The sequence below is a fragment of the Talpa occidentalis genome, unplaced genomic scaffold (genome assembly GCF_014898055.3).
Source record: "Talpa occidentalis isolate TD23 unplaced genomic scaffold, MPIMG_talOcc4v2.1, whole genome shotgun sequence".
In the NCBI taxonomy this organism is placed as follows: Eukaryota; Metazoa; Chordata; class Mammalia; order Eulipotyphla; family Talpidae; genus Talpa; species Talpa occidentalis.
In genome coordinates, this window is record NW_026555331.1 from 130,850,473 (window position 1) to 130,994,651 (window position 144,179).

The 144,179-nt window shown below is 34.8% G+C and overlaps 1 long non-coding RNA gene across 1 annotated transcript; it reads right to left on the reverse strand.

Moving 5' to 3' along the window:
* Positions 1-2,831: 2,831 nt before the first annotated feature.
* On the reverse strand, positions 2,832-81,741 carry LOC129145345 (uncharacterized). The gene is made up of 3 exons (XR_008550837.1): positions 81,545-81,741; positions 74,967-75,099; positions 2,832-3,001 (listed from the first exon to the last, which is right to left on the reverse strand). It is a non-coding gene; the product is annotated as an uncharacterized LOC129145345 (long non-coding RNA).
* Positions 81,742-144,179: the final 62,438 nt, after the last annotated feature.

Sequence of the window (144,179 nt, forward strand, 5' to 3'; positions counted from 1 at the left end):
AAGCTTATGAAAACTGGATTTTCTAGGGCTTGGTGGTATGTAAATTACAGATATCAACTTTCACTTCTCTAGTTCAGTAACTTTCCTCTTGCTTCCCAGACATTAACCATAGTTTTTTAGGCTACTGGACTCTCTCTGCCAACATAGGTTTATGACTCTAATGGATTTGTCATTTTCCTGCTGGAAAGGAACTGAAAAGCTAGTGAAAACTATCATTTTCAAGCTTTTAAATGACTTTTAGGTTAGTGCTAATAACTTCTGAATCTATAGTTCATAATTTTTGGTTAAATCATATAATTCTCCTATTTTGTTTACAGTCTCAAGAGTCTTAGCATAAAATGCTACTTTCATCATTCTAGACCCTTAAGAAAAATTACCTGCCAGTTTGAATTAAACGCAGTTCCTTTTGTAAATAAAAGAAAACTGTGCTGTTCAGAAGTACTAAACAAATCCTAAACATTTTGTTCTGATACTTTAAAAATGTACACAGGAGGATTAAAAAAAACAAGCAACATAATAATATGTTTCAATTATTTCTTGTTGTAATTATATGTTACTGTATGAATAAGTTTGTTATAAATTATGCAATAAATATAATTATGTTATAAATATAAATATAATTTATAATTATTTATATAATTATAAATATAACATAATTATAAATTATGTTATAAATTAGTTAGAGATCATGGAAAACATATAGCAAGGTAGCAGACTGCAATGAAAATTATAGCATGCTGGATTCAGATGATTCTAGACTCATTTCTGTTTTGTTGTGGCTGTGAGACCTCATCTGAGACAATCCATCTCGAAACTCATATTTCTTATTGGTGAATTGGGATAATAATATTTGCCTCCTACACATTATTGACTGAATTTTACCCCACATATTTCAAATATAATATGTATGAGCCTCATGGCACTACTTACATAGCTCCTTATCTTAATCAGTACTTCCACTAGGTAATGTGGTGATTTATATTGAGTAGTGAAAGGTATTTTACTTATAGGTGAAAATAACAGGAGGTGAATTTTCTATGGAAAAGGGAGGGACACAGTTCTCAACTCCATCGTGGGAAGACCTCCCGAGTATTGCTTTCTGTGCTTTTTGCCTAGGAAAGTACTATCTTCAGATTGACTAAAACACTTCCTTTAATTAATTTAGAGAACTCCTTTAATCAAATTGAGGCATGTGCATGGCTAGGCTATGAGAATGGTTTGGGATCACTGTCTGGAACATACAAGAAAGGACCAAAGATATTTTTCTTAAACAATGCAAGAATTAGGGACTTGATAGCTATCATTGCTGATTTTCAGAATGATCATATGTAGGGAAGATTGGACTAATTTTATGAACATTTGAAAGACAAGACTAGGATGAACAAGTGGACATTATTACTTGTAAATATTATTTTTGTTCACAATATTTTATATAAACTCTTTATAATCCTATTCAATAGGTTTCAGTAAGAATGCAGTTAGTTCATTTTGCTTATTTTCCAGACAAAACTGGAAATATTTGTGAAGTCACTAAGTTTTAATCCCATATAAGTTTCAATTAGAATTATTTTGCTTGAAAGAATTATCCTTGTAATATGAAGTCTGCTCATAGTGAGAGTAAGGTATATATCTTTAAATATTCCTAAGAATATTTCCTGTTTGTAAAAAAAATTAAAAATTTACTTCAGATTATCCTTGCAATTATTGATGAGGTTATTTCCAATTTAGTCCTTGTATTTTATTAATACTGTGTTTATTGACATGGTAAAAAAAAAGATGACTAGATAAAGAATTTACTGTATATATACTCAATGTAATACTATTGAGCTATCAAAAATCACGACTTTAGTACCTTTTGGGACAAAATCAATGTAACTTGAAGCTATAATGCTAAGAGTCATTATGCTAACACTGATAATGTTTGAAATTGTTTCCTAATGATTTTGCTCTATCTCTATAACTTGTTATTTCTTAGTGACCTTAATATTAATATGACCAATATAAAATTTAGTCCATTCCCTCTTTTAACTATTTTACATTCCAAATTTATTGAATTCAAATAAATGATTTTGATTACAGTTATACTTAGGACTCATTAGCATAGCCATCTACATAATTGATCTACCCAAATATTTTTGGAAGATAATAATCTGAAGAAAAAAGGATACTGCAGTGAAACTTTATATCGAAAGTGAATCTTTTCATTTAAACAGTTGATGAAAATGATTTGTTCATCTGTTGCTGTAATAAGGTTTTCTCCAAAATGTGTTCTTGCATCCATGTAGATATTTGCAATATTAAGATTTTCAGCTATGCCTGAACAATACCACATTGGGTTCTTCTGTTATCTCCTATCCTCCTGTGTCCTCAGGTTGCTTTTATTTCAAAATCCAAAATAAAAAATTGGCATCCAGACCGCCTACTTGGGAAAGTCCACTGCTGTCCTCCTCAGTATCTTTGATGATTCCTGGGTCATGGAGATTAGAGGTTAGTTTTCATTTTTGTGAGCGGCAGTCTCTTCCTCTTCGCTGTCACTCTGAGCGCCTGCCACTGATGTCCTTTTCCCACAGCGGGCTCCATTTCATCTCTCTTCTCACTTTTTCATAGTATCATTGTCTGATTTCATACCTGGGTATCTTTTATTGATGTTTTAATGAGTGCAGCAAGCACAGAAAACAACTTAATTAAATACTTAATCACTGTTGTTGGAAACATTTTGCATCATTCACACATTGTTCCTTCCATTATTAACACATGATCTTCCTCAGTGGCCATGTTCCTCTGGATAATCCCCTCCTTCCACCATATTGCTGGAACTACTCAGCTCCACTCTCTCTTTTCTCCTGACTTGTTCTCAAAAATGTTACAACTTCCCACTTGTACAGAAAATTTTAGTTTTTTCATTGTTTTATCTCCTCTTTATAAACCACACCTTGGACATGGTGGAAGTATGAATAAGAAGTTACCTTTTCTGCTAAACGAGGTCCATCAAGGTATTTTTCTGTACAAAAAAAAAAAAAGACAAGAGAAAGTACAACCTCAGATTAGTATTGACATTTCCCTTAAAACCAAAGTCACACAGTCAGTGAACCTTGACCTTATCCTCAGTCTCTACAGACAATAGTGCCTTTTTGACAGCCTAAGGTAAGGTAAAGACTGTCCTAAGCATTAGTACTAGGGGAATGTTCTGGCTTGTCTCTCTTCACTTTATCATCTGTGAGATTGAAAGAAGGAAATTTATGTTATAGACAACAGGAATGAAATGGATCTTTTACGTTAAACACAAGAAACTTCAAAAGATAGAGAAACAGTTTCCAGGACCACATGAGTCTTACAGATTGCTTTTGAATTTTTATGATGTTCATTATTTGTAAGCATCTCTCTTTAATTATATGGCTTCCATAACAGTTTTCTCCTCCCTTCTAAAGGAACAAATTATGTAGAATCCGTCTATGGTTAAAAGTCAGCATCTGATAAAAATGTAAGTAAGAATTTGTTCCCCATCATAATTGTGAGGAATCATGGTTCCTATTGTATAATTAAATAAGCAAGAATGCAGAATAATGAAATGACTCTCAACCCATACATCATAGACTGGCACAGTTGAAGAGTAAGGTCAATGAAATTTGTTTCTGACTCACTTTTTAAATTTCTGGGTAAAGTTCATTCTCTCTAGAGTGCATGGAGCTGTTTTTATGGGAGCAAGAAACTTGTGTAGTAAGAGGAGACTGTTCATAATCAACTCATTAAACTTAAGAGGGTAAGGATAAGAGTCAACTTCACAGACTGTGTGATCCAGGTCAGTTAACTGATGGGTAAAATTTCCTTGTTTTTATATATCCTCTGTGGTTTGGAGCCTTGCAAATTGTACATTGTTAAAATAATTTCATACTCTCATTTTCAAAGTGTTTAGGCTATCATTTATTATCAGCAAAATGCAAAATATGAAATAGTCAGGAATATGTACATAATAAATTAGTTTAAACAGAAATGACTGGTCATGGGTTAAGAGTAATGATATTACTTAGTTTTGTATCATCTTGCCAAATCCATGGGGAGCATCACAGTTAAACACAGCAAGAGAATTCTGTGACTGAAACGGATAATAAGTAGGAATTGTCTATCGCCAAATAAAAGTGTCTATGGTAGACACTTGAGTCTTTTTGCACCATAAACTGCTAGAAAATATCTCCTCTCAGCTTCAATGGGTTAAGAGACATAGTCTTCTCATAGTTATAAAGTAAGAACTCTTAAATGGACTAACTTGTAAAGCACCTTAAACAATTTCTGGGCTTACGTAAGGGCAAAATAAACATAAATTTTCTTTTAATGCTGCCTTTGAGATTTTTAAACAAGTAAAGGAAAACTTTTCGTAGGACTTGCAGAAAAAATTTTAATTCCTGTGCAAACTTTGAATAAAATTTCAGGATTTTTAAAGAATTTTAAAATAATGTTTTACTAAATTAGTTGGTTTTACTGTGTTTTTAAAAATTACTCAGCTAAGATGACAGTAAATAACTTACTTTTGAGGTAATATTTCCCACCTTTTAGACATAGTTATGGGTAAAATGCAAATTTGGTATGAATTTATCTAAGAGATAAGAGATATCCAATAGTCTTTTTCAGAGTAAGGACTGTCCTGAACAGCAGTACAAAAGGAGTGTTCTGGCATGTCCCTCTTCACTTTATTATCTGTGGGATTGAAGGAAATCAGAAGTCCAAGCCCTCAGATATTTTGCCCCAAGTGCTGCCAACTATACTAAATATTTGTCTGTAAATAAGCACTACAATTGTTAGCCTGTCTGATATTTTTGTCACCTTCCAATCTGCCTTACTTTTCCAGTTGCACTGTGTAACCTTTTATCCTTGTTCCTGGGGGATTTTTCTAGATACTTGATCACTTTCCCTGACTTCTTCCTGCTCCTCTAACTGGTAAGTAGTAACCCAGATTTTTCTCCTGACTTTGAATTGCAGCATTTCCTAGGGGATTTGTTTATTTTGTTTCTGATTCAGATGTACTATGAAGTTACTCTTAGTGTTTTTTTAGATTTTGAAACACTTGCCTGACGCCCCTCCCCACCAACCCAGTTCCAATGCAGTTTGTGGACTTGTTAGGGTGTTGTATGTGGTGGCTGTTTGATTAACAGTTGCAGATTTGATTTCTTGATACTTCAAGTCCTTTATTCTTACTTTCCTATTGCTGCTCACAGTTTGACAGGCTATATTTATGTAATTAGTAATAAACATGCAGAAAGAAAGTAGGGAGATTTTACCTAGTGCTTCACTGATGTCAGACTCGGTCTATTCACAGATAATTATTCAGTGGGGCAATTTTTGTCCCTGATTTGGAGCTACTGTGCATCTTGTACATAGAACTTGGGATAACATTTTAAATAAAGAATGAAAACCCAGACCATATACTTGGTGTTTTGTCTCAAAAACAAAATATATGGGGAGTTTCCAATATATGGATGCTTTGGTGTTAAACTTTAGGCATAATCTATATTGCTATCCATGTGGATAGCAATAGATATTTTATTTGATATGGTTATTATCCAGAGATGTAAATCATCAAATGAACCTTAGTAGAAGGAGTTACATATTGGAAATAGGAATAGTAATTTAAGACAAACAATAAAGATATACATTAAAATATCTATTAATATAAAATGAAATAACTCTGGTAGTTACCTTCTTCTATTAAAAATATATTTAAAATTATTAAAAACCTGCCTAGACTGAGGTAGATTGTATTTATACAGATTAATAATTTCAAGTGACTTTTATTTTGTCATATTAAAGGTGAAAAAATTGTACGTGGTTACTCAAGGCAAAATTGATGATTTTTTAAAACAAAACTATTTGGAAAGAATTTACTTGTAAGTATGCATTCTTATATTGCCAATAAACTCATGACTATCACAAATGAAGGGAAACAGAAATTTATGTATAAAAGATAGTTGTTCTTTACCAGTTTCATTTTAACTTTGAGTCTTAAGATTCTATTAATGTGTAAGCAGTAAAGGGATACTCTCTGTCTGCAGTATTTTGTATTTTTTAATTTCAAGGCCTCTGTTGTGGCAGTCACATACTGATTAAAGACATTTGTTTTTTTTCATTTTTCTACTAATCTTTTAAGTCATAACTCGAATGATCATAAAGAGATGTAAGCATAAATATTTAATGTGCGGTTCTGTGTAGTTTATTTTCCCTAATACTTTAGTTTCCAACTCACTTTCACATTGCTAATCATTCATCCAGAGTTCCTGTGCATATAACTATAAACTCTGCCTCCCCAAACCTCCCATTACTCAATCAGTAAAATGGGGATCTTTGTAATAATGATAGTTCTAATTTCAGAAGGGATTCAGTGACGTAATACTTGTAAATCACTTTAGCATGGAGCCTTGAACATTATAAATATGTAATTAATGCTTCACTTACAATAATCATATTTTTATATTATTTCCCATTGTCAGTAATTATCATTGCTCTGGCATCTTTTTCATTGCTTTGACATTACCTTTCCCATATGTTTGTCTCCTTACTAATTACCTGCTCTGATAAGGTAGCGGTTATCCCTAGTCATCTCTATTCCTCAGGGCTTTGCATGGACCTGCATTATTATAAGTCAATAAATGTTCGACATTTGCCAGATTCCCAGCTTCAATGCTAAAGCAATAATAAAGTTTCACACTCTGGACTTGTAGAATGGCTAAAGAAAATGTTTCTTCATATGTTGGAAGGCAAAAGGATGTGTTATGTACCTTCCTAAAATTCTTTCAGTGTAATCTCTGATGAGTATTCTTGGGATTTCTGGCAGTCATTCTCTGTTCTTTCTGTGGGGTTAAACCAAATTCTTAGGGCCTTACATTTTTAGCACTTGGAAGTTATTTTACTTCCTGTTTTTGAGTTTAGAACTAAATGCTATGCTTTTGCTATTGTGTGCGAGTTTGGTGATGTTATTTTTTTTTAATTTAAAAACATTTTTTTTTAAATTTATACAATAGCTGGGGTACAGGCCAGATGTGTGAGAGGGTGAGATGATTTACCAGTGACAGAATGGGGCGCAGACCAGGCAGACAGACTGTAAGCACTGCTGAGGGGAGCAGCAGGTGAGACAGGAGAGGTCTGCTGCATCATGTGGGAATCTCCCTGGCTGGTCGGGAATTGAACCTGCGCTGCAGAATTCACTGCAGAGACTGCAGACAGTTTTGCAGCACTGTGCTCAAACTGCTGCGCCACCAGAGAGGCCCGGTGATGTTATTTATTTTATGTCTTTATCTAAACTCTGAAAATGGAATGGCAGAAGGTATCTTTGATCAGTCAACTCTTCTGTGTCAATTTCAAATATCAATAGAAGTGATTTTTTCCCCTGAATTTTCATTTTTGACAATTTCAAAGTTTGTGCAGTTTTACTTACTCAGAGACAATATTATTGGAGTAAATAGATTTCCTTAGATTTAACATTTAGTAGCTTGTTTTTAATATTACCATGTTTCTCTAGCCAAGTTAGAAGTAGTTTTGAGTCTCAGTAGGATTTGTCAGTTCTGTTGACATGAACACAGGTTTAACATTTAAAACTGAGTCCAAGATAGTATCAGAGGAAGTTCCTTGCTTCACTCCTGAAAGGATCATCCAAGGTATCTGGATAGGCACTACACCCAGACAATCCTCTGGCTTGGGATAAAACTGGAACACTTCATAGAAATCAGAGACTGTAAGAGGTACAACCTCTGTGCCATTTTCTAACTATATTTATAGCTATAACTGTGGTATTAAAACTGAGCAGATGGTTAGAACAGGAACCTTGGAATTAGGTTTCTGAGGTTTTCATAGCCTCATTCTTGCCACTTGCTAAGGATGTCATGTTGGGTGAGTTATTTCAGTCTTTTCATCAATATATCTGTCATGCAGGATTATTGTGAGTAATATTTCAGAAGTTGCCTCTTTGTGTAGTCCCTGAAATTTGGTTTAAGATTTGAGAGTTCTGTGAAAGATCTTTTATTAGTCTACCCTATATAATTTACATTGATTTTAAAAGTTGGGGATTTGTTGGATGCTATGAGGAGACTTGAACTAACCCTTGAACTAATCCTTTGTTACAATACAGTTTCTCTACCTTAATTATAAGTAGGATAAACTCATGGTCTGCTATCATCAAGGTAGAAGTGACTTGTATATATCAAAACTTCTTAGGATCATGATTTTCTTGGGCTTACTACATCCCTAAAGCTGAACACAAGAAAACTGAATGGCTTGGTTTGCATGATCTCTGGTTTTCACCTCAATAGAAGGAGTTGCCAACAGTAACGTCTCAATTCTTAATCAGGGTCCTACATTATCCCTTACCTCTTTGTCTTATGTATCTTAAAGAGGGATGTTCAAAGTTATGTTAAAAGGGGAGTCTTATTATTTTTTCGCCTACAGTAGAGGGGCACTATTAATAAACTTTTAATCTTATTTTTGCAGACTAAACTTAATACTATTACAAATTGACATGTTTTTGGTGACTACAATGTGTGGATCAGTACAGATTTATTTCTAATTTACGTACCTTAAGTAGTACCAAACCATAACATCTGAACTAAATTACATTCTTTCAAATTCTTTATTTTCTTTTCTCCAAAGAAAAGATATCACATTATTTTGGAAATTCCCCATACAAGTTGTGAAAAAAAAAATCCATCAAATGTTTTTGCATGCAGCAATTCAATGTCATTCCCACTTTCCTCTTAGGGAGTACTCTTCATTTAGAGTGAATTGCTCTCATTTTCAAGGTCTATGGAAAATGCCATCTTCTTTTACAGGAAATAATTTTGTGGTAAAACTATCACTATGAAAACAATTTGTTGGATTAACTGAAATATTTTAATTATATCAAAGTATGATAGCTTTATCTTAATAATAGTAAATATAAGGATAGTTTATGTATTACATGACCCTATTAATAAAGTTGGTGGGATCTATTTATTAGTGTATTATAAAAAAAGAAACTTCACTCATTTCTTTGGAAACTGAAAATAGTCTATGTAACTTTCTTGTTAGAGGTATCAAATATTGAAAAAATAAGCAAATCTTATGACTATATGCAGGAGTTTTCACTTGTGATTAATAAACAGTGTTTTCATATGTAAAATATTTATGTATATAGATAATTCAGTTTCACTGGTACTAGAGATATTTTGGAAGCAATATTAAAAATAAAACATTTATGTTTAAGACAAACATCATAAAATGTCATATGTTATCTTTTATTAGAAACATTTTGACATCACAAGGTTATACTAGATGTTCCTTTTCTATTTATAATTTCCCTTCTTTCCTAGTATGAACATTGCCTTTCATGTTTTTTATTACTTCTGTGTAAGAAACTTTGAGATATTCACTCCTAGCAGATTGGATATAACCTAACAAGAAAAAATGTCATGAATCAAATGCATGATGACCTCAGGCTAAAGCCTGTCTGTGTTACTGTCCATGGAAGGAAAACAAATGCAAGCATCTTAACAAGATTTATAGATTTCTGTTGATTCACCTCAGGGATATTTTAGAATGTCCCAGAGTACAGTGGTTTTGCGATAACCAGTGGAAGAAGTTATGGCCTGTCAGTTTGCGCTTTAAGTAAACTCCAATTACTCTTATGGTGTGTATCAAAACTAAGTTTTTTGTTATTTGATAGTATGATGAAAGAGTACAGATATGTGTATTGCTTTTTTAGTACCAAGATTGTAGTGTCAAATTCTTCCAGTGTCTAGAAGACTATGTCAGTAAGCCCTGGTATTTATGTCCCACATGTAGAGGTGAGTACAAAGACGGTGTTTTATATTTTAGGAGCTTATGGTCTACTTGGGGAAATATGCAAGCTAACAAAAATTTACTTGGGTTACCTTTAATACTAAAATTTTGGCTAGATTGTACATGAGAATGAGGACAAGAGTAGTCTAATGGGAATGCAGAAATAGGCCAGGGATCATAGAGTAATTTAGAATCTGAATCTAATTAAACTTTAGCTCTTATCAGTAAGCGCTTCTCTATCCCCTTCACTCAAATATATAGTCTTTATTGTTTCTGCTTCACTGAAATCATCCGTTTCACTTTCTATTATGGACATCTTTTATCTGCCTCAGTTTCAGCTTACTTTTAACATAAACATAATCATATTTTCACTTGTGGATTACTCTGGACCCTGATATTTCATGACCTTTCTTCATGTGCGTATTTTTAACTCCTGCTTTTGCTGCCAACTCTTCTGCTCCCTCTATAGCTCTTGTTTAGAATCTTAATGGAGGAACTTGAATAAATTATCTAATTATTGTCATGCATATTTGGTTACACTTTAGTGCTGACCAAACTACAGATTCACTTCCCTTTGGTCAATTGCTATTTGTTGGTCCACTTCCTAAGAGGCAGAATCCTGTAGTATATAGAATGTGGCCTCCTAGAGGTAATGAACTACTTGACATTTCTCCCTCATCCTGCTTTGAATTTAAAAGTACACAGCAAACTTTCTTAGAAAAGGACTGTGGAAGTGGAAGGCATGGCTAAACAATCCTGAATAGGAAGAAATGCATTATGCTCGAAAAAATTCACATTCTATTTTCTATGTAAGTTAGATGAGAAAAAATTACAACTTTGACAAATGCAACTGAACTAGTGGCTTCAAGGATCCAGACCTCATTAACAAGAATGAAAGAAAGAGGTGAAAGGCTTAGAATAATTAATTTTAGAATTTAGAGAACATTTGTAATTATCATGGCAAACTACCCGAGACAAGGAGACTGAGATATAGATTGAGGAAGATATGACTGTAGGTCTACTGACTCCAAGTTCATTGCTTTTTTTATTATAGCCTAATGCCTGCTTATGCAACTTAGGGAAAAAAATATGTATAATCTAATAATTTGAAAGGGAAACTTAATGCCTTGCTTCCTATTTTAAAGTCCTTCATATCGTAGATCTTTTTCTGAATGACTCCATTTATGGTAAGGGCAAAAAGAAAGAACTTTTTAAATTAAGAACTTCTAAAATTTATGATCTGATAAAGAACATCCATAAATTACTATATTGATATTTAAACTTTATCTTTGAATATCAAGTTTTTATTTAAGTCAGAAATGAAGTCTTTAACTTTGGTTCAAATGACTGATTGCTTATATTTAACACTATATTTCCTTAAGAAATCATAAAAATGATGAAGATACCTTGGAATTTACAGAAGAGTACATGGGAGCAATCATTACACAATATATTTAAATACATTTCTGAAATGAAAAATGGATTGAAGAGTGCTAACTGATGAAAGAGAACTGAGAAGTCATAACTTAATACATGTTCAGAGATATGTTGATTAAAAGGGAGTTGATCTGCTTGGTAGAATCTCAGAGAAGCTCTGAACTCTGGCAAGGTGGTTATGTGAAGGTGAAAAACAAGAGTGAAGCAAGAGTGAACAACAGTTATCGTCTGAAGTGTCTCCCTCTAGTAAATGAGGAAAAAGCTCTTTCATCTGGTCTATGTGGAATCCCATCAGCACAGAGTACAGTCTGGAGCCTCACATGCGCATGCTGACGTGACATCTACAAGCCCCTTCTTCACAAACATAACTCACAGCACATAATTCTTAAACGTGTGAAAGCAGACATTTGAATACAATGTGAATATGGGAGAGTCAAATATTAATGAGAAGAAATATTAGAATTAGAGAGTGAATCACAGGAGAAATGAAATCTAAATCTTACTTCATTTTATCCACCTATTAATCCTGCAAGGCACTCAGAGTAAAGCTTTGCAGAAACCTATGAAGTTTCCCTCATGATGAAAAAACTATCTCCTCTTTGGAACTGAATCCTTAATTTGTAGGGAGGAAGGGAACAGACAGTTTTCCTCTTGCAATACTAGTAAAAACAGATTTCAGCTGGAGAAGAAAATCAGAAAAGTCTGTCCCTAATTGAGGACAGGGAAGCATTTAAATGACTAAGAGAGTCAACATACTGGGTTGAAGGATATGGTATCTGAAAAAGTTTAAAAAATGAGTTTGACAAAAATTTAAGGAAACAGGATACTGCATAATTCCAAACTATCTTCACCAAATAGAAAAAGTAGCTTTATAAACAAGAAATGTGGCATATAACACATAAATCAAATGGCCAAGTTTAACATCATCAGTAATAATAAATGTACATTAATGTATGTATAGTATCCAATGTCGTGTCTCTGAAAGTATGCTTTGAAAAAGGAATATTTCATCATAAAACATATCACCTCATTCTAATTATAAAGATATATCAGAAAAACTCAAAAATTGAGGAACTTTCTACAATATACCTGATAATTACTCTTCAAATGTGTCAAAGTCATAAAAGGCAAATCAAGTTTTAATAACTATTAGCAATAGGAAGAAAACTTTGACCATTAAAGACTATGCAAGATCCTCAATTGGATCGTGAAATAGAAAAGGACACTTGGGAAAACTGGTGAAATCCAAACAAAGTCTCTTATTTAGTAATGTTAATTTCTTAATTTTGATCATTGCGTAATTGGGGCATTCTAGGTGAACAATATAGAGGAACTCTACACTATTTTTACAACTCTTACTAAATCTAACGTATTTCAAAATATGAAGCTAATTATATGCATAATTGTATGTCAATTATACCTCAAAAGATCTGTCAAAAATGTTAGAATTTGAAAAGGACTCTAAGGTATCTAAAAAATAATGAAGTGAGTTAATATAGGTACCAAGAAAAACAGTAGATTAAACTTTTGGGAGAACAATGTTCAGAGATAAAAAGGAGTTTCAGTACAATCATAGTGACTGGGAACTTAGAAAAACATTACAGATACTGTAAAGCCATAAACATGGATAATTCATTTAAATTTCATGATAAAAACTTCCCCTTTGTGGGGCACAGGAGTTACAGCTGTGGGCGTAAAGAGTAGGAATTGTAATTCTAGGACTCTTCTTGGAAAGAAAAAGAACTTACATACTTACAAACCACCATCTTCTACCTGACCTTTGCAGGTGTCCTCATTTTACCAAATGTGGTTTGTGGGATAAGAAATGTAGGTTTAAGTATCTTGTTTGAATTTTCATAGTTGACCAGAGTATTGATAAAATAATATTAGCAGGGGTAGAAGAAGGGGTGTTAGGAAGATCATCTTTATCTGTCATATCAGGAAGTCAGTAGATAACATAAAGATGATTGCATAATAAAACGTACATAGAGCAACATTATTTGGGGGAGAGAAGTTATTAACTCAAAGAACTAAAAAAGAAAAAGTAAAAATAATTGCTGGAGGGCATGGGAATTATCAAGAAAAGGAGAACTTGAGACAAAGGCGTATAGTCCTTCATTATAAACCTTTCTATGATTTTTGAACTGCATATTTGTTCATATTACTTTTTTAAACTGTATTGGCAATAAAGCTAATAATGCACTATGTCTATAAACCAATTAGCAGGAAAATATGTATGTGTATATTCTTTCCTATGTCTGTGTATATATAAACACACACATACAAACATGCATATATGTAAAAGAATCTTACATGTCCCACATTATAAGCTATCAAATGTAAAACTAAATCACCGAGCATGATATCTAGCAACAGATTTAGAGATTTAAGTGGCAGCTGTCTTCAAGCTAATTATTTAAGCAATGTCATTTTTTCCAAACTGAAGACAACAAACTGGTACATTTTCTTAAAATGAAAATCACCCAGCAACCATGTCTAAAGCCTATTTGAATACAAGTAACAAGTTCATTTGTCCAAAGCTCCTTGAAGATTACTCATTTAATTGAAGTCCTATACGTTTATAATTGAAAAATGATCCTGATAAGTGATTCTTTTAGGAATAGGTGCCTAGTGAGTAAATGTTTGGGATAATTTGACCTGAAAACTGATGGTCTGATTAATTAAATATACAGTAAGTCAACTATTGTGAGACAAAATGGAGTGAATGTTTTGAAAAAAGTTAATTTACATCCTAGTATTGAATAATTGAATAAGAAATAAGTTTACATAATTGTTGTCCTATATACATTCATGTCAAAATCACGTCCCTTTGTGGTTCAGCAAATGACATTTTTAGGAAAGACATCATTGACATTCACAACTGAACCTCAATGCTACTTGAGATGATGTCACTGTGGATAGAAGATCCAGACAAATATTTTGGCTAGAAGTAAGAAAAGAGGAATTTGGTACTAAAAGAACATCCCATCTAAGTCCTTAGGGAAATATAAGTGTCCATAATCAAACATAAATGGATCTGCATAATTTAACACTACTCCAACTGTCTCAGATATTTATTCACAGGGACTTCTTCCCAGTTGTCCACATTTTCCTGGCTCTCCGACCATTCGCTGGGCTTCTGGTAGGAAACCTATGTTCCTTTGTTCTGATCGTCTGTCCTAAGTAATGATCTTCAGCAATTCATTTAAGAAAAAGGTCTCAGAGGGGCCTCCCTGGTGGTGCAAAGGGTTAAGTTGCAGCACTGTGAAGCTATCTGCAGCCACTGTAGAATGAGTTTGATCCCCGGCCAGGGAGGTGGCCCACGTGGCGCAGCAGAACTCTTCTGTCTCTCCTGCTGCTCCCCTCTGCAGTGTATTTTAGTAGATCTGCCTGTTCTGCTCCCCACTGTTTCTGGTTAATCCTCTCACCACCCTGCACCTCTGGCTTGCACCCCAGCTCTGTATGCATAAATAAATAAATAAATATTAAAAAATAAAAAAAAAAGAAAAAGGTATGGCAAATACCACTTTGGCTTCAATCATTTGTGTTGGTCAGAGATTTGTTCATTCTACCAGTCTCCCAACTGGGAAAAGAAATGGGAACATTTGGCATGGACTGGAAGCATTTGTAGAAGTGGTTGTCTGGTTGACCAATCCCCATATGCCCCCTGCACCCCCCCCACTCCGATTTCTGGTCTCACTTCTTCCCTTTCTCCTTTTTCACAGAGCAATGATAGCACAAACCCAGTGGAGTCACCTTTTTAAATCCCAACTCCACTACGTATTAGCAATGTACCTTTGGAAGTACAGGTGCCTTTAGAAGTTTCTCCTTTCCAAGACTGAGCTTCCTCATCTATAGAGCATGAAAAATAATTGCATTTCTTGATAAGATTTTTGTTATGAGAAGTGAGATTTAGCATGCAATGTGCTTGGTTAGTACAGTGCTTAGATGTAACTGGAAGTCTAAGAATGCTAGCTATTATTATTTTACCTTTTTTCTCTACTGTCAAAAATACTTTGTAGTATATGGTGTGAGGGCATTGATAAATAATCTAAACTTGAAAAATGTGTCCAAAATTTATTACTAAGTATAAATAGGTTGGTGGCCTACTCTAAAATTAAGAGATTAAATGACTTTATCTGTGAGGTAATCTATGCTGCTTAATTCTATGCTAAAAAGACTATTTTAAAATGTATACTTGGGCCTCCCGGTGGTGCAAGGGGTTAAGCACTGCACTGTGAAGCTATCTAGCCAGGGAGCTACCCGTATGACGCAGCAGACCTCTCCTGTCTCTCCTGCTGCTCCCCTCAGCAGTATATTTCAGTCAGTCTCCCTGTTCTGCTCCCTACTCTGTGTCTGGTGAATCCTCGCAACCCCCATACATCTGACAGGGACCCCAGTTCTTGTAAGCATAAATAAATAAATCTGTAAAAAAATAAATAAAATGTATACATGCAAAAAATCTATTATAATGTGGATTATAATTTTTATACATTCATCTAGTAAATCCTGTGAGGAGAGGGTTAACATATATTGCCTTGTAATTGAAACCCAAAATTGTTCTTTTTTGTGCTGCTTCCTGAAACAAATTTCCTTCCTATGTTTTTTGAGGAAGTTTTTCTCAGTAATGTTCAGTTCCATATCTGCCATTGATTTAGGATAAATGACTAACTAGTATTTATATAATTAACTGATTTTCTAAAAACTATAATGATTATGTCGAAGCCAAATTTGGTAGGTTTATTTTTTCTCCCAGTGATATGCTTTCAATATTCACTTTGATGGCAACTAAAATGCTGCTCCAGTGCTCTTAAGATGCTGTCAGTGCAGTTTTAGAGTAAATAACATTATAATGTCAATGTATGACCAAGAAGGTGACATGATGTCAAGGATATGCTATGTACGACTGTATCATAAATTCAATGGAAAATGCATATTTATGGAGACTTTCTTAAGATGTCAAAATTGAGTCATGCAAATGTTGTATTACTGAGAAAATACAAATCAAGTCATACAAAACTTTGTTAAAGATTATGTAAATTCTACTGAATAAAGATAATTTCAAGTAGTGGCAATCAGATTATAAGGTGCTGTCACATCTCCTGTGACACTCTGGGGCCTTTCCCCAGCCCCTGTTGACAATGCCTAATGTCCTTGGAACTGAGAGGGTTTTATGGAAAATAATTTACAGGTTCTTCCACTATGATTTGCTGGTAGTACTAAGGGAATTCCAATTTTATGATGGGTTAAGGTAATTAAGATGCTCTAATTCCCAGTGATGGCTGCCTTCCAGTCTCCTGTTGTAGTACCGGAAGAATGGAATGGAGATTTGAAACTATTGAGGGCTTCTCTAGGTAGAGAAGAGGTGCATGTTGGACACTCAGCTTATTTCTGGATTTCTCCCATTATAAATTAATTCCTTGGGTTAAAATTTTTAAGTGTGTTGCTACCAGGAAGAGCAGCAACACATCAGACTGTTTCCATGTTTACTGAAATGCTTATTAAAGTTCAGTAAATAGATGGCACACATCTGAATTTATTGGGATGTTTGTGGCAAAAAGCAGACTATTTCCTTGGCTTTCTAGCAGTTATTAAGTCAGAATATCTGGGGGTTAATATTTATTTCCTCCATATAAGTGTGTTCTGAAAAGGCCTCGTCACCTAGTCTGGGCTAGGGAAAATCTAGTCATTAATCATTCTAGCTCCAGATCTGGCACTTATTTATTTCTCTGGTTTTTGGAATACTGTCTCTCTGTTTGAAGCAGTGTCTGCTACTCAGTATTTTTCAAAGATCCTTTGGAAAGGACATTAACAAGATAAAAGTCTTTGTTGTTCCCTTTCACCAGTTCACTCACTTTTGCCTAGATAGACTGAGAAGCAGCACCCAAAACTACTTGCTTTTTGTATTTCATTCCTAAAAGGAAGGCGATAAAATAATTTATTGTCTTAATTGGAACACTCCTGTGAGAGAAAGCTAGTGCTATTTGATATTATGCTGGACTATAGGAGAAATCAAAGCTCTTCCAGACAAAGTTAGACATGGTCATCTTAACTCTACGTGCTTAAAGCAGTAGTACCAATTAAACTTTACCAATCAATTCTAAGTTACCAATTACAGGCTCTTAGTCAATTTTTTCTGACAGAAATTCAGCTCAATGTATCTTTATAAGGCCAATTATAATTCTCTTGGTGTCCTCTGTCTTCCTTAGTCTTTCCCCTAAAGTCTACTCCTTTATCCCTGTGGTTTATTACATGAAGACATTGACCAGAAGGATCTGCAGAATCTGGGAACTTGTTGGGAGTTTCTTTGGCCCAATCTTTTAACTACAAATTCAGAAACTTGGGGATGTGGCCCAGTACTCAGTATTTTAACAAGCCCTTCAGGTGATTTTATTGTACAAACTAAAGTTGGATAATCACTGCCTTAACCTAGGATTGCCCATATTATTTTCTTTCGGTTTAATATGCCCGTGATGCTAATTCACTCTCTTCTCCCCTTCTGCATGAGTGAACTTGTGTGTTAATAATAGGTAAAACCTGGAAACAACCCAAATGCCCAAAAATAGATGACTGGATCAAGAAGATGTGGCACATATACACGATGGGATATTATTCAGCAATCAAAAAAGATAATCTCATGCCATTCACAACAATGTGGATGGAACTAGAAGGAATTATGCTCAGTGAAATAAGCCAGAAGGAAAAAGAAAAATATCGGATGGTTTCACTGATAGCAGGAATATAGGGAAACCCAATAAGACATCACTGTAAAACAATAAAAAGAGTACAAAACACAACAAAGCAAAAATGGACAATTATAAGTCAGAGACATACTGCAGGGGAGGAGGAGGGAGAGGGATCAGAGGGAGGGAGGGAGGAGCACAGGAGACTGAAGTGACGGTACATGGGTGCATTGGTGAAGGAAACTCAATGGGGACTATACCTGAGGGGGTGGGAAGCAAATATTGTTTAAAAATGAACAATGATGTAAATGATAAAAAAAAATTAATATTAAAAATAATTCTCGATCTTCTTCAATTGGTGAAGTTGAAAGGGTAGGAGGACTTGGGGCCTGATTTATTCATTTATAAGACAATTTTTAAGCATTTCTTATATAGTAGATATGAGAATATGAATGAAAATCAGATTTAGATTCTGCTCTTAGAGCTGTGAGCTGTCCACTAGAGAGACAGAAATGTAAGTCAACAGTTACAAAGTGATAAATGCTTAGAACTGGATACTGTGGACTAAAGTTTTTGGACATTTCATAGAATTCATCTCTCTAGATCACAGACCCACATGCTGTAGGTTTCCTAAGGGATGAGGACACCTCAGAGGTCAGTATTAGAATGCAGATTTTAAAAACACCATGCTAGGGCCTTTACTTTTAAATATGATTAGCTTCAGGATAGCTACTATCTTATCTTCTTACAAAATTAATAGTCATTAATTTTTTGGTCTGAGGGGATTTTTCTGTTAAATACATCAAGTACTTAGAATCAACACTAAATGAATGTACCTACTTGGCTTCTAAAATGACCTTAGAAAAATAATATATTTTATTATTTAAAATTTCTTCTTCTCAGTTTCCTCATTTGCAGCGTGTTATTAGAATAATGAGTTCTTTCTTTATAGGTTTAATGTGAGAATAAAAAAGCTAGAATGATATGAGGCATTTAGTATACACTCAGTAAATAATATTTTTTAATACATTATTTAGTTTTATATAATTTTGTACTTTTAGTTCTAACACTAGGAAGGTTTCTTTGCATAATGTCCTTTACATTTTTGAAGTTATACGTATTGGAGAGGGCTCTCATGCTTTTTGCTTATAAACACTGATTCAGAGAAAATGGTAAGAGGCTTAGACTCACAGCAAGGTGGGTTGATTAGACTAGATGGGATGAGATGAGATGAGAAAGTAAATATCTTGATTAGGAGGAAATCAAGAAAATGGTTAGTTCTATTTCAGAATCCATCAATCTGTCTGATTGACACACAGACTTAAAAACGGTCATGACATGGCTTATTCACTTTTCAACTAATTTAAAAATTATAAAAACTTAATGACCACATGCTGTTAAAACTCCATTTTAGAAATTAGCAATTGATTTTGTGGCACTTTGCAATTCTTAAAGTCTCTTCATTAGTGCAGAGTGTAATCTAATCACATTTGCAGAGCGAAAACTAGACCTTTAGATAGAGGGATAGTCTGGAGCCAGGAAAATTGGTCTTTCCTGATTGCCATGACAAATACTGAGCCCTTTCCAGTCTCTCAAGAGAGTCTTTCTTCAGTGATCTCAGCTTATTCTAGCCAAGGTGTTAATGGTTTAATGGTACTTCCCTGGGGTATTTTGTTTGAAAGATGAAACCTATAAACACAACAGTGACATGAATAGCAATTAGGGAAGAATTTCATCAGTCTAGACACGACTGCTTTTTTTGGAGGTTGGATTATCAATTAGTTAACTTTTCCTCTCTATAGACCTATGTGTGTGTGTGTGTGTATGGTTTATGTGTATACATGTATATAATATATACATGCATACATAAATATAGTATATCATGAGTACATATATAACAAAGTGTATAATATGTAGTTGTTGTGTCTATATAGGTGGATATATATATATATATATATACTTGTGTACATATATATCATCTATCTATCTATCTATCTATCTATCTATCTATCTATCTATCTATCTATCTATCTTTCTACCTGTTGGTGATGTCACCCCTTAGAAAAGTGTGTCTGGTAAGTGGCAAGGAATACCTCATTGTGCTTAGTGAGTGATGCCATTAAGCACTTATATCTTATGATACCCTTCTTTTGATTCATGATTCTGAAATTACTGAAGACATTATGTAGTGTTCTTTCTGGGAGTAAATGCACTGAACTCACTAAGACAGATAACCACTTTCTCATTCTTATTCTGATCAAAATAAATTGAAGTCTTAATTTTCTATACTAGGTTTTTCTGACATTTAATAATATGTCACCTTTCTTAAATTCAATTATTTCGATGAATACTTAGGAGATAGAATTTCTACCCCTCAGTACCTGAAATCCAAACAATAGGACTTTGTGAGGTGAATACCACCATAAGGATTGAGGGATGAAGAGCCTCGGCCTCATTACAAGGTGTTCCTCCTAGGTCTGCATGTGTCTTTGATCTGCATGACCTTTATTTGCCATCTTCAAACCAAGCCTGTCCTTTGAGACATAATTTGAATATAAATCTATTAAACCACACCTCATGCTCTAATTCAGAACTAGTCATGTGGTTCAGGATAGCCTTGGCTCTCCATGCACTCAATCTCTCCATTTCACTTGTAACACATTTGACTTAAGAACGACACCATATTCAATTTCTTGGTTAGAACAGAACCTTGAGGCATAGCTTATAAATTATAGCAATTTCATAAATATATGTTGCCTCAATTAGAAAAACTCAAGGGTCTCTTCAGGGCCTTGAGTCAGACAGCATTAGAGAATCACTGGAGACCAGGTGTTTTCTCACAAAATATGAAGTGTTCTTACCAATCAAAAAGAGAAAATATAAACACCTGATAGGCACACATAGCAAATAGCCAATTCATATATACACAGAAGCAATAAAAATTTCCAGTACAAATATGAACAATAAATTAAATTAAATAAACGAGGTACTTTTTTTTAGGTGCTCTTTTTTTTTAACCAACATATTGACAAAGATTTTAAAGATACTCAATATCTCATATGTGGGAATATGAGGAAAACAAGTATTCACATAAGATGGGATTCAGAAATAGAACTGTTAACAATTAAATTGATACAATCTTCCTGGAAGGACATTTGGCAATATGTATGAAAGCCTTTAAAATGTGTATACTCAATAACTCCAGTTCTTGGAATTTATGTCATAAAATGACCAAAGAAGTAAAGAAAAATAGGTGCTCATAGATATTTACCAGACTATTCTGTACCTTTTTTCTTTTGCCACTATAGCATATATTCCATTTATATAAAAATCTTTCATCGTACTTTATAATCCAAATATATTTTAATGGCTATATAATATCCCATTATATTATTGCAGTATAATCTATTATCCTAAAATTAAATTATTTTCACATTTATGTTATTATAAATAATGCCACAATGAATTATCTTCCTCTACATATTTCTTTACAATCAGGTCCTAAAATAGGATCTAGTCAGACAAAGGAATAAGAAATATATGTTTACATGGTTGACATGCATTGCTGAAATGCTTTCTAATTTTGCTTTGATTGTTTTGATTTAAAGTTCTACTATCAGTACATATATCCATCTTCCCATTGCCTCAGCAGTAGTGAGTATTAAACTTTTAAAATCTTTTTTTAAGTCAAGAGATGAAAAAATGGTTTACTATTATGCTTGTATTTTTCTTCTTTGATTATAGTTAAGGTTCAACTTTTCATATATTTTTAAGTCACTATTTATTTCAAATTTTATAATTTGTCTTTTCTTTGACTTTATTTTGTGCTGGCCCTTAGGAGTTCGCCTCATTGATAAGTGTGAACTTTACACACAAAGGTAGTAAGACCTTTTGTTGCACATGGATTTTATAATCTTATAAAATTATTATGTTCATATCTGTTTATATTTTTGAGGTATATATTAATGACTACATTTTAAGAGATAATTTATGTAGACTAAAAAACAAATACCTATATAAATTTGTTAAATTATTTACATTTATGATTTAGTTCATCTGGATTTTCCTTGGAATATGCTTTTATGGGAAAGGAGGTTTAAATTTAAGGTTATGAAACAGGTGATCTAATACTACTCATAGGGTATAGAAAGAGAGAAAGTGCTATAGACTGAATTTTTTTTTGACTTATAACAGAGAAACCAAATGTTGCACCCACAAACATAAAATAGTGCAACATCTCATTATCAAGCAAGAAAATTATAGTTTGTAACTATCCATTTGTAAAAAAAGTATAACAATATTTATTATTAATAGTAAGAATGTAAAGCAACCAGAACTTTCACAAACTTTTAGTGAAAATCCATACTAGTGCAAATATTTTGAAAAGTAATTCAGAAATTCCAGTAAACCTAAAGACATGTCTATTCCCTGACCAGAAATTCCATTTCCATAGAGGAAATGATGACAGCATAAACAAAGCTTTATGTTTGAAATGATCAGTGCAGTTTCTATAATAGTTGAAAATTGAAAAGCACTTCAATGTCCATTAACTGGAGAACAATTATTATAAATTGAAATATGTTCATGCAATGTATAATATTCTTATCTACAAATACTATAGTTTCAATGAACAAAAAACTTACTGAGAGAAAAGGAATTTTAAAAAGGGATATCTTAAATGTATACATATTAAATTATATCTATATATAAAGTTAAAAACAAAAAAAGGCATATATTTTCATGTGTGTATGTATATATATGGATATATATGCATAACTTGTAAAGTATGATAGAATGCATTAGTAAATAAATTTTAAATTTATGTTAGTAATTTTAATTTAGAGTGAAAGAATGATTAGAATGAAGTCAGAGTATGTTACACAGGGATGATTTTAATGTGACTCCAAACAATTATGGAAAACATTAAGATTGGACAGGAAGTAAGGTAGATCAATAGATCTTTTATATTCTACTTCTCTGTGTGCTCAAAACTCAGCAGTGTACTTCGGTCTATGTACCTATTCTGTTCTCCATTCTGTCTCTGGTGAATCCTCTCACCCTCCACACCCCCACACCTCTGATCTATACCCCAGTTCTTGTATACATAAATAAATAAATCTTAAAAAAACTTACTATAAATATTTCAATGTATTTTTTATTAAAGTAATCATAAACTAGTATTTATTTTCTGTGTAGTAATATTGTCCTCCTTTTATGTCTCTGATAATTAAAGTTAGCTATAAATATAATTTGTCTAAATCATTTGAATTAAGCTCACCCAAAATGAAATAAGTGAAATATTAGAAGCTTTAAAAAAGTTGAGACACAGATGTTGACTGTGTTTAGTATCATGTTAATGTTTCTGATGGGGGTGGTCCACTAGCATTAGGAACTTTGAAGTAAGCCAATTTAACTTTAAATGTTTTTTAGGGCAAGACTTTGTATATATTTCAATGCAACACAAAGAAACATCAGTTGTTTTACTTATGGCAACTAGCTGAAGTGTTTGCTCTGGGGAAGTAAAAGTATTGTTGGAACAGGAGAAAAAGTGAAACGTTTTTTGATTAAGCTATTTGTCATTAAGGAGTAAATTATTAATAGCTTGATTGAAGCACTGCCAACAAATTTGCTTTTGAATTATGTGCCTTAATAACTTGAATGAATGCACCTCCTTCTCTCTTTTTTATTATACCATGTTTAGAGTACATCTTTAATCAACCTTATTTACTCATTTCCCTTCTTAATTTAATACACATGTTGATGAAAACACTAATGGTTTTAAACTGTTCAGTCCTCCAGTAAGAAATACTGAAACAGACGTTGCAGTAAATTCAAAATTATTCTATTATTAACATCTTTATAATCAATGGTTATGCTCTTACTAGGTCACTGTCATAGTGAAGCACAGTGGGTATTTGCCCTCAAGGGATCTGTAAAGTCCTCTTGGAAACTGAGAATTTCTTTCCATTGATAAATGTTGAATGTATTCTAAAAGAGGTTGAAAATTCCTATTCATGATGTCTAACAATGGAAGAAAAGTTGCTGGTTTGTTGCATATATCATGACTTGTCCAGTATAAAGATTGCATCTATAAATACTGCTGTGCTATCTGACTTTCTCATGCCCAAAAGCACTTTTAATTATTGCATTCACTTTTTAAAAGTGTTTTACATTCATGAAACCACATTTCCTGCATATTCAGGATTGATATGTTCTTATTCTTTTCTCACTATCATTTGATGGTCCACATTCAAAGCAGACAAATATCATACCTAACAATAAAATTCCAGTGGTAATTTATTTTTAGCAAGGATATTGTTTTTAATTTCTGTTTCAGAAAAAATTAGATAGAAACCCATCATTTGAAGATATTTTAAAAATTCCCTCTAAGTAAATCACCTGTGGTTGGATTTTAATACTCAGTTGAGCCAATAAAGTATTATGATTTCATTATTTTTATTAGGGAAATGAATGTTCTTAGCATTCATATTTCTACAGAAACAATAAGGTTTAGACCATTGAAAGAAAATCTTAGAAGGCATGACTGCAAACAGCATTATGTCACTTAGTAGGCCTGGGGGATAAATTCTACAAAATTAAAGTCTTTATATTATTCATTTACTTGGGACATGTTCATCACCTGTACAGAGTTTAACCTATACCATGGTGACAGGACACATTATATAGAAGAAACAAGGTATATACGCAAATAACTGTTTTGGGTTTTCCAAAGACAGATTCAGAAAGTAAGCCACGAGAGTTGGAAGCATTTAGAATTTATTTCTGCTTTGTGGTATACAGGGAATTTTATCTTAACTTTAAAGAATGGACAGGATTTAGATGTGATGGTGATTAGAGGTGGAGAAGGCATTTCCAGCAAAGAAAAGAACTTTAGCAGAGGTGTAGAATCATGACTATGGGGTATTTACAGGGACCTGTGAGAATGATTAGAAGCCAGTCTCCATACAAGGAATAGCAGAAAGAAAGACTAAATGACTAGCAGAGAATAAAAAACTACTCAATAGCAGATTAAGTAGCTTGGGTTCCCTCCCTCCCTCCCTCCCATCCTTCCTTTTTGAGGGAGAACAATTTTAATAATGGTAATGATTATATTGCACTGTTACTGTGTGCCAGTTTCTTTTCTGAGCATTTTCCACATATAGGTAATTTAATTCTTCAACTCTGAGTTGATTATATTTTTATCCTTCATTTCTAAAGGAAGAAATGGAGGTCCTTAATGTCGTTTTTGGAGTTGTTGGGTTTGGAGAATGGGGTCCTTGTGTTTACTCTGGGAAAGGTTTCACCAGAGCTCCCCTTTCACCAGCACTGGTGAGTTCCCAGGTGAGTTTCTCCATGACACAGACATTAGTTGTATCCCAAAGGGCAGGTTTATTATTAAAGGGAGAGAAGAATAAAGGACACTTGCATAGCCACAAACAGGCAGAAAGAGCTGCCCCGAAAAGGACAGGTTTGCTGAGAGAGGCCTGCAAACCTGACACCCCCTACAATAGTCTGATACCTGCTTGGGTCTTGTGCTTTGTGATCTAGGCATTGGTGCCTAAGGATCTTAGGTCCTATAGCTGGGATAATGACTATTAATCCCTTCTACCCCCACCTCTAGCTCTTGGCATCGTGTGAGCCAGGTTTCTGATTTTGTGGTGCCTCCTTTACAGTTTTTCTATCCTTATCCTCCATCAGTCCATAATAGTATAGTAACTCCTTTCAAATCATACACTTGAACCCAGTCATACTCTGGAGCAATTGCTGAGCACTTGAAATGTGACTAGTGAAACTGAGGAACTAATTTTTTAAACAGTATTTGATTAATTTAATTAATGTTGACTAAGTTGAAAAATATTACACTTGACTAGTGTTGCAGGACCCCTGGATCTAGAACCTCCTTTTTTTTTTTAAAGATTTAATTTATTTATGCATACAAGAACTGGGGCATAGCCCAGAGGTACAGGGCAGCAGGGGCGGGGAGATGTGAGAGAATTCACCAGAGACAAGAGTAGGGAGCAGAACAGGAAGATGTACTGAAATACATGCCAGAGGGGAGCAGCAGGCGAGAGAGGAGAGGTCTGTTGCGCCATGTGGGTTAGCTACTTAGCTGGGGATAGAACTCTTGCTGCAATGGCTGGGGTATCTTGAAAGCACTGAGACTTTAACCCCTGTGCCACCAGGGAGGCCCTAGAACTCCCTTTTTATTGAACCCCAGGCTAATAGGAATTCAGCCAATCACCACTGAGAAACAGACCTTCACCCTGCAGAAGCCTCTTATCTTCAGGCAGTGATTCCAGAACCAGTTGAAACCTGTGGCCTCACAAAGGCAGATGGCAAAAGAAGCTAGCAGCCCTATCTGCTCTGCACTTGCCCAATTACAGCTCTGTCCCCCAAAACACTGCCTGTTACCCTGCCCTGCAACCACACAACACAGGACTACTCCCTCCCCCACCCCTCCACCACCACTCCCCGCACACCACCACTCTCAGCTTGGGAGCAGGGCCCTGGCTTGAAACCCATTGACTCTTTCAAAATTTGTGAGGGATTATTTGGAGAAAACCAGGCAAAGAGCCTTCGGGCTGTGTGATAACAGTGCTTATTTTACTGGAAGCACAAGTCCAGAGCCTGTGCTTTTTATCATAATATTTTGAGCAGAGAAGAAAAGATGATGTTCCATAGCAGTAGTTCCCAAACTATCTTATCTGCAGTAAGAGTAGAAGAAATGTTCTCAGAGAAACAAGCTCAGAGTCCAAATACTGCACAGTATTTTCCCCAGTTGAAAACCCACAATTACATGACTATATTAGAAGGTTATATAGTAAATATATCATTTTAGTTTTTAAAAAAATCTAGTCTTCCTCCAACTTAATTGGCAAGAGACTCATCCACTTAACACATTGAACTAGTGTTTTGCTTAAGCTGCCTTGAGGTAATGCTCCTCTAGGATGATTAAAATGACAGCAAGAATTAAGAGGCTGTGCAGTGAGGAGAGACTACAGGCTTCCTAGCCTTCAGGCTGATTGCTGAACATGGCTAGGTGAGAATTAATCAGAGTTCCAACTGGGCATATGGCAGTGAATGTAGAATGGGTATTAGCGTGTGTATTTGTGTGTGTGTGTTTGTGTGTGTGTGCAAGCAAATGTGCATATCTGATGTGGGAGTTATATATGAGGTTTAACAGAATTTCAGGGCTAATTAACTGTGAGGATGGTTTGCCATAAAACAGAAATAAGGATTAAAAGAAATATATTTATGATTACATACATTCAAGTTTTTATATTGTTAGACGGATATGTTGATAGAATAGGCTCATTTATTAGATATACTGGGTATGTATTCAGTGATATTGAGCAAAAAGTTTGAAATGTATGTTGACTCAAGATAGAAGTTATGACTGCGGTAGAGATTTTGGAATTACCCAAATAGGGGCACATATTGATATCTTGAGGATAAAATTGCTAAATTGCTAAGGGAGACAATTTAATTTATTATTTTATTATATATTATTTATTGCATATTTTTATTACTTTATTATACAGTTATTTTATTATTTTAATATATTTATTTGGACAGAGAATTAGAGAGGACCAAATACAGAATCTTATATTAGTTTAATGTAAATTCATGTAGCTTGCATATTGTCTATAAATATGCACTTTTGTGTTAAGCTATTTTAAACAGTCTGAGACATAAATAACTGGAAAAAAGAACTGAACATTCAAATAAAATCTCTATGTTTAACTTTATATTAATTTTATTTGGCATTAATGAATTCCTGTGTGCAATTAACTTTTTGTTAAAAAATCAATAAATATATTGAGCATTTATTATATGCCAGGTATTGTTTTAGATGTTGAGTTTACATCTTTGAAACATACTTTCTGAAGATTTCTGTTCCTTAACTTATTAAATTTGATTAATATTTAATTAATCATTTAGGCAGTATTATTTTATTGAGCATATAGTATAATATAATTTCTTAAAAAGTAATGAAAATAGTCATGATTTCATGGGAAAAAGGAAAAATCACCCATGACTTAAAATGAAGAAATAGATATATTTCTGTATATTTCCATTAAATTAAAAATATGAAGCAGTGGGCTAAATTTAAATGAGAGATGGTAGAACTTATAACAATAAACTTTTTACTAGAAATTAGAGACAGAAAATGAGTTTCTAAAAAGGTTATTAAAGGTTTTTCACTGGGCTTTTTTTAAGAACATACACAGAAAACTTAGTTTGGGAACATCAGACTCTCAATATGTGATTTTAATATCTTTCTAATCCTTTAATTTTACAAATTAAATAAAGGTTTACATGAAGTGTGCATGCTTACTGGTTTTAGTTAGGACAAAGTTAACTTTGTCAGCATGTGACAGTGGGTAACATAGGGACCCAAACTGTTAAAGGGTGCATGCTCTAAAAGGGATTTGGTCATCTACATACACAAAGTCAAAGGAAACAGATTCCTAGTGTGATAGATTTTTAATAGAACTGGTATGCCTAGAAAGAGAGAGAAGAAAGGATTTCAAATAATAATGCCTCAATGAAACTACCAACATTACTCAACACTTGTGGGCAAATGTCCAAATAGGCTGGGCCTGAAGCAGGGCTGCTGAGCCTGAAAGCTTGCCAGGAGTGTAAGGCACCAGGGAACCATAAAAAAAGAGGTTAAGTAGCTTCCAGAGAGTTGATACAGAGAGGGACTCAAAATTCAAAACATTCCACATGAACCAACATGAAACCAAGGTAGTAGCTGCCATTGTCTCTGCCAAGGACCAGGAGCAGCTTCCCCACACATCTCTCACCCATGTGCATCTTCTAAGTGTCTGTACATGTCATTCCTCCTCACACATCTCTCCACATGCCCTCTTTCCATGTATCTCCTAGCCCACTTCTTCATTCCACATCCATTTACATATCCACCTTGCTTCCTCCCAGATGCCTCCCACTCAGGAAGTCTGGTTCATGGTACGCTAGGACTTGGTGTCCAAGGCCATTGTGTGTTAGTGGGGGTAGAGAAAATCACACATTCAAGGCTCCAGCCCTTTTTACAGAGATGTATTTTATAACAGTTTAACATGAGATGACTCACACATGCCCCTGTAAGTTTAGTACATATTCTTAAAATTAAAGTTATAGCAATTCATGATATAAGTCGAGGTAAGGCACTAATCATTAACAAAAACTTAATTAGTAAAAAATTTCATCTTCATTTTTACTGAGTTCAAGAAATAGTAATTGTTACTAATGGCGACAGAGAAGTCTGGACTTCTCTTCCTTCCCCTTATCAGTTTAGTAAATTTGAACTACTGATTAAGTAAGGGGCTGTCTTGAAATTTAAATCTCCTCTTCAGGATCATTCTACTTGCCAGGAGATGGCACTAATGCACTTTGCTCGATAGTCCAGAAAACAAATCTATAAGCCAAAGGTTTCCTCAGTAATGCATGATGTAATATTGTGTGAATTAAACACTTTATTTCATTCCACTTCCTACCCTTCAATTATTTCTGTTGCATCTTAAAGATTATTAGTTATCTCGCCATGTCTGTATTAAAAGGCCAATTTGTTTTACCTTAGTATATAATATGTGCTTTAACTAAATGATCTATTTCATTTTGTAATTTATTTTAAGAAATGGTCTAGCCCCAGAAAGAATAAAAATATTTATGTATTGAAAGTCCAGAGGTACTAGGCTTATAAATAACAATAAAATGCAAGAATGTCAGTGGAGCTCAAATTCAACATAAGATTGAGTGGTGATCATGTGAGCACCACTCTTCATATTAATTTCCTTCATTTTTGGTAGTTTTTATAGTTAATGGATTTTTTTCTTTATGAAGATATTTGAGTTTTTGCATCCAATAAGTTATAAGATAATCTTATTCAAGGATTCAGTATTTAACAATTTTTACTTTAATGTTTAAAAATTTTTAATCCTCTTGTGTTGTTACAAACATTCAGATACTTATTTAAGAGTATAACTCAAAGAATTATTTGTATATTGTATGCTATGTGTCAGGTATTATGCCAGCTGCTGAAGATATGAATGAAGATGAAATAGTTTAATATCCCTGCCTTCAAAAATCTCATAGTCTTCTTTAATGCAGATCTCTCTACACCTTAAATTGTTTTAATATTTTTGATGCTGTAATGCAGATTGAACTAATGAATAGTTTGTGATGCTCTTAAAAATTAATTAATGAATTAAAATTAAGAATGTGGAAGATACCTACAATGCCTTTGATGTTTCTAAAATTGTAATGTCTGTTCTGTAAATATCAGCCTCTTTTTAACTCATATTTTAATATTGTACCTTCATGAGGTTGACACACTTGCTGCAAAACCAAATCAATAACCAATAAAAGACAAAACCAAAGTGTTTTATGAAAGAAAAAGTTCCATTTAAGGAAAATTGGTAATAAATGTCAGAATAACTTTTAAAGTCAGTTCAAGGAGGTATCAAATCACTGTAGTGAAACCCTTTTCTTCATCAAATACAAGTGTCTGATTTAAACTCTGATGCCCAGGTATTGACCTCAAAGTGGGTTAGCTGAAATAAACTCATTTCCAATCTTACAACTAGCTATGTGCGCAGAGGTGCCTTTATTTTACAAATCCTCGTCATTTTAGATAACAAGTTGGGGCCTACTTGTGTGTTTTCCCTTTATTTTTGTCTGTCTTTCTGCTTTTTAAATTCTGGCTTTTATGTTTTAAATTCATGACTAAATAATGAGCCTTGAATTCTTAGACTCCCTTTCTCTCAACCGAATTGAAGCAGAACCCTGGGCCTGTACTCTCTTTCTCTACCTGTGACCTCACCATGACCTGGATGTGCTTATATAATTTCCAGGTCTTTTAAGTAATAAATCTTTGGTTTTCTTCAAAGTTTCCTAAATGTTTTTGCTGCAGGGATTCTTGCAATCTTAATAAGAGCAGGAGGACCAGTTCAGCCAGACCATTGATTATCAATAGGTTGAAACCAGCACAATATAATGACATTGTTGTAGTACCTAATCCTCACAGAAATGGTTGCCTATTGTTGATTTCCAGAAAGCACAGACCATATAATGTTTATAATCTTTATGTCCATTAAATAAATACTTAGAGAACAAGCAAACAATAATAAAATGACAAGAGAGAAAGAAGCGTGAAATAAACTATAGTTTTGTGAGTTTAAGTTCTGAAATTGTAGTCCATAACAGGCAGAATTTATGTCCATAAAAATGACAAGTTTGTGATAGTTTGGAGTCTTATACCCATGGAATGACAGGATGATATGGAGGAGATCATGAACTCTTGAGTCAGGTTTTTTGAAAAATGACCAATAAAAATATTTAGTGTTGTTTAAAACCCCCATGTTACAACTGTATAAATGTATCCTATTAAACAAAAATGACATTTAATAGTCAGAATGATTTTTAAGTGAGGTAAGATTGGGGATAAGTATTTGTTCATGTCATTATTTCCAAATAGATGTTCCTATCTGCAAATGGGTAGTTCTAGCATAAGTAACACAGAAGAGACATGTGTATGTATTTACACATACACACACACACACACAATCTAGATCACAAACAAAAAAATTGTTTCAAATTTACTGATTAAAAACATTGTTATGCTCAAAATAAAAGAATGATTTTCAGATTTCTTTAGTAGCAGAACTTTTCTTTAAAGGAATTCTTAAGTAGATGTCTAACATGCAAAATATGTAAAAAGAAGTTCTTTTTTTCTTTCTTTTTTTTTTTAAACTATTTTTTTTTTAATAGAGGCATGTTTTTTATTTATTTATTTATTCTTTTTTTTTTTTTTTTTTTGTTTATACATGCACTGGGTACAGTCAGAAGCGCGGGAGGGTGAGAGAATTCACCAGAGCCAGAGCGGGGAGCAGAACAGGTAGAAGGACCGAAGTACACTGCTGAGGGGAGCAGCGGGCAGCAGGAGAGGTCTGCGCGCCATGTGGGACCCTCCTCTGGTGGCTGGGGAGCAGCCGGGGATCGAACCGGGGCTGCAGAGGCTGCTGGCAGCTTCGCAACCCAGCGCTCAACCGCTGCGCCACCGGGGAGGCCCCAAGAAGTTCTTTTTTTCTAGAAGGACTTGGGGATCACTGCCATTTTTTTTTTTTTTTTAGACCCTGAGTCATGATTACTTAACCTTAAGGCTATAAATTTCTCAACTTAAAAGACTTAAAGTTCAACTTAAAGTTCTTTTCCCCATGGCTCAGAATAGCAACATTTGAGAAGGTCTTTATTTTCCTCTCCTCCAATAAGAAGTAAATTAAAGCATAAAATTCCCATGTTTTTCTCTACTTGCATTTAAAAAAATTTGTGGTAAGAATTCAACCTGAAGTCCATATACATACATATACGTTTTTTATATATAGTATGCATATACACTATATATATATTTTTATGATGATCTTTTCTTCACTGAATTGCCTTTGCAATTTGGTCAAAAATCAATTTTCTTACATGTCTAGCCTGTGCCTGGATTCTATTCTGTTCTAGTCATTGATTTTTTTTTTTGTGACTAACACACTATATTAATTATTGTAGTTTCATAATTGTTGAAATCAAATAGTATAGTCTCCAACTTTGTTCTTTTTCAAAGTTGTTTGGGGTATCAGATCCTTTACATTTCTGTTTCAATTTTAGAATCAGCTTTCATTTCTACCAAGAAGACAATAAAGAAACATAAAACAAGCCCTCCTGGAACTTTGATTTTATTGAGTTGATGCTACAGATTAATTTGGAGAATTTACTTTTGAACAACATTATATCTTCTTGTTTATAAGCTCAGAATATCGCCCCATTGTTCTATCAACAATGTTTTACAATTAGTGTCTATTTCTTCAACATATTATTTCAGATTTATCTCTTAAGTATTTTAACATTTTTGATGTTATTGTAGTTTTAAAAAAAATTCAATTTTTGAATTTCTTGCTATTATATAGAAATGTACTTGATCTATCAAGCAAAACTTGGACCAGAGACTATTAAAAGAATCAAGAATGGGCCTCCCCGGTGGCGCAGCGGTTGAGCACTGGGTTGCGAAGCTGCCCGCAGCCTCTGCAGCGCCGGTCGATCCCTGGCTGCTCCCCGGCCACCGGAGGAGGGTCCCATATGGCATGCAGACCTCTCCTGCCACCTGCTGCTCCCCTCAGCAGTGTGCTTCGATCGCCTGCTCTGCTCCCCGCTCTGGCTCTGGTGAATTCTCTCACCCTCCCGCGCTTTTGACTGTACCCAGTGCTTGTATAAATAAATAATAAATAAATCTTTAAAAAAATAATAAAAGAATCAAGAAAGACACTGATATGAGCACGAGAAAGGAGGAGAGGCTAAAACTTAATCCAAGCTCAAATCTATTAAAACAAAGAGCTGAACAGATTTTAGAGCTAGAGTGGGTGGGTGTGGAAATGTAGGTCACCTGTTTTTGCTAATTGATAATACACAATAGAAGAGTAAATATCTCCTATAGGTACTTTTAGAATTTGGAGAAAAGTGTACACTGTAGTTATGCTCCTACATTTCCACAGAAAAGAGAGATTTGGGCCTCTCTGGTGGCACAGGGGTTAAAGACACAGTGCTATCAAGCTATTGCCAGCCACTGCAATATGAGTTCCTTCCCCACCAGGGAGCTAACCCACATGATGCAGCAGACCTCTCCTGTCTGGTCTGCTGCTCCCCTCAGCACTGTATTTCAGTAGATTTGCCAGTTCTGCTCCCCATTCTGTCTCTGGTGAATCCTCTCAGCCCTTGCACCTCTTGGCTACAATTCAATTCTTGTATGCATAAACAAACAAACAAACAAACAAACAAATAAATAAATAATTAAATAAATAAATAAATCTTTAAAAAAAAGAAAAAGAGATGAGAATTCTGGGTGACTACATTATAAAGGGAGAGATCCCAGGTCTCTGAGAGTGGCTTAAATATTTATACCTCAGAGAAAGGATTTATAATGAAAAGTCTACTAAATTAAATGTACAAAAAAAATGGGGGTGGGCAACAGAAACTTAAAATCAGGAAGATGCGTATCTAAACTTGAGTCAAAAGGAGAATGAGAGTCATGGCAGCATAAATCTTTCCTTTTGTTTCTCCCCTTCAATTTACAATGAATAAGACACCCATAACGGAACAAAATGACCTCTTACAACATTTCTAATTCTAATGTTTTCATGATTCTATGTTTTAAAAATTCTCTAAAGGTCTCTTCACTGGTATAGAACAGACCTTAAAGGAGATTAAATTTTCAAAATTCTAATAACTATGATATTCTTATATCTGTTTTGAAAACTTTTCCAGAAGGGAAGGTGGAAGGCAGATGGGTAATTGGGGATAGAGTGGACAATGAGATGATGAAGGTTACAATTGAATGTTTAATGGTGAACTTAATGTAGTATATACACCTGTTTCTTCTCAATGAGGCACTTCTGAAACTTATGTAAATGTTATAAGGCACTGTTACTTCAATTACAAAAATGATAAAAGAAATAAAATAAGTTTCTTTTCAAATCTTGTAAAATGAAAAGACTGATTTCTGATTATCTGTATTCTTTCTGTATACATCATTTCCATTAGAGATTAAATTAACAATGACAAATTACTATTAAAAAGGACTTCATTGAAATTTGTGAAAATTATCTATGAATAACAACTGCCAGACAGAGTACAAAGCTTAATTATATATAGTATACAAAGACAGATTTGTATTCATGAATGCATAATTATTAATGACAAAGAGAAAAAACTTTTGACAAGTAATTGTTTCATTGTGAAAACAAAATTTTAACTATTATTCTAGTTCCTTCAGGAATAACTTTGACATATCTCACATTGGCTATTACATAATTTTACTTATATGTTCTCTTAGGTGTTTTTGAAATGACTCTGGCTCTGGGGACTTCAATGTGAAACTATTTTCATGTTAATGTACTTCAACTCTGCTCCAAGTACCCCCTACACAGTCCTGTTATGTCTCTACTGTCTACTGTTGTCTATCCAAATCCTCATTTAACAGACATCAGCTTAAATATCAGTTCCAGGAATGCTTGAAGAACATTTTCCAGGATACCTTGAATAGATCAAATATCCCTGCTATTCACTCTCATTGAACACTAGTCTTTTATAGCAGTAATAATAATCATGATTAAAATAACATGATTATTTGATGTATGCTTTGGGGGCTATGATGCCAAGCTCTAGGGGTTATGACTTGTCACTGAGTTCCCAGTACCTATCCAAGCACAGGGTAGGTCCTCAATGACAATTAATTGAGGGGATAGGGAGTAAATGAAGGGTAGGTGTTGATGCTTGATGGGAAAGTATGATTAGATTTTGGTGTCATTTTGTGCTCTCAAATGCCTTGGCTATATGCAATAAGACATATGAATGCACTTTAACACAGTTGGGAATATTATTTAAATACTTCTGGTACTGGGGCCATCCTGGTGGTGGAAGGGGTTAAGCACAGCACTGTGAAGGCATCTATAGCCTCTGCAGCGTGAGTTCAGTCCCCAGCCTACCAGGGCGCTCAGGGAGCTAACCCACATGGCGCAGCAGACCTCTCCTGTTTCTCCCGCTACTCCCCTCAGCAGTGTATTTCAGTCAATCTGCCTGTTCTGCTCCCCACTCTGTCTCTGGTAGCCTGTACCCTAGTTCTTGTATGCATCAATAAATAAATCTTTTAAAAATTTTAAATACTATGGTACATATTTTCTTATAGCAGCTTCATTTATAATTTTTTTTTTGACCTAGAAGAACTGGGGGGTAGGCCAGATGTGGGGAAGGGCGAGGGGATTTACCAGAGACAGAGTGGGGAGCAGAACAGGCAGATCTACTGAAATATACCGCTAAGGGGAGCAGCAGGCAAGACTGGAGAGGTCTGCTGTGCCATGTGGATTAGCTCCCTGAATGGGGATCAAACTCAGGCTTTAATAGTGATAGTGCTGAGACTTAACCCCTAGGCTACCAGGGAGGTCTTTCCTTTATAATTTAATTGGTTTAGATTAAAAATCATCTAGCTTGTTGGTTAGGAACTTGAGATTAGTTAAGTTTGAAGTTGAGTATTCTAGTTAATTTTAGTCAAGGAGGGGAACTGTTTCCATGGATTCACAGTATAAAAACCCCAACTGTGTGGTACATTGTCTTGATATCATCAGTAGCATCACTCAAAAGAGCAAAGTCGTCTTAGAACAATTGTGTGTGGTATGTAACTTCACTTTAAATTCAAGTTACCCAATATTTATTGAGCTCTTGAGATTACTGAGAGAGTAACTGGCTTGAGAAGCACAGTATCTAGCAGAAAACCAATACTGAGTCCATCTCTTACAGATAATTATTGTCATTTTGTATGTCTGCTTTGTATGTCTGCAGCTTGTCTGATTTACCTTCCCTTTTTATGTGAATTAAATGTCTAACAATTCTGCCATGCCAAAAATAGTAATTTATGTCAATAGATACAATTTATGATAAAATTATGTCACAAAATTTAGCTGCAGATTTTTGATTACTCAGACTCTCCCATATTGTGATAATTTGATAAATGGAGCTATTTTATATCACAATTTGAAAACTTTTCCCCACAAACCATAGAATAATAAAGCAGGCATTGTGGACCAAACCCCATTAAAGTAATTTTTCATTGATTTTCAGAGGAATATTTGAAATACAGGCAATTGCTTCATCTATACATTTCCTACATTAGTCATACATACAAATTGTTAGCAAGTTTAGAATTTCAAGCAATCTAGATAACTCATTACCTATTGTAGAGAAGTAATATTTCATATACTCTACTCCTGCTTCATATTGCCACCAGCTTTATACTACCACTCAGTACTGTTTTGTAGATACTGCATTAAAAAGAAAACAATTTTCAGGTAATTTCAGTACTAATTGATAGGTATTATTTATGAAATTATAGAAGCAAGTTACTATGCCACTTCACTTGATGAAATCTTTTTCACACTGAAACTTAAAGGAAAAAATGATTTTTTATTGAGATAAGTTCAAGAAAGAAAAACTACGTACACTGCCTCAGCAATTTGAATATTTTGCAAGCAGCCTGCCAGACTCAGTGAAGTCCATAAAGTAGTGAAAAAGAAAATCAAATCAATGGATCTTTTGTTCTGTTTAGGGAAAGTATTTTGACTCTCTTGATGACTATAGAATCCTTTCACTGAGTCATACTTTTTCTGCTAACATACTTTTGACTAACTATTGTGAAAACAGCCTCAATCTCTCCATGTCTGTCAGAAAGAAAAAAAAATTCAGAATTTACTGGGATGAGTAAGAAAGTCAAGTAATTTATTTATTTGACTTAATGAGCTACTATATAATACTGTAAACAATTGTAATGTTCCCTTGATGCATTTGAATTTTTATTGTCTTTGAATTCATAAAATACAGTGGAATCCAAATTTATAAGTTGGCATTGTTCCAAAAGTTTATTATTGTTCTGTCCTAGTCTCAACCTGTCTGAAATACTGCTGTTGATTAGAAGTGCCCGGGAGCACTCACCTGGACCTGGTGAGCTTCCCACAGATACCTCCCCTTTCCAAGCCTATGTTAACTAGACTGACCCTTGCAGTTTTTATTATTGAAAGATGCCCTTAAAGTACAACCATCAGGAAACTGTGGGGAAAAAAGGTTTATTATTTATATGACCTGGAAATTACCTAGCAGACCAGAGGTTACACAGTGAGGTTGTAGGAAAAAGAGAGTGTGTATATGAGGTTCTGCTTGTAGTGGGGTGGAAGGTGGAAACCTGGCACTTCCAGGGCTCACTGCTTACTGGTGAAAATAACACATAACAACAGGAATCTGAAGTGAAGAAAAAAGAAGTGACCAAAATGGTCAATAATTGAAAGAAACCAAGATATTTAAAACATAGAGCTTCAGTTGGGGGAGGTTTTTTCTGACTCTTTATCAGTTTGGAGTATGGCAATGTATTTATTTGGATAGTCCTCTTTGAAGTGGATGTTGGCAATCAGGCAATCAAAGCTTAAGTCATACATTTGCATTACAAAGAGAAAACCTAACTGTCAGGGTGTTTACGCTATAATTAGTTGTTTTAATTTTAGAACACACAGTCCCAAAGAATTAAGTCTACAAATGGTTATTAATCTGGAAATTATTAATTCAGGTCAAAAGAATATGTTTCCCATAGTGAATGATCTAGTAAAGGACCTAGAACCTAGTCTATCCCTTTCTCCATTAATTATATTACTTGGGTAAGCAGCAAGAATAAATGTCTGGGATAATTCAAAACCCACTGAAGTAAACATGTTTCCACATTAGTGACTTTCTACATATGTAAAATGGTAAACTCAGAATGTATATTAATAGGGTTTTAAAGATAAAACACAGCAAAATGAGTATCCCAAAATAGCTAAATAAAAAGGAACAAATATGCAATAAATCCTGCAAATTTATAAGTAAGTGATTGTAACCAGAAATTCAAAAATTCTATTAGCTTGTTTTTGACTTTAAGTGAAACTCTATTAGAGGTATAGAAATGAGGTATATTCATGATGCATCAGCCAGGACAATGCCTTGATGAAAAAAGACCACTTGGGCCTCCCTGGTGGCACAAGGGGTTAAGTCTCTGTTGTCTGATTACTATAAACTATCTGCAGCCACTGCAGCACAAGTTTGATCCCACAAGGAGCTAACCCACATGAGCAGCAGACCTCTCCTGACTCACCCGCTGCTCCCCTGAGCAGTGTATTTCAGTAGATCTGCCTGTTCTGCTCCCCATTTTGTCTCTAGTGAATCCTCTCACTACCACCCTCCTCCTCTGGCCTATACCCCAGTTCTTGTATACATAAATAAATCTTTAAATAAAGGCCTATTGAGATCTTCTTTTACTGTTTTCTGCATGCATCATTTGAAAAATCATTTTCGGATATTCTAATAGAATTAAACATGGTTGGTCGGTGGCATTTCTAATTTAGTCATTTAACCCAGCCTTTTTCTCTAGTGCCTAATTACTCTTAGCATTATCAGTTGGCATGATAGAATGTGGTAATTAAGAATATATCCTCTAGCTTTACCAATGTTAGCTATATTAGCAGTTACTGGTAAATATAGTCAATATTTGCTATAATATTTATCTTCAGTTTCTATTTGTTATCTCTCTATCTTATCTTAAGATGTATGTATACATATATGTATGTATACATAAACGTATGTATGTATATACATATGTATATGTATATACATATATATGTATATACATATATGTATGTATACATAAATGTATGTATACATTTTTACAATAAAGAAATTATTTTATTTTATTTTTTAAAGATTTATTTATGAATACAAGAACTGGGTACTGGCTAGAGGTGCAGGGAGTAAGAGGATTCACCAGAGACAGAGTGGGGAACAGAACAGGCAAATTGATCGAAATACACTGCTGAGGGGAGCAGTGGGAGAGTCAGGAGAGGTCTGCTGTGCCATGTGGGTTGCTCCCTGGCTGGGGAGCCAAGCCATGCTGCAGTGGCTGCAGACAGCTTCATAGGTTGCGTCTTAACCCCTTGCACCCCAGGGAGGCCCAAGAAATCATTTAAAATAAGAAATTATAAGACAATATTATTACCTCTAGATCAATGCTTTTATCTGGGAAAAAAAAAAAAAGCCTTGCTATTGAAAGAGGTTAAAATCACATTCCTTCTTGATTTTGGATACAGTACTCAATATATGTTCAACAGTATGGGCAGTGTTGTACTGGAAAAAAGGAAACCACCTCACATCTCCTAGTGGGCTTCCTAGCTTTTTGACCTTGAACTAGTCACTTGATATCTCTTTAGCTGAAAGAAGATTTTGATCTAAAACACTGCCTAGTGGGCCTCCCCGGTGGCGCAGCGCTTGAGCGCTGGGTTCCGAAGCTGCCTCCGTGGCGCCGGTTTGATCCCGGGCTGCTCCCCGCCTACGAGAGGAGGGTCCCACATGGCGAGCAGACCTCTCCTGCCGCCCGCTGCTCCCCTCAGCAGTGTACTTCGCTCCCTCTGCCTGCTCTGCTCCCAGCTCTGGTTATGGTGGATTCTCTTGCCCTCCCACGCTTCTGACTGTATCCAGTGCTTGTATAAATAAATAAATAAATAAATAAATCTTTAAAAACAAAACAAACAAACAAAAAAAACACTGCCTAGAATACCCTTCTAGTTTTAGATCTATAGTTAGGGAACAATGTTTTAAAGTACATATATATTTTATATACTTATATAGATAAACACATACACATAATTTCACATCTAATTTTTGCTAGTATCGGTAGTGTTAGATATGGAATATAAATCAGAATGATGCTTTGAATAGTGAATTCAACCATAAATATTAATGATTTTGTGGATACATACCTCTAAAGAGGTGTGAACCAACACTCTGAGTCAGATACAATGTTGTAAATCAGTCTTATCTCAATTCAAAAATATTACAAAATATTAATGATTTTTCTCTTAACATAAAAGGTAACATAACAGCCTTTTAAATATTTGATATATGGATATAAAGACATAGAGATTCAAAAGCTGGCTAGCTCATTAAGATACATTTTATTTAAAAAACTTTTGTATTGAATTTTTACATTATAAGCACTTTTAATTTGTATGCTGTTTTGGGTAGTAAAAAATCCAACATCTAGTTATTCCGGAAACAGTAATTTAACTTCACGACCTTGTTTGGGTACTAAGTAAAAAATAAGTAATAAGTCAATCAGCAAATTCTTTCTTAAAACAGTCTGTGACTTGGAAAAACCAATTAATCCACCTTTTTCTTTTCTTTTTTAAAGATTTATTCATTTATGCAAAAAAGAGCTGGGATGTCAGCCAGAGGTGTGGACAGGTTGGGGAGGGGATTGGTGAGAAGATTCACCAAAGATTGAGTGGGGAACAGAACAGGGCAGACTGACTGAAATACACTGCTGAGGGGAACAGCAGGCAAGACAGAAGAGGTCTGCTGTGCCATGTGGTGGGTCAGCTCCCTGGCTGGGTTTCAAATTGTGCTGCAGTAACTGCAGATAGCTTCATAGTGCTGATACCCCTTGTGCCACCAGGGAGGCCCTAATTAATCCACCCTTTTCAAAGATTAATAGCCTGTCAATGAATTAAAACACCTTTCCCCAAATTTATTTCCTGCAATTTGAATTATAGATACATTCACGGGGATCCTAACACTACACTAGGACACTACAAAGCTTGAATTATTTCAAAATTATATGTGTTTCATATAAAAGAAAAAAAATCTTTAGGATAGAATCCTTGAAGGGGAATTAGAACAATGAATCTAAACACCATGGTATGTCCTGCCTAAGGCATCCTTTGAAATTTTGAGTCTTGTCCCTATTTGACAATTATTTTAAAAGTGAAAATGTACTTATTGTTTTGTCTCCAAAGTTGAGCACTTTGCAAGTTTGTTAGACATTCATGTTTATTAAAATTCTTCCACACTTTCTGTATCTGGGAGCATTTTTAGAGATAAATTCTTATTTTTACGTCACATCTTCTGGAATGATGATATTTCTTTTACCTTAGAATTTTATTTACTTTTCAAAGTAGTATGTTATATAAAATATTCTATAAAACATTTGCTTTATCCTAATTTTTCTGTTTTCTGGTGTCTCTTAACCTTTTAATGTCCCAATATTCTAATTCATTATTTCAGGCTCTCCAACATGTATCATTTATTGTGCTTACAAAGTACTTAGCAAGGGCCTCCCTGGTGGCACAAGTGGTTAAGTGTCAGTACTATGAAGCAACCTGCAACTACTGCAGCAGGAGTTTGATCCCCGGCCAGGGAGGTGACCCACATGGTACAGCAGATCTGTCTTATCTTGCCTGCTGCTCCCCTCAGCAGTGTATTTCGGTCAGTCTGCCTGTTCTGTTCTCCCCTCTGTCTCTGGTGAATCCTCTCACACCCTGCACCTCTGGCCTATAACCCCAGTTCTTGTATGCATAAATAAATAAATCATTATTTATTATTATTATTATTTTTAAAGATTTATTTATATTTATACAAGCACTGCGTACAGTCAGAAGCATAGGAGGGTTAGAGAATTCACCAGAGCCAGAGCGGGGAACAGAACAGGCAGACTGACGAAGTACACTGCTGAGGGGAGCAGCAGGCGGCAGGAGAGGTCTGCGCACCATGTGGGACACTCGCCTGGCGGCCAGGGATCGAACCGGCGCTGCTGTAGAGGCTGTGGGCAGTTTCGCAACCCAGTGCTCAACCGCTGCACCACTGGGGAGGTCCGTGCATAAATAAATAAATCTTTAAAAAAAATGTACCTATCAAGCACAAAATCTTTAGAAGTGCTTTATTGTCATTAGGTAACAAAGACCTGCTTGGCAATAAAGGCTTTCCACAAAGAGGGTTCGATCCAGCTCTCACTTTTTTAGTTTACTTTCATGCATCTAAGTTCCACACTCTAGCCAATCTTAATTAATTGTATCCACTTTCCCTCCAATGTGTGGAATATGGAATGTTATCACAATTGTGTCTTTGCTAATTTTGGTTCCACTCTTGACAACCTTATCTTCTTATTCCTAATGGAAACTTTATAAGGAGCATTTCAAAAAATCACTTTTCTTCATGTAAGCTCATTCGATTTCAGTGTTTATCACCATGTATGACATATACTATGTATCATATAGAAGTTGCCCTAAATTACTCTACGTGGTGATGTCAGCACTTGAAGTTGTGGCTTTGTTGACTCCTCATGACACTATGGGACTTGTGACTTGCCTCATAACATAATTTCAATGTACACTTGTTTAATTGAATTATACCTAAATGGTAGTTGGTTAAATTGAGTCTTATTGAAAAGGTAGAATCCAGGCCTACAGCAAAAGTTCTCAAAAATTCCTGTGGATTTTCATATTTGATTTACTCACTGAGCCAGAAGCATTGGAATAATTGCCCTGATTTAAAGAATATATTTATAAATATCCCTTTAGGGAAATACCTTTCCTCTCTTTCCTTCAGACCCATGAAATAATTCCACAAGTAACTCTTCCAAAAGCACGATGTGCTTTAGGCAATAAAACTTTAAAATATAGTTAATATTTAAAGAGGACAGTCTGAATATGAGAAGTAGAGAAAAATATCCCTTTATGCTTAGAGAGATTTGATTTTTTCACTCTTCACTTTAAAGAAAAGGTAAAATAGAGCTGACAATATGGACAGGAAGTGATTTTTAGAAAGTGACTTTAACAAAGAGATAATAGAAGGTCCCTAACTATTATTCTAATTAGAAATTGGTACTTATAAAGCATTTTAGTATGGGAAGACATCTGCTTTTAACCAAGATATAGTAACAGGAAGTAAATTTAGTCTACCAACAGAAATAGTAAACAAACAAAATATAAAATTGGACAGGTAGATCAAAATATTCTATGGGTGGGCATGCTGGACACACAGAGGTAGCAGTAGTAAACACTGCTTATGTTGTTGAGATTGTGGCGAGCCTTCATAATCATTTTGTATGTGAATCATGCCAACACTAGGGCAGAAAGATCATTTATAAAAACTGGATAACATCAAGTGGGGTCTCAGTTTGCTTGTTTAGTGCCTCTTCCATCATAGATGTTTTCAGATGGACTTTTAACATGTAATACATAGTTCTTTACACTTTGTGCCCCCCCACTGTGTCCATCTTCCCCAGGCATTATTTTTCTTTGATCTTCCAATCTTTTCTCTTTTAGTCCTCACACTAAGATAAACACTTAGAATGGGAACCTATATAGTTCTGGGGATACTTCTCCTTCCACACAAATGAATGACCAGGTAAACTTCCATAGCCTACATCCATTGGAAAGATTTTTACAAAACTTTGTCATGTCTTTCAAGCTCTTTCCTGAATGAAGTTGTAATGCAGTCACTGTCTACTTTTGACTTAAATATGTATACTGTGGCAACATTATGTGAAAACTTGTCTTCAAATATAAGCTTCACACTTTTCTCCTTCAGCTTATTACATAGGAAGCCCTGCCTGGTCACACATATGAGATGAGGGGAGTTAGTGACTGAAAAGGGGTCTGAGACACCTGTTCATGTAGCTTGTCTGCATCCTCTGGTCCCATTTGTACTTGGTCCCAGCTTATGACAGACTTATGCTGGGCCCACCTGTTTATAACTTGGTAAGTATTACAGGATCCAGACTGTGCTGAGCAATTTTGGGTGCGTGTCACTTGGCTTTACATGGTTAGGTCTATCATGGTCAGAAAGTGTGCCAGAAGCTGTTTTCTAAAAGCTTATAAGTCTCGGGGACCTACTTTTTATTTTTCTGCTGGGCTAGTCATAAATTCGGTACTGTGTCTTTTTCTGCCACTTACTTTTCCAAAATTGTAGCATTTATGGAATTGTATCACCTAGGAAGCAAGTTCCTTTGACCCTCCTACATGGTCCTTTCCTGTTCTAGATTCAGCTCAAAAGTGATATAATTTTGTGTCAGTTTTGCTTTGTGGTATATGGGTGAGAGACTATTCTAGGTGTGGAATAACATATTCTTTTCAGAACCCAAAGATGCCTGTGCTTCTTTTTTAAAGTAAGGAATGCAAAAATGCAACACTTTATCTTTGACTTTGGAGGAAATATCTCTGCCCATTACCATTGAGCCCCTACACTTTTACTGAAGTGGCAGTTCCCTGAATTTTCAGAAGTTATATCTTCAGCTCTCTGTAGCACTAGTGTTTTATCAGGTCTTTCAGTATTTAAACAACTGTTGTTTATCTTGCCCAATTATATTTATGAACAAATGTTCAAGGTGATTTTTTTGTGGGATGTATACATGGTCAAAATCTCTGTCACATTATGACAGAGTTGGGAGGATGAAGCTAGACCAGCTGCAAAACTTTAAATATATATTGTTATCTGTTGTATATGAATTTTTACTTTTTCTCACCCTCTTTTCCGATTGAGATAAAGAAGAATCCATTTTCTAAATCAATTCCTACATACCATCCAAATTAATCTAGTCTAGGAAAACTGCCCATCTGACATGGCATTTGTGAATGGGATACGATTTGGTTGACCTTAAGGTAGTTTACAGACATTCTTTAGGATTTATCTAGCTATTGTGGGAGCCATATTGGTGAAGTAAATAGTATATGTTCCTACATCCTAAATGCTTTTAAAAGTGGCACTAATTTCCATAGTCTACCCCAGGATGTGATGCCATTTTTTATTTATTTATCTTGGTCTAGCGTTTGGAGATCATGTCAGAGGATTCCATTTGGACATTCTTGGTCTCTTCTACTTGGTCTCTTCTACCACAGACCAAGTACCCAACATTGCTTTTATTTAACTGCCAAGAATGCCAGTTCATTTGAGATTAGGGACACTGCCACTGGGTGGCAATTCACTGGGTGTGAATCTGGTTAATATACTGTAAGCCAGACTTTGGTCAGGACTCCATTTACTATCTAGCTCCCACATGCCCCCATTTTAATATGGAGGTCATGATGACATCGTTTTTCTGGTATTGATGACATCTTGAATCATGTGTCCTCAAACATGGGTATTCTGCTTTCCCAGGTATAAAGCTACTGAGGTGAATGGCCACATATCTGTGTGAGGAAAGGCAGGCTATCATTCCACTACATACTTTCCTCAATTTGTGGAGACAATTTCTCCTGAGGACTTGGTTCACTCATTAATTGATTCTGTTTCTAAAACCTGACTACACTGGGAAAGTAATAACAACATTTGATTGGGGAAACCACTCTCAGCCTTTTACACATTGATTTCGCTCACTTTTTTTTTCCCCTCACATTTTTTATTGTGGTAAAATATACATAATATAAAACTTACTATTTTAACCATTTTAAGCAATTCATTGGCATTAAGTAGATTTACTTTGTTGTGCAGATAATACCATATCCCTTTATAGAACATTTACTCATCTTAAACGGAAACACTGTACCCATGAAACATTAACACCCTATTTCTCTTTCCCCTCCCCTCTAGTAACTAGTAGTTTACTTTCTGTTTCTTGTTCATGTTTGAGTATATATATTAGGCAGTAACCTTTTTGACTGCTTGCCTATTTGTTCCTGGGGATGCGTGTTCTATTAACTATTTCCATAATATTCTACTGGTTTGGCGCTCTGGCTGCCACTCTGATCTTGTTGCTCATTAAAATAATTATTATCCCCAGGTTTCTGGCAGTTAAGCTGCACCACCTGGTCTTTATTGCTGCAGGGCTCTACCATCCCTTTTGCTATCAACAAGCTAGTTTCTGTGATTAGCTCTACCACCAGCCCTGGCCTACAGAGGAGAGCTATTACTGGACTTATTATGATGCTAATGATGCTCATACCAGCACATTTCTCCCCCCCCCCCAGTTTTATTGAGAAATAATTGACATACATCATAGTATAAGATTAAGGCATACAGCAAGATGGTTTGATTTGTATATAATATGAAATGATTATCACAATAGGATTAGCTAATATCCATCTTTTCATATAGACACAATAACAAGAAAGGAAAAAAAAATTCTCCTTGTAATGAAAACTCTTAGGACAGACTCTTAACAACTTTCCTATAAATTATATAGCAGGGTTAGCTATGGTCATCATATTGCACATTACATCCTAAGTATTTATTTATCTGAAAATTGGAAGTTTACATCTTTTGATCCCCTTTCTCCAACTCCTCTTCTCCTCACTCTGCCTATGATAAACACAAGTCTAATCTCTTTATCTATGAGATCAATTTTTGCTTGTTTGCTTTTAGATTCCACATATACATGAGATAAGAGAATTTGTCTTTGACTTCATTTAGCATAATGATAGCACCTTTCTTAAGATTTTGGTAAATATTATAGTCTCTAGGCCTTCTCAAGGAACATAGTCCTCTTTTGAGTTTTGTGGCCTCATATAACAACTGTTATAACAAACTAAATCCCTGAGCTTTTAAATTCCTTCCTCTACCATCTGCTACAGCAATTCTATATCTCAATCTTGGGTGACTTTCTGTTGTAGAGCAACCCCGATACAAAACGGGGTGCCTGACTGTGGGTCCTCACCCGCGCGCTTAAAAGGACTTATCAATGCTCTACTGCAGGCACACGTGAAAGGTTAATAAAAGGTTTATTTACAAAGGGAAGGGGAAATGAGGAAATGTACAGCTCTGGGAGAAAAGTGGGAGACAAAGTTTTCAATGAGTCCTACCCGATCTGCCGATTAGGAATCCCAAAATGGCGCTCTGAGAGCTGGCGGCCAGCCAGGAGCGGTGAAGCCAGGAGGCGAGCGATTGCGAGCCAGAGCGAGCCCAAGGCCCACGTGTTTGGTTTTTTATATCCAACCTGGCTGCCCAACTCCACCCTCAGGTCCCAGCCACCCTCCCTTGGTGGTGATGGGATTTGTCTTTCCCAGAGTCTTGATGGCTTTAGTCTGGAGTGGGGGTGGAGTCCACAAAGTTAATCCTATATGGGATTAACTCAGGACATCACTTCCCCCTAACATTTCTACTAGCTTCTGTTAGAAATCCCAACAACAAATTTGTACCATCTCTTGACTTTTCACTATTAAATGCTGTCTTCAAGTCAATAAACTCTATATCCTGTCTTATGCCCAGATGCCTTGACTGAGCATCTGCTATGTCCAGTTGTATAAGTTTTGTCTTGGCCCCTGTGATCATGCCTGCTGCTGTCATAGCTCCTTTGGGGCACAGTCTATTTCCTCCTTCCCCAGCTGCATTGTCTGTCTTCACACTAACTACTGGTTCCCCAGCCTTCCTTGGACCCTCTTCTGAAAGTAGAGAGTTCCTATTTGGCATGATTTGGTAGGTTACTGTTGACATCTAATGATTTTGTTACCATTAATTTATATAGAAGAATTTTAGGCATTCCTGGACCTAAGAAATAACCTACCAAATCATAACCAAACAAGGACCTTTCCTTTTGGATAGTGGGGTAAACATATTTAGCTCTGATGGCTGGGAAAAGAGGCCAGAGAAGATCCTTAGAGGACATATATTGCTTTTGTACTATTTTTCCACATGGAAGGAGTGTTAGTGTTGAATGGGAAGGATTGTCAGAAAATAGTGGGAAGTCAAAATCTTCACTTATACCCATCTGATGTTCCTATATCATGTTACAATATCCTAATGTTACCCATCTTCAGCATGAAAGTCCTACCTTGATTGAATATTCAACCATCTTTGGAGCCAAGCAGTTCTGACAATTGAATACTGGTCTTGATCTTCACCTTTCTACTTGCCTACTGCATGACAGGAGGGCTATTTCTAAACTACCAAAGGGATTCTTGTGCCCTCAAACTTAACTTGCAATTATTTGTTAATTACTCTGAGATTTTCATTATCCACCTTTAAGGAAGCAATTGAGTAAAAATTATTTAATCCTGTTATCTTTATATTTATTAATTAACCCCATGTACAGTTCATGCCTGAGTTTTCATCCATTCAGGGCATAACTCACCACATTTCCCAGGTTGCTACAGGTGGATGTTTTAAGAGTTGGAATATTCCCTCATGTCAGAGGCTGCTATATTCAACTTGCCATTCAAGATGAGAAGTACCTTGTCAGCTGAGAGTGAGTTACATTTCTCATTTCCCATCTTAAAAGCTGCCATCTCAGACTAATCCTGATACCAGCTGTACCCATTAGTTTATCTAGAAATCAGATGTTGACACAAATTTTATTGGAGGGTAATGAAAGGAAAAATGAATAAGAAAGGAGGCAATCAGACAGCAGTGCAGAACTGAGTGTCTCTGCTGCTCAGTAAGGATCTCTGGAGTAAAGATTTACTAGAGGAAAGTTGATAGGATGCAGTCCTTTCCTTAGCTTTAGTCTGTTCTTTGACTGGAAACCAAGATAGCAGGTTGACCTTGAATCAAAAGATAAGGGGCGTCCCCGGTGGCGCAGCGGTTGAGAGCTGGGTTGCGAAGCTGCCCGCGGCTTCTGCGGCGCCGGTTCAATCCTCGGCTGCTCCCCGGCCACCAGAGCAGGGTCCCACATGGCATGCAGACCTCTCCTGCCGCCCGCTGCTCCCCTCAGCAGTGTACTTCGGTCCTTCTGCCTGCTCTGCTTCCCGCTCTGACTCTGGTGAGTTCTCTCACCCTCCCATGCTTCTGACTTGTACCCAGTGCTTGTATAAACAAAACAAACAAACAAAACAAACAAATAAATAAATAAAACATGTCTCTATTAAAAAAAAAAAAAGATAAGGCAGATTTTGAAAGAACTAATAGCTGGAGGGTATCACTGACCACATTCCTCACAGTTAAGCAGTTGAGTCTTCTTAAAGGGGATCTGCAGGTCACATCATCATGTTTGCCAGAGCTCTCATAAAATATCTGCTTACTTATTAATTTTTGAATCTTTTTCTGATTGTGAGAATAAATCCAGAAATTGGACACCTCAAATGCCGTTTAGTAGAGATGTTCTTCACTTCTCTGAGGGAAAGGTAGATAGCTAGCAGAGTTGCACTGAAGAGAAAGGGCCTCAAGGGGAAATTAAATGATTAAATGATTATCACATTGATTTCAACTGTGCACACTAATGTGTTCTTTACTTTTTCATACAATTATTGATTTCAGGAGAATGTAGAGTTTGAAATAAAAGGATCAAATCCTTCAAAGGCATCTTACATAGGCAATGTTAATTAAGCAATGGGCATTTAAAAAAATACCATAGATATCTGAGGTATGTTCAACTTAGAAATATAATATTTGCATGAGGAAGACCACATGAGGAAATACTAATAATTAGGCACCTGGAATATAGGTTTCCTGTGTATACCACTATAGTTCAGGTAATGTGGTAACTTAAGGCCAAATTGTTTAAATTTTACTTTTATTACTCTTTAGAAAGTAGACTTATCCACTAAATGAGTAGTTAGTGAATAATATTGCAGAAAATCCAACTTTTAGACTTTCTAGAAGCTCATGATTTATTTGTCAGTTCTATCTACTTCAACATTTATTATACTTGTTAATTAAAGCATATCCCCAAAGATCTCTGCTTGCCAACCATGTATTACCCTGATTGGAAGTGCTCTACATATCTCAAGGTAAAGACATTTAATAAAAGCATTGCTCAAGACATTCATCTGACCAATTCATATTGGCCTCTCTACTCTGGGGAACCATATATACTTGAAAGTAGAGTTTCATTTAAATGTTGCATGAATAGGTTAATTAACAATTCTACATTGGTCTTTGCCAACAGATTATGCATTTATTTGTCAATTTCAGACTCTTAAGGTTCACCTAGCACAAACAAAGAGGCAAATTTGCTATAGGAGTGAAGGAAAAAATGTCTAAAATAACTGCTGCCTAAAGCAGTTATTTAGTCCTTCAATGGATTTGCATATAAAAATTTGGGATTTGAATTGAATTTCAAAGCAGTGTTCTGAGGATAATTTATAGCTCTCCTGGAAAGGAGGAGAAGGGGAAAATAGGAAAGAGAAAGAAAGCAATCAGTATGATGGGGAGAGACTAGAATTCTAAATGCAACAGAGCAGGCATGGGGGTGGGGGGATTCTGTAATGGGATGGTCAGAAGTTCAATACTAACATTCATCATTTCCATTTTTTTATTGTAAATCCTAATTTGGCTTCTTCAAATCTTTGGTAGACTGTTATGTACATAAATGTTTATATATATACACATAAATGTTTACATATATACATATATACATAAATGTTTATGTATATAAATGTTTACATATATACATATATACACAAATGTTTACATATATAAGGTTCATGTTATATATATATATATATATATGGTTAATGTTATATAAGGTTAATGTGTTCTCTTGTTTTGAAATTGCTTGATTGTTTTAAAGAATTACAGGAAAAGATTGCGGCAAAATTCTATGACTAGGCTGATTCAACTCAGAGAGGAACATCAGCAACAAGAAAAAATTCACAGAATTAATTCAGCAGAAGCCAGGATGATCATGCAACTATCACACCCTTCCATATTCCACCCATTTCCCCCTAATCCTGTGATGAACAAAAATCTTGGAAACTTAAATTTTTTTTCCATTAATAGTGGGATTAAAGTTCAAGTTCATTAGCTAGGATTTAAGGAGGAGGTGATCCAGTTAAAATCTGAGTTGCATAGGGATACTGGGATCCAAGGATAGGGATACTATTGGCTACAGTAATAATGTCACCAAATCTAAATAGTTTCCTCAACCACTAATCTGAGTTATTGTGTGTGTGTGTATGTGTGCACACACACATTAGCTTTTTAAAATTTAATTTTTAATTTGATTGTGGTAAGAACACTTAATATGAGATCTTCTAACCTGGTTTTTAAAGTCCACTGTGGGAAAGAAAGTTTTTAATATTCAATAGGTCCAATATTATACAGCAGATCTCGTGAATGTTCTTATCATGGTTAAAACTTTATACCTGTTGCATTTGATTTTATTCACTTTAGAAGACTTTCATTCTCCACATGGTAGAAAATTCACCTTTTAGCAGTTATCCAGAAGAAATGCCTCAACTTGCTGGGCATTCTACAAATGCTGAAAAAGGGTATGATTTCCTTGACTCAGATGATGTCGTATGCACCAGCCAACTGTGATATTATACAATTTGCCTGTATACTAGTAGGTGGATTTTGTTTTAGAGAATTTTGGGATGCATTATTTCTATGGTCCTGTAGCCATCCATTTATTTTTCTGATATATGTGTCCCCCAAAATGTAACAGGTGTTTTAATCCACTGGTTGAAGAACATTATAAACTGCCTTTTTCAATCATAAATCATGTCAACATTGAAAAATAACATCTACTAAGATTTTAGGGACATGGTAGCAAATTATTAATAGAACAATTGAGACAAGGGGAAGGATGCAACTTATTACAATCAGGAATGGATGATTGATGGTAGAGCAAATTTTTTTCATGAAGAATTTGTTACAATCCCCAAAGACCATCTGGAAAGTCTTCGCTGGAAGTTTACCAGTGTATTTTGAGTTTAATAACAGTCCTAGACATCTCTTAATTAATCACATCTGTCAAATGATGTTGAAGATAGACACCTAAACATGATCTCCTCAAGGACAGTCTGGCTTTAGTGACTAATTAAGAACTTCAATCACTCAAAGTAAGAGGCTTGAAATTGTGATATATTATTTATTGATTTTCAGCTGCTCTATCTTAGATCTCACAGGGTATAGAATACTTAAGCTATGTTTAAATATATATTTGGTGTATGTGTGAAAGTATGTATATGTAAATGTTTTCAATAGGTGATATTTCTGATTTTCATGACCAACATTGTATTCGTTTGCTAAGTGATGGCAAACTGGCTATTCTTTATAAATTGTGTTTACATGAGGGATGAGCAGTTTATGAAAAATGATTTCCTTTTATTTGCATTATTCTTTCAGTCCTCTCCTTATTCTTAATATTTTCTTATAATATACTGAAATAATGAATTAACCCTAGGGTCTCAGTTGTTTAACCCAATAATAGTTTTCTCTTGCTCAAGAAACATATTCTGTGCAAATTAGAAAGGCTTTGGAATTACAGTCACTCAGAGACAGAGGCTGACAGAGGCTCTGCTACCTTATATTTGAACCATCTGGAATACAAGGCTCCCCCCATTCCTGTGATAGGGAAAGAAGTCTCTAGAGGGCTTCTCACTTATAATTCAGCGCTTTGCTCTGGAAAAGACATCTTTAAATCTCTTAGCAGAACTATTCACTTGGCCCCACCAAACCAAAAGGACTGGAAAGGTTAGTAGGGCACATGAGGCAACCAGTGAGCAGACTGTCTTTGCCACACTATGTTCCAGACTTAGATTTGTTGAGAAGAGAATGTCTAATGAAACTAAGTAAAAAAAAATGTAAATACCAAACTCCTTATTCCTTTTTTTTTATTCCAATGGCACAGCGCATATAAAAGATGATGACATCTTCAGACTCCAAGCTTACTTTCTTCCTGATTTACATGCACAGGATATTGCTCTTTCTCCCTCCTGTAGCTCATGAGTTGAGTGTGAATTACTTACTCAGTGTGTGAGAAAGTCCTGAGAGTTTAAAGTGACACTTTTCCAGAGTAAATGAACACACAAAATCCTGCAGAAAACTAATCTATTGTTCATGTGGTGTAAAGTTAATTTCTGGTCAAGAACTTAATTTATGGTAAAAATACAAACCTTAATGCCTGCACCTCCTTAACTCATTCTTACTTGACCCATACAGGCTCTTTGAATGGCCACAGAGGATGGAAAATACTTCTTTTTTATCCTTTGTTCCTAATCTCCTAATGAGCAGCAGGTTGAACGAACAGAACCAATCCCTGTGTCTAGCTATTTACTATAAACCACTGCCTTTTTATGGAGCCTTTCCCATAAGACCCATAGTAGAGTAGGAGTTGATAAAAACCAAATGAGATGTAGTGAACTACAACAGTAATCAGAGATAACTAGCTATATTCATATTGTAGAGAATATTAGGGCTGTTCTTGTGAAAAATGATTAGCATAGCAACTAAGAGATTATTCTTTTCATTTAATGACAACTTAGAAAGTAAACTTACGGAATGTGCTGATTCTGGCAGGTACGATGTGTCTAGCTATTTAATAAAATATCACAAATTGATTCTGAATTAGATTCAGTAGCAACTCAAATTGCCAGCAGAGAGAAACATATTCTCCAGTGGAGAATCCTGTAGTGAGTCTTATTTATAAGATCAAAGTCATTTTTGCTTCAATCAAATACAAATACATATTTATTCAACAATTTAGGAAAAGACTTTGTGGAATAAAAGTCTGGTTGAATTTCTTTTGGTATCTATTTTTGCAAGCTTTTTTTAAAAACAAAGTCACTGTTGTGGGTTTTTTTAGAGATGAACCATATGTCACAAATCAGGATCAACATTTATGATAACTTACAAAGAGAGGAAAGTGGCTAGCAAAAAACATTTAAAGTATAAAATTGGATACTGAAGAGCCTCCCTGGTGGCACAAGGGGTTATGACACAACCTATGAAGTTGTCCACAGCCTCTGCAGCACAAGTTCAGTCCCAGGCCAGCCAGGGAGCTACCCACATGGTGCAGCAGACCTCTCCTATCTCCCCTGCTTCTCCCTTCAGCAGTGTACTTTGTCAATCTGCCTGTTCTGTTCCCCACTCTGTCTCTGGTGAATTCTCACACCCACCCCGCACCTCTGGCCTGTACCCCAGCTCTTGTATGCATGGATGGAAGAATCTTAAAAAAAAAATTGGATACTGAAAACTTTCCATCAGAGGTCTTTAAAAAATAGATTAGATGTTCATCTGTGAAGAGTTCTGACTTTTGAGATAGGTACTTGTTTTGTGTGGCTAGAATCACTAGAATGATCATGAATGCATGGAGACGGAAGAAGGCAGTGCATATGAGCACCTGGGAGAGAGAAAGACAGACAGCAAGACAGACTACACATTTCTGCATTTCTCAGGAGAACGTAAAAGCACAGGGGAGAAGGTTATAGGTTCTCTGGATGAGAGAGTATGGGATTGAAACCAATGAGATGGTGGCAGGTTCTGCAGTGTGTGAACTAATTCCTCTCTGAAACTCCTCCAATCTTTAGCTGAGTTACCGAATGAATTCTTATGACGAGCTCTTTTATAAAAACCAGCACAAGGGCTAATATGCAGTGTGCTAGGATCCATAAGCAGAGACAAACTCAACCCAGAACTAAGTTTGGAGATTTGTAAAACTTTTATGGAGATACCATACATGTAATAATTACTGATACCATTCAGGTAATAAAGTCTACATGGTAACTAAACCTCAGTAGATATTATACAGGCAAGGAAGAAATATTTATTATGCTTTATCGATTGAGGTAAAACCAAGGTAAAACAAATAATTATGTGATATATCTTTAGGAATTAGGGAATTCCTACAGCTTTCAAGATTAGACAAGTATCTCTGAATGGTAGTAGTAAAAAAGTAGAAACTTGGACCTACAACTGAAATGTTACAAAACACAAATTTATAATATGCACCCCTACCTTTTTCATAGATTGTTCTGCTTGCACAATTCTAAAATTACTGGGTTTTGTTATTTATTTATTTATTTATTGAATTTTTAAAAAGATTTATTTATGCATACAAGAGCTGGGGCACAGGCAAGAGATGTGGGGGGTGAGAGGATTCACCAGAGACAGAGTGGGGGACAGAACAGGCCGATAGACCAAAGTACACTGCTGAGAGGAGCAGCAGATGAGTCAGGAGAGGTCTGATGAACCATGTGGGTTGCTCCCTGGCCGGCTGGCGATCGAACTCTTGCTGCAGAGGCTGTGGATTGCTTCAGAGTGCAATGCTTAACCCCTTGCACCACCAGGGAGGCCCCGGTTTTCCTTTTTTAATATGCTCACTTATTTTGTGTTTTCTTTTGATGCACTAAAATTGCTAGATAACAATATTGAATGACCCACCCAAAGTTCTGTACCCACAGGGAATATAGATTGGTTTCTGTGTTTTTTAGATGAATACACATGACTAAAATTTTCTAAAATTTATATGTACTGTCAATGCAGCATTTAAAAATTGGTGTCAATTTACACAAAATCCAATACCATTTTATTTTTTTTTTAATCTAAGGACACTGTTGAACACTTGGGAAATTTTTAAAGAAAATCAAAGAAATTTAATTTAATGTCTGCTATGCTATCCTAGCTTCTCTCTGATAAGAACTACAGTCATTCAATTAAGGACACTCATTCACTGTTGGTGGGAATGTAAATTTGTAAAGTATGTGCATTATACAGATTCCTTAAAAAAACTGAAAATGGAATTGCCATTATAATCCAACAATATCCTCCTAGGTATTATGCAAGGAATAGGAAAACATTAATATGAGGTGTTTTATGCATCATTACATTCATTACAGCATTATTCCTAATAGTCAAGACATGGAATCAGCCTAAATGCTTATCAGTAGATGGCTGGATGTATCAATTGTGGAATATATACTCAATGTAATGCTATCTATCTATTAAAAATGATGCAGTTGTGCTTTTTGTGTCAAAATGGATGAATCTTGAGGTGGCTATGCTAAGTGTCATAAGTTAGAAAGTGATTGTTTCAATCATTTGCAGAGTATAAACAACCAAAACAAGCTAACTGTTAAAACACATTATAAGTCACTCTCCAACTTTATGAGAAATACAGTCATTACCAAGGGGAAGAGAAGGGACAGGGAGACACTGGGATTGGTGGGGGGTAATGAGATAGTGTATTGACATCAGAGCTTTGGTGGAGGATGAGTGAAATGTGTGCATGTTGAGGTGTGACATTTTCTCCCTAAGATATATAGTTATAAAGCTGAACAACAAATCAGTAAAATCTGACTTAAAAAATATGGTGTAGGCCCTCACTGGTTGTTGTTTAAGTCTCTGACCTATTAAGCTACTGCCAGCCATTGCAGCATGAGTTCAATCCCCGGCCAGGGAGCTAACCCACATAGCTCAGCAGGCCTCTCCTGTCTCATCTGCTGCTCCCCTCAGCAGTGTATTTCAGTCAATCTGCTTGTTCTGCTCACCACTCTGTCTCTGGTGAATCCTCTCACCCCCCACACCTCTGGCCTACACCCCAGTTTTTGAATACATAAAAAAAATAAATCTTAAAAAAATATGGTGCAATGTAGTCAAGCTCTACACAAACCTTTGCTGTCTTGGTCCGTCTATGAATTTGGCATGTAAAAATATACAATAAGGTTATATTCTGTTATAGTACATAGAGGTTCAGGTATCTGATTCAATAATGAATGTGTTCTCTGTTGATTTCATCCAAAATGACATTCATTAAGATGCCTACATTAGGGCCTCCCCGGTGGCGCAGCGGTTGAGCACTGGGTTGCGAAGCTGCCTGCAGCCTCTGCAGCACTGGTTCAATCCCCGGCCACTGGAGGAGGGTCCCACATGGCGCACAGACCTCTCCTGCCACCCGCTGCTCCCCTTAGCAGTGTACTTCGCTCTTTCTGCCTGCCCTGCTCCCCGCTCTGGCTCTGGTGAATTCCCTCACCCTCCCGCGCTTCTGACTGTACCCAGTGCTTATATAAATTAAAAAAAAAATATGCCTCCATTAAATGGCATACTAATAATTTTATGACTGACATGTAATGGTGAGTCACATAGGAGTGGCTGTTTGTTGATGGCATATTTTTATTATGTGTGTTTTCTTTAAATATGATCATAAGTGACTGCTTCTGATGAGCATATTATCAAGTTATGTCAGATAAATTATATTACAGTCGAGGGAATGGAATCACTTCAGGTAATTTGCATGATTCTCAAGATTCTAAAGTTTTGAACATGAATGTCGCTTTCACTGTGTCTATAATGAGGTTTTCAGAGAAGGGGATATATATAGTAAAGTCTTGACTACTGAGCACTTTGAGCCAAAGGGGTTAATCTAAAGAGGGGACATACTTGGATTGTTCTTCGAACAAATCCACTGAGGATAGAATTGTAAAGGTGAGGAAAAGTATTAATAAAATATAAGCCACTTTTGCATATCAGCAAAGAAGGCTGTGTTAGATAGCATTATTTTCAGATTGTCTAATTGACTTATTCTAGTCTTTAACATATAAAGATCTTTCACAAATAAAATATTTTTATTTATATTCTTGCTAATAACTATACATATTTATTTTGGAAGAGACATTTATTATGAGAAGTGGGAGGGAATATGATATTCAGATGACAAACTGAATGAGTCAGTATAATTCAACTATATGGCTTTTTAGTCCCAAGAAATTCATCTTATTATATCAAGTGTTGAGTTTTATGGAGTCAGTCACTAATTTTGTAACTTATCTGATGAAAATATTTAATTACAGATTCATAACTAATATATATGGATACAGAAAAGATGTGAGAAAAAAATTTCCATGTGGACAGTCATTATAGTTACACATGATGAACTTCTAAACATCTGTCTTCTAAGCACACATGATTGCTGTCTAAAATATAAATTGCTAAAGTTGAGAAATAAAGCTACTGTTTCAAAGAAATTAGGTTTTTGATATCATTAAAATTACACAGAGGTGAATTTTCTATGTGAGTATTATTTTCCTTTATATGCCAAACATTTTCTGGGTGCATTTTACTACTACAACAGAAATCTATTTTTAGTGAATTAGATGCCTTCTTGCTCCCTAAAAAATAGTATGTAGGGTATTTGACGAATTAGTGTCTCCATGGTGAACAAGTGATTGACCAGGGCTGTGAAATAAGAATGTCCATGGGGATCCCTGTGGCCATTGATAAACAGGTCCCACTGTCCTGGTTCTTTCTAAACGTGTTCATCGTTTTTCATCTTTTCTCTCTCAGTACCTTTGCTGCTTTTTTGGGTGTTTTTTTAGTTTACTGTGTCATTTTACAAGTACTTATCAAACATAGTTTAAGTTTTTCCTACCTAAATTTTGTCAGCTATGTTCCAGCTCACAGTTAAGAATAACATGTATTGATACTACATTAAATTCACTAGAAAAGTCTAGTTCTGTCCTTCACCATACAATTGTCTAGAAACCTGGATTTTAGTGACTTGTAAATCAGAAAGTTCTTGTTTATAGATATTTTGTAATTAACATTTCTGTAAGAATTTTTGTTATTCATGAAATCTGTCTTGTGAATTTAAGCATGTACAGAAGAAAATTCATTTGGCACCTTTTCCTTCCTATTATTCTGCTAGTATTTAATGCTGACTGATCCTTGAGCCTTGGGTGGTTATGGCTGGTGAAGTTAGTTCATGTATTACATTTAAATAATGATATATATATTCTATAAATGGTGCTATTGATTAAACCAGTCATTTATCAAGATGTACATTAGGCCTCACATATCTGGAATTAATCGGCTGTACTTGGTTTCTAAATATAGACTGCCACTGACAAATTATTCTCCTTTAAAGACAGCTGATGTTTGCAGGGGGAAGTGTGTTTCCACATATGTATAATAAAAGTAATTTCTAAATCAAAATCTAAAAGATCAAAAATTATTCATTATATTGTAATTGCTAATAATTGGTTTATTATTCTTCATCACTTCCTTGTCTATCTTCTAGATGGGTAGAATTTTAATAAAATTTATATTCCAATACCGGCCTAGAGCTCAGTTAATCAAAGGAATTTTTTTTTATTTTTAAATCTAGTCTAGAAACAGTTGATCAGATGTTATTCATAGTTTTGGCAAGACATAACCATGGCCCTTAACCAACTTGTGTCAGAAAAGAATAAAAAAAAATACACATTTGTAAGGGTGTAGTAAAAATAGACCAAATGCAGAAGAGGTAGATTTCTTAGATAATGAACTGTTTTTTTAAACTATAAATATTGTTAAATATTTTTAACTACGTACAGCATCCAGGCACAGCTCAAGAAAAATGGATCTGTCCCTTCTCTTTTTCTATGTCCCATCAAAACCAAATCTAAGTGTAATATGAGATAGAACAAAATCCAGTATAAATTGATATTGAAAATAAAGATAATCTAAGTTGTTGGTTTGTTTAATGCTTAAGCCCATTTGTAAACATGACCATGGAGCCAATGTTATTGTTATAAAAGGTAGGAAACACTTAAGAAAATTCATAATTAGAGGAATTAACACAAAAATAGAAATAAGTTCTGTTATCTTGCTTTATCTATAATTTATGTGTGTTTTACCAAGGTAGCTTTGGTTTACAGCAATGTTTGTCATTCAGAAATATTGGGTCCCACATTTTCAGGTATATCTTACAACACCACAAAAGTGTTAGACCTCTAATCCTAATTTTTTTTTCCTTTCTTACAAGTAAAAATAAAATCATATATGTCTTTTGGGGCAGTCTTTCACTGGATATGTGGTTCTGAGACCTGAGTGTCAGAATAACCATCTGTTATTCACAGTAAAAATAGTTTGGCAGGGTGTTGTAGAAATTTAAGGCAAGAGAAGACTTTCTACAGGAAGTACTTCTGAACTGCCTCAAATATGGCTAAGGGTATGAAAGAAGAAAACTGGGGTTTTATCATGTTGGCATCAGCGGGTAGATTTATCTAGTAATTAGGAAGTATGGGTAGGAGTATCAAAGAAGAAACTCAGCTATGGGAAAAGCAATAGGAGGCATTAAAACCCGCAGAAGAGGTCTCACGCACGTTCGAGTACAAACAAATCTACCTGGACAGATGTTTAGTTGTTGTCGTGAAGTTGCTAATGTTAATGAAAAATAAATTTACCCATAATTATATTACCATCCCCAAATTAAATGCTTTCATTTGTTTGTATAACCTTTGTTAATATGCAGATAGAATGTCAGTGTGGTTATGAACTATTCTTTCACAGTCTCTTTCCCTTTAGATTATATCAGAAAAACTATTGCTGTTCAGTGTTTTTCCCTGTTTCATAACTTTACATATGGTTGGTTATTATAATTAATCTTACAAAATCAGATATATAGCAAACACAAATCTTATTTTATTTATTTTAAGTTGTATAGCATGTTTTTTAAAGTTGTACAATGTGATGATTTAATATATGTGTACCTTGTTATATGATTACCACAGATGTGTAACTTGCGATATGATTACCACAATTGAGTTAGCACATCCATCAGCTAACTTAGCTATATATATATATATATTTTTTTTTTAAAGACTTATTTATTTATAAATACAAGAACTGGGGTACAAGCCAGAGGTGCAGGGGGGTGAGAGGATTCACTAGACACAAAGCAGGGAACAGAACAGGCAGACTGACTGAAATACACTGTTAAGGGGAGCAGCAGGCAAGACAGGAGAGGTCTGCTACTTCATGTGGGTCAGCTCCCTCATCTGGGATCAAACTCATGCTGCAGTGGTAGCAGACAGATTCATAGTGCTGCGACTGAACCCCTTGTGGTACCAGGGAGGCTCTCATTTAGCTATATTTTTGTGTGTATGGCAAGAACCCTACTAAAGATACTCTTTTAGTAACTTCCAGATATCAATATATAAGACACAATTATTAATTATAATCAAGATGCTATACATTCCACCCCCACAATGATTTTACTTTATAACTAAAGTCTTGTGCCCTTTGACCATCATCTCCATTTTTACCCTGGCCTCAGCTGCTGGCACCTAATGCTCTATACTCTGATTCGATAAATTATTTTTATGTTCTTCATATAAATGAGATTCTTGCAGTATTTATCTTTCAGTGTCTAGCTTATTTCACTTAACATAATATCTTCTAGGTTCATCCATGTTCCAAATGGCAGAATTTCCTTCCTTTTTATACTGAATAATATTCCAGCATAATGTCTTTATCTACTCATTTGTTGATGGGCACTTTGATTATTGTCATCTCTTGACTACTGTAAATATACTACAATGTCAACACAGGGGTGCATATAACACTTCAAGATAGGAATTTCATTTCATTTGGATAAATACCCAGAAGTGGAATGAATGGGTCAAATAGTAGTTCTATTTTTAAATTTTTGAAGAATCTCCACACTGGTTTGCATAATGGCTACCCCAATTTACTTTTCCACCAACAATGCCCAAGGGTTCCTTTTTCTCCATACCCTTCCAACACTTGCTATACATTGTCTTTTTGGTAAGTCATGCTATCAAGTGTGAGGTAATAGCTCACTATATTTTTTATATTCATTTCCTGTACCTGTTGGTCTTTGGTACATCTTATTAGGAAAAATGTCTATTCAGGTCCTTGCTCATTTTTAATTGGTCTATTTTTTATTTTTTTGCTATTGAGTCGTATGAATTGCTTATACATTTTTGCTACTAATGCTTTATGAGATACATGGTTTGCAATTTTTTCATAAATTGGCTTATTTTTCATATATATATGTGGGTGAATATTATTGATTTTGTTGTTTTACAAGACCTAATATTATTATAATTTATAAATTTGCTTTTATATACTTTTAATGAATAATTGAATATAGCTTCTACCCAGGAACTTGAGAATATAATGAAAAGCTTTTCAGTTTGTATTCATAACACACTCAGAGGTTTTCATTTTATCCTAAATTAAACACTATAATGTATCCTGACTAGCAGTATTATGTCACTTAGTGGGTAAACAAGTAAGAAATATATTTTAATTTTGTGGTATATAATAATTTTTTGGTATACCAAATACATTACTTTTTCTGAAGAATGGTATTTTTACTGATTGCCATATATGTTTCTGTTGTTTTGAAATAATTTAATAAGATTTTGTACCTGATTAGTGCAAATAGTTTGCTATTTTATTTGGTGTCATGCTATTATTATTGTTGGTTTTAACACTTGTATAATATTTTTTTAAATAGTACATTTTTTTGGTGTTTTGGAATTTATTAATCTCTTTAGAAATCATATTTGATAAAAAATACAAAATTAAAGTGAGGAAAGTGCATTTTGTAATAAAGATGTGAACCTTAGTGGGATTGGAATAATAATGATAACATTTCATTTTTCATAGCAAGACACATCTTGAGTATGGACCTCATCAACCCACAGGGTACCTAGTGAGGCAGAAAATAGAATTTGTGTTTCAGAGCTATGACAGAGAGTTAAAACAACCTATCTTGGGACAATTTCACTTAGGGCAGAGGTGGAATTAGAATTAAAAAGTACTTTGGTCAACTTGAAACTAAGCTCATTTAAGACATATCAATAACACACTGTTTTTTCTTTAAAAAGGAAGTTTAATGTTTTAAGTTTTTCTTAAAAAGAAGCTGACAGATGTGTGGTCAGTAGAAGCTTGTAGTCAAAGGAACCATTTAAGTGGAGTTAGAATTTGCATGCAGAATATATTCACTCTCAATGACTAGGTATATCTATGTGCAAATGTTATCAAAATGTATTTCTTTTTTCTTTTTTTTAAGATTTTTTATTTATTTATGCATACAAGAGCTGTCAGGCCAGAGATGCCGGGGGTGAGTGCATTCACCAGAGACAGAGTGGGGAACAGAACAGGCAGACTGAATGAAATACACTGCTGAAGGGAGCAGAGGGCAAGACAGGAGAGGTCTGCTATGCCATGTGGGTTGCTCCCTGGCCGGCTGGGGATCGAACTTGTGCTACAGAGGCTGTGGATTGCTTCATAGTGCGGTGCTTTGCCCCTTGTGCCACCAGAGAGGCCCTCAAAATGTATTTCTTACAAATGTGACAAGAAAGGATTTATGAAATACAAAGATATGTCCAGGGCTTTCCTGCCATCCAACTACACCCAACAAATAATAGGGTCTGGCAACTTGCTTTCTTGGAAAGTTCTAAAAACCTTTCTCTTCCCTTATGTTAAGACCTGTACTTTTCCACTTAAAGGACTGCCAGATAAAATACAAAATACCCATGCAATATTTGGTACATGGTTATGCTACAATATTATTTTTTATCTGAAGTTTAGATTTAACTGGCAATCCTTAATTTTTATTTGTTAAATCCAGCAAATTTTCCTTCCACCCACTGACTGGACATATGAGAGTAAGAAAATCCAGTTGTACTTTTCCTCTCTTGTGCTATTCATTCATTCATTCATTCATTCATTCATTCATTCATTCATCTACCACATATGTAATGTCTAAAATTTATATTAGATCCTAAATGTAGAAATGGACAGTAAAAATCTCTCCTAAAAAGTGATCAAGTTGAACAGTCATTAGCTAATGTGGTCAATGAAGTATTCTTAATGCAGAATTAAGAATAAGAATTCAGAATTCTTAATAAAACTGTAAGAAGGGACCTTTCACTCTCATGAGTGAGGTTGGGTGTCAAGAAAATGCCTCAAAGAGGAAAGTGTCTCTGACTAAAGCAACTGTTGTGATTGTAGACAGGAACATAAAAAGGCAAAAAGCCAGCCTGAACATTGAAAAAGATAATGGTTTGCATGGGGATGGAAACAAATGAAAGTAACATACAAATGCTTGAAAAAATTTTCCCCCATCTGCATTTTATAGACTAATCAGTATTTAATTACTTGTTGAATTATTTCCAGATTGTTTCCTTTATTTCTTCAAAAGTACCCTCAATTGTAAAAGGGGCAGTTTTTAAACTGGATGAAACATCTCACATATCTGGTGTAACTTTAATAATGTCTTTGAAAACAGTACTATTGAAGTTAATTTCTTAAAACCTAACAGGGTAATGTTATTGAGCCATAGCACCAAGACCTACTCCTCAAAGTACAGATACGCCATGTTGCTTTCATGATTTAGAGATTTTGTTTTCATGATTTAGTTTTGTTCATTATTGCATTTCAAGAGCATATGTTACAATTGATGGGATGAAAACTTCTTTATCTTTGAATGAATACCATATAAAGTATGTCCAGTTGTGAGATGAAACTCTCAAGGTCATTCTGTAGGGGCAAGATTAAGCAGATATTTAGCAGCATGCATTCGTGCTTTACTGGATTTCTCAAACTTAGCACACATCAACCATCTGGAGTGCAGAGGCAAACTTCATGAATTTGTTCCAGTTTGCTGTGTTTCTCTTGTGGTGAAGCACAAAGTAATAAAGAGATAGTTGTTGGTGGATAATAAGATAGGGAGTTGGGGTGAGTAAACCCACTATATAGTGATAAGCAGCTTGCAAATAGCTCAGTAGTGGCTGGAAATTTATGATAACATTAGTTATACACCATTAATTTTATCCTTGCTCACACTGGGAAGTAAAGGAAGGTAGAGTCATTGAATCCAAGGGTTCACAATAAACCCAAAATTGACCACCAGCTTCTGGCTGTTCAATACATCATCAGTGCTGGCAATATGTATCCTAGAAAAAGCAAGATCAAAAAGACCAATGAAGATCCTGTGCATATATATTAAAGGTGTTTCTTCTTTTGCTTATGGCATAGTAAACATATTTAATGATGTGAAGTGTGTCTCATATGTCACAATTTCTAGAGCTCTACTTTCTATATCACTTGTTTGGGGGCTAATTTTAAATCAACAGTCCATGTACTTTGGTGTTTCTGAACACGGACAAAATTTGCTTCTTGGATTCCCACATCAGGTTTGCCAATTAGTGCCCCTGTGAATATGACCTTGAGCAGGTTGATTGACCTATCTGGGCTCTCTTTACCTACAATAAACAGATTACAAGAGACTATTAATAATCAGTTTAAAAGTTAATGTTCTAAGTTAGAAGGCAGTGACTGTCAGAGTCAATTAAAAAAAAAAAGACCTAACTCTATGTTTTGTAAAAGAAACACACTTTAAACATACAGACACAGATTAGAAGTAAAGGGTCTGAGAAAGACATATCATACTAGCAGTAATCTATACTACAGATAGGCGTGTGGATTGGTACAACTACTTTGAAAAACAGTTTGACAGTATCTATTAAATCCAATTATATGTATAACCTATGATTTAGCAATTTCTTTCTTTAGGAATAATTCTAAAAGAAATTCATCCATATTTTCCCCACAAGAAATGCATATAGATGTTCATATCAGCACTATTTCAATAGCCCCAAACTACATATCAGTGATAGAATGGATAAACATGATTGATAGACTCATACAACAGAATACTATACAACAATGAGGATGAATGAACTATGGAACAACAGTATGAATAAATCTTACAGATAAGCGGAACAAAAGAAGCCAGCCAGACACAAAAGCGATTTATTGATATAAAATACAAATAAAGTACAAAACTGAAAATAATTGGAGTCCAGATAGTGGTTACTCTATTTGGGAGAAAGGACAAGCAGTGACTGAAAATGACATTGTGGATTCTTGACATATTCTGCTTTGTGAACTGAGAGCTGATTATATGATTGATGTATTCACTTAGTGAGAATACACTGGCCCATATACTTATGGGCTGCTCACTTTCTGTACATATGTTATATTTTAATAAACAAAAATCCTAAAAGGAAACAAGAAAAATAGAATTGCTCAAAGAGAATATAAACTCTGCAATTGTGAAAAATATCAGAGAGAAAAGAGAGAATCATTATAGGTATTACTGTGTTAACACAGAGATCATGTTGTTAAACTCAAATTGTGAAGGAAAATGTTAAGACTTTTACAAAGATGACATATAAATGTTGATAAATATTTTATATTTTTGTGTATATCTAAGAATAGCCTCAGGAAGTGTGAAGAACACACTGGAGATTCTGAAAAATGCTAAAAGCAACAAAAATGTGTTTTCAGGCTTAGGAGTAATAAGATGAACAAAGAAAGGAAGGGACAAATGGTTGGGAGTTATAATCTGATATTAGATTAAAAATAAGCAGAACTGTACTCTTTTGTTCTTTTCTTCTAAATAGATCACTCTTTAAACTTAAAATGGTAGATTGTGATGAAAGACAGGAGTAAAAACATGAGGGCCACTTAGTATTTTTAAGTAAATTCAAATTTCCAGATAAAGGCAATTTTTTTCAGAGGTGCTGAAAACCTTGTTAAGGTTCTTTCTACATTTGTTAATCTTTCAGGGATAAAAGGAAGTGGGAGGGAAATCATAAATCTGGAGAAGGGTAATATTTTCTAGTTTTTTAAATGGTTGCTTCTGGAAGTTATAGGATGATAATGTTAATATTGATACTTTTTAAATTTTCAGGCCAAATTTTTAGACCAAATAGTTTTGTTAATACAAAGTCTGGGCGGCAGGTAATGTGTGGTGAGAGATATATTCTTTTGTTTAATTCTTAAAAGGACCTACCATATATATTTTGATAGTTTTCTCCTCATAGATTAAGAAATTATAACTATTCCAAAATTATGAAGCCAGTATAAATTTAGCTGATCCTGAAATTTATTCTTCTCATTTGCCACATTCCATAGATTCATGTGCTTTCAAGCAGTACTACAAATAAAACTGTAGATAGAGTATATTGTAATTTTACAATTGCTTTTGACGAAGTGAGTTATGAAATCCATCTAGACAAAGTAGGCTAATAAGATTCATGCCATAACTACAATATTATCTAAAAAGGTTAATTAATAAACTTAGTTCCAGAATACTCTTGCCTCTTCCTGATTGAAATTGTTTAATACCTTAATGATAATTAAAGAGGTGAATGGATGACAACAGATAGAGACTACTGACACACAAATTGTTAAAGGAAATTTACATTGATTCTTGCTCAGTAGTTATTTACTGAGTGCCTGCGAGATATTAGATCTGCTGGCTGCCTGTGTTGCAGCAAGATAGAAGTCAAGCATTGCCCTTGCTCTTGTGGAACTCTGCTTAGTGTGGGCAGATACTGTATTAGAAATGTGTGCTTCTCAGCATAAGAATTTAAAACTGGCAGTAACCTATGCTGAGTGATCACTCAAGCTTTCTGGGCATATCTTTAAAGTCAGAGTTGAAGAACAAGTAAAAGCAAGCTAGTTGAAGGAACTTAAGGAAATGTATTTGGGGTACAGTGGGTGAGGTTAGAAAAGGCTTTTCAGGCAGAAGCAACAGTTAACACAAAGGGCTTAGGGCAGATGAGACCATTGTGTATTTTCTTGTATGAAAATATACAAAATGCCAGGAGTATGGCTGTCATAAGAGCTATAATGACGAGCTGAAACCAGAGATGAAATGAAAAAAGGCTGTAGATAACATTTGGTATTTTCAAATATATATATAATTTCAGAATGATGTGAGATTTGGGTTGACAAGAAGAGGTTTTATTTGGCTACCAGTCTCGATGAAAGAGAAAGCAAAAAGATAAGCAGCTCAAAAACAAAAACCAAAAATCCACATTCAACTGCTTTTGCAGGGATTTAGGAAACTTATTCTTCTACTGTGAGTTTGTGTTTATCAAGAGATGGCACATTGAATGTTGTTGTAGGTGCTTCATTGAAAGAGATGATTGAAAAACTATTATTTCTCCAGTGGATTTGGAGAGTTCATTTGAGAAACAAGTTAAGAAGCTGTGAGGGCTCAGTCTTCAGAAGAGCAGATCAAGCAGAGATAACACCGCATCTTAAAACACACGAAGAATTGTCAAGTAGAGGAAGCAGATCTATAGTTTTAAAAAAAGTAGATTGTGGTTTTTGACAATAATAACTTTCCAAATAAAGCAGCTCTCTCCACAACATATTCCCGGCCAGAGGCATATTTAAAGGGAGACATAACCATTTTTTAAGGATACTGTCAATCCTTTATTGACAGTCGGAGATAGAGATTGAACTACATGACTTTCTCATTGCTAAGAGGCTGTGATTATGTGTTTCCTGTACTATATTTTATTTTTATTGTGTTACACTGTCATGGGTTTAAAATTGGCAGTGGTTCACAATTAACTTTCAAGATTATTGCTTTCTAATTATCTACCAGAATACTGGCTTCTATCTTATAGATGGCTTAATTAGTTGTTCAACTAAAGGTCTTGAATATAGTTATGTTTGATATACAGATAGCATTAGTAAATGTGATTAGATAACAGAAATCAATTAGAGGAATAAGAGTTGTAAAAGAAGAAATAAATAATATGCATTTGGAGATAATATGATTTTTTATTAGGAAAACCCCACAGAATAAATCATAGAATTAACTTAAAATAATTCAATAAAGTACATGGATTATAGCATTAAAAAAGTATGCATATGTTGCAAGTGGTTGAATGGAATGTGTATGCTCTTTGGAAGCATGAAGAGGGCATGAATATTATGGAAGCCATGCAGGCTTTGGGTCCAGGAATGGCAAGACCAGTAGAATTGTTAGGGGGAAAAGGATGTCCTAAAGCTAATTCCATACAGGCTTTGTGGACTCCACCCCCACTGCAGACCAAAGCCATCAAGACATTGGGAAAGACAAATCCCATCACCACCAAAGGGAAGGTTGCTGGAACCTGAGGGTGGAGTTAAGCAGCCAGGTTTGGTATAAAACCAGACACGTGGGCTTTGGTGGTGGGGGGGGCACCCTTTTGTCTCTCAGCCAGCTCGCTGCTCTCGGGCAGCTCTCAGAGTGCCATTGGATTTCCAGGTCGGCCGATTGGGTAGGATGCATTTAAGATTTTATTTCCCTATTTTCTCCCTAAGTTGTACATTTCCTCATTTCCCCTTCCCTTGTAAATAAACCTTTTATTAACCTTTTGTGTGTGTCTGCAGTGGAGTATTAATAAGTCCCTTTTAAGCGCGTGGGTGAGACCCACAGCCAGACAACCTGTTTTATATCGGGGCTGCTCTGTAACAGGATCACCCCATTGCTGACTGTGGAGAAATTTAATAAATTTGACTTGTTTTATCTTAACAACCAGACCGTTCCTTCTGTAGCTCAGAGGAGAACTCCTTCAATACCATCTGCTGGAAATATCCTATAATCTTTATGCTCTCCCTAGAGTTCTTTAGGTTTCCTATTTATCTTTGCTCAAGTTTAGCTGGATTATAAAGTTTATGATTATGAAATATAAATTAACAACAAAAACAAAGGAATATATTATAGTACAGTATAAAAACACAAACTGAAAGGAGATATTAGATCTGGGTTCACATTTGAGAAAGTCAATCATTTCTTTCTAGAAAATGCATGTTTCTATCATACACATACATAATCATCATTTATGAATTGTTGAATCAAAATAAAATAGTCTAAAAATTTATGAGGAAAAATTATAGAACGGTGGAAGAAAGAGGGAATTAAAAAGCATGGAGACAAGGATTCGAAATTCAACTTTGCCCTATCTTGGTTGAGGAGTGATGCAATAAGTGAACTTTTTCAAAGCTCTGTGTGTGGGGGTGTGGGGGGTGGGGGTTTAAATCTGCATAAGTAGTGGGGGAAGGAAGAGATCAATATGAAATTGAATGCATCACAAGGTAGTAATACCGTAGGAGATCAGGTTCCTCTACTGAAGGAAAAAATTACAAAATAACTGAACAATTATCTTTCTTGTGCAATCCTCTTTATATTAAAAATGAATACATTAAATCAGTGACAATTTGACTCTCTGCTTGAATAGCATATTGTAGTCAGGCATGTGTTCAAAACTTAGATACATTAGGTCAAAATTAGTTGCAAAAAATTTCCTGTTGCAAATTCTTTTACCTTCTTAAGATTTTTTTTTCACAATATTACAAACTTTTTGCGTTCAGACAAGTACAAAATAGACTGTTACATCAACAGAAATTTGTACCATTCTTAGAGATTTTGAATTGTTGACTCCTTGAGGCAAAGCTTAATTATTTTGCTAATGTGAAGAGGAAATGCAAAGTTAGCATCTTTAACAGAGATATAAATTTGATGATGTTGGAGTAATACTTTCTTGTATTTCTGCAGCATTTAAGTGCTAATTATGTACTTTTGCATTTAACAAAATTTGACTTTTTAAGCACTCTTTAACAGGCTTGGCCTATAAACTATCTGACTTTCACATACAACAGAAAATATCATCCACAGAACAACTGCTATCTTCCTGTAAAATTAATTAGCTGTTTAACCACTTTAGAACTTTAGAAGTTAAGTTTAGAGCCCTTGGGCTAATTTCTGTGAGACAGTGATAGAACAGATGTGTGATTAAAAATTATTTTAGAAGTAATAATGGCAAAAAATAATTGTTGTTAATGTAGAGCATCAGAAGGAATGGACTGTTAAAAAAAAATCCATCTGAGACATAAAGAGACAAGTTCTCATTTTTTTCTTTCTTTTGAACACTTAGTATGTGTGATTTGCTTTGCTTTGATGTACTGGCAAAGCTTTATTTAAAAATTCAGCCAACAATGTGTTGGTTCTCAAAACATGTTTTAGGCCTAGGCCTGGGGATCTGACAAGCATAAATAGTTAATTAAAGCATCAGTTTAACACCACATTTAGAAGCATTTTCATTTTATAGGCAAATCACAGTTTCCTCCATCCCTTATTTTAATATGCATATTTTTAGGAAAGTTAACAATCATTGAAAAAAGTCATAAAAACATAGGAGAAGATAGTTTGGGAATGTAAAAGGTAAAGATAGTTCTTGTGACTGTCAATATTATAGGTTGTCAAGGCTAAGATTTCTGAGTTAAACAAAATTTAGAAAAATCACAAATACATAAGCCATTTCAGTACTAGGCCAGATAAAACAGTGTGCAATTTGATTTTATAATTGGAGTATATAATGAATTTAAATTTAATGTAATTATACTTCATTTACACCTACTCCATTGAAATTTATTTTATATATTATTGCTTCCTGTTTTCATCTCTTGCCTTTTTTTAGATCAATTATTTTTAATTATTTAGAAAGTTCACAATAGAACATTTATACAATGTTGTCTGTTTTATTCAAGAGTATTGCTTCAGAACCCTTTAGTTCTTTTTCTTTCTTTCCTATATTTTATATTATTTTTTCCTTACATATTAGTTTACATATATATACCCCTACTAGATTTCCTATTGTTATTTTTTGCATAGTTTATACTTATTTATATTTACCTGTTGACATCTTAATTTCATTATCTGCTATTTAATTTCTAAAATTTCTTCTAATTATTTTAAGGGATTTTAGTTTTCCAGTAAAATTTTCTGTCTTGTTTTCTATTTACTTCAACATAGAAAATGCAGATATTATAAAGGTTATCTCTGATAGTTCCAATAAGTTCTTGGGTCTTGCAGTCTGTTTTTTTTTTTCTCTAAAACATTTTATTATGTACTCTTTAAATTGTATTACTGTAACAGGGTGGTCCCCAGGAAAGGGGGAGGTTCCAAGTTCCCTGCCCCACCCAAATGGAGGGTGGAGCTGAGCAGGGAGAGAAGAAGCTGCAGAGGAGACTGAGGAAGGAAGCAGGATGGAGATCCAGAAGGAGACCTGGAGGAGGCACATGGGGCCGAGAGACACGTGAAGAAACTGCGCTTGCCTTTTGGTCGTGGACTGGGTGACACAGATATGGGTGAGAGACCCGTGGGGAGGTGACAATGGCTGCTTTTATCTTGATTTTGATTTTGCTCTTTTCCTTCCAAAATTGTCTGGTGGTTTCTGATCCTTTTCTGTGGGTCCCCACTGGAAGATGCTTTAGACTTGTGGCAGGCTTTGGGGCCTTGCTCTGGGCCAACCCCATTTGGTTGGACTTTTACCCATGAGGAGACAGGTAACTTTGGGTGCTTGATTTATAAACTAGATTCTTTGCCTTTCCTGTATTGTTTCTTAGTTGTATTAAAGTTCCTTCCCATTAAAGTCTCATATGTTTCTTGTTGATGAAGCAGATGGCAGAACCTATTTAGAGCAGGCAGGTTTGCGGGGTCTGGGCTGCCCCCTCCCTGCCCTGTAACATTATAACTAAATTGACTGTTGAGGTATAAAACTTTACAAATTCTCTCAGAAATATTCTATTTCAGGAATAAAAGCTTAACATTGAAAATGTGCTATTTAGGTTACCAAAATACACATTGAAGCTTTCTTATAAGTATTAGTTGAAATTAAACTATTTGATACATCTTTTGAATTATTGTGCTTTGTTATCTGTTGAAGTGGGAAATGAATGAATTATTTCTGATCACCCATATAGTTTGGTTAATTTAGAAGTAGATTATTTTGATATTAGTATGTAAGTGAAGCTGTCTTACATTTTCTCAGTTTTAATTGAAAGTAGACTCTTAGCTGTGTATTTTCACATAAAATTTAATAATAGCTTATATTAGTTTAATTTCTATATTTAATTTTTTCCCCAAAATTGGGGGCCTCCCTGGCAGTGCAAAGGTTAAGACGCAGCACAATGAAGCTATCTGCAGCCACTGTGGCATGAGTTATGACCCACATGGCATAGCAGACCTCTCCTGTCTCGCCTGCTGCTACCCTCAGCAGTGTATTTCAGCCTGTTCTGCTCCCCACTTTGTCTCTGGTGAATCCTCTCACCCCCCTACACCTCTGGCCTACACCCCAGCTCTTGTATGCACAAATAAATATTTAAAAAAAAATTTCCCCAAATTATATTATCTAAGTAGCTGTTGAAATACAACCCACTATATAATAGAATAATTACCAAAAATCATAACTAGTTGGAACCAATCATTAAAACTTTAAATTCCCATGTAGGAAAATAGAAGTGAATTAGGATATAGATGACCTAATACTAATTAGTTTACTGACTGTTTCTAATTCACATGTTACTTCTTAGTTTGAGTTTTTCAGATCTCAATAAAATAAGTGTTAAATCCAGAACCTCACTTTATCAGCTTTCTTCTAAGCTACTTCCTCTCTCCCCAATGCCTTAACACATATTCTACACACATATCTTACCAAACTACTACTTCTATTTTCCATTTGTGAAGAAAGTGACACATAAATACATGTATTTTGTTTGATATTCTTAAATTGGATACATTTAGTTTTGCTTTCTTCTTACTACACATAGCAGTACATTACCTATAGGGTTTTTTTTCCCTTTTAATCTTTGTATTCTCAATGAGAGAAATCACAGTCTGCAAATAAAATCTGTTTGCAAACTTGCAAATAGGCATGTAAATAAAAATTTTAATAAATTCTCGAGGATATATTAGTTGACAATTACAAGATGCAGATTTCTAAGTCCTGTGTTTGGTAAGTCATTTAAATTTTTCTACATTTATAATTGCAGATACATGCATCTTAATATAGCTTGCTACTAGGTAATATTTCATTCTCTTCTAAATTTCACAAATTTGCTCTCTACAGCATTCAAATATTTCCAGCTGTTACCACTTTGGAATTTCCAATATACCTGGGGTAGTAAAATAAATTGAGAGACCAAAGGTTAAGTGCCTTTAACAACAAGAGAGGTGCAGTGACTGTCTCCAAATGTTTTGCCTGAAGAGAACTAATATTGTTATAAAATTGAGCTGTTACATGAAAGAAAAAAAAAAAAACAAGGCGAACTATGAATTGTGTGCTTCCTTGGCAGGTTTGGTAATGGATTTGACAATTCTGTCATTCAGTCATAAACCTCCAATTACGGCCAAGGCACTAGAGCCACTTCAAGATAACAAATAAAGGCTTCATTTACTCACTGTCAAATCACTCAATGTCCTCCCTGTTGTGTCACTAACTAGCTAAGAGTGAGGATGGCAAATAGGAGCAATTTATATAACTAGGCACTCTATAGATACCCAGAAACAGAATTTTAAGTATAGCAAAATTGCTTGATGATGGAATATGTCAATGGAATATTCATGTCATTAATTCTACTTATGTCATTCTTGTAAAAGCAAAATGTAATCAGTAGACTTGCACCCTGCCAAATATTATGAAAATGTTAAGTGGATTAAACTGTTTTTGTTCTGAAAAATAGCAATAGAAACATCAATATTAACTTACCATATGAATTAAAATGACTTAAGTATTGTTAATTTACTTCCTAGCTAAATTCAGAATAAAATTGGAATAATGATTGTATAGAAATGATTATGTAAAGAAACTTTCTCATATTTAGCATGCTGATTTGTTTATTATTTATAGTATGCTTATATATATGCATTTATGCAGTACATATATATTATGCATTTAAATATATACATAAATATATACAATTGTGCATCTAAAGTTCTATATGTCTAGATGAGAGCAACCAAGGACAATATTTTAGTATATGATAACAATATAAAGTCCTTTTCTTTTGATTTGCATACCCTCTATTACTGAAAGCCTGAAGCAAAACTTTAATTTTATTCTGAACAGATTTGGGGACTTCTAAACTTCATAAAAAGATTATATCAAGGAGGGAATATGGCAAGATAAATGTGGGAATAAAGACCTAGATATTGTCTGACAGGACGATATATATTTATATGCATATACATGTGTATGTACGTAAGTTTCAGCTTTATTGTGGTATAGTTGATAAACAAAAAATTTCATATAATTAAGGAATACAAAATATGATAAGTTTGAACATACATATATGAAAACATCTCCATAATCAATCTACCCCCCAAAAGTTCCTTGTGTCCTTTAGTAGATTTTCAGTTTTGATTTTTTTTCTGTAAGGTGAATATTAAATAAATTCACTTGTATGAATCTAGAATAGAAATTCATAGAACTAGAGACTAGAATGGTGGTTGCCAGTGGCAAGAGAGGGGAAATAAGATTTAGTTACATATTGAATTTTAGATAGTCTATGGAACATTCAACCAATTTTTAGTTATAGAATAAAATCTACACATAAATTTATGCACACTTACGCACACACAAATGCCCTTACCTTATTTCAATCATTATCACTTGATGCTTTACTTTCCTGTGTATCCTGTACTCAGGAGTCTCAGACTTTCTATGAGACCCCAAATTCTTCATTCCCTGTTGCGGCAATGTTTTTTCTGCAGTATTTCATGATTCTGTTGTGGATAAAAGCCAAAATTAGTGTAACATTCATAATAATCACGTATACCAGCCAAATACTAATTGTGACTATTCTTAAGTATATTCAGACTTTAATAAACATGTTAGTGCATGAAAATATTTGCTAAGGGATATAGTGCTGAAATCTTTATTCCAATTAAGAGTTATAATAAAAACTGACTTCACTTCTAGTAGCAGAAAATCTTTCAAATGCTTTACATTCTTTCTCTCTCTTTCTGTATTGCTTATTATGTCATAGGGCAAATACCAAAGACAATTACAACTTACATATAAAAGTGGGAATAGAGTGGGTCAACACTTCTAACATAATTGAAGCACTAGATAAAGAAATATGAAAGGACAAGGTGCTTGCCCAGTTGGCACCAATAATTGAGTATAAGATGTAACTTAAGTAACAAAGTAGTCATAATTCAATAGGATGGCTTATTTAAAACATGTACAAGATTTTATGTGTCCCTAGGAGGGAAAGCAACTCTTTCCTGCCAAGCAATAGTGGAATCTGAAATGTTTCTTGGAGAGGTAACTGAAAAATAAGCTTATTATGATACAAATAATTCTCCCCCCAACAAATATCAGATTATTTCAAGTAATATATATTATTTTGAATGAAACAATAAAAAATTGGCTCATCAATTGAACTCATTTAGAATATTGAAACTCTAACACCAATAATTTTTAGACATAATATTAAATGTACACTTGTTTTTTAAGGGATAAAATCATCTATCGTGTTTTCAAATTAAGGCAAATTAACTTAGATGAACCTAATTTGCTGTTTTAACTAACATTTCTTCCATAATAACTGTAAAATTGATGCTTAATCATACTTCCAGAAATTGTATTTTATATTGAAAACCAATACAATAAAGATATCCCTATATAATGTGTTGCTAAATTGCAAACTTGAGTTGACACATATTTTAGATTAATGTATTAGTTTATTTTGTAGCAATTTTGTTACTGGACAGCTATTATTTACTGTGTAATATTAGCCATTTGAATGAGTTAAAGAGAAATAGATCACTAGAAGAGGAATTCTTGTTCTGTGAAAGGTCATTTCAAAAGATGAATGTTAATACTTAGTTCAAAGGGCAGTGAGTTGCTAATAACTTTTATATTTTTACATTAGAGGCATAGAAGACAGATTTGCAAATTTGCTTCTATGTATAGTACACAAGTCATCCTGATATGCTGAACTTCAAGTGTTCTGTTGTTTCAAATATGTTATTGTAAACATCTTCTTGAGTCTTGGAAAAGTTATATTTTTACAGTCATACTACTTATACTATTTTGTTGGTTTTTCCTCCTTCTTTTCCTCTTTCTTATCCCTTTTCCTCCTGGTCCTCTCCTTAGTCTTTTTTTTTTCTTCCTTCTCTTGTATTCAAGAAAATGAGTTCAGCTATTCCATATCTAATAAAAAGAAGTTAAATAGAGCATATCTGTTCATATGTATTATACATACATATTTAATATTATTGAAGATTCATGGGAAATTGTAAAGATAGTAACAAGGAGTCTTGTGTGCATGTCTTATTTTCTCCCATTGTTTGCATCTTACCTGATTGTCATGCAGTGTCACAACCAAGATGTGACAATGATACAATATGTATGTATAATCTTTAAAGGGATAGAAATTTTGAAGGGGTACATTCACACCAAAGGAATAGAAAATCAACCAAATTCTCTAATTCAAGGTATAAGAAAAATAGTGCTTCATAAGATTGTATTCTATCCATTTTTTTTTAGTACTTTGTGTATGGCACACAGTCAAAAAGAAACTCACATTACAGCAATTTCTGCACTCATGAAATATTAGGTTATTGCTTGGTGATATATTTTTGCACATACCATATGTCCTATTGATGAACATGGACTGGACAGTCATTTAAGACTATAGTGAACTAAGTATTACATTGAATAAAATTTTCCTCTTCATCTGCTTTAATTTATTCTACTTGTAAATGCCATTGCTTTCACTAACTACAGAATAATTCTTACTCTGGGATCAACTACACAGTTTAGAATTAGACATGTGTTGCTTTATCATTATATGAAATTTCAGGGTACCATTTTAATTACCATAACTTTTATAAAAATATTAGAGCTTAGACAATGACAAACATGATTACATTTGAACCCTCCAAATTATCCAAATTATATATCATCTCTTCTTCATATTTCATTGATAGAAGTTTCAAAAAGTAAACACCTAAACAGATATCTATTGTATTTAAAGTATTATCTAATATATATCAATTTATTATCTCTAATAAATCAATACTTATGTTAAAATTTTCAAAATTACTTTCTTTTTGCTTTGCATATTATTAGAAAAACTGTTCTAAAGCTTTTTCTCTTCATTTATTATCACTGAAATATTCTTTTTTTTTTTTTAAAGATTTATTTATTTATACAAGCACTGGGTACAGTCAGAAGCACGTGAGAGTGAGAGAATTCACCAGAGACAGAGCGGGAAACAGTACAGACAGACTGACCATACACTGCTGAGGGGAACAATGGGCGGCAGGAGAGGTCTGCACGCCATGTGGGACCCTCACCCGGCGGCCGGGGATCAACTCGTGCTGCACAGGCTGCAGGCAGCTTCGCAAACCAGCGCTCAACCGCTGCACCACCGGGGAGGCCCTGAAATATTCTTACTTTTAAAGAAATCCATAAAAGTGAAATCTTGTAAAGGGCAATTCAATTATAAAGAGACTTGCATATATCTTTTCACTTAATATTATGATGAAATTACAAGTACTTATTACTTTACACTATGATAATATGCACAGACATTATTGGATCAAATATAGTGATTATTGGTAGAATTGTATCCACCCAAATTCATATGTTTGAATTCTAATCCCCAGTATTTCAGAATGTGATTTTATCTGAAGGTAGAGTTTTATATGCATAAACAAGCTAAAATGAAATTATTAACTCAGAACACCATACAATATAACTGATGGCCTTCTTGAAAGGACAAATAGAGACAGTCATACACACAGGGGCATGTGAAGGAAATATTGGGGCGATACTCCTGTAAGCCAAAGAATACCAAATATTGCTAGTCATTTACCGGCAATTATGGGGGAGACATGAAACGATTTTTCCTCACACCCCACAAAAGAACTCAATCTTGTCGAGTCTGATCTCAGACTTCCCGCATCTAGAACTGTGACAGAATATATTTCTGTTGTTTATGCCATTCAGTTTGTGGTAATTTGTTACAGTGACCCTAGCAAACTAATACAGTAACATATTACCATTGGTATATTAAGCTGTAATATGAAATCTTAAGCAGCATTTCTCCTTAATAACAGTTCTAAGTGCAGTACATATTGCATTTGAATAATTTACTTTGTTGCTGTTGCAGTAAATGTAACTGAATGAGATTTTAATAAAGGATTAATGGACTATATAGAGTAAGCTTGATTAAGGAGTAAAATGTTATCCTTCATAGAAATTCCATGTAAATTCTATAGCTAAATTGACTTTTCAAATGCTACCGGATCATACCACTTCTCTCAGATGCACTGGATTTACACATCAGCAATCTCTAAAATCTTTTTATGTGTTTCTTCTTATGAAGCAAACAATACAGTAATCACACTTAAAACTGAGGTATAGAACAATTTGTAATCTCATACTAAAAGAGTATAAAATGCTATGCTCACTTTGGAAAACATTTTGCAGGTTCTTGTAAAATTACACATATTCTTAATATAAAACAGCTCTTTCACTCCTAGGTATTTAAGATAAAATAAAAATGCATATCCACAGAATGATTTTTTTTAGATTTATTATTTTTATTTATACAAGAGCTGGGGTACAGGCTAGATGTGTGGGAGGGTGAGAGGATTCACCAAAGACAGAGTGGGGAACAGAACAGGCAGACTGACTGAAATACACTGCTGAGGGGAGCAGTAGGTGAGTTAGGAGAGGTCTGCTGCACTATGTGGGATTCTTGCCACCTGGCTGGGATGGAACCCCCCCTGCAGAGGCTGCAAACAGCTTCAAAGTGTGGCACTCAACCACCTGCGCCACCAGGGAGGCCCTCCATAGAATGATTTGTTAATAAATATTTATAGCAGGTTCATTCACAAGTGTTCAAACTTTGAAATAATGTCTAACAACAGATTAATGGACAAATTAAATGATATATTGTTATATATCATTAAATATAATATATATTAATCAACAAAAAAGAAAAATTTATGAATGGAATACCCATCAACAGTAAAAAGTATAAACTACATACAACCTGGATGACTCTAACTGATAAAAGTTAGACATAAAATATCATATAATGTATGATCCCTATTACATGAAATTCTAGTAAAGAAATTTTTTCTCTCATGACAAATCCATGTCAGTTGAGGTCCATTTAAGGGTACAAGGGATTTACTCCAAAGAGGTACCGGAGAACTATTTGGGTTTTGGAAATGTTTTATATCTTGAGTATGGCTGTTACATGATTAAATTCAATAACTGCATAATGTAAATTAAGTTTATTGCATATAAGTATCAAAGCACAGGCTTTGAATTTAGGCATGCTTAGATTTGAAATCTGATTTTTTTTTTACTGGGAATGTGATTATGAGAAATTTACATTTCCTGAACCTCAGTTCCTTCATGTATGAGGGAGATCAGGGTACTCTTTACAAATGCCATTAATATATTTGACTGTTACTTGTAAACTCTTCCTATGCATCAATCATTCTGCCAATAACCAGGAAAAAAGGGTTTACAAAGAAGGCATGATTCTTGTCTGTATGGAACTTGCAGTCTGGAAAAAAAGGTAGATATTAAAGACTATCCCTAAAGTGATAAAACTACAAAAGGAAAATAAAAGCTCTTAGAGCAATGAAAAGGGGAACTAATGAATAAATATGGACCTCAGGCTGTAGTATCAAAGAAAGCCTCCTTCAGGAAGGACTGTTTCAAATGTAATGTGAGGCATGAGAAATGTTGACCAGTGACAGGAAGCAGAGGGGTGTCTGCCATAGGAAAAAAGTTCATGCCATAAGCTTAGGGTATTTATAGCACCAGAGGAAGGGCTAAATTTGGAGTGAGATGATGTAGTAAGGAAAATCACAGAGGTTCTCCTAAGTTACTTCTTAGAGTCAAATGAGGTGATACAAATATTTAAGTCAGGAAACATGAACAAATCAGTACTTTCTTGGACCAACCATATGAATCATGTTAACTAATGTTGCTGTTGTCAGTATTGCAATTATTTGTATGCCTGTAAAGTATTTCAACTGAAATTTATCTTTCTCTAACACATTTCTTTCAGCCTTTGAAGGGTACTATATATTTGCTAGGAAATTATGAAAAGCTAGATTCAATAGAAAATATAATTTGGAGAGTACTAAAGTCTTAACAATTTCATCACAGTGTTGTTTTTCCAGATTTTGGCATTTATTATTTTTAGACTACAGTAACTACTCTAGTTTTCAGTTTATAAAGTGTCACTATGCTATATTTATCAAAGTTGCTCTGACTCTTTCACACATGACATATTAATAATCCCATGCTTTGGTTGCTACTGTTTGTATTTTTGGTTTTCCAGGTTGATCTTTTAATTAAGAAAACAATAGAATAAATTGAATTGGTTATATGTACTTTTGTTGCTATTTTCATAAATGTCAACTCTGTGGACTTGTCAACTACCATCAGGATCTGTACCCTGTGAGAATAAACATCAGTCAGCTGACTTGCTGAGCTTTTTCTAAAGCTCAGATTTTATGGATTTTTACTTCTAGTTGATATTTTTTCCCTTGAATGCAGGAGTAACTTATTAATCTTGTGCGTTGGCAGAAGAAAACTTATTTTTTTCTTCCACAAAGATTTATAAGAAGGTCAATAACATAAATAAAAGGTAAGAAACGAAGCAACTGTGTGTATAATACTGATTAACAAACTCAATTTACCTGAAATGGAATAAAGTCAATCAAAATGTTTTGAGACTCTGAGGTACTCTTCTTTTTCTCTCACTATTGTAAAACTGTTAGTGGGCAGAATGAGGGGTGGCCCAGGACCCCCAAACCTGACTGCTCTCAATGGGTTCTGTCATTCACCACATAAAGACAAAATGCTCTCCTACACAAGACCTTTAGTAAAAGAGCTTTAATATGATTAGTGTGTAATAGAGAGAAAAGTAAGATATAGTTAAACTAGTTTCCAATTAAACACCCAAAGTTATCCATCCCCTCGTGAGTAAATGGCCAGTCAAATAGGATTGGCCCAAAGCAGGGCAATTGGGGCCCAAAATCTTGCCACAAGTCTAAGGCACCTTGTGGTAGGAATTTATAAAAAAGGGGCAGAAGGTGCCAGGCAAGTCTGGAAGAAAAAGATAAAATCAAAATACAAGTCAAGGTAAAGGCTGCCTTTATTAACTTCCCATGGGTTTCTCACCTATGTCTCTGTTTTTTTCAAGTGTCTCCTTTCATGTCCCTGGTTCAAGTCCAAGGCCAAGAAGCAAACACAGATTCATCACATATCTCTGCTCCATATTTTCTCTCCAAGTCTTCCTTCTCAGTCTTCCTCCTTTACTTTTTACCTTCTGTCCTTCTCCCAGTCTTTTCTAGCTTCTCCTGGATGCTCAGCTCCAATCTTTCTTGGGTGGGGAAGGGAAGTTGGAAACCTCCCCTTTCTATGGATATCACGCTGTTACAAAAGTGTAGCGTAAAATATGTTCTTACCATCCATGTGTTTAGAGATATCTATATAGGTAAGAAAGAAGAGTTAATTAAAAGCAATGACAGCAATATACAAATATTTTTTGTTGACAGCTGAATGCACAGTGGCATTAAATTTGTTCTTCTGGCTAGGAGTTGTGCTGTATCGAATGTTTGTTATATTTATGTTGTTGTGAGGCTTCAAATTCCTCTAGGATATGTTCTCTGAGGGTTGTGGACTTTGCTAAGTACTTTTCAGAGATTATGTTTTTTTTTTTTTTTTAAAGATTTATTTATGCATACAAGAACTGGGTACTGGCTAGAGGTGCAGGGAGTGAGAGGATTGACCAGAGACAGAGTCGGGAATAGAATAGGCGGATTGACTGAAATATACTGCTGAGGGGAACATGTGGGTCACCTCCCTGGCCAGGGATCAAATTCATGCTTCAGTGGCTGTGGATAGCTTCATAATGCTGAGACTTAACCCTCTGCACCACTAGGGAAGCCCCAGAGATTATGTTTTGCAGGTCTTGTAGTTGTAAGCCCTGTTGATGTGAGTGTGAAGTTGGGGAAGTGGAAGCATTCTATAATCTTATGACTAAATTTCATTCTTTAGTGGGCTTGGACCCCTGGGCTATGAATTTTACGGTAGTTTTTATCCCCAGTTAGATGGAATAGGAATCTTTGAAGGGGCAAAAGAGTGATAAATGTCCTTCTCCTGTTGAGGTAATAAAGCTTTTAAAGTCTTCTCCTTCATAAAGTAGTCTTTTGTTTTGGAGGATGTCCTAGATATGTTTCAAAATTCTCCTCTCCCTAAGTGTTCTGACTAGAACTTTTCTGGCTCTTTACCACAAGCATCTTGTGCGGTCTTGGATGCCAACCAACAATAAAATGGACCCACCAAAAACTGTAGCCCCAGGTGTTTCTCATTCTTACTTTAGTCCACTTTCAGCTTCCAGCAGGTAAGGAGATCTAAATTGTGACCTGGCATTTGATTGTCTCTCCAGTGGGTCTTCAAAAAAGTAATTGGATCTGTGTTTGTGAAGTTCCTTTTGTTGTTGTAGGATGAGAATGAGAACTTCCAAGGACTTTTCTTGATGCAAAAACAAGAACCTTCAAAAACCATTTTTGATACACTAAAACTAATGTTTCTAAGCCGTGAGTCTATAAATAACATGTTTGGTATTATAACAATCAGTCTAAAGCGAAGCCATGAGGAGTTGAACATCCTGCCTCATAATGAATTCTTCTGATGTCCGATTCTATCTAAATTTTTATAAATGCAAACTGCAGATAAGCAAGGAAGTAATTATAGCTGTGGTTCTAAGGCAGATTAACATACTACATTTTTGTCATGCTTTTCAGTTTGAAACCCATTTTACTGTGTTACTTAATTTGCATATGAAGTTGATAAAACAAAAAGCTACAATAGCAGTATCAGAGGAAACATTGTGTATTTCTCATCTTTAATACAGTGTTTTATTTCCAACTTAATTTACTTGAAGAATATTCTTGTGTATGCTTTATATTCTTATATATGTTGTGTGTTTCCATGGTTCTTGCTTTGGGATACAATATATATTTAGAATTGTCAATGTGTCCTTCTCAAAGTGAGCCAGAAACTAACATTGTGATCTGGTAATGTTGAGATCAAGGAAATATTTGCAATTGCCAATAAAGACATAAGAATTATCTGTATATACTAAAGGGCTTCATATAAAGAGTGAACATTCTGTCATATGAAATATAAATAGAATAGAGGAGAGAACAGACAATACAGAAATGGAGAATCAGAAGAAGAGACTCTTACAAGGTTAGGAAATATTTCCTTTAGTCAAACTCAGATGTTTAGCTCCAGTTCCCTGGTTAGAAGAATTAATTACAACTTACTAGAAATGCACGGTACATAATGTTTATAGCATATGTGTATTTTTTACACATATATTGCCAAAGGAATCATATTTCCTGCCGCCATTTACATGCAGCTACCTTGGTCCAGCTACTGGGAATTACGGGCAGACCTTACTGGCCAGGTGAAGTTACAGAACAGGGAAGACAGGTAGGCTAAAGGAGAGCTCTTGCTTTTGTGGCCTAATTTGCACCCTGGTACTGATGGGAAGGAGACATGGCAAGAAACACATGGAGGAGAGACATGTGGAGACACTTGAAAGACACACATGGAGGAGAGACACAAGGGGAGGCTGACAATGGCAGCTGCTATCTTGATGTGGTGTCTCCTTGTCTTAGCTCTCTGGGATGTGCTTCAGAACTTTCTCATGGGTCATTTCCAGAAGGTGCCTTCAACTTATGGTAAGTTTTCAGGCCTTACTGGCCCCACTTTGGGCTGACTGTTTGCCTGGGGATTTGCCCACAAGGGGATGGGTAACTTTGTGTGTTTTATTGGAAAAAAGTAGTCTTTCTTTTCTGTTCTCTCTATGCACAATAATTCTATTAAAATTATCTTATACTAAGAGTCTCCTTTGTTTTTATAAGGTGGATGACAACATCTATCAATAGTTTTAGAGCATGGAAGTTTGAGGGTTGCTGGGTACTCTTTGGTCACATGCTAAAAATATAACTAGTTTGAGAATATGTATGCAATACAGATAGTTGACCTTTCCTTATCTCTGTCTTAGAGTGATTCAGTCATTAAAAATTTAGTCTTCTCTTCATCAATTCTGAAATGAAAACCCCCTGAAAGTATTGCAACTTTGGACTGTGGAAATGGAGATAGTACTTTTCAACATACTCTGCAGAAACTATTCTCAAAATTTAGCATGCACCAAAATAAAATGGGAAACTTGCAAAAAATGCAGATCCTGACTTAACCTGCAATGGTGATACACTCTGTTTTAGAACAATTAAATTGAAATTCCAGAATCAGTATTTTTAACAAGCACTTCAAAGAAGTGTCATATTGTGTATTTTATAATACACATTGTATTTTTAAAAAAGATTTATTTATTTATTTATACAAGCACTGGGTACAGTCAGAAGTGTGGGAGGGTGAGAGAATTCACTAGAGCCAGAGTGGGGAAAAGAACAGGCAGACTGACAAAATACACTGCTGAGGGGAGCAGCAGGCGTGGCAGGAGAGGTCTGCGCACCATGTGGGACCCTTGCTGGCGGCCAGGGATCAAACTGGAGCTGCAGAGACTGCCGGCAGCTACGCAGCTCAGCACACAACCACTGCGCCACCAGGGGAGGCCCTATAATATACATTGTATTTTATAATGTATTTATATATATATATAGTATATATATTGTATATATAGTTATATATATGTATTATATATATAGTTACATATTTTCTTGTTCTGATAAATTTATGTTTCATTAACAATTCTTCCAGTAACTTACATAGCTAATATGATAGTAAAATGTTTATAACGTTATTAGTGTCTCTGATATTATCAGCATGTCTCTATGATAACTTTTCTCTGTAGGAGGGAATGTTGTCACTGAATTGGAAAATCTAAATGCAATGGTGATAATTGGATCCCAGGCCAACTGGCTATCTTCAGTTGTCAAAGCAAGGTGACCACGGTTACCATAATGAAAGAAGAGTCAAAGTAGCAGACAGATAGTCTAACTCTCAGACATCTATGTGGTGTTGACTAGTTAATCATGATGTTCTTAGAAGTGAATAGATGCAAAGTTCATTAAATTCTTCCTCAATTTGTGTAAGTGGAAGAGTTCTAGGAAAGGTACAAAGGTCTACTTTGAATCATTAAATAGTTATGTCCCCAATCAATTCACAGACTTGAGTCAGTTTATAGACTCAGTCCTTAAAGGTATGTTATATGCAGTTTCACTTATGGGCTTCATATATTCATAGGCTGAATATTATTACTGTTTCATTTACATATAAAGAATTATTGCTCCATTTAACTCAGGGATTTTTTTTCCCCTAGGGAACTAGCCAGAGACAGATAAATAGGTTTTGAACTCACGTCTCTATGTTAAAATCTCATGTTTCTACTATTCCAAAATGCAACATATTTCTCCCAGCTTTTGGATCTAAATGATTCTTGCAAAAATGAGGAAAAGTGCTAATGGAATTCATTCAATCAATATAAAGTTGCAGTGAGAAGTCTTGTCTTTCTATAAATCACTGTGCTAGATAGATTCAAGGACCTCAAATCCCATATTTTCCTTTCACCCCTTCCTGATTACAATAAAAATAAGTCTGACTCTAATGGTAAATTGGAAAAAAGTACTTTAAAAATCAATTAACATAAATATCAAACCATATTTTTAAGGAAGTACATTGATATAAAATATAATCACTGTATATTGTCAAATCTGTTGTTCACAAAATAGGGGCTTGTATAATCCCACCTATTCACGGTGAATTCTTGAATTCATTTCTTAACTTCTACTTTAGAGGGGAAAAAAAGAATTTGAGTCAATCTCACCAAATAATTCACTGAGAGAAGACACAAAAATAATCAATAATAAATTATTGCTTCCTTTGTAACTCCTGCTTCAAACTGAGGCATGTTCTTTCTAGGCAAGGCTTAAAGTTTCTCTTTGTAGTTCTCCTCTGTGTCTCCCAGGATTACAATTGCTAATGTAAGGGCTGCTGAAGGTAGCAGCAAGAGGTCTTTAGAAGTAAGCTGTTATTGTTCTCAGTTATCTCTTTATAATAGTGAGAGTAACTGTACTCTTATCCAAGGTTAGAATTATGCTGAAAAACCTCCAAAAACAAGGATTTATCACTTTCTTTATATGTTAAGTGTAAGTGGTTCACAAAGAGGAATTTTAAAAGCCAATTAAGAAAATTGTCCGGTAGTATAGGTTGTCTTCTTAAAATTTGACATGAATAATCTGAGATTCTGAAAAGAAAATAACAGAATTTTTGGACCCAAATAATACGTTAGCCAACTAATATCTTTCTTATTAGTATAATTTTTTTTAAATAATAAATTTTATTTTTATATTCCCCCATACAATTGCAAATGCCCCATTCTGACCCCAATCCCTCCCCACCTGGCCCCCACCCCCCAAAAAAGTGTCTCTGGTTCATAGTTTTTTGTTGATTTTGATTTTCACTTTCTTATACTTATTCATTTTCCTGGTCCATTATTTAAGTTTTCTAGATTCCTGCTATGAGTGAGACCATCCGATATTTTCCTTTTTCTTTTTGGCTTATTTCGCTGAGCATGATCCCTTCCAGCGCCATCCATGTTGCTGAAAATTGCATGTGTTTATCTTTTTTGAATGCTGAGTAATATTCCATGGTATATATATGTACCACATCTTCTTGATCCAGTCATCTATTTTTGGGCATTTGGGCTGTTTCCAAAGCTTAGCTATTGTAAATAGTGCTGCTATAAACATAGGGGTGCAGGTGTTCTTTGGAATTGATGTTTCTGTGTCCTTTGGGTAAATACCTAGGAGTGGAATTGCTGGATCATATGGAAGCTCTATGTTTAGTAGGTCAAGAAATCTCCACACAGCTCTCCATAGTGGTTGGACCAGTTTGCACTCCCACCAACAGTGCAGAAGAGTTCCTTTTTCTCCACACCCTCGCCAACATTTGTTGTTGCTAGTTTTTTTAATATGTGCCATTCTCACTGGTGTAAGATGGTATCTCATTGTAGTTTTGATTTGCATTTCCCTGATTACAAGTGATGTTGAACATTTTTTCATATGCCTGTTGGCCATTTGCATTTCCTCTTCAGAGAAGTTTCTTTTTAGCTCTTCTGCCCATTTTTTGACTGGGTTATTTTCCTTGTTGTTGCTGAGTCTCATCAGCTCTTTGCAGATTTTTGTGATCAGTCCTTTATCATTAGTGTTGGGTGCAAAAATGTTCTCCCAGTTGGTGGGGTTTCTCTTTGTTTTTGTTATTGTCTCTTTTGCTGTGCAGAAGCTCTTTAATTTGATGTAGTCCCAGCTGTTTATCTTTGTCTTCACTATCACTGCTTTGGGTGATGTGTCTGTAAAGATGTCTTTGATATGCAAATCACGTAGTGTTTCGCCTATATTTCCTTCTATGTATTTTATGGTTTCAGGTCTAATGTCTAGTTCTTTAATCCATTTTGAGTTGATTTTTGTGTATGGTGTGAGGTAGTGGTCAAACTTCATTCTTTTGCATGTAGCAACCCAGTTTTCCCAGCACCATTTATTGAACAAACTTTCTTTGTTCCAATGCATATTCTTTGCTCCTTTGTCAAACATTAGTTGACCATAAATCTGTGGGTTTATTTCTGGATTTTCTATTCGATTTCATTGGTCTGTGTATCTGTTCTTGTTCCAATACCATGCAGTTTTGATGATTATGGCTTTGTAGTATAGTTTGAAGTCTGGGAGGGTGATGCCTCCATTTCTTCTTTTTTTTTTTTCAGTAGAGCTTTGGCTATTCGGGTTTTTGGTGATTCCATATGAATTTCATCAATAATTGTTCTATTTCTTTGAAGAATGACATTGAAATTTTGATTGGAATAGCATTGAATCTGTATATTGCTTTTGGTAGGATGGCCATTTTAATAATGTTTATTCTTCCAATCCATGAGCAGGGGATGTCTTTCCATTTCTGTGTGTCTTCTTCTATTTCTTTTAACAGTGTTTTATAGTTTTCTTTGTATAGGTCTTTTACCTCTTTTGTTAGATTTATTCCCAAATATTTGATTTTTTTTGTTTCGATAATAAAAGGGATGGTTTTTTTGATTTCTTCTTCTTCAGATTTATTGTTTGTATATAGGAAGGCTACTGACTTTTGCGTGTTGATTTTGTATCCTGCCACTTTACTGAATTGATTGATGAGTTGAATTAGTTTTTCTGTGGAGTTTTTGGGGTTCTCTATGTATATTATCATATCATCTGCAAATAGTGATAGTTTGACTTCTTCTTTTCCTATTTTGATTCCTTGGATGTCTTTCTCTTATCTTATTGCTCTGGCTAGGACTTCCAGTATTATATTGAAAAGCAGTGGTGAGAGTGGGCATCCTTGTCTTGTTCCAGATCTTAATGGAATTGCTTTCAGCTTTTCACCATTGAGTATGATACTGGCTGTTGGCTTCTCATAGATGGCCTTTATGATGTTGAGGTATTTCCTTGTATCCCAAGAATTTCAAGGGCTTTTCTCATGAATGGGTGTTGCACTTTGTCGAAAGCTTTCTCAGCATCTATTGATATTATCATATGGTTTTTATATTTCTTTTTGTTGATGTGTTGGATAACGTTGATTGATTTTCGGATGTTAAACCATCCTCGTGTCCCTGGAATGAATCCTACTTGGTCATGATGAATTATCTTATGGATACATTGTTGGATTCTGATAGCTAAAATTTTATTGAGGATTTTTGCATCAGTGTTCATTAGGGAGATTGGCCTGTAGTTTTCCTTTTTTGTGTTGTCCTTATTCGGTTTTGGTATTAGTGTAATGTTGGCTTCATAGAACGTGTTTGGTATTGTCCTTCCTTCTCAATTTTTTGGAAGAGTTTGTGAAGGATAGGCACTAATTCGTCTCTGAATGTTTGGTAGAATTCATTTGTAAATCCATCAGGTCCTGGGCTTTTGTTTTTGGGGAGGTTTTTGATTACCATTTCAATTTTGCTGCTTGTAATTGGTCTGTTTAGGTGTTCTATTTCTTCTTTATCTAGCTTTGGGTGATTGTAGAGTTGTAGGAATTTGTCCATCTCCTCTAGATTGTTGATCTTGTTTCCATATAACTGTTCATAGTAGTTACTGATTATTCTTTTGATTTCTGCTGTGTCCATTGTGATTTCTCCTCTTTCATTTCTGATCCTGTTTATTTGTGCTTTCTCCCTTTTTTCCTTTGTGAGCCTGGCTAGGGGTTTGTCTATTTTATTGATTTTTTCAAAGAACCAGCTCTTGGTTTCATTGATCTTTTGGATTGTTTTTTTAGTTTCATTTTCATTTATTTCTGCTTTGGTTTTTATTATTTCTTCTTTTCTTCTACTGGTTTTGGGGTTTTTTTGTTGTTCTTTTTCTAGATCTCTGAGCTTCGAGATTAGGTTGATTCTTTGAGTTCTTTCTTGTTTTTTGATTTGAGCTTCTATTGCTATATATTTTCCTCTTATTACTGCTTTTGCTGCATCCCATACATTTAGGATATTGGTGTCCTCCTTGTCATTCAATTCAAAGAATTTTTTAATTTCTTCTTTGATCTCCTCGTTAGTCCAGTGGTCTTCCTGTAGTGTGGTTTTTATTCTCCATGAGGTAGGATAGTTCCTTGCCTTCTTTTTATGGTTTATTTCTAGTTTGATGCCTTCATGGTCAGAAAAGATGGTTGGTATGATTTCAATCTTGGTGTATCTGTTGATGTTTGTCTTGTGCCCCAGTATGTGATCGATCCTGGAGAATGATCCGTGTGCGCTTGAGAAAAATGTGTACTCCGTTTTTTGGGGGTTTAGTGTTCTATAGATGTCTGTTAAGCCAAATGCTCTAGGTCCTTATTTAGAGCTTTAATTTCTTTACTTATTTTTTGTCTTGTTGATCTATCCATTGTTGATAGTGGTGTGTTGAAGTCTCCCACTACGTATGTGTTTTCTCTGATGTCTGTTTTCAGAGAGGACAACAGTTGTCTGATATATTTTGGTGCTCCTTCATTTGGTGAGTATATGTTAAGGAGTGTTATTTCTTCTTGAAGTATTGTCCCCTTTATCATAATGTAGTGACCATTGGGGGTCTCTTTTTATTTTTTTGAGTTTGAAGTCTGTTTTATCTGATATAAGTATAGCTGTTCCTGCTTTCTTTTTGGGTCCATTTGCTTGTAGGATTGTTTTCCATCCTTTAACTTTGAGCCTATTTTTATCTTTTGTAGCTAAATGTGTTTCCTGGAGACAGCAAAAGGTTTGGTTTTGTTTCTTAATCCAGGCTGCAACTCTGTCTTTTTATTGAAGAGTTTAGTCCATTTACATTTAGAGTTAATATTGATATGTTAGCATCTGTATTTGCCATTGTGTTTGTCTTTCCTTTGATTTTATTTATTTATTCTTTTAATAACTTTTTTTTTTTTTGGTCTTCTTTCATTGTTATTCGTCCCTCTGAGGTTCTGGCTTTAGGATTCCTTGTAGTATTTTTTGGAGTGGGGGTTTAGTTGTAATGAAATTCCGGATTTTCTCTTTGTCTGGGATGTCCTTATTCTTTCTTCATAGAGGAAGGAGAGCTTTGCGGGATACAGTATTCTTGGTTGGCATCTGTTTTCTTGGAGTCTGTTGACTATGTCCCTCCACTCTCTCCTTGCCCATAGTGTTTCTTCAGAGAAGTCTGATGTCAGCCTGATTGGTTTTCCTTTGAATGTTATTTGTTTCTTCCCTCTTGTCAGCTTCATTATTTTTTCCTTGTCCTGGATTCTTGGGAGCTTTACTATTATGTGTCTTGTTGTGTTTTTCCTTTCGTCGTGGAAGTTTGGTGTTCTTGTTGCTTCTTGTATATCAATTTTCAGCTCCTTCTTTGCATTTGGGAAGTTCTCTTCAATTATCTCCTGGAATATTTTCTCTGTTCCTACATCTCTCTCCTCTCCTTCTGGAATTCCTATAACTCTTATATTTCCTTTCCTCATGGAGTCAGATAGTTCCCGAAGTCTTTCTTCATTCTTTTTCCTTTGTACTTCTCTTTCCTTTTCTGTTTTTGTTCTTTTTATTTTTGTGTCTTCAAGAGTACTTATTCGTTCTTCCATTTCATCTATTCTGCTTTCATTGCTTTTCCCAGAGTTCTTTAGTTTCTCCATTAATTCTTTGATCTCTTGCATTTCTTTTACTTCCCTCTTTAGGGAGTCAATTTCATTCTTCTGACCATTGTTTTCCCTCTTTAGGGACTCAATTTCCTTCTTCTGATCATTGTTTTCCTTTATGACTTTTTTAATCATGGCAATTTTAAATTCTCTTTCTGGAAGGCTCAGAAGTTCTTCCAAGTTACTGTCGTTGCAATCTGGAGGGTGGTTTTCTTTTTGTGGTGTGCTTCTTTCCTGAGGAGTTGTTAGGTTGCGTGTGGTTCTTCTACTCCCTACTGTCTGTTTTCTAATTTGTCGTATGCATTGGGACACTGTGTTGTTCGGACTGGCCGGCATCTTGGGTGAACTTCTCCGTTTCCCTCTGGCTCCTCCAGGAACCATCTCTGGCTTCTGGGGGAGCTTTCTGCTGGTTTTAGGCAGTCTTTACTGAAGAAATGTCCCTGTTCTAAAATGGCGAAGCGGGATGCAGTCCCTGCGCATCTGGTCTCAGGCACACTCTTCTGCGTGCCCGGTCTGCCCCGGACGTGGGTGCCCGCTCCCTCTGTGGGCTCAGACTGCTGGTCGGAAGGGCCTGGCATGGGCTAACTTTCCAGCTGGCCACTGGGTCCTCCAGAAGCCTTCTGCCCTTTTCAAGAAGTCTTTTCTTAAGAAATTTCCCGTTCTATGGGGTGTTAGTGACTTTTTTCTGGTCACTAGGTGGCGCCAGAGATCTCTCCTATTGTTGTTGGGGGGCTGTTTTTCAACCCCCCCACCCCCGTGGGACAGGGAACAGAGCGAGAATGGTAGGGTAAACCTCAACGGCTTTGGGGTGCTGTGTCTCCCTTGTGCCCCACCGTCGTGGAGAAACCACACCCCGAATTTCGTGCCCCGGGTCTCAGTTCCAAAGCCCTCAGGTCCAGGACGCAGGCTGTAGCCCAGTTCAGTGGCGCGGGAATGGCGCCTTTTGCACCACGCTCCCGTGCCTGGGTGCCGGGTTCCTGCTTACTCAGTGAGGGACTTTCACCTCAGTGAGGGCCTCCGCGCGTCTCCCTGCAAGCCTAGGTCGCAGGCACGGGGACCTGGGCAGCCGCGATCCCGATTTGCATTTGCTTTTCAAGTGTGCCAAGCGCGCCGCTTTTCCGCGCAAGCTTACTGGCAGCCCGGGTTGTGTGCTGGTCTCCTGGTGTCTTTGTTGTTCTCTAATGGTGCTCGGAGTCGTTGGCCTACCGCCTCGGCGAATCCTGCAGGGTTCTCCACAGCTCCCGTTCACGGGGTGTGGTGGCTGCAATAGTTCCTTTCCACTAACAGTCCCGCTTGCTGTGTAGTTTGTTCTTGTTTGTCGTTTTATTTATTTTTTTTTTTTTTATAGAGGCATGTTTTATTTATTTATTTGTTTGTTTGTTTGTTTTGTTTATACATGCACTGGGTACAGTCAGAAGCGCGGGAGGGTGAGAGAATTCACCAGAGCCAGAGCGGGGAGCAGAGCAGGCAGAAGGACCGAAGTACACTGCTGAGGGGAGCAGCGGGCGGCAGGAGAGGTCTGCGCGCCATGTGGGACCCTCCTCCAGTGGCCGGGGAGCAGCAGGGGATCATACCGGCGCTGCAGAGGCCGAGGGCAGCTTCGCAACCCAGCGCTCAACCACTGCTCCTCCGGGGAGGCCCTTGTTGGTCGTTTTAGTTTGTTTTTTTCCTCTTCTCTGTTGGTCGGAGAGTGCAGACTTTGTGGGTGGGGGAGCGGAGCAGGGTTTTGCGCTTTCCTCCCTTCTAGTCCTCTTTTATTTATTAGTATAATTTTTGATTCATCTCATCATAAGCATTTGGCATTAGGCTCATGGTGAGATAATCATACTGCCACTAACTAAAAACTAACTTTCTTTTCAGTACTGTCTTTCTATTGAGGGTTGTTTCATACTATTGAGGGTTGTTTCATATCATTTTATTAACTCTGTCTTTTGATGCACCATAAGTATCTACTGATCCCATCTGGTCATTGCCAACTTTTGTTGTGTTATTTATTGAAAATGATCTGTTCCTATACCATTAGAATTCTTTGCTTTTCACATTCAGCTGAGAAGCATTCCACAAACATTTGTCATAGGGTTGCTTAATTGTCAATATATCTATTGACTGCAAGATTTTGGCTATGTTCTTTTTCAAACTTTAAAACATTTTTCTGATACCACACTTCCTTAATAGAAGAGAATTAAAAGACTGACACAACTATGAATGGCGAATGTAACACTATAATTGGTGCTGGATTCATTGCAGGGGTAAACATTTCAATACATAAAAATTAATAAAAATGGATATAAATAATGAGGTGATATAAACAGGAGAATTTCAGTTACCCACTATTTTTTGTCACATCTCTGATCATGGTGAGTTACTTTTATTTTTAAATTTTTCCTCCACGCTTGGGATAAATACCTTATATCCAGTTAAAAGGAGTTATTTGGCCTTTTCTGAAGCTCTATTAATACTTTCAGTGGTTGCCCCAAATATTTAAGAATGCTAAAATGGAACAAAAAGACCTAAACATATATCATGTTCTAAGAAAAGAGACATTTACAAAATATCAGCTAAAGAGAAGTTTTTACTTTACTTCCCCAATGGAATTTTTACTTTAGATCTTCACTTCTTAAATGAAATTTTGCTGAAAACATCAAATATAAATTATAAAACAGTGGGCTTCTCTGATTAAAACAGTGCAGGAAATGGGCTCATTAGGAAAGTACTATCAGAGAAATGCAAATTAAACCCACAATAACCTACCACTACATACCAACTCGAATGATTAGAATTAAAATAAACAAACAAAACAAACCATTTCAGGTACTGACAAAGGTGTGGCATAACCATCATTACTGGTGATGATGTAAAATGGAACAGTCATGTTAAACATAATACTATGGCAAATTTTAAAAATGATGCAAATAGACTTAACACATAATCCATTCATTTCATTACTATATGTTTGCACAAGTTATAAAAACATATGCTCAATTTTACATATGTGTTCATATAAAGGTGGTAACCTTTAATACAACAACTGAAAAAAATAGAAATAGAAATATCCAACAAGTGGTGAAAAGATGAATAACTTAGTGTATCACATAGGAGATACCTTCTCTTTTTTTTAATATATATATATTTTTTTTTTACAGAGGCATGTTTTATTTATTTGTTTGTTTGTTTGTTTATACATGCATCGGGTACAGTCAGAAGCGCGGGAAGGTGAGAGAATTCACCAGAGCCATAGCGGGGAGCAGAGCAGGCAGAAGGACCGAAGTACACTGCTGAGGGGAGCAGCGGGCGGCAGGAGAGGTCTGCGCGCCATGTGGGACCCTCCTCCGGTGGCCGGGGAGCAGCCGGGGATCGAACTGGCGCTGCAGAGGCTGTGGGCAGCTTCTCAACCCAGCGCTCAACCGCTACGCCACCGGGAAGGCCTGGAGATCCCTTCTTGCTCCCTGTTCCATGACAAGTTTGAGAAATGACCAGGTATCTATCTCAGGTCCCTAGACACCCTAAATAGTCCCTTAGCTCTATAATGTACACACAATGTGAAACATGCTTTAACACTATAAGGTACCACTCAAATATCAAAGTGTGGGGTGCTTCTGTTCTTAGATTCTCCCAAATATTTTGAGGATTTTCTGCAGTTACCTTTCACATTTGAGAGAGGTGGGGGGTGGGGAATGTGCAGCAGGAAATCTCATTAGAGATAAATCCTACAATCTAACATTGTTTCCTTTGATTTATCTTTTTCTTAACTGGCTCAGGGGAACTTTGTTTCATTTAGAGTAAGAAAATTAATTATGGCTGATAAATTATAAAGTGAGAAGTCACTTAACATCCATTTCTTCTTTCCTTTACTATGAAATCTCAATTCTTTTTTTGTGAAAGTCACAAATCTGTGACTGTTAAAACTCTGAAGGAAAGCTTTTATGATGCCAAATTGTACCAACAAGAGTTGTATAATCACCAGGAAGGACATATTATATAATGTCTCTCTATTTGTGACCATGGAGGTAGTGGATAAGGAGATGCTTTCAGAGACTCAAATCACATTTGCCAGATGTTTTTTTTTTTTTTTAACTTTAAAAAAAATTAATTTATTTATTTATACAAGAATCAGGGTACAGGCCAGATGCGGGGTGGTGGGTGAGAGGACTGACCAGAGACAGAGCAGGGAACAGAACAGGCAGACTGACGAAATACACTGCTGAGGGGAGCAGTGGGCAAGACAGGAGAGGTCTGCCGTGCCATATGGGACCCTCGCTGGCTGGCCGGGATCGAACTGGCGCTGCAGAGGCTATGGAAAGCTTCACAGCGCTGTGCTAAACTGCCTGTGCCACCAGGGGAGGCCCATGTTTTAATAGAGGATATTATTATATCTGGGAGGATTTATCATTACAATTGACTAGCAATGTTTTTCATCCTTTCCTTTCCCAAATGGGAGTTTTAAAATTGTACTGTTTTTGTTTCTGCAGCACCATTTAATATAGAATGAAGCAGGAAACATATCTATTAATTTCTGGTCATTAGTCTTATGTGGACTAGCTGAGGAATGCCCATAACCCGGGGGACTTAGACTTTGAGAGAGATGCAGTAGGTGAATTAGTCAGGTTCCCTTCTACCCCTGTCTTGTGAACTGGTAAATGTATTCTCTCTGTGTATATTTTCAATATACCAAAAGGTGTTATTATATTAGAGATCGTTAGTTTTTCCTAAAATCTATTACTATATTCTTCCTTTAGAAATAAAATCTTCAAATTGTAACTTGCCACAGGTTCTGCCCTCTTCCTCTGCTCCCCACTACTCCACCCCCACCCTATTCTTTCTAGCTTGTGTGGTCATGGACCAGCGAAATGTGAGCAGATGTGAGATGGGCAACTTTCAAGACATGGTATGTCCTTTACTTCCTATGTTTTCCATTCCTAGCACCTGTAAATTGGATCTTGATTATAGTAACTGAAGCTACAATTTATGTGTGGAGGATGGTAGGAAATAAAAGTGGAGTAAAATGGGTCATCAATATGGCCAATGCTAGACTGGACCACACCCATAGATTCTTATGAGAGCATGGGCTATATTTTTACTTATTTAAGCCACTATGGTTTTGGGTTTTTTTCTTATAAGATATTCCCAAGCGACCTAAATAATACAAACATTCTTTCAAATGTAGTATGTATTCCCTTAGTCCTTCAACTTCTTAGCTTTTTATATTCACAAGTTTGGACTCCTAAAAATCAAAAACACTGATCCCTTAGAGTAAAAGAAATCCTTTAGTTTTGATGTCTTCCTCAGGCAATGGATGCTGCCAATTCATTGAAGAAAGGGGCAAGACTGTTAGGAAACTGTGCATGTATGTATGTGTATGTTTATATAGTCCAAAATATTATTCTGCTACCGAGAAAGTCTTTTCATACTATTTACTTCAATTCTGAGAGCAATGCCTATGATTGTTTCATCTCCCTCCCTTGAGATGGTATATCCTAAATGGATTTTACTCTTAACTTTTTTATTTACATTTAAGATATACTCCTTGTTGATCTATCAAAAATTTATTACATTTCTCTGTGCTTTCAAATGCTTATTCTTTCTAAAATTGTTTCAAACCTTTTTCAATATGTTTAAATATCCAGCCCCCTACTTCCTTCATGTGCATGTCACAGAGAAAATAGGAAAGGTGTTAGAGTCAACTGTAACAAATTATCATTACTGCAGCAGGCTGCGCCTCCCATACTGTCTCTTGACAAGGACCGGGCATTAGGGGAGACTCCCGAGAAGCAAGGAGTTCCTGTGCTCCCCCGAAGAGGGAAAGTTGTACTTCCCAAAAGAAGGAAGTTCGTGCACTTCCCAAGGAAGAGCTGAACTAGGGAGTCTCCATGGCAACGCCTGCTAACGCTCTCCTCTTTGTTCTTGGTTAATGCTGAAGTAAGTTAGTTATAAATTGGCCTGTGAAAACCTAATTCGGACCCAGGTGACAATTGGCTTATTGTTCTTACGCATGAACTATACAAAAAGAAGTAAAAAATTGTTTAAGGTATAGTTAGGAAAGAAATGTTTTGGCCCTGAGAAATATGGAGAACAAGCTGCCCTGAAACAGCTGTGCTCGGAAACCATAGCCTAACCTGGGGGGTACCTGTTTGCAACAATAATACATTTGCTGGGTATGCAAGAGGTTAATTATTTGCAGGCCATGTGGAGGTTAGGAATTTCTAGTTAAGAGTTAGACTTCAGTAGAACTTACATAGATTTGATGAGTTGTTTTAGATCACTTTGAAGTAATTGATAATAGGCTAGATGAATTGAGTACTAGAGAATGGGTTGATTTTAGTAATATAGCATAACAATGGACTTTCATGTCCACTCTGAAATTAGGAAGGCTTGACAGGATGATTGATTGTTACTGAATATTGTACTGTCTTAGACAATTGATTATGTTAGAAAAAGAGTTGTACCTAGGAGAGTAATTGTCCCTGTTGATTTTCTTAATCAGATTAAAGAAGTGTCCTTTTGTAGTATGAGATCAAGAGGGTCTTTGTATATTCATGAGAAAATATGTAATGATTGTCTCTGTTCTGCTTTGATGCTTATGCTGATGTAATCTCAGTGCTCACCTCAAGGTATAAATAAAGACCTGCTGAGACCCTCAGTAGGAGATACTTGCACGAGCTAAGGTGTCTGTGTCTACCTCACTTCTACCTCGCTCCACTTGCCCTCAGCCCTCCGAGAGAAAACTTGGCCGACGCCGTCCTCTCCTCTTTGAGACCTCTGACACAACTTCTAGCTGGAGCTGGTCTCCAGCACATTACCACATCTATAAGCCAACCATCTTTTATATATCCATATCACTAATCATTCATTTTAGACTGGATTTATGGGTAGAGGTATACGTCCCTTTAAGTAAGGCAAAGCAATCATCTAAGCTTTTCCTTAACATCATATATTAGTTACCTCTTCTTCTCTATATTGCTCTATTTGTAACTGGGTTAATTTCATGATTATTTAAATATAATTTCAAATGATTTCTCCCTTTTGCAGATAATGGATAGGTCTATTACCTTGACTGGTGATAGCTTGATAGGTGTATGCAAATGTCCAAACTCACCAAATTTTATGCAATAAATATGTGCAGGTTTTATATTTAAATTATATCTCAGAAAGAATGGTATTAAAAAAAAAATTGCCCTTAACTCCATATGTACCTCCACCAATGGTCTCACCTCTCTACAGCCAAAATGACTCTTCAGGCCTCCCTTCTGAGCCTTCATCCAAATAGAAGACCATATATGCACCTAAAATTTAACAAGATAAAAATTGAACATATAATATTCACTACTACTAGTACTCTTTTTATGTTCTATAAAAAGAAAAATCAAGGAGAATATATTGATTAACAGGTCATTCACTGATTTCTTAGATACAATAAAAACACAATTAGTGAAATAAAATTGATACATTACACTATATCCAAATGATGAGCACTTGACTTTTCCCAGTTTTATTGAGATATAATTGACATATAACATTGTGTACTCTTAAGATGTATAATGTGATGCTATGATATGGAGAAAAGGAACAATTATGCTTTGTTGGTGGGAATGTAAACTGGGGACAGTTGCTATGAAAATAGTATGAAGGATTCTCCAAAAAAATTAAAAATAGAACGACCCTATGAGCCAGCAATCTCACTTCTGGATATTTATCCAAATGAATTGAAATCACTATTTTGAAGTAACATTTGCACCCTCAAGGTTTCTCTCCAACTCTCCTCTGCCTACGAAACCCCTGCCCAGTTTTTGTATTAATTCTCAAAGTTTCTAGCTCTTTCTTTGATGATTGACTGCCATCAACTCAAGTCTAGGTTTGTAGTATAGATGGAATCGTATCTTCCCTCTAATGTTTATATTTTGCTTCACATAGATGGCATAAAATACCAATACAAAAAAAATTTATAAAATAGTACCAATTTTGCATTGTAATTGTATTAACACTGACTGTATACTAAGTGCTGTAAGAGACTTTGTCATGTCTTTTTGCATTTCATATACTGTTGCAAAAGTTAACAGTATACTGTTAACTATAATAAGAAACTCATTTATCAAATATAGAATATAAATTATAGTTATATTTATAATATAAATTATAGTTATATTTAATATAATGACACTAGCTATAACGATATTATAATAGAGAATACAGAAAGGGAGATACATATACAAAAACAGGAAATATAAGAGAATAAATTTTAGGATGTTAGTTGTGGGCAAAACTGATGAGAAATTTTAATTGAAAAAGGCATTTAAGTGGTTTCTGAATGGTGGACAGAATTTGGATCTACAGAAATGTTTTTAATGTAAAAGAATAATATTTATAAAGAGACCAAGATAGAAAAATCCAAGCCCTTTTTTAGAGACTAGAGGGAAATCCTTTTGATAATTGCAAAGGAATCATGTAAATAAAATGAATACTGAGTAGACAGTCATGCCATATTCATGACTTTCTTAGTATAAAATTAAAGATTGGCATTATTTTGGTTTCTCCAACAAATATAACACATGTGAATGTGGAGAAATACATATATATTTTTATTTTATGTTCTTCTTCAGTCAAAATTATGCAAAAGGCACAATGTGGAAGGTAGAGCAGATTTGCCTACATAAAGTGTTACTGTGACATTCTGTATTCTCATAATATGTGTATTACATTAAACATGGTATTTTAATGACACAAATCAAGGTTTGTTTTTGTTTTTAAAGATTTATTTATTTATTTTATACAAGCACTAGGTATAGTCAGAAGCGCGGGAGGGTGAGACAATCCACCAGAGCCAGAGTGGGGAGCAGAACAGGCAGACTGACAAAACACACTGCTGAGGGAAGCAGGGGGCGAGACAGGCGAGGTCTTTCCCGCATGTGGATATCTCCCTGGCTGGCCGGGATCGAACCCACACTGCAGAGGTTGCAGTCAGCCTCCCAGCACTGCACTCAACTGTCTGCACTACCAGGGAGGCCCAAGGTTTATTTTTCCAGGGAGTCATAAAATGAACACCCAGTGAACAATTTACTAAACATATTTCTGTCTTAGGAATATAAAATCAAGTACAATATGAATTTTAAATCCTGTAAGTAAATTAAAATGAAAACAAATGATCAGTGTTACCATGAACTGAGCTTTATTATAAGTTTTGATAACTTATCTAGCATGAATGGTATTATCTCTTAAGGAAGATGCTTTATAAATAATGAAACTCACCCCATTAAGTCTATCTAGGGATTTCTGAAGGTAGCTTAGGAAAGCCTTTGAGACTATATCCATTCTTTATGTATTTCTGAAACAAGTGTCTAGCTAAATTATTTTTTAATTTGAATGTTCTACATGGAATCCAAAACAATACGTTCTTTATATCCTAACTGGGTCCAGCCTGGATACCAGGGCTGAACACCTAGCAGATACTTAGAGTTAAGTGAAGGTTTCTCAGTGAAGGAGAAGAAACAGTGATAGCCTGATTTAGGTCAATGGGATCTAATTCCAGAAAAGAATGGGCCCAAGAGGAGAGCAATTAATCAAGGATGAAATAATAATTAGAATCCAGTTATAAGAAATGATGATGGTAATTTAATATCAAGTTACTAATGCAGACAGGGAAAGGGCAGTTAAGCCTTTTAAAGTTAAAACATCCGACACCTGCAATTATTGGACCTGGAATTATGCTGAATGATATAAGAAACACCCAAAAGATGGGAACACAGTCTCAAAAACAGTTAGGGTACCATTCAAGCTAAGCATTTTCCATTAATCTTATCAGTTATCAGGAACCTTATCAATTCTAGAGCATAGTTTAGGGGTGAGTTTCGAGGATGGTTTTAGATAATTGACCTAATAGCCACAGAGGGATATTAATATAATGACCATGCCTTCTGCATCTGCTTTCTTAAAGTCACCACTGTAAACATTCTCATATGCTTTATGTGATAGTCTGTACATATTGGGTGTATTTGTTGGGGTTCAGTCTGGAAAACAGAGCCCAGGCCATTTAGTAAAATGGAGAGACTATAATAAGTCTGGGAATAGTTAGCTTTTTTGAAGAACTACAAGTCAAACATGAAGGGAACCAGCAAATAGTAACAGGTGCTATCTCCCTTTGGGAATAGAAGGATAAAAGAAAGAGATGCTTTTACCAGGACCTGTATCCATGAAGGCAGATCCTCTCCAGAGAGAAACCGATCCTGGGAAAAGACAGTCATAGACATAGATAGGATTCCCTATGGGCACTGCCCTATGAGCTTTAAGAGTCCCTGCTCTGAATCTCACATTTATAAAAAATGAATGTGTTAATGTATCAAACTTAAGCAATATCTTTTAGTGTCTTTGACATATCAGTCAAATATTCCCCCAAAACATAATGGGTGTGAAGAGCAAAATCTTAGTTGTGAAAGTAAGTATAATAAATGATGGCAAAATACTCCTTTTAAATGTTCTGTTTCCCAAACAGAAACATACTATAGCCAATTATATTTATCTGGGTCAGATTAAAAATCAGTCAGCTGGAATTATGCTCATCTAATCAATACTTGAGGAAAAATTTCAGTTTTTATAATGTCATCATGACAAAGTAAATTTAACAAAAAGTGTAAGAGTGAGTCCTTTACCTTAAAATATTTAATATTCAACTTGCCCAATTGATTTTATGCACCTAACAATTGACAGGTTTTAGGTTTGATGGATTTTATTTATAATTCTAGGAAGACTAATGAAAGAAACTACCTTTTCTTTAATGACAAATTGCAGACAACTTTATTGTCCTACTGTTAACAGGTCTTTGTAAGGGAAAACTAAGATGTTACCCTTTCATAAGAAAACTCTCAATAAAGTAGTCCTAAAAGGAAAGAAGCTAATACAATGATGGCTATACATGAAAAATCCATAGCTAACATGATCTTCAACAGTGAAAAACAGGAAGTATTTCCTTAACAATCAGCAATAGGACAAGGATGCCCATTTTGCCATTTCTATTAACTTAGTAATTGGAGTCCTAGTCAGAGCAATCATGAAAGAAATGCATCCATATTAGAAAAAAAGGACTATCTTTATTTGCTTTGTATATAATCCCAAAAACTACCGAAAAAAAAAAAATCTAGTGCCTTTTCTTTGATGTAGAATAAACAATGTAAAGTAAGTTTTAAAAATAAATTTAAATTTGAAAAGAAATACAGTAAATGTTGCAGGGCCTGGGGAGAAGGTGAAACAGCACATTGCTATTTAATGGGTATAAAGTCTAAATTACATAAGGTAAGTCCTAGAGATCTCTGTATCCCGTACCTATAATTAACAGCACAGTAGTGTACATATGGATGATAAACCTAAAAGAGAGTCAACCCCTGTTAAAATGCATTGTTCCCTCTCTACAGTAGAAAGAGATAGAATGCCCATAGTTTGTGCCTCTCCTTCTGTGACAGGACCAGATCAGGGACTCCCCATTGATCTCTGACCTCAGGTGGGATATTCAGCAGCAGTGCTAGTTAAATCTGTTTTCCCATAATTTTGAGCCCAGGCACAGGATCCAGTCCTGTTACCATGAATATCCTATTCAGGTACCTCTTATAATGCAATTTTGTAGAACAAAAAAATTATATTCCTTAAGAACTAAGTCCTAGGTAAGGAAACCTAGCATTAGTAGAACTGATTTTGGTCCAGGCTCTGGACCTGATCTGGTTTATTGCTGCAGTAGTCATCATATAGCATGGACAAACATTATATATCTGGGCAGAATCAGGGACACATGCCAGCAAAATTCAGTACCTCTAGGTGAAAAATATGCAAGAAGTGGATTCCAGTTGGACATGACCTGGATTTGTATGATTCTATAACAGGAAGCCTGAAAAATGAGTCAAGTGGGGTCGGCAATGGGCTTGCTTTTTAAAAATATTAAGAAATAAATCCTTGATATTGTTTAAAGTTGTGGAAAACATTTCGAATGAAATCCTTTGAAATGAGTGTCAAAGTCTTATCTTCTCCAGTTTAAAATGACAGGTAGAAACAATATATATGAGGCAGATATATCATATCCAAACCAAGTCTAAGTTGTTCTATTTTCATAAGATAAAGCAAGAAAAGTAAAATATTTCCTGGGAATACAGTGATAGATACATCATTTCCTTGTTTACATAGCCTATTGTAATTTCTGTGTTTTAAAAATGCACACAAGGGCCTCCCTAGTGTCACAAGGGGTTAAGTCTCAGCACTATGAAGCTCTCCACAGCTGCTACTGTAAGAGTTTGATCCCGAGCCAGGGAGTTAACCTACATGGAGCAGCAGACCTCTTCTATATTGACTGCTGCTCCCCTCAGCAGTGTATTTCAGTCAATCTGCCTGTTCTGCTCCCCACTCCTGTCTCTGTGAATCCTCTCACCCCCCCACACCACTGGCCTATACCCCAGTTCTTGTATGCAAAAATATATAAATCTTTTTTTAAATGCACACAATATGGTAATCATCTTCAGCTATACATGGAGAAATAGCCTAAAACTCTTAGGTATACTGGAAAAGAAGCAAGTGAGAAGTCAAAATTTACTGGGAAAAAAAGAATCTATGCCTAGAAAGGAATTAAAAGATCCTTTTTTAAATAAAAGAAATGATCCTAAAATTTAATAGATAGCAAAATAATGTAATAAGTTAGGAGACAATTAAATATTTGAAATGTGTTTAGCCTGTTAAAAGAGTGAAAATTCTAGTAAGAGAAATTGAACAAATTGAAATCTCAAGGGAAAGGCTATCATTATTTCACACCAGAATTGAAAATTGGAATCGATGTCAGAAAACACAAAACAAAGTTACTCTCTAGAATACACTTAATGACAAGTGGGCAAGTTCAGTCTCAAAGGAAATTAGTGAGCAAAATTATTTGGAGAAGTATTTATCTAAAGTAAGAAACCCATTTAAGCTCATCAAACACTGAAATGGAAATTTTTCCCTTATAAAGATCTGTTAACAGTAGGACAATAAAGTCGTCTGCAATTTGTCATTAAAGAAAAGGTAGTTTCTTTCATTAGTCTTCCTAGAATTATAAATAAAATCCATCAAACCTAAAACCTGTCAATTGTTAGGTGCATAAAATCAATTGGGCAAGTTGAATATTAAATATTTTAAGGTAAAGGACTCACTCTTACACTTTTTGTTAAATTTACTTTGTCATGATGACATTATAAAAACTGAAATTTTTCCTCAAGTATTGATTAGATGAGCATAATTCCAGCTGACTGATTTTTAATCTGACCCAGATAAATATAATTGGCTATAGTATGTTTCTGTTTGGGAAACAGAACATTTAAAGGGAGTATTTTTGCCATCATTTATTATACTTACTTTCACAACTAAGATTTTGCTCTTCACACCCATTATGTTTTAGGGAGTATTTGACTGATATGTCAAAGACACTAATATATATTTCTTAAGTTTGATACATTAACACATTCATTTTTTATAAATGTGAGATTCAGAGCAGGGGACTCTTAAAGCTCATAGGGCAGTGCCCATAGGGAATCCTATCTATGTCTATGACTGTCTTTTCTCGGGATTGGTTTCTCTCTGGAGAGGATCTGCCTTCATGGATACAGGTCCTGTAAAAGCATCTCTTTCTTTTATCCTTCTATTCCCAAAGGGAGATAGCACCTGTTACTATTTGCTGGTTTCCTTCGTGTTTGACTTGTAGTTCTTCAAAAAAGCTAACTATTCCCAGACTTAGTCTCTCCATTTTACTAAATGGCCTGGGCTCTGTTTTCCAGACTGGACCCCAACAAATACACCCAATATGTACAGACTATCACATAAAGCATATGAGAATGTTTACAGTGGTGACTTTAAGAAAGCAGATGAAGAAGGCATGGCCATTATATTAATGTCCCTCTGTGGCTACTAGGTCAATTATCTAACACCATCTCAAAACTCATCCTCAAACCATGCTCTGGAGCTGATATAAACTATTCTCTCTCTCACACAAAACACCCACCCCCACTCCCACACCCCCACACCCATGCACACCACAGGAAAAACATGCAAAAACCACATTAAAAAAATCAACACTACATAGATGGTTTACTGAAATCTTATGAGATTGTAACATAAGTATACATCAACTACTTATGCCATCAGTAAATGCTACTAAAATACTTTCTTTTAATTACTAAAGAAATTAATAACCATTTTGAGTTGTATACTAACAGATTTTTCATATGATAGTATATACTGGTCCGAGAACCATTATTTTAGCTGACATTGATTTATTTGCAAGGCTAAAAGAAGTATAGCTTGCAGCAGACTAAAATATAAGGTATTAAAATATATATTCACCTTAAAACATTAACAATTAGGTTCTAGAAAAATCTTCCCATTAATTTCATCTGATCTATTTCATGACTGACATGTGGAAATCATGATATGGATCATTCAAATCCTACAGTACCCAAATATTTGTTTTCAAATAAGTTTTACAGGAAAAACAATGGGACAATATTTCAAACACATGTAATATGCTTATTTATTCATTTCTCCCCTTCTTCAGCATTAGTATTCAGCCGAGCTGTGGAGTGATATTGAATAGTGGTCATGGAGATATTTCAGATCTACTTTGTTCTTTAAAGATTATGCTTTTGTACACAGCCTATTTCCTGAGGGACAGAGTGATATTGGTAGAGTAGCAGAAATGGAAATCATATTGAAGTTACACAGAAAATGATGAGGCACTCTGGGGAGAGACTGAAAGAAAACCTTAAGCTTAATTAAAGTTGACTTAGATACAACCACTAAGGAGGGAAGTGTTAGACTAAGTATTTGGTATTGATTCATGGGTCATTATGAACTTTTAAATAGTTTTTCAATGATGCAAAATTATACTTTCACATAAAAAGCAATTCACATAAAAATTTAGCAGTCACAGAGCAATACAGACAGAAACAATATTTTCTAAGGATATGCTGAAAATAGGATACTTATAAGCATGGAAATAAAAACAAGAAGATATTAGATTTTATTTTGTATAAAGATTTCAAAAATGGGAGATTCAAATTGCTATGACTTCAAATACTAAATATTCTATCAAAATATTAAATATAATATTTGTTAAATGCTTAGAAAAAAATGCTGGTAGTCTCAGGTAGGTCTACAATAGAATATTTAACCATAACTTTCTCCATCTTTTCTAGATATCACCAAATTGCTATCCAAAACAGCTAGATTAATAATAGCTTTCCACATTTATGTATAAAACTTTGTTTTTCTACAACCTAACAAAAACCTGATATTATTTTTTCCATTATATGTCAACATAGATGAAGTGTTTTATTGCCTTTAATTTGTATTTACAAATTAGACATGTGGAGAACCTAAATTACATCTTTCATTTTCCTAAAAAATATTGAACATTAATCCAATTCTATTTATAGGGAAGCAGTTAAGTGATTTATGACAGCTATTGAATATTGCACACCTGGTAAAAATATAGATTAGGTTTTTTTTTTGTACTGACCTGACAATATATTGAAAAGTCAATAACTGAATAAAGCCAATAAAAATGTAATAGGGTATTTCAGAGTAGAGATTCGCAATTATGGGTTAGGCTTGTTAAGAATGATTTTGAAATTTTTAGTCTGTATACTCAATTTTTAGGATAGTTTCTACTATAAATTTGCACTAATGTACATTAAAATAAATTTTGAGTTTCAAAAAATGTTATATTATCATGAACAACTGGTATAAAAGTCAATATTATATTGCAAATCCCATCTTTTAAACATTATCTGATATTATTAATGTTGTCCATGAGAATAAAAATTCAACCTCTTTGTACCATTAATCTTTAAACTTTTATTTTGAGGTAATTGTAAATTCACAGGCAGTTGTAAGAAATAATAAAACAGATCCTGTATGTTCTTTGCCCCCAAAGGTAATGTTTGCATAGATATAGACTAATTAACTTTTATATCAAGAAAATGTTCAGTGCAATTTTTAGGGTAAATATTGTGCTTGTAGTTAATTTTCAGTATGCATAACGACTTTAGACTAGAAGTGAAGGTAAGTCACTTTACATCTTAGATTTTATTGGAATAAATTCCAGTAAATTCCTGCATTCAAAGATTGCAGGAAGGTCTTCTATAGACTCAAAGTTCTTTAAGCCAATAGTGATCAAAAGTTTCAATTTTGCACTACTATGAAGAGAAAACATAAAATGCATAATTATGGTAGATTGTATTATATGCATAAAATAGAAAATAGATAAATTAAAATATTTACAAGCATTATTACTTAAAGCTAAAGAGCCTAAATTTTCCTAAAAAATACTGTTTTTGCCTTTTAATATGTTTAGTTATATTTGAGAGTCATGTTTCATTCCTTTGAAATACAGTACTTCAAATCTCTTAAGTTTGGTTTATTTCAAAGCCCGCTTTAAAGGACTGTCAGAAAAGGAAAAAATATTGGCAAAAACAAAAGCTCATTATTGTTGTGTTTGGAGATAAGTGCAAATGAATACTTAATTATCATTGGGAAACCTTGAACATATTTAAAAGTGAAGAGATGGAGATTCAGGAGAAAGGAAAAAAAAATCAAATTAATGGAATAAACTCCCAGGGAACACGGAAGGAAATAGGACTCATCTGTGTGAGCCTTGGACCAGAGGAGCACCTCTTCCTCTAAAACAGAAGGAGGGAGAATGTTATGGTTGTCGATCCAAATATCCTGTGAACACTTCACCTTAGACCAAGTTTCTCATCTCACATGAGAGAAAAACAGTCACAATTTCCATGGGACTGAAGCAGAAAGAGTAATTCACCAAAACTACAGCTCATCTATTTTTGCTACAGAAACTGAGTTTACAAATTGTTTCTAGGCCAGGTGTTTATACTTACATTACAATAGTTATTGCTTCTTAGCTCCTGTAAGCACAATTACTTTCTGTCTAACTGCCATCTCCTAACAATACTAGTGTGTGAATAGAACTGGGAGCTTCACATTGCAAGATGAAGATTTCACCTTTTCTTTTTGTCTGCATATTATACTCCTGTTTGCTGCTTGTTTTACAGGTTAGATCCTTTGACAGCAGATACTGAAAGATGTTTATTAGCAACCAGCACCTGTGAAGGGAAGAGGGAGGAAATTTCACTGTGTAGAGAAAGAAGTGCTGCCACTGGCTCAGCAAAGCTTCAGCCAACCTTATGGAGAGTTCTGAAGCAAGAATGCTCATCCGTGCCTCCTGCTTTAGCTGAGGTGACCAGGCTATTTGACACATATCCCATTCAATCTCTTGATGCAGGCTACCCTTGGAAGGGTATAATTTCTGCCAAGGATGGGGTACACCTGGAGGAACTGACTTTACAACTCCATAATTCTGTTTGTAAGGCATATAGAGGATATAACTGTACATTATAAATTATTGGCCTGTAAAGATGTTTTGTTTGTCCAATCATGCTTGATATACACTGAATGTGCCTAGCTGGCCTCCATCAATTGCATTCCTTGACTGAATATTAAAACCATTTTGTTTTGCTATCCGTTGAGCATAGTAGCAGGCTCTCCCCCTCACCTCTGACTCTTCAAATGCATCAGCAAAATATAGAAAGCCACTAGACACCAGGAAATTTGAATCTTGAAATTCAAGAAAAGGATGTATTCTCATAACCTAGTGGTCATTTCAGTGTCAGTAATATAAACGAAACAGGACAGAAAATATAAGTCCTACTCTTTGGATGACCTTAGGGCACTGGGGTTGAAAAAGGTCCGCAGTTGTTTGGAATGATTAAGAAAACTCTGTTCCTGGCCACACTCCACAGTAAGCTCAGGGGAAGAAATTTAAGTTCTGAAGTTGCAACTAGGCATGGGGATTGGGAAAACTGATAAAACAGCAAGAATATGAAAGAGGGCCTGTACCATGAAGAAAGAAAATGAAAGTACTATGCACAAAGTAATCTAATCAGGTTTAATACTAAACCTGATCAGGGATGCATCAGAAGTAAGACTTGGATGTAAAGTTGAGCAAACCTTTTGACAGTCTTGATGTCTATATTCACCTTGGTAGTCTACAACCTTGCACATACCTGGGGATCATAAGTATATCCTGGAATGAGTGCTCTGAAAGTAGAACACATAACTACATTCATGCAGAAGTGGAGAAAGCGTTGATTGCACTTGCTGCAGACTGTTCCAGGTATGAGGCAGGGCCCATCTGCTGTACCAGATGCCTTGTGGTTGATTGGACAACAAATGTGTGGGAGGCAAAAGACATCGCTTTCCATGAAGGCCAACAGGAAAGGGGCCAATGACACAGTGCCAGGACTACTCCTCACCTCTGTCAGTAGCCTCACGATCATATTGTGTTCTCTAACTTGACAAGAAAACATTCGCTATTTTGTGGAGAGATGACTGAGATGTGTTTTGTGGTTTAAAACAAACCTTTGAATGTTCCTGATAAAAGGGAATTTTGATAAAAGATGTGTCAGTTATACAAATCTCTGTTATTTGAATTTTCTATGCCGTCTTTAAACAAACTAGGACAGAAATATTTTCTGTAAATACTTAATTGTACAGTATTTCTTAAATTGACCCTCAATTTTTCAAAGAATTAAATGTGAGTAATCTATGTATTTTCTAAGATCCAAGACTTTTATTTAGTTCTAATTATATGGGCAGAGGAACCTGAAAAATCACAATATAATTAAATTTCAATTTCAGATTTCTAATTCCTTCACTTGTAACAACAGTTTTGAAACACAATTATGCAACAACAGTCTTAATTTTGTGCTTAATTTTTTCCGTATCATCATAGACTTGATGCCATAGCTTTCTGTAATGCAAGCTAAATATTTATCTTAATAGAAAAAGACTGGAGGGTTTTGGGGATAGGTTCCCATCTACACAGCTACAAATGGGTGGAACGGTACTGAAACAAAATTCTGTCAGCCTCCAAAGTGGATGATCAGTCACATACCTCTGCTGATTTACTATATTATTAAATAACCACTTGATTTTGGACAATAACTAGACTTGTGTATGTTAGTTTCTTTATCTATAAAGTGGAGATAAATACTTAGAATCTTATTGAGGGTTGAGGAAAATTAAATGGTATTATATACAAAAAAACTGAATACTATATAAGCCAATGGTAACTTTTATTGACTTAGACTATAAGTAGTTTAGTGTATTTATAGGATTTATTATTAAATATAGAAGTTACATTTGGACTTACTTATCCTAATTAGAAAAGGATCTATTTCTAAGTTACCTTCCCAGATTTTGACCTATACAAATGCATAGAACTCTTGCATTTTTTTTTTTTTTGACAGATAAGCTATTTCTTCCCCAATCAGGCTTTGTACTTGTCTTACTGAATCATGCTGTGATGTTGTGAACAGGTGGTAACAAGAGGGTCCTGAGATGAAGCCTCTATTTGCAAGACCTCATATTTGGTTATTTAAGTGAGGAAATCGTGGTCTCCTCAGAAGCTAGAGCGCAAGCTACTTCCATTGGCAAGGCAGGAGCAGGATGACATAGGCTTGAAGATCATGAACTTGATCTGCTCCAGTCCCAGTGAACCTTTTTCAGTTATGAGGCTCCCACCCTCTTCAAGCAATACTTATATGAGAGAACTGACAGGGGTGCAAATTTCAACTTCTGTTATCATTTTAAAATCCATTCAATTAAAGTTTGTGCTGATTTTAATTAAGACTAGGCCTGTGGCTACAAGGAACAGGGGTTTGTTTTAGGAATGTCATAGAAGTTCTTTTGTAATCTAATTTAAACTGAAAGTTTAAAGAGCTGAGCTTGTGTTTTTTTGTTTTTTTCCTTCCTAAAAATGCTCCAGGATATCCCTTGGGGTTGTCACGAATGCATTAAAGGGTGAGGAAGACAGTGACTTGGTCCCTCCAGAAACTTGCTTTGTCACCATAAAATGCAGGAGATAATGTGCTTACTCAGGTGCCATTTCATGATGGGGCTGAGGTGCTTCCCAGGTACTTCTTGTAAAGAGCTTAGCACTATGTTCCTGAACAAAGCCATGACTGAATTGATTCAAAATCCTCATCACTGGGGGGGGTGTGTGTGTGTGTGTCTCTTTTTTGGGTCCCCATTCCTATGTCTTAATCACTCAGTGAAGTTCAGACACCATATTATTTTAATAGAAAGAATTTAATATAAGCAATTGTTAACAAAGGATTGAAAAATAAAAAAGGCAAAAGTGAATGGTAACATAGAGGTAGTAACTATTAGAAGTATCTATCAACCTTAGGGGTTAGCAGCAAGGACAGAGTCTAAAATGATTAAAAATTCGAAGCATGAGAATTTTCAAAGTGAAGAGGAATGATTTGTTGGGGGTTTCTGGACCTCTGAGGGTGTCATTTTATAAAGTTTCACTCTTTACATAAATTTATAGTTTTACTTTATGAGCACTGGAAAAATCTGTCACTAGGACTCTCTGCCACTTCCAGGGAAAGGAAGCTGGACAGAAGTAAAAACAGGAACAGAAAATAATATTTGAAGTGAAACAGAAAGGGGTGTGTATCCTTATTTTTTTTCTCCAGGCTTTTGTCTATTTTCCTAACATTCCTTACAGAAGGTATGATAGGGAGCCAGCTGTAAAGCAGAAGTTCCAGACAGCATCACAGAGCAGAGTGGATTTGGATCTAGAGATCCCCTCTACATAGAGGGAATTTCACTTGCAGTGTTACACCTAAGATACAAATATTTTATATATCATTCACTTACGAACTACAGCCACTGAGCTCTTTGTTTTGTCAAATGTCCTGCGCTCACAAGCATGGTTCCTGAAGATAATAACTTTAGGCAGCCTTGGTGTAGAATCTGGGCTTTATGACTAAAGACCTGAGTCTAAGCCAAGCTTGAAGAGATAACAAGTAAGAAAGGAAAAAGAATAGTACAAGACAACACATTTCGGATGTATTCTTCCTATCAGTACTTGAGACTGGATTGGACAAGAAAATTGGTATTAAAAAAGATAAAGCTACAGGGCATCTTTCGTTCCTTATATTGGTACATCGAACTGCTACTATTGCTATTACTACTATTTCTGCTTTTAAGAATAATTTTCATTTATAGATAGTCAAGCAATGAGGAAAAATTTTATATGTTTTATTTGGCTATATTTTCAAGAGCATACTGCAATGAATAGATTCCTTAGGCCCTCATTTTTGATGCTCCTCCAATGTTTTGTTTCAGTACTCAGGAGGATAAGTAACTTGCTTTGTATTTAGTGTCAATCTACATAGTAATTATTGTGATTGGAGAAATTTTATTTTATTACTATAATTTTCACTTTGATTCTGGGAAATGGCATTTTGCTTTTTATTTGGCAAATAAAATCCTCTATGAATTCTTAATGAGGAACACATGGAAGTTCATCAAAGGTTTATATCCCCATGGCCATATTTGATGCAAAATACAAGTGCTAAAAAGTCATTTACTAAGAGCCTTAGTTAAGGAACAGGAATAAACCAAGAGACTTTTAGTTACAAAAAAGGAGTCATTTTTATTGGCTGCATTTCAAATAATGGCAAGGTTATGCTACTGTTGACAGATATTCTTTACCCATCTGTTAATAATGCTTTATGCTTTTGGGTGTTAATAAGCAAGTATTTTACCTTCAGCAATACCAAAATCTAAAATATATCACCTTGTATTAAGTGTTTGTCATTGGTTTTAAATGACTGTAATTTTTTATATATAGAATCATTATTTTCTTAATCGTTAGACTCTACCCAAAAATATAACTTGCAATCACTAAAGTTCATATAGAAATAATTTATCATTTAGATTGACTTAAAAATACCTTTAAAATAGATGAATATTTGTGTTTCATTTTTACCATTTTCAAAGCTCACATTTTTTTTGTGGAGATCTAAGTTTCTGTCTGGATTCATATTTCTCTTGCTAGAAGAAATCCCTTTAACATTTCTGATATTGTGTCTGTACTGGCAATGAACTTTTTTTTTTTTTTTTTTCAGAAAAAATTCTTGATATCACCCTCATTCTGTAAATATTTTCACTGGTTAGAGAATACTAGGTTGACTAGTAGATTTTTTTTTTTTTTTTGAGTACTTTAAGTCATTCTACTGATTTGTGATTTGCAGTTTCTGTGAAGTCTACTATTCTTACCTTTGCATTTCTGTACACAGTATACCTTTTCCCATCTCTGGCTACCTTCAAGATTATCTCTTATTTTTGGTTTCAGCAGTTTGGAAATATGACGTATTTGTGTATACATGAATGTATTTAACATTCATCTTACAATCTTTAGGTTTCTTCAATCAATAGCTTGATATATATTGCTATTTTTGGAAAAAGCAAAATTTTAATTTTACCTATATTGTTCTGCCCCATTCTCTTTCTTTTTACTCCTGGTACTTCATTTGTTTGTATGTTGAACTGCTTGATATTGTTCTACAGCTTCTGAATGCAGTCATTTTTCAGTCTTTGTCCCCTTTATGTTTCTCTTTGGATAATTTCTACTAAACTTAACTTCGAGTTAATTATTTCCTTAGCTGTGCCCTTTAAACTTTGTTTTAGAATTATATCTCCTTGCTAAAAAACCTATACATTTATCCATTTCAAAACTTTCCTTTAGGCCATTAATACCAGACAGTTTCACTTACTTGTGAAATATAGAGCAACAAAACAATGAGTTAGGTAAAAACGAAAGGACTAACAAATCCTTGAAAACTGACTGTAGAATTGAGGCTACCAGAGGGTGAAGGGAAGATCAGAGTAGGCAGGAAGTGGCACATGGACCAAGGTAGAGACTCTGGATGGCTGCCACCACCGTGGAACCCCTCTGAGGAAGTGTGATTCTATGCACGTGAGTCATATATAGTGTAATCTAGGGTGAAGTTGGATGGGATGGGAAACAAAACATGTTCAAGTCTATGTTGAATCCAGCAGTTAACCTAGAAACAAGATACTGAGAGTTCTTTTCCTTTTAGATAACCTCTAATAGGTAAGTTTGCATAATGGGTTCTCAGGCATAAAATGTGAAAATGCTCATATCCAGAGCTAGCTGCATTTCAACTGCAAATTCATCTCAGCCTAGTGACTTTATAATTTGTTAAGTTAGGAAGTTTCATTTGCAAAAGGAGTATATTAGATTCACTCTAAAAATTATCTGATTGTGAAAATATATGAGTTCATCCCATAAACTGACAATCAATATTTCTATCATTTTCCTCTAGGTCGGTCTCTAGGGGCAACTCACAAGTAAATAAATGCCAGTTATCTTCCACACACAGAAACAACTATCTTGAAAATAGCATTTCCAATATTTTTGTTTGTATAAGTAACCTTTCTAACTTTTAGTAAGGAAAAACATGAAAAGGAAATCTAGTTGTATAAATTAGAAACTAAAGGGCAGTTTCTTATTTCATATCATATTTAACACTAATAGAATATATACTGCAGACTTATAATTTTTGTTATAAAGATACATTATATTATATTTAACATTATGTATTCTATAACTAACATTTTGTTGTAAAGTAACATTACATTATAGCATTTTATAAGTTTCAAGTATGCATCATTATAAGTCCACATGTGTACATACTACACTAAGTTTACCACTAAAAGCCCAATTCTCTCCTTCACCATACAATTGACCTCTTTTATCTGGTTTATCTACCTCCTTTCTTCCTTCCCCTCTGGTATCCTCTAATTTGTTCTTATATTTTAAAAGTTTATTTTTGTTTTACTTAGTCTGTTTGTTTCTCTATATACCATATATGCGTGAAATCATATATCTCCCTCTGGCTTATTTCACTAAGCATAATACCCAGTAGGTCCATATGTGTTTTTGCAAATAGCATGATTTTTTTGAGAGTAGTATTTATATACATATACTTGTATACACTACATACATACACACATATATATGCACCATGTCTCTTTATTCGTCAATGGGCACTTAAGTTTTGGCTACTGGCAATTTTATATAATGTTGCAATGAAAATGGGATTGACTATAACTCCTCAAATTAGTGGTTTTGTAGCTTTTGAGTAAATACATAGAAGTGGGATAACTGAATTGTATGGAATATATTTTTAATTTTGTGAGGAATCTCCATATTCTTTTCCATAATAACTGTACCAATTTATATTCCTACTAACCTTGTACAAGAGTTCCCTTCACCTTCACATCCCTTCTAACATTTGTTTTTTGTCATTAGAATAATAGCCATTCTCATAGGTGTGTGGTGACATCTCATCGTTAATTTTTAACTATCATCTCTCTATTAATAAGAGATGATGAACATCTTTTCATGTGTCTGCATGCCTTTTTTGAAATTGAGTATTCAAATTCTCTGAACATCTTTTAACCAGGCAATGTTTTGCTATTGTTGAGTTTTGGGAGTCCCTTACATATTTTGAGTATTAGCCCCTTATCATATGATGTATTATATCTTCTCCCACTCCCTAAGATGTCATTTCCTTTGGTTAATAGTCTCATGAACAAATGTTGGGAAAACTAAATAGCCACACGCAAAAGAGTGAAAGTAGACCACTACCTAATATCATACATTACAATGAATTCAAGATGGATTGAATATTTGGATGTAAGACCTGAATCTGTAAAATATGTAGAAGAAAATATAGGTCATGAATACCTTGACATCAGTCTTAGAGATCTTTGGACACTAGATTTCAGTGGCATGGGAAACAAAAGCAAAAATAAACAAATGCTACTACATCAAACTAAAAATTTCTGCACATTGAAAGAAGTGATCATCAGGGCCTCCCCTGGTGGCGCAGTGGTTGAGTGCTGGGCTGCGAAGCTGCCCGCAGCCTCTGCAGCACTGGTTCGATCCCCGGCTGCCAGTGAGGGTCCCACATGGTGCAACAGACCTCTCCTGCCACGCCCGCTGCTCCCCTCAGCAGTGTATTTCCTCAGTCTGCCTGTTCTGTTCCCCGCTCTGGCTCTGGTGAATTCTCTCACCCTCCCGCGTTTCTGACTATACCCAGTGCTTGTATAAATAAATAAATAAATCTTTAAAAAACAGAAGTGATCATCAAAACAAAAAGTAGGTATTTTGGGCCTCACCGGTGGCGCAGTGGTTAAGCGCTGGGTTGCAAAGCTGCCCGCAGCCTCAGCAGCACTGGTTCTATCCCTGGCCACCAGGTGAGGGTCCCACATGGCGCGCAGATCTCTCCTGCCGCCCGCTGCTCCTCTCAGCAGTGTACTTCGTCAGTCTGCTTGCTCTGCTCTCTGCTCTGACTCTGGTGAATCCTCTCACCCTCCAGTGCTTCTGACTGTACCCAGTGCTTGTATAAATATATAAATAAATTGTTTAAAAAAAAATAAAACAATAAACAGGTATCTCTCCCAGTCTTTTAAAAGCAAACAAACAAACAAACAAAAAAAGTATGTATTTCAATTGATGTTTGAGAAGACTCTGTTTACATCTTGGTGAAAAGAAAATTGATTTAGGAGGATTAACATGCATTGTAGGTTGCAACAGACTTCATTTCAGGTGACTGATTTAGAGAAAGATCTTGGCTAAATGAAGTGTAAAGAAGCAATATGGTATTAATCATTAATGAAGAGACTAATTTTATAAATGATCAGATTTGTTCAGAGTCTAGACTGATAATTCTCACGTTTCCTAAAGAAATTCCTAAAAAAATTTTAAAGAGACATAATATGAGATCACATTTGTGAAACTGACAATGCCATGGTTCAAAAGCTTGAGGTTTTATTTCTATTAGGCTGTTGGCCAATAAAACAAAAGATTGGATTATAATTTGTCGTTCTTGCTTTTGGAGTCATAAAAATTAGTATGTAACACATAAAATAAATGTAGCTGAAACTTTTATAGGGAAATTGTAGGAAATAAATTAGTTTAAGTCTATATGTATTATTTCCCCCTTACTATCTAATATTTATATACAGTTTTATAGTTTAAAATATTTAAAACAATTTTTAAATGAAACCTAGAATTTGATATAATTTGTCAATTTTCTTTGGAAAATTTCTTAACTCAATATATACATTTTTGGAGGGAAATTAATGCTTACTATCATAACAGTTGGCCTATGACAGGAGCAGTGCCAATATAAAGACCTGGTGACTAACTTCCAAGAAGCTGAAAATTTGAAAACTCTCTCCTCTGTACATTTTATATGTTTAAATACAAGCTATAACATCTAATGGTAAATTAAAAATTCAGTGGTAATTTTTAATGATACAATGGATCATTTTAAGTCATTTTGAGAGCAAGCCTTGATATTTATTTCCAACTATTTAAAGGGCGAAGAATTTGGTTTAATTCTGTCTCAAATAGTTAGGCATTATAATAACTGCAAATAGGTTTATATAAAGATAGGCTTAAACTTATGTTTTAAAAATGTTCTTCGGCCTTAAAAGAACAGTATACTTCTTTTGTAAGTATATTTGTATCTATATTTTTCTCAGAATTTCTTAATTTTATGCATTTGAATGCATTGCAATTTTCACCTGAAATGTTTTCATACAAGAACAGGAGTAACACACACATATTCTTGTAATTTGGGCATGCCACTTTGTAAAAACAAACAAAATATAATGAGAAAATTACTCTTTTATTATGAGAGAGGCAGACATATGGAATTGCAGCGGGAGTGTAGCTCTTGTGTCAGATTTGCTTGAGTTTTATTCTTGCTTTGCTACTTCTCAGCTATGTAATTTTGGACAAGGCACAATCTGTGCCTCCAGATTGTGTAAAATGGAGAAATAATTGTATCCATGTCATTACATCATAATGACTCCACCAAAATATACAAATATTGAGAATGGAATCTGATACATGATAAACACTTAGGAAGGCTTGCAATTACTATTATTACTATTATTTTTGAAATAAATTAAAATTAAATCCTGGCTATGGAAGCATGGCACATTAACTATTAGAATTTTGAAAAAATATGCGAATTCATAGAAAGCAGTATGGCAAAAGAATTAGTCCTTCACATATGGGAAAGTCTTATTTTGAAGCCTTCCCATTTTGTTATATTTTGTGTGTTACAGAACTGAATATAGTAATTATTATTGGACATCTCTTGATTGGTAAAGTCTCAGCTTAACTGATTTGCATCAGTAAGATTTACCAGGTTTTTCCTTTGCTCTTAGGAAATGGATAAGAAAGCACCTTACCAAACAGTTCTTATCAAAAGCAAAAGGGAAAAAAGAAAAAGCTGATGTAAAACTGTGCCTATTCCCTGTTCTGAAGGCTCAAAGAACCATGGCCTAGAATGGCACTGGGGAGCTGACTGTAACAGCACCTATGAGCAGGACTATCTCTAAGCTCAGCCAACCTCGTGCTCAGGTGGCAAACACCTGATTCTCCTGTGCATTGCCAGTCAACTCTTCAATCTGCTTCAAAGTTATGATGACCAGGATTGGTATTATTACATCAGTTTGGGCCCAAAGAGATTCACTTCTTTCATTATTCTTATAGTAAAAGCCTTGAAGCCACAGTTACAGATTTGAATTTATCACTCACAAAAAGATGCTTATGTGAGAGCTGTAGAAACCATATATAATCAACATGTTCCTGTACGAATGCTGTAAATATACTTTTTAGTGCTTATCGAAGAATATATTTGGTAATTTCATTATGTCATTTTGAAAAAAATTCCTTAGCTTTTTTAAAAAAGCAAATCTTCCTGTCCTTCTCAGATTGAGTATCAGAAATAAAATTTGGAGAGAAGAAACATGAAGCAGGATGCTTTTATATAAATATGATATATTTTACTTGGAATAAATAACCAAGCAAACAGAAATAATCCATCTATCTTAAAAATGAAAGTAAATTTATTGGAGTTAAACAAAAAGGTCCTGTGGGTAGAATTTTCCATTGAATAATATAAAATGAAAATCTGGCCCATGTACCTACATCCTATTATATCGTTACCCTGACATTTCACTATTTATATTGCTTCTGCAATTGGAATTATTGAGCAAGCACTGCTGACATTGCAGAGTTTATCTGTGTATGACATTCATTACAGTAGTCCAACTTGGTCTCCCTAGCTTCAATAATGAAGTTTGCTGCGGTCAGTGAAAACAGTTTGATTGGTTTATAAAAGAGACAGCTTTGTTCAAAACAAGTTACACAAGTAGCCTAGAAAATGTTATTGGGAAATTGGTTGAGACCAGATAGGAGTGAACCAGTTTAAACTACTAGCACAAGAACACTGCTTCTTTTAGGGAAAAAATGAAGATTGCAGTGAGGAGCTGATGAGACTATTTGTTCTCAGCCAAAAGAAGAGAAGAAGATAAGGAAGAAGGCAAAGGAAAAGAAGTAGGAGGGGAAAAGTACTTATAACAACTAGATTGAATTTACCATCGCCAGACTGAATAAAAATCATATGTTGAAAACACATGATTATTCAGTATAAATCTGTATTAACCATAAGACCACCTCCTCCACAGACACTTGTAGCTATTCCTAGTTGACGATAATAACTTTGAATTCTTTGAGGTAGTGGTTCTCAAATTGTTGTCCTCAAATTGACAGCATGGTTATTATCCGGGAAATTATTAAAAAAGAAAAATATTGGCTCCCCTTTGGACTTAGTCAGACCCAATGGGATCTGTTTACTAATAAACCTTCAAGTGATTCTGATGCATGCTTAAGTTTGAGGATGCTGCTGGAGCAAGCACCTATCCAAATTAATTAAACACATAATTATATCCCTGTGGCAGTTTTTCTTTTTTAAAAAATTAATACATTATATTTATACCCATATCAGTTAAAAATTTCTTGAAGGGAGGCATATATACACTTAGCATATGGTTCACTATTCAAATCCTTATCTTTAGAACAAAGTCTTCATGACTGTCCTTCAGAAATAACTTGGCAAAACAAGTTTTTTAACTCACAGATTCTAATAAATTCTATGCAGGTAAAATGACAATCCCCTCCACGATCTGTACTTTTCTTCAGAAGGCTTATAGTAACTAAAATCAGTATCTGGATATTAACAATTTAGAATTTTCACACGGCAGCCACCGTCTTCTCTCCTATCAATTTTAAGTCCCAAAGGTATTTTTTTCTTTGCCTTTTCAGGGAAATAAAAGTAATAATATGCTTACAAGTGGTTGAACACCTCTTATAATCTCATTAAACCCTATCAATGCAGCTGACCTATATAACCAGTCCTTTTGTCTGCTTTCTGTCTATTATTTTGAGAAGGAAAAGTTTGGCCACCTCTAAAATTTATGATGAAGAAGGCATGCTGTTTTATATTTCACATCACAGTATCAATGTTCTTATCTCAGTTCATGAATTTAAACTCTAAATTTGAGATTGTCTTAAACCTGAAGTTTCTTTAGAATAATAATGATCAAACAATATTGACATAGATACATTTTTATTTTCAAATTTATGCTCAAAAATAAACATAAAGCTTCAATGTTACAATTTATATGTTTCAATGATAGGATTCAGAAATTCCTTTTCACTTATAAGATATACAGAAGGGTAACATTTTATGTCTTATATCACTATCATCCCATCATTCTTATTTATAGACTCCATTTAAACTAGAAGGGAAAACTAGCTTTTTCCAGAAAGTGCTATCATAATATTTATATTCACTGATGTATATATTAGTCTTATCCTGCCGGCATTCACAGGAGTACAGCAGTCAAATCCAAGAAAGCTAGCTCCTTTCATGGCTCATCCAAGTTTCTTTTGCTTTCATCTGGATAGGATCAGGGCTACAGATAATAATGTTTTTATGTAATATCTGACTATGAGGTCAAGTATTTTTTCCTCATGGTAGTTTCATATTTTAATTTAGATTTTTAAAATGATCTCTCCATCCATAATTTTTTATTCTGGTTCTGACTTGATGTCACCTCTTATTTTATATTTGAAGCCATTCCTATAGATTTTCATTTTCATCACTTGATGCTATACTGCATGTTTTAACACTTACAGTATGACCCACCAAACAATCATGTCATGCTCTAGTAGATACCATGTTTTTTAATGATGTCCAGACTTTATTTTATGTGTGCTCCTCAAGATAGAGTTCAGGTGTTTCCTGTCCCAAACTTGATTGAGAATGATACAAAAAGTAATAAATGTTGTTTTTAAAAATTGTTTTAATTATTATATATATTTTAATAAATATTTTACATCATTCTTGTTTTTTGTACAATGCATGCTTCCTCCTCTTAGGTGTATTTCCCATTAAATTCCCACCACCAATTTACCCATGCACCATCACCCCAGTCCCTTGTGCTCTTCCCTCCCTTGTTTTGATCCCTCTCCCTCCCCCATTAATAAATGTTTTTATTACATATGATGATGTATTTGGTCACTATATCACTGTGAATTTTAAATCCCCCAAGGTGTTGTTTATTCAGAATGCACTCCTTCATTGAAAATGAAAATTTGTATTTTATAAATAAACTTCCATGTTTTATTTTTTTTTAGTGTAATGCTTGGTTTCACTTTTGCAACCTATTGATTACTAGCCAATTTTTTTTTTAAATACATCTTCAACTTATTCAGAATGTCTCTTCATGGGATGTTAGAATTTATATTTTATTAAAGTTTCACATTATTTAAATATATGATCCTCAGTCAGAATATTTTCAAAATGCTAAGTGCATGGTTACCAATGAATTGTGGAACATTATGACATCATGTCTAAACTCTAAGCAATAGTATTTTTTGTAAATATGAATCTCACCACTGGGTCCTGCTGTAACTGGGAGAGAGATGGGAAGTAAAGTGGAGTGGTGACTCGGTCTATGTTGTTGCTATTTACCCAGATCACCTCCCTTTTGTAACAAAACTAGACTACAAACTAGGAATAAATTGGGAAAAAATCCTAACCCTTTTTGTTCTCTCTTCTCCCTAGCCCTTCTTGTGATTAACTGTTAACTTGCTCCTGGAAACTTGGAAAATTGTTTGTGTCACATCCCTAATAAAAATTCTCTATTCCCTTCTGAGGTTGAAAGTGGCATGAGAACAAACATCTGCTGTTTGCTGAGAAAATACCCTGCTGGAAAGTCAAACACTGATTCTGTTGCCTAGACTGCCTGGTACCTCCTCAGATTTGGAAATCCCAAGCCCCACACTTCCCTCACGTTCCTTACCCCTTATATAATCAGCACACTCCTGCCATTTGAGGAGAGATTTTGGGGGATGCCTATCCTACTATCTCACTTGGTGGCCATCTCAAATAACTCCTCTGTGCAAACTTAATCTCATGGCTCAGAGCTTGGCATTCTTGGCATGAGTAATAGATCCAGTTTGGAAGCTTACAACTGCAGTGAAGATTCAGCCTACCAGTGGATCCTGCTGATACTATGACAGAGTAGTAGTATGGCTACCACCTGATTCTACCAGGTTCAGGAAGGAAAATAACCCCCCTGCTCAACCCATCTGACAAAATTGGGCAGGAGACTCAGAGTTCTGCTTTTTGTTTATTTGGTGTAGAGGCAGGGTTTAAGACCAGGTGCTTGCTCTTCCCTGCTAAAATCAAGAGAAGGATAGTAAAGCCAGAGAAAGGAGTCTATGTATTTTGGTGTTGACTAGAGCAATAGGGCGAGTACTGTTCAACAAATTTTCTATTGCTCAATCACCATTTTCAAAACCTGACCTTTAGCTAAAAGAAAATGATTTTCCTTGGGGCTTTTTAATATCTGTGGCTGTTTATAATTTTGGATTGGAGGCTTCGGCAGTCTGGGAAAAATTGGTGTCAATAGGAAACCCAGGGAATTCACTGTCAGGTTGCATCACTTACAAAGTCGTTTGGTACTCTGCCTTCTTTTTCCCAACTCTGGAATATTTTACCATTGATTCATTTTGTTGTTTTACAATTTATTTAAGAACTTCCCTTTTATGGAACCCAGTTCGGCTTCCTTTCTTCCACACTTGTTAATAATGTACTGCGTTAAACATTTACATGAGAAATAATACTGTAAACATTTTTGATTTAAAACTTACAAAAATAATGTGTCTTGTACAGAACACTGTACAAAGTGTGACAGTTAAGTGGCAACTGGGATTGGAAATCATATGGCAGGCTTTAATTTCTTTATTGTAATCTCCAAGTGGAAGTGCATATAGTTCTGTCTTCACTACCATTGCTTTCCAGGTTCGTGAAGGGAATGCAGTGCTGAGTATTTGGAAAGAAAGCAATTTTGGTATCTTGTAGCTTACTTCCCTTGAAATGTTTTACAGAAGTTCTGACGGTTATTTTAATTAACCAACTTAATATCTTAGTGTAAAATATAAATTATCTGTGGTCAAATGTAGATTGTAAATAATTTAAACATTATTTTTTTACCTCATAAACTTCTTTTAAGCATTTCCTTTTAGATAATTGCAGAGGTGTATCTTTGTGTTGGTAGACAGTGTGTCAGATACTTATGGATGTAGGATGGAGTAAGGGAACAAAATTAAGGTAGTTTTTTACCTCATAGAAGTAAGATTTCACTGAAATACAGCTATAGAAGCAAAAAACAAAACAAAACAAAACAAAACAAAACCAACCAGTATCAGCAGTGACACATTAACTCAAAAAAATAACACTTACAAATCCTAGGGCAATACAATTAAAGTTATATGTGTTTAGGGAATTAACAAAATTTGAGAGAAGAGATAGAATCTTGCATAAACAGAGTATACAAGGTGTGAAAGAGAAAAAGAACATTCTAAGTAGACAGAAAAAAAATGGGCTAAAACATGTGTTGCTGGTAAAAAGTTTCCTAGGGGACTTGAGGAAATGGAGCTGGAAAAGTAGTTTAGACTAGACCACTAACGGCCTTGTAAAAAGTCCCGAGAAAAGCAGCCTCTAAGTGTTAAACTTCAGTATGGAGAAATGAGGTTCTATAACCTGTCAGTCAATAATAAGTATTCATTGCAAAGGGATGTCAGGATCAGAAGTGCTTCAAATTCATATCCTTTATTTTATTTTATTTTATTTTTACATTTGTCAGCATTTTTTTTTTTTTAAAGATTTATTTGTACAAGCACTGGGTACAGTCAGAAGTGCGGGAGGGTGAGAGAATTCACCAGAGCCAGAGCGGGGAGCAGAGCAGGCAGAAGGACCGAAGTACACTGCTGAGGGGAGCAGCTGGCGGCAGGAGAGGTCTGCGCGCCATGTGGGACCCTCCTCTGGTGGCCGGGGAGCAGCCGGGGATCGAACCGGCGCTGCAGATGCTGCGGGCAGCTTCGCAACCCAGCCCTCAACCACTGCGCCACCGGGGAGGCCCCAAATTCATATCCTTAATGAATAGCAGACTGTATTTTCAAATTTTTAATTACCTTGAGGATTTTGAATCTTACAATATCTGTTATTCCTAAAAGTTCTGCAAAAGATATACCTTGAACAAAAATCTCAGTGACTAAAATTATCTGAAACCACTAATATAATGAAGTCCTTTTATTCTACAGAAGAATACATCAAGCTAATACAATGCTAATAAAGAGGAAGCCCAGTAATCTTGACACTTATTCTCTCAAGACAGATCATCAATGAAGACTAGTCAAGGAAATAAGAGTGTGACTTTGGAATAACATAGACTGATATATAGAAGCAGCTGAGAAAGGGAGGAGAATTGAAGGGCATAGCAAATGAAACCATCCTGCAAAAACCTAACAAAACCTAACAACCTACTATAATCAATGTAGTTTTGGAAACATTTTTTAGCTTTATGAAACATGATTATAAGTAAAAATACAAAGTAAGACATTGTCTTAAAGGTGAAAGGTTATATTTTGTTTTTTAACTAAAAAGTTAAAGACAGGGCTCTGATCCCAGAAAGATGTTTTAAAAGTTTGAAATAATTTTGATTTATGCTAAATTTTAAAGAAAGTACAGAAATTTTCCCTTTGTTGCTCATCTAGCTCCACCTATGTTTAACATTTTATATAACCAGGGTACATTCATCAAAATTAAGAAATAAACATTACTACAACACTTTTAACAATACTAAAAACTTTATTCTGATTTCCCTTTTTTCTACTAAAGTGCTCTGTCTGTTCTAGGTACAACCAAGAATATTACATAACGTTTGGTCCTTGAGTCCCTTTACTCTGATGGATACCAGTTACAGTGTACCCTTATTTTTCATAAACTTGCACTCCTTAAGAGTAATTTTATTATTTTTTATTTTGTGTGAAATGTCCATAATATTTTCCCCCTCATGCATTCTGATTTTTACATTGGGGTAATGAATTCTGAGTATGGCTAGGAGAAACGAAATGACCTTTTGTAACATCACATGAGAAAGTCTGTGATATCAATTTGAATTATCATTGGAGATGCTAGCCATGGTCCACTGGATAAGGTGACATCTGCCAGATTTCTTCACAATAGTTACCATCTTTTAATTTTCATTATCTGCTTGTTAAGAGTCACTGTCTTGCCCATATTCAGAGGAGAAAGTATTACTCTTGACCTCTTAGAGGGAGGCATAACAATGAATTTGTGTAAATACATGAAAGTCACTGAATAATTAATAAATATATTAGAGGAAGTAATTGTGTCTGTAACAATATCCTTTTTCTTAAAGATTCACACATTAATTTTAAGCATTCTTCATTGGATCTTCAGTGTAGCTGTTATTAGTGTCCTGTTCTGATGGTGAATTTCTATTTCCTTCATTCCTTCTACATTTATTAGTTGAAACTCTTTCATAAGGCCAAGGACATGTTGGGATCCTTATGATTTCTTAATACAATGTGGTTTTATTGTATTGTATTTCTGAAACATGGGGCACCTACTAACGATTTCGACAGATAGGTGAAATGATCTGAGCTCCTTCTACATAAATCACACCAACTACAATGTTGAGAATAGATTATAAGAGCTCCTCGGCAGAAGTTGAGAGTCCAGTTAAGAAGCTATTGCAGTAAATGAGGAAAAAAGAGGTGGTGGCTTGACCATGTTAACTAATGAACAGTTGAAACAAAATTAGATAAAATCAAAACAGCTGAAACAAAATTGGATGAATCAATAAAGAAGGAAAAAAAATTAGAATGGTTACTACAAAGTAAGTAATAATGTGGGAGAGGGTGAAGGATAAACAAGAACAGATTAGGATAAAGGGTACAAAGGTGAGAGTCAGCTTGAAAATACTCAACACTTGCACACAGAACAATTGTGAAAGGGAAGAATTGGGAGGGAATAAGTAGGCCACATTTTGATAAACAGGAGGCTAAAATTAGGCAGAAAAACTTCAGCATGACTATCAACCTGAAAACCTCAATTAAATTTAATTTTAATTAAATTGATGGACATAACTTGCCCACTAACATGGCTCTAGTCAGACCCATCTGTCAGGGCAGCATGACTGCCTTGTGAAAGATTTATGCCAGATTCATAGGCAAGGGTGTCAACCTAAAATAGTTTTGAAGATTATTTTAAGCAAGTAAAAAATAATACCAGAAAAGAGTACAGTTGTCTCTGAAACATTCCACAGGGACTTTTGTGAAGCTTTAAAATTCTAAGAAAAAATTAGACCTAATAGTTTGGATTCAGAACTGTCTTAATCCCTCACAACCTGTTGGAGTTACTCAACAATCTTGTATGTTTCCACTAAAACATAACATCTTAAGAAATACTAATTTTTGACATTATTGTGGAATATGGCATACACAAAGAGCTTTGTTTTACATTTCTATCCTAATCTGTTTCTGTAGAACTGGTATGTTATACTAGACCTCAGTTTTGTGTTGGGTAGAAATAAGAAAGGCAAGAGATTCTGTTTAACGATAGGGTATATTTTCAACTATTAATTCAAATTTGATGAATGTTCCTTTCGAGAGAATGTTCTCATGGCAATTGAAACAATTATACAGGTGTTTTTGCATAATTTGGCAACATAAAACAAGTAAACTACATCAACTAAAAAACATCTGCAGAGTGAAAGAAAGTATCATTAAAATGAACAGACAACCTACTGAATGGAAGAGAACATTTTGTATATCATCCATCAAAGGTCATAATTTACCTTTTTTAATTAATATTTTCATATATTCAGTCATAGTTATATTTTAATACAGAGTGATACTTTTTGGTTACATTTCTTTATGTTTTCTTTTTTTGTATTTCATACATGTTCTGGACTTTCACTTTACTTTTCTCATTTTGTTAATTTAGGACATTTATAATATGTAGCAACTTTTTAAATATTTATTAACATTTTCCTTGATTTATCTTCAGATGTAAACTTAAGATTTAATGGTTATAACCATAGGAGATGTCATCATAACCTTATTTATTGAACAGGTTTTTTTTATTTCACTTTCAAATGTTGAGATTGCTTATGTCTTTTATATGTAATGTGATTAAAGTGTTTGAGTAGCATTAAGAGAAATCATTAGTCTAGACAGTCCTTCTTTATAAACTTAATATTGTTGTGATAAATACTGAAGGGAGCATTTTGCCACACTTATACATCCTTGGTTACCCTGAGTAGTGCATTGCAGCATAAATCTGGCATTGGCTTTTCCTTTTGTAATGTGAACACTTGATTTAAGTTTTGATATGGAGGCCTGATTCCAATTGAAACATTGCCTATCATGTGACTAAACAAAGAGCCAGGTTGGCTCTCTCCACAGAGACTCTTGTGTTAAAGACTTTGGTCTGTAAGGAAGACAACCATTTGGAGTTAACTTGCATTTTCTTTTTCTTTCTTTTGCATCACTATAAATCCTCTCTTATGTTCTAAATTTACCAATAAAGAGTGAGCTCATGAAACCTTAGGTCTCCACCCTCGACTTCAATATAAGCAGGGCCCCAGGTCTGTGTGCTCTCTCTATATATGTATATATGTATATATGTGTGTATATATACACACACACACACACACACACACATACACACACATTTTCCAGGTCTTTTAAGTAATAAACCTCTATTTTTCCAAAGTGTCTATGGTTATTGCTGAAAGACATCCTAAAGTCATAATAAGAACCACAAGTACTGGTCCAGCCATAACTGATACTGATACGCTTAAAATGACACAGTACTTAAAGTTAAAAATATTGGAGGGGGGGATCTCTAATTCTGTACAAAAAAATGCTCTCTCAACCTAGTTTAAACAAATCTTCCTTTGTCCCTTCTTGTGATTTCAACTTTTTTTCTCTTTAAGATAATAACAATGACAGTTTTAAACTAGTCATCTCTTGCTATACAGCTGTGTGTTTTTGTGTGTGTGTTTTCTTTGAAAGGTCAATTTCTCATTTGTCTACAATGATCTTTCTTAATCTGGCTCCGTCTCACCACTCCATTCAAACTATACTCTGTAAGGTCATCAATAACCTTTAAAATTTTGGATCTAATTATTTGATATTGCTGACCATGTCTTTCTGCCTAAAACGTTCCTTGGGCATGAATTATAACAATTTCTCCTGCATTCCTAACATTTTCCCTTTAGTCTCCTGGCTCTTCTTCCTCCAGTCTTTTTTTGACACTTGCTTTTTCTCCAAAATTTCTTCTCAGATTGTATATGATGTCATAATCATCCCTTCCTATGATAATGTTGGTGGGATATGGTAATAAAGTTGCTTAAGTAAAATTACTCATGCAATATGTTTTAAACAATTATAGTATTAACTCATGATAGATATGAGCTGAGGTTGCAAGAGAGATATGTATAAGGATGATGATAATATAATGAAAAGTGGAAAAGGTTATTCATCAATATGAGAATGGATAAGTAAAAATTGTATATGTAGATGAAAGAGTAATGTGATGCAATTAAAATGAATGAACTTGATCTCTACATGTTGACATCAGTACATCTTTGATATATAAAAAAGCTTCACAAAAAGCTGGTTGAACAGAGATCTATGGTACTCTAAAGTGACAAACATTAGATCCTTCATAGTTAGATATTTGACCTGCCATACAGAGAGATTTTTTTCAGATAGAAAAGTTATTTCTCATAATAACCCTAATTCTAGAGACCACAATTTTTATTCTTCTGGATAGTTAAAGAGTAGTACAAATTTCATGTAAGTCTGCAGGACCTCAGATCAAATTAATCCACATGTCAAAATGGTGTAATTTGTGAAGGCCTGTACTGAACACATTAGGGAAGCCTATATTCCTCACATGTTTCAGTAGCCCCAAATCCAAGCAACATTAATTTACACTAATTTCTACATAATTGCTGTTCTCCAACAAAGAATCCACAAAGACATCACTAGAGTCTATGTTGTGGAATGTTTTGCTTTTTAATTTTTACAAAGAAATTCAATGAGCGTTACAATGATAATTAATGAAAGACCTAATATTCAACCAATATCTCTTTCTCTCAAATCCTTTTGTTCATATCAATTCCTATAAGTCAATTCTAATTTTACAAAAAAAATCATGATGGGCCTCCCTGGGGGCGCACGGAGTTAAGCACAGCACTGTGAAGCTGTCCATGGCCTCTGCAGTGTGAGTTCGATCCCTGACCAGCCAGGGAGCAACCCACATGGCACTGCAGACCTCTTCTGGCTTGTCTGCTGCTCCCCTCAGCAGTGTACTTCAGTCTATCTGCTTATTCTGCTCCCTGCTCTGTGTTCGGTTAATCCTCTCACCTCCTGCACCTCTGGCCTGTACCCCAGTTCTTGTATGAATGTTTTTTTTTTTTTAAAGAAATAAAATTCTTCACCAACTATTTAAAAAAATCATGATTCAGGGTTATAAAACACAATTTATCATTTAACAAATAATTTATACCGATAGGGGTAAGAATTAAATTGGAGTAATTCCACTCTACCTACTAAATTTTTGGTATTGTTCTGAAAAGATCCTGTTATGGAGATATTGTCTACCAGTATAAAAAATCAACAAGAGTCCTTGAATAAGTTTCTATAGTCAGGTCATTTATTATTGATACTCAATAAAGTTAATTTTTAAAAGCTACAATATTAGAACCAAACCTGTTTCATTCATAATCATACTCATAGTTTGTTCTTATCCTCCAAATCATTACTGCCCCTCCCTCACTTTTCCAAAATGAAGATAGGTAAGATTGAATTTTATTGATATTTGTGATAATTAAATTCATTAAACACCGCAGTGTTCATAATATTGACATTACTTATAATTATTTATAGCATATGTTCTTACTCTATTTTGGTCTTTATGTTATATATTACTTTATTAAATAGAAATTTCAACTGTAGTGAAAAAGTATCTCCTCTTACACACATTCTCACTCTCATGCACACACATATACTACTTGACTGTTAACAAAAATAAAATTCAATAAGTCTCTTCACTATTTTAAGTGGTTGGTAACTGTATCTTTACTGCTATTTAATTCCCTGAGAAGAATGAGCTTTTTAAAATAAATAAAGTTGGTAAGATGAGCTTTATATGTATTTTATCCAAAGATATCATTTTTATCTTAACCAATGCAGTATGGAATAACAGTTTCTAAACAACAAAGAAATTGTGCCAATATAACTAGCCAAAGGAAGTTTTTACAGAGTACATACTGAACATCTGAAAAGTATTGATCCTAGAAAGCAAATGGAACAACTCATTGATCTGAGAAGAAAGAAGGGATATTGCAAGCCATAAAAACAGTAGGAGAGGAGTCTTAGCAATAAAGAAGATCACATCTTACTGACAGAATTGAAAGGAGATTGAAAATGTGGAAGTACAGAAATATTTTAAGGTGGAATTGTTAGATATTTTAAGTTTAAAAATATAAGAAAAGGTCATCAGGGGATATAAAGTATGAAGGTTTTGAGGAAAGCACTGAATTTGAGAAAAGCACTAAATGGGGTAAACCTTAGCTCCGGCTAAGTCTCTAAATATAGGGGATTGAAAAATCATTAATGACCATAAAGACTCAGTTTTCTTATGTGTAAAATAAGCAACAGTGACAACCACAGCCAGTCATAGCACCGCTGCAAAGATCCAGTGGGGAGCTTGCTAAGCAACACAGGTTCTTGAATTCTTTCAGAAGGGTTTTATTTTATGAAGTATCAAATTTGGAATCCTTTGGATCAAACAACTGTTAAGGTCTAAATAGCCAATATAATTCCAAAAATTTGTTTTACTGAAAAATTACAGACTCTATCCTCTGAACAATGTCTTAGAAAGTTGCCAGAGCAATGCAACAATATTCAAATCTCATGTTGGGGAGATTAAGACTCATTTGAACATATTTGCTTGCAATCAAGCCTGGAGTAGTGTCTTGGTGGGCAGATCATATATAAGGTTGGTTAGATTTTTATGCATTTTAGAAGGATGTCCCCAAAATCTTTTTTCCCTGACAATATATTGGCATTATTACTAATTATGCCAATGAAGGCCATGTCTAACAATCATTAGTTAATAAGTCATTAATTTTCCAATGGAAAATTAATTATAGTTATGCAAAATAGCAAAACCTTTTTTAATGATCAAATTAAAGATAGCTGAGGCTTGCAGTTGTCTCTATAGAGTGACATTGCAGATTAATTATGCATCTAACTATAGTTGGACTGTGAATTTCAAATCAGGGAATTCCTTAAACTGTGACTGAGGCCATTATTTACCTGATATCATACCATCTATGACTGAAAGATTTATAGTAAATTATAGAATATTACACAAGATAATTATAATTAATATGCCATGGCTGTTGGAAGTCAATCACAGTATATTTAAAATATTGATTTGCTCACAGATGTAGTAATTATAGCGAGTATGAAGATTCAAAGTATGAAAGAGGGTAGAGAGGGAGGGATTGATTAATTAAAATATGTTACCACTAAAGAGAATGGCTAAAGTTCATGCAATAAATCTAACAAAACAAGGGAAAGAAAAAAAGATTTCCCAAAAGAGATTTTTAAACTTTTAAGACCTGTAGTTCATATAAAATGAATGAAACAATCCATTCTTCTAAGATCCTAAAGCATTCTGTATATTTTACTGTTGTTAAAATTACAATTGGAATAAGAAGTATGACTAGAACTCTTCTCTCCCCATTTTTGAATGAGTTTTCCACAGCAGAAGTGTCAGAATACCAAAATAAGTATAAATTCTTCACTTCAATGTGCAGACTTAAGTTTCCAAAAAAAATTTCTTCCCTGTATTCAGGTAAACACATATGTCAGATGAAGTTTGTAAGGAGCCAGAGATCATGAAATGAAGTGATTGGTAAAGAAATTTCTTTAGATCAACTTGGTTCCCTACAATACTGCAGACTCTCCCTCTTAGGGAATACTTATAACTGAATAAACCAAATGGACAGTGGACTGAGGACTTTTAGAATGGAAGAGATATTGATAAAGACTAAAAATACAATAACCTAATACATGATAAATGAATGAATCCATTGACAGAATGACTAAATGAATATATGAGATAAATTTATAAATTAAGTATAAGCTTTCATAGGATACTGCTTCTTAAGTAATGCAGTTTTCTGTTCTCTTGCTGGATGAAAAATGAGTAGTCTTATATGATTTGCATATGACACACTTTTACATAAATTTTTGTGAAAGCTTTTAGTTTGGGCATATTTAGAAAGCTGGTATTATTATAACAAATATAAAGTTCTCTTTTAAGGAATCTTTAACTGAAAAGTTCATGCAACATTAGACCTTCCTGTAGAGCTTTCTGGAATTGGCTTGGTAATTCTGTTTACAGAAAGTTTGGGATTTGTTTCATTATAGAATTAGCAGTCTCACTAATGACCAGGAAGTTGTTCTTGCTGCATGTGAGAGCAAACATTGTAAAACAAGAATGATTGCTTAGCTCATAGTTTCCCAAACTTTTTTTGTATATTAGCATCACTTTGGGATCTTTTAAAAATTTGAAAGCTCAGCCCCTACCCCAGATCAATTAAGTCATAATCTCTGTGGGTAAAACAGGCATTCATATTTTTTTGTATTTAATTTTATTGAAGCATTCCAGTTGATTACCGGAAAGTTTGGGAACCAGTGGCTTCTTAGCATATGGCTCAAGTTTCTAGCTTACATTAGCAGTAAGAGCAGGCACTCGGCAGTAATTTTAATACTCCGTCAGGCACTGTTAAAGCTTTATTTGCATGTCTACTAAATCTGCTATAGAGAAAAATTTATCTTTGGAAATCCCAGTGTGCATATTTATTAAACTTTTACAATAGCTCCTCCAAATGGCAAGAGCATATTTATCTGTCATGGAAATAACTATATCTGAATGGATATACAAATAGTATATTTATAACCATTTAACCTCATGTTACAATACTGTATAAATAAGTCCCATGAATACAGTCAGCAGCCTAGTTTACAAGGCTCTTTATTATGACCTCAGATTACTTAAAAAAGTAAGAAAAGAGATCACTATCTCTTTAGACTTCAAATCATAGTGTTACAAAGATCCTTTATTATTATTCTTCTACTCTGCATTTCATCTTCCCACCAAATTCTAAATAAAAAAAACTATCATCAAATGAAAATTATGTTCAAATTTTTCTTACCCCATATATTTCTTAGATTAAGAAATAGCTCAAAAGAACATAAAGAAGGCAAAGACAATTATACTTATTTGTTGACAAAGGAAACATCTAAAAATTGTCCTCTGCCATTTGCTGGATGCAATTTCATTTCCCTTCAGAATCAAAAAAGGGGAAAACAGAAAGGTATTTGGTGGTCCCTTCTTTCCTCAGCTCCAGTGACCTAGGTAGAAGTCTTTGGCGATCTTAACATATGGACAATCATCTTTATTATGAAGAATATTGCCAATTAACATGGGTCTTAAGAGACAGCCAAGATGGTCATAAGCTCATTCTCTTCTGTATGGATGTGTCTGGTTCATGAGAAACATGTCTCATGAATTAATATCCAGGAATCTTGCTCAATGTCAGCACAGCATCCTGGTCTCAACTTTCTCATCACAAAAGCTAGTCAACTCTTGTCTTCCCTCTAAAATTCCATGTGGGAGGAATCCAAATAGGAAAAGAAGAAGTCAAACTATCACTATTTGCAGATGATATGATAATATACATAGAGAACCCCAAAAACTCCACAGAAAAACTAATTCAACTAATCAATCAGTTCAGTAAACTGGCAGGATACAAAATCAACATGCAAAAATCAGTAGCCTTCCTATACACAAACAATAAATCTGAAGAAGAAGAAATAAAAAAAAACCCATCCCTTTTTATTATCAAAACAAAAAAAATCAAATTCTTGGGAATAAATCTAACAAAAGAGGTAAAGTACCTATACAAAGAAAACTAGAAAACACTGTTAAAAGAAATAGAAGAAGACACAAAGAAATAGAAAGACATCCCTGCTCATGGATTGGAAGAATTAGCATCATCAAAATGGCCATCCTACCAAAAGCAATATACAGATTCAATGCTATTCCAATAAAAATTTCAATGTCATTCTTCAAGGAAATAGAACAATTATTGATGAAATTCATATGGAATCACAAAAAACCCCGAATAGCCAAAGCTCTCCTGAAAAAAAAAAAAAGGAATGGAGGCATCACCCTCCCAGACTTCAAACTATACTACAAAGCCATAATCATCAAAACTGCATGGTATTGGAAGAAGAGCAGACATACAGACCAATGGAATAAAATAGAAAATCCAGAAATAAACCCACAGATTTATGGTCAACTAATCTTTGACAAAGGAGCGAAGAATATGCATTGGAGCAAAGAAAGTTTGTTCAATAAATGGTGCTGGGAAAACTGGGTCGTTACATGCAAAAGAATGAAGCTTGACCACTACCTCACACCATGCACAAAAACCAACTCAAAATGGATTAAAGAACTAGACATAAGACCTGAAACCATAAAATACATAGAAGGACATATAGGTGAAATACTACATGATATGCACATCAAAGACATATTTACAGACACATCACCCAAAGCAGTGATAGTGAAGGCAAAGATAAACAGCTAGGACTACATCAAATTAAAGAGCTTCTGTACAGCAAAAGAGACAATAACAAAAACAAAGAGAAACCCCACTGACTGGGAGAACATTTTTGCACACAACACTAATGATAAAGGACTGATCACAAAAATCTACAAAGAGCTGATGAGACTCAACAAAAACAAAGAAAATAATCCAGTCAAAAAATGGGCAGAAGAACTAAAAAGAAACTTCCTGAAGAAGAAATGCAAATGGCATATGAAAAAATGTTCAACGTCACTTGTAATCAGGGAAATGTAAATCAAAACTACAATGAGATCCCATCTCATACCAGTGAGAATGGCACATATTAAAAAAAGTAGCAACAACAACTGTTGGCAAGGTTGTGGAGAAAAAGGAACTGTCCTGCACTGTTGGTGGGAGTGCAAACTGGTCCAACCACTATGGAGAGCTGCGTGGTGATTTCTTGACCTACTAAACATAGAGCTTCCATATGATCCATCATTTCCACTCCTAGGGATTTACCCAAATGGCACAGAAACAGTAATTCCAAAGGGCACCTGCATGCCTATTTTTATAGCAGCACTATTTACAATAGCTAAGCTATGGAAACAACCCAAATGCCCAAAAACAGATGACTAGATCAAGAAGATGTGGTACATATACACAGTGGAATATTACTCAGCGTTCAAAAAAGATAAACACATGCAGTTTGCAGCAACATGGATGGAGCTAGAAGGGATCATGCTCAGTGGAATAAGTCAGAAAGTGAAAGAAAAATACCGGATGGTCTCACTCATAGTAGAAATTTAGAAAACCTAAATAAGAGACCAGGAAAAAGACTAATCAATACAAAGTAAAAATCAAAATCAACAAGCAACTATAAACCAGAGACACACTGGGGGCTGGGGAAAGGAAGGACTAGAGTCAAAATAAGGGGGGCAGTGCAATTGTATGGGGAATATAACCAAAATGAAAATGCATACATTGTGCAAAGATGAAAAAAGATGTAAGAATTATATAAAATAAAATATTTAAATAAATAAAAAAAATTAAGGGAAAAATTCCATGTGGGTCACATGATAGGCCTCCTTCCTTGACACAATGGAAGGAACAACTTCTCCAAAGTATTTCCTTTGTAAAAATTGTATATGTGGAGAGGCAATTTCCATATACTCATTGGGTACCTTGCGTTTATTTTCTCTGTTTCAGTCAAAACTAAGATGAGTCTCATTCTAATATTTCTGTGTTTAAACACTCTCTAAATTCTTTATGAAACAAAGTATCAAAAAATGCAAGCCTTTATATTCATACTACATAAAAAATATCTAGCCAGGAGCTCAGAGACCACTAAGACTAGATTGGTCTATGCTCTTGTGATTAGGAGGGGTGGATATATAATAAAGACCTGTAAGTACTTTTAAAAATGGGAATGTACAGAGTGTATGCAATATTTTATGAAGACAGAGACAAAAGGATATGAAAATTCTTATAAAAAGTTATGGAAATATCAGGGCAGAGATAATTTGAATTATGTGTTCTTACTACTTATATTATCGTTCATCTCCTAATTATTGGAAACATATTCTTGTTTCCTCATCTCAAGTGTATACTTTTTCTTGGAACCTTCTCACTATTGTAATAGTTCCACATTAAGTCAACACAATAATTAAAACAAGTAAAGTCATTTCAAGACAGAATAACTTTTGATATTCCAGGAATTATCTTTAACCATTCTTCTTAGAATATATTCTAATTAAAGCATAATTACAGTAAATGAAAAACAAAAAAATAAATATTTACTATCAGTTGCTTTTATGGAAACCCATAACTACAACATGATTTTTCTAAGCAACATTCCTTTAGGTCTAATTTAATTGGCCATTTACCATTTCATAAATATATCTATTTGACATTTCTACCTTAGTTGTCAAATTTCCAGATTCTTTAAAATGCTAAGATTCAATACCTGTATATTAAGTAGTAAGTAAATAAAAGAGTTGTGGAGGTTGCCATGTCAATATGTATGAACCTGTTGTAACAATAATGGCTAACATTTACCAAGGGTTTACTCTAGGCCAGGCAATATGCTAAGGGATTTACATGCATGATCTCCTTCAATTTTTGCATTATCCCTTGGGGCTGGTTATAATCATCCCCATTATGTAAATTATCATATAGATCCCCAGAAGCATCATAATTTCACAAGGTCACAGCCAATGAAGAGTCAGCTTCTAGCCTTGGCAGGATAAGTTTAGTGATATTTTCTAAACCCCCACAACTTATTACTCCTTCACATTTCCAACTTTAGCATAGGCTTCCCCATTCAAACTGAAATTTTTGCTTAATTATATGATTACCTCTGTATCCTGTATACTAATTTGCATAACATTATTATTTATTAGAGAATTAAATTTGGAAGAATATTTTAGCCTATTATAAATGGATTATCTGTAATATTGTTTCATACATTGTATATTCTTTCATTAGAAGGAAAAATATTATTATTTACATGTGGTACTTTGTAATATTTATCTATCTGGAACTTCATGAAATCTGCCAAGAAGTGAAAATATTGTTTATGAAAATGACACATGTTCACATTAGTTAAAAGTACCCTAAATACCACCTCACATGCTATATGTGTATAATGCATACTGAAGAGTGGATGAATGCATGCATACATAAATGCATGTTTATTCTGCATAAAAATAGTTAACATAGAAATACATGAATGTATGCGATCCTGTGTGTGTGTTGTTATTTCAACAATTATAGGTTTTCTTCAATCTGTCCATGATCACTCCTGCAATGGAAATATGATCATTTGACTTTAAAGGAAATTATGTGGATATAGTTCATAATTCATTTCTTCAACATTCAGAGGCTAGATTTTCCACTGGCTAGCATGCAGTTAAATATGGTTAAATATCCTAATTATCAATAGGATAAAAAAATCATAACATATACTCTCATTAATATGAGAGGAAAATTAAAAAAAAAACACAGCTGAAGTGAAGTAGAAGATAAGAAACACAGTATCAATTATTGCTTTTCTATGAAGTGTTAAAATGTTCCCAGTTTATATAAAATCTTATCTATCCTCTTTCACTTGGAAGGATTTTACAATATCTAAAGGGAACTGTAAGATTACTATTCATACTACAATCATGACATCACTAATGAAAATCCTACCCATTGGCATAATAAATATTTTAATAATCTATAATATATCCATATCAGCAATGCTGCTATAAATTGTCACTGATAACAGAGAGATTCAAAGTTTAATTTCAACACTGCTTATGGACTGACATTTCAAATCAGATAACCAAGAATTCTTGACTCCTGCATCATTAAATACAAATTCAGTTCCAGAAGTATATTGCTATTATTTTACTATTTTGAGCATATTTGAGTTGGAGTGTGATATTGTTGGGCATGGGTTTTATAGTTTCTTACCCATTTCATTGGTTTTGTAGGAAGACTAATATATTGTGAAATGACTAGAAAGAATAATTTTGATAAAAGTTTATAAATCACTAACAAAATTATGATTGCATTAATATGTAATTGGTATTGGAACTGCTAAGACAAAATAAATTTATTTCTTTTTTTAGAGATAATAAATAATTGCAACAAAATATGGAGAAAATATGGATTAGGATTCCAGTGCAAAATTTAGAAAACTTGAAACATGAGTAATCTACCAAAACATTTAGCAACAATGTCTTGAAGGCCATGTTGAACATCAGTAAGTCAATGTGCTGTTCTGGAGAAACACAAGCTTAAGAAATGCCATTTACATCACAATCTGCTTGAATAAACAGTTTTCTCATTGTCCTCAGAAAATCATCTGCCAAATGCTTTGTTGACAGAGCAAGTAAACATCTACAACATTTATTGATGCTAGTGCTGTGAAATGGTAAAAATACATTTTGTGTCAAAGAAGGACAACATGGGCAAAGCAAAAGTTTCTCACTAAGGAATTAGATTAGATTTATATACAGGACAGCAGCTGACTGAAGTGTTCTGAATATGCTTTTATGGTTACAGAGGGTGTGAAAATGAGGCAGGGTGATGTGTGCAACCTTTAACCAGAACATTTTAATAGCAAACATTCTGAAATGTAAGAGCAAGAGCATGTATTCCATTGCTGGTGTTGATACTGTTGAATATTCTCTACATATGAATGAAGCAGTAAAAAGCTGTTCCCTTAAATCTATTTAGATTTCCTCTCCAATAAACTAACATTTAACTTGAACCTGGCAAAGTAAATCATTCCAAATACAAATGCCCCTCTCTACTTTGCAGAGGCACAGAGCGACGGAGTAGCAATGAATGTTCATTTTGAAAATAGAACTGGGTACAGCTGTTGCAGTCAGACGTCTCTGTACAGATGAACTGTACATAAACGAACAGGCAGGAATTAACCATTATGTCCAAGAAATTCATATCTGGCTCAGAGACTAAAATAATCACTTTTCAGACTTTGCAAAGTGGCATTTCGATTTGCATCAGAGAACATGCCATAAGCATTTAAAATTATCAAGAGCAGAAAAAAAGGAAACAAAATTGTAGAAATATAAAAATTCCATTGAGGACAGACAAATGCTGCTCAAATAATGCTCTAGGTTTCTTTTCTCCAGTGGAGCTTTTTACAGCTTCAATAAATTGACATGTGGTGGCATGTGTTTCACAAGGATCAGCAATGACACTTGAATTCAACAAATCCCATATCTCTGAGGAGTCACCAGTCTTGGGTATTGGCTTCAGCTATCAGAATAAGTATTATATAGGTATATAAGAATAACTAATATATATATATATATAATATGTGCACATATATATTATTAAACCATATATCTTCATCATTGCATCAAAATAGATATTCATTTTGCTGAATTTCTCATCTTAAATTATTTTTAAAAATCCCTACCTCTGGCATGTAAATACAGCAAATCATTTCACTCTATCAAAAGCTTAAAGCAAACTTATTTTTTCATGGAATTTTGCAGGAGTAGGAGGAGGAAACACCAAATGATCCCAGTGAACACCACTGATATGTAACTTTTCTTATAATACAGAACTTCCTTAATGATCATATATTAAATATTTATCTCCAACCAATAGGGCTTATTCAAATCTCACTAACTGAAATAGTTTTACTTGGCAATCTCAATGTCATAGACTAAAATTTGAAATGAAGAAAGAACCTCTAAATGGTCAAGCTGATATATCTGTTTACTTCCTATATAGCATTTATTTCTTTATTTCAAAAGATTATCACCAGTTTTTCCAAATTAAAAGTAAATTAGAGTATTGTAATCTTTAGAAAAATGTTCCTTAGTAGCAGATTAAAAAAGTGTTTCTTAGTAGCACTCCGATAGCTAAGAATACATAGAAAATCAAGCTAAATAAATTAATTAAAAAACCATTGCCCTTTTTGTAGGTCACTAATATTCTGGTTACCTATAGCCCTTTAAAATGTGTTTACATAGCCCTTTAAAATGTGTTTACATAGGGAACACATTTTCTATAATCTCTATAGCCCTTTAAAATGTGTTTACATAGGGAAGAGTATATTTGATGCTCATATTGGTGATTCATTTCTGGTTATTTATTTATCTTTTCTTGAGAGGCTACTATGCTACAAGCACTGTAGGAAAAGAGCAAAACATTGACTAAGCCCAAATACCTGACACATACCCTTCAGGAATGAACACTAGACTAAGAATTTATAATGGTTTCTACTCTTAGGGAAATAAAAGTCAAACTCCTCAATCGATGGCTTAGAAAGTAGACTCTCAGGATGGGATAAAACTCTAGGTCAATGATTCAATATCGTAAATTTTGTCTCCTCCCTATGTTTCTCACATTTCAATTACTGTTGGAACTAAACTGTGACCTACACAAAATCCTTCCTGAATACATCTCTGGCTGAGCAAGTCTTGCCAATCAGGGTACAATAATACTGGCTCATGATAATCAGTTGGGATTTGCCCAGCTCAGTAATAGTGGAAAAGAACATTCTAAGCAAGGTACATAGCATGTATAAAGATGAGTGATCTACTTTTTAACATGATGTTCAACAAATAATTGCTATAATGAAAGCCCTTTAGTGGAAGAGGCATCTAATGTAGCTGAGATATGCACCATTGACAGACTAATGGTAAATACAAATTGATAAGTTGGAGTCAGACTGTTAAGGGTCTTGGATATCTTACTAAGAAAGTGAGCTTTACTCTTTAGTCTGTGTTAAAAAATTAGACTTTTTAATGATTTTTTTTTTAAAAAGATAAATGCCAATTGATTTCATATTATAAAAAGATCATTTTAAGGGTTCTATAGAGAAATTTGGGCATGGGGAGAAACACAGCAGTAGTCAAAATGTAATAATAGCAAAGAAGATAGATGATTCAATCTAGATCACCTTATTAGAAAATGTTCAGAGTACATATCTCTGGAACAATGTGTTCCCTGAGGTAAGACTCATTTCTGCCTCCTGAAACTTAGCATGCTCAGCAAATAGCACCTGCATGAAATATAGAACGTCTTTTTTGAAAGAATGAATGATGCACCATTGTAGTATTTATATAAAAAAGATACCTTTCATTTTATGCACATAGAATCAGTTTTTATACAAAATTTCAATGTACTGTTTTGATACTATTTATAAATACTTAAATATGGTTTTGTGGTGCAATATGTGAACAGAAAATAGGGATTAAGGGCATAGTTCTCTTTTTTCAACCTGCCAGTGTTTTAGCTGAGGATCAAATTCTAAAAATACAGTTGATTTATTGAGATAGTTGGATTAGTTTCCTAAAACCAGAAATAATATGGGCTTTTCTACAGAGTTTAAGTGTTCCAAGACATAAAATATTCATGATTTTCTTCTAATGAGCTTATGCTGAAACAGGTTATATATAAGTTCTCTGATGTGCCATGTCTGTGAATATAGTGTCATGCCATGGGTAGTTATTTTATAAAAATCAGCATCCAAGATGGGTTTCACCATCTCACTTCACAAATATACTATAAATTTCTCATTCTCATTTCAATTTTCTTTAAGTCTTAGTTTATATAAGAAATTCATATTAAACATTTTCTTGTCAAAGGTGGCCAAATGTGGCATATTTCTTCATTTTCCTTGAAGTTCAAAGCAATGACGGATTCTGGATTTTGATTATGAGCACAATCCAGACTAACTAACTTTCAATCAAATAGTCCTGCAGCTCAGAACAAGAGTGGGGCTGTCTGTAATATACTTTTCCTTTTTATTGACTAGTTCATTATGTATGAGGACATGACCCAACTTTGTTATCTAGTCTGTTTACTCTTGCTAAATATTCCATTCTCAAAAGACCTTTGGAACTAAAAACAACCTAACGCTTTATTGAGATTTGTGACTCTGATACACAAATCTGAAGTTCTGGTTAGAATTGCACATAGATTGGGCAACAGTAGCAAGGATGCATCCATAATAGCTGTCAAACAAGATGGTCATTAAGCACTGTCTGCAGTCAAGATTCCTTTGCCAGATGGCACGTCAAGAACGCTAGACAGAACATGTAACACTGCCAAGATATTTACCATGTCCTTTTAACTTGGGGATGGTAAAAAAATAAAATTAAATTAAATAAAAGGCCCCTGAAAATGAAACTCCTAGCAGTACTTTCTAGCCATAGGATTGCTTATATATTTACAAAGACAAACACGTCTTGATATTTAGAAACATAAATTGCTTCTAAACATTATATAAAACATTTAATAAAATTTTTACAATATTTTTCATCATGGTAGTGTACTTCAAATGCCTTTGCTTTTGTGTCATGTTCAGGAGATATTTATTTCAACCAACATTTCTATCAATTAAAAAAAAATTCCCCTTTCTTTTGTATCTTTACATCTAGAAATTCTACTAAGCATACATTTTCAATCTAATTTCTTTTAACAACTAGCTATAATTTCAGTCCCACTGTTACATATCCAATTTTTATGCTTTTGAAATTCCATACTTATTACATTAGATTGTCCTTCATATTGAGGTCTCTGGGATATTAGTTGTGAATCTAATGAGCTTACGTTCTTTTGCATATTTGTACCACACTGTCTTAGTCACTATATTTTTGAAGTATATTTGAAATTAGATTGGAGTCTCCCTGGTGGCACAAGGGGTTAAGCACCACACTATGAAGCAATCCGAAGCCTCTGCAGCATGTGGAAGCAACCCACATGGTGCAGCAGACCTCTCCTCACTCGCCTGCTGCTCCCCTCAGCAGTGTATTTCAGTCAGTCTGCCTGTTCTGTTCCCCACTCTGTCTCTGGTGAATCCTCTCACCCCCCGCCCCCCCCGCAACTCTGGCCTATACCCCAGCTCTTATATGCATGAATAAATAAATCTTTAAAAAAATAAATTTATAGATAAAACAATTTTTTCCTTTTTTAAAAAACTCAGTTTAGATTTATCTATCTATAAATTCCCCCAAATATATTTTGTATTATTTTATATTTTATCATGTTCTTTAAGAAAACAGTCTGTTTGAATAGTGATGTGATAGACATTCAGCAAGATGTGCATGCTAATTTTGTGATACTGAAGGAAACAAACTAACTTGCTAATTGAGAAAGTACCTATTTTAGAACATGAATTTAGATTATAGTCCCTGGGGAAATTAATTTTTTCTCTTTGTAGACATAAATATGTTTCATTTAATAGATGCAATAGTTGAACATATCTGTTTATGTCATTCTACTTTAATCACCTTCCATTTTCTTTCTAAAATAACCATAAAATCCTTCATCTGTGTTTTCCATG